This window comes from Ceratotherium simum, chromosome X (assembly GCF_057802395.1).
Source record: "Ceratotherium simum simum isolate JZ-2026a chromosome X, ASM5780239v1, whole genome shotgun sequence".
Classification (NCBI taxonomy): domain Eukaryota; kingdom Metazoa; phylum Chordata; class Mammalia; order Perissodactyla; family Rhinocerotidae; genus Ceratotherium; species Ceratotherium simum.
The window spans coordinates 5,459,197-5,590,763 of record NC_141940.1 but is presented as its reverse complement, the minus strand read 5'-3'; the positions used below and the strand labels follow the sequence as shown (position 1 = coordinate 5,590,763).

The 131,567-nt window shown below is 40.3% G+C and overlaps 2 long non-coding RNA genes across 2 annotated transcripts; one reads left to right on the top strand and one right to left on the bottom strand.

Moving 5' to 3' along the window:
* Positions 1-825: 825 nt before the first annotated feature.
* On the bottom strand, positions 826-20,962 carry LOC147911720 (uncharacterized). The gene is made up of 4 exons (XR_015550398.1): positions 20,737-20,962; positions 10,459-10,609; positions 8,598-8,701; positions 826-1,821 (listed from the first exon to the last, which is right to left on the bottom strand). It is a non-coding gene; the product is annotated as an uncharacterized LOC147911720 (long non-coding RNA).
* A 6,086-nt stretch (positions 20,963-27,048) lies between these two features.
* On the top strand, positions 27,049-86,576 carry LOC147911719 (uncharacterized). The gene is made up of 4 exons (XR_015550694.1): positions 27,049-27,445; positions 79,885-80,164; positions 83,727-83,914; positions 84,111-86,576. It is a non-coding gene; the product is annotated as an uncharacterized LOC147911719 (long non-coding RNA).
* The last annotated feature ends 44,991 nt before the right edge of the window (positions 86,577-131,567 follow it).

The window sequence follows — 131,567 nt, the reverse complement described above, 5'->3', positions numbered from 1 at the left end:
CTCTCTCAGATGTCCCTGTCCCTTATGTCAGGGATGCAGATTTTCCCATGGGGCTTCTGACATTGGCCTGACAGGGCTGCCTGGGTTGAATGTTCAACTGTTTTTGAAGTTCAACCACGTCTACCAAATCCTGAGTTTGACCGTCGTCCACTGCCTGCGATAGGGGCCACTTTGTAAGCTACTGAGGAGACCCTGGGGCTCCCCCTTAGTTTTCAGTCTGTTAATCACCCCGGGCTTCTCATCCCCTTGCAGGTCATCAAAGCAAAAAGGTCACCCCCATCCATTCCCATTGTCCTTAGAGTTGTCCTTCCCATATGTGCCACACGCCTGGATCTTCTCACCTGCCAGGAAGTTCCTCTCCATCTGCTGGCCCAAGGAAGAGTTCTAACAGGAGCGTTCTAGCAGCTGGGCTGTCTGCACACCACCTACGCGCTGGGATGGGGCCCTCATTACCAGTGGGGCGGGTGATGAACAGTCCTGCACCAAGACCCCACCTTACTGCCTGCTTTTTGGACCACGCCAGAACCAACCGTCTCAGGTTGAATCCTTCAGGAAGCTGATCCTGAGAGGGAGTGAGGAGTGCCAAACGCTGCCTGGGGACTGACACCCACGACAGGAGCAGGGCAAAGCAGGGTTGGGCAGGGTGTCCCTTCAGCCTGTGATGCCGAGCTGACAGTCCTTCCCAGCCCATCAGGGAGCTGCAGAGCAGGGATCGGCATTAGAGGACCCGCAGTCGGCGGGGTGGTCAGGACCTCACTGTGCACGAGGCCTTGCAATCCATGTTGAAAGAACTGGTGAATCAACACCCAGAATTGGTGCCCCAGGGATGGCGTGTGCTGACTAGCACACATAGGGTGCACGGGCTGCCTATTGCACGGGCGCAAATGCGCTCCACCCTGGCGGGCCTGGTGGGAGGTGCTTTGGTCTCTTGTGCATCAGATGACTGCTGGGTTAGGAAGGGGACGTGCTTCCGGGGCATTTGATAACTGGGCGTCTGTTAGCATCGCTGCAAGTGCAGCCTGATGGGAGAGGGCAGATCTGGGTACAAAACAGCATAAGGCAAAGCAGATTTGTCAGCAGACACCCGTCCTGTAAGAGGTTCCTTGACGGTGTAGGTACGCAGGTGCACACTCACCTCTGTGTCACTCAGGGCTGGTAGGGCCGTCTTCCAGGCAGACCTGCAAACCGTGGAGCCTGAATCGAGGCCGAATAGGCTTAGGAAAACGTGAAGAGGAAGGAACCGCTGACTCGGGGCAAGGTGCTGCAGAAGGCTTCAGAGAGAAGGGCCCTTTGAGCAGGGTCTTGAGAGTAAAAACGGTCTCCTTAGGTGGGAAATGGGGGAAGGGTCCCCTGAAAGGGCCAGATATGTTCAGGCAACTGAGAGAACGTTCGTGGCTGGAGCAGACATGTTTGTGGAGTGAGGCCATGGGAGATGTGGCTGGGAAACTGCACCGGTCCAACTCATAGAGGCTGCCCTAAGGATTCTGTACTGTGCTCTGGGTGCAACTGGTCAGTGCCCTCACTAACAGTGTTAAAGGCAAACTTACTTCTCTCCCTGAGAAGAATTCATTGATTTTCTCATTTGGTTAGTCAGTCATTTGACAAACCTTTGGGTGCCTCTGATGGGCCTGGCAGCATCTAGACAAGGACAGACAAGTGAATAAGATACAGCCCTGTGTGGCCCAGGAGCAGCCTTCCACAGACGAGCAGTGATTCCTGCAGTGTGCTCCTGTCTTTGTTGATCTGAACATATGGGTCTTCTCCTTTGGAGGCTGCCTCATTCTCCTGGCTTGTGTTGAGGTTTCCAATTCTTGTTCCTGACTTTAGAAGGAAGTTGGGAGAGATGACATTATGTCTTTAAGTTCTGAGGATTATTGCCGGGGGGGGGGGCGGAGTGGGGGTGAGGGTGTTGGGGCTAGATCCTCCTGGCCCCCACCAGAAAGTTGATTTGCCCTGTGTGGCACCCTGAGTTGCCCAGACTGAGCAGAGTGGCTGCTGCTGACAACCCAGAGAAAGAAGGCATGGTGCGGGTTTGCCCAGGTCAGCTTACAGATGGCCTGAGCTCTGACAGCATCCAGGTGTAGGAGGGGTTTGGCAGTGCAGGCCCCTCACTGACTGCCTCTGGACATGCTGTCTTTCAAGGAGGAGGGTGGGTGGCCTTGGCATTTTGTATCACCCAACTAGAGTGTTCCCAAATGATACTTGGAGGAAGCTTTAGGAAAGGGGCCCACTTTGTGTAAGAAATGACACTAGCTAGAGTTTGACAGTAGTAATGTGCCACTTGCTCATTGTGCCATCTGCTGGCTGACTCACCCAACTTCACTTATATTTGAAGGTGGTTGGTGATCAGAGACTTGATCAGTGAGTAGCTTCTATGGCAGAAAGCCATGCAGTGCTTGGGGGGATGTGAGTGTAGAAATGAAGTATACTAAGAATAACATGTCAATACACTGTAAAGTATTTCTTCCCCTTTCCCTCCTCTGACCATTCCTGCCTTCTTGGTCTTTCTTGACTTTCCCAAGGCATAGAGATGCCAAATATATAACGATGGATATTAAACAGATTCCTAATGCTCATTACCACAAAGATACAGCAATCCAGTTTGCATTTTTCTTCTGAAGGGCCTTTACCGGGAGCCCAGGCGTTTGCATGGGAGCCCATTGTTTGCATTCCAACAGTCCGTGAGGATGAAAGAACTCCTTTTTTTGAGTGGATGTGTGTCCATGTAGCTCATAGGCTGGGCCAGTGCATAGGGCACACAGAGGGGCTGAAGGATGCGTGGCCAGGAGCTGGTGGAATGATAAGGTCCAGAGGTTGGGCTTTAGGGCCCGGGACCTGGGTTTGGATGTCAGCACTTCTCTTCCTGTGGCCTTGGAACTTACTATCTCTGTGTGTCTCTCCCCTCTCTTATAAACCAGGTGGCACAAATGCCGCTCAGCTCCCAGGGCTGTTGCCAGAGCCCTGGCTGTTGCCAGATATACAGCCTTGTATATCATGTCCTCTCCTGGTGGGGCTCAGGTCCTCAGTCTTTGCTTCTACTTTTGCAGGTTGGAGGTTATTCCAGAAGCACTAACTATGAAGATTTTCTTCATTCCCAGGCATTGTAAATTTCAGAGTTTTCTAACAGTGATCAAGGGACTATGATGTGAGCTTGGCAAAAGTCCCCTAGGCTCTTTGGAAGAGCTCAGTTGTGCCATGTAGAAATTGAGATATTTGGTCTAGAATAGTGGTTCTCAAATCTTTGTGGCCATAGAATATCTTGGTCTGGCCAGAGGTTCAACCACCCAAACATATCAGAGGCAGGCTGCTCAGCTGAAGCAAGGCCCAGTCTGCACACCCTTTCTTCTTCCCAATCTTCTTGTGCCATTCTCCATAGAGGCCCATAAAGCACACCACAGAACACAGTTTGAAAACCAGTGTTCTAGATCTGTGGTTCTCAGACTTTAATGTGTATTCAGATCCTTCAGTGATCTTGTCAACTGTAGCTTCTGAATCGGAAGTTCTGGGTGGACCCGAGATTATGCATTTCTAACCAGATCCCAGGTGATACCTAGGTGGCTGGTCCATGCATAGTGCTTTGAAAAGCAAGAGTCTGATCACAGAATGCCTTCTACTTTGCACATCCTTTGATTTTGAGTACTTACTGATACTCTGGTTATATCTTAAACTGAAAATTTGTGTGGAATGAATTTTTCTATTGGGGGCAAAATCCTCAATTATACAGATGTGGAAACTGACCTGTGATATGAAGGAGACAGCAAATATTTGTTTCTCTTCCAACTTGGAATGTATGAAGCATCTGTAAAATATTTTGTAAAGAGCACAATTTGGGTTAAGAAGTTGTTGAATTATCCATACAATTAGGGAGAGTTGCACTTTTTTTGGTTGTAATCTGGATCCTAAGGAGATCTAATTATGAGAGTTAATGGACACATTTCCAAGGGGCCTGCTGGCAGAAACAAGTGTGACCTGCCTTCAGACTCTGGGTAAGGCCTGTATCCATGCTCTAAATCTAAGTGAAAGTTTAGAATTGTGGACAGATGTCAGTGTGTCTGGCATCAGTGTACTTTCTTGAGAATCTTAATGATGTGGCACTAGAAAGAAGCCTTCATGTAAATCGTCTCTGTCCTTTCTATCCAGTGCTGAGTTGAGTGCCCCAAGTTCAATGTTGGTAGAGTGCTCTGTCTTCTGCATTCTTTGCTGGCGTCCTCCTGTGTGTCCAGAAGACCAGCTGCTGCTTTGACAGATTATAGGGCTTTGCTCATCAGTCTTTGTTTCAGTTCATTAATGTCATGGCTAAGATGGGAAGCACACTTTAGCAAGGAGACAAAGAACCCAGTTGCTAGAGTGGCTAGTGTGTTTAAATGTCATTTGTCGTATGTGGAATATGGCAGAAGAGCAGAGTGCTCTTTGTGGCTTTGCCCCAACCGTTTGTTAAGAAGCATGAAAGCTTTCCCACGGGGACAGAGGTAGCATGTGTACCATCTGAGAAAGGGAAGGAAGATTGAATGCCAGGTAGGCTGGATCCAAACATAGATGTGTTCCTTTTGTGCTCATTTGGTGAGGAGAATAGTCTAGTGGATGTGTGTTCCAAGGGCTTGTCATTGGCTTCCTTTAGTATCAGGCACAGGGGACGTGGAGTGTGCCCAGCTTTTCCCTCCTCCAAAAGCTGACAGTCTGGTGACTGGTCCATCAATAGCACCATCAGTGGCCATCGGTGACCCTCATTCCTTTCTTTCTTCTTTGATTCCTTCACTTTCCAGTATGTGAGCACCTCTTTTGTGCTAGGCGTTGGGTCTACAAAGATGGAGAAGAGAGGAACTTGCTCATAGGCCACAGATAGGTAGAAATTTTGAGGAGCTTTAAGAAAGGCACAACTCAAAGGTTCTGGAATCTCCAAGGAGGGAGATGTAACTTCTGGCTGGGAATGGTGGGGCTGGGGCTGTAGAGCCCAGTGTGTGGGGGGGAGGCCTGATACAGAGTGCACTACATTCCTATCACTTCCCCAAAATATTCAGTTCACCACAGGTACATCTGGAGAGACTATGAGTGAGTCTTCCCTGGACACATTTGACAAAGCACAAGAATCCCTTTTCCCAGCTACCCCTCTCCCACTCAGTTTCCCACGCCAACCTCTGGTACAAAATCAGCAGTGAGAACTGGAGGGACCATAGATAGAATCCTTAAGGAAAAGAAGTTTCTGGGAGAATATCCTGTTCAGATGTTTCCAGCGCTCCCTCAAAGCTGGGGCCTTTGCTCATATGACACAAGCAGATTTCTAACCCCTCTCTGGCCCACTGTGATCACGGCCTCCCCTGTAGCATAACCACAATTCCTAAAACACAACTGTGCCCGGAGGTTGTCCTAGCTCCCAATGCTTGGCATTCAAGTGCCTGAACCTCTCTGGCTTCAGTTTGCCCATCTGTCAAATGCGAATAATAAAAACAGTCCTCAACCCATGGGGTTGCTATGAGCACTGAATGGGCCTTGGTTAAGCCTTGACTCTGTAAGCTTCATGAGGCTGTAATCATAACATGAGCTTGCTCAAGGCAGCCCTCTCCTGCCTTCTCGGTCATAGTCACCCCTCCACTCCCACAGACTGGGCTCTTCCACAATTCGCAGCACATGGTGCCCCTGCCCTCCATACTGCTCTCTCATGGTGAATGCCCTCACTCCTCACTTCCTGTGTCTTCACGAAGCCTCTGAGTCTGACTTCAGGGACTGCTCATTCTTCCTGACAAACTTCCAGAACCATGTCTGTGGTTCTCCTTTTGTGCAAGGTTACCTTGGACGGTTTCCATTTTGTGTGCATATGTGTGTGCCCTGTTACCAGAGCTAGACTGGAATCCCTCTGAGGACAAGGACTCTGCCCGGTTCACCTTTGTACTGTCCCCAGAGCCTGCCTCCGCCAGAGGAGACACTCACTAGATGTTGACTGATGATGGTGATAAACTGTTCAGTTCAAGTCATCCAACATTCATCGACTCTCTACCATGACAAGCTACTGTACCATACTAGACTTGGCAGATGAGTGAGATAGGCCCTGCCCTGGAGTCAGTGCATGTTAGTTGGGTAGAAAAGGCAACTCTGTCAGTAACTCTTTTGAGGCAGGACCAGATACCGTCCACAGAAAGAACTATCTGTGAAGTGCTACTAGGCCTCAGGAGAGGCCTGGATGTATCTCACTAGGAGATCGGGAAGGCTTCAGAGGGAGGCTGGCTCTGAGCTGTGCACTGAAAAATGGGCAGGGTTTTGATGGTGGTGATACAGGAGTCCCCTCCCGAGAAGTAAGCTTTAGGCTGGGAGGACAGGAGATCAGAGGCCATAAGGAACAATAGCCCAGGCAAGGGAAGTGTGGCAAAGGTGCTTCCCACGTCTTATCTCCTTTGGTCCTTGAATCAACCTGGTGAGATGAGATACTGTTAGATCCACTAGACAGATGAGGAAACTGAGAACACAGAAGCCAAGGGACTTGGCTAAGCTCTCTCAGATGGCCGAGAGGGAGTTGGGATTCAAATTCAGGATCAGCCAACCCAGAGTCTGTGTGGCTGCTAAACAAGTTGGGAACACAGGACATGTACTCTGAGTCTGGTGCCAAGGCTGTCAGCCTGCTGCCCTGATTTATGCTTCTGAAGTGTGGGACTGGCCCTGGGCCCTGCATGTATTCTTGGCCAACTCCCTTTGCTACACATCTCGATTCCCATCTGCAAAGCAAGGGGCTCAGCCTCAGTGACTGCTTCAGCTCTTTACAGCTCCAGTGCAATATGATTCAGGGACTTGGAATTGTGTTGCTTGTCTGTGAGCTAGTCCACATCTTCCTTCAGGTTGCAGGAGGGACTGTTACACTTGAGTCAAAAGAGTATGCATTTCACAGAATGTACTATCATGGCAACAAAAGAGTCAACTCGGTTTACTCAGCTGTGTCTGGTGTACTCTCAAGTGCAAGGAGATGCTGAATCAGAGGGGAGTTTAATGGCCTGCTGTGCTGTGCAGCTGTCCAAAGGCAACATCCTTAAATTTTCATCCCTAATACTGCAGCTGATACCTTCCAAATCCGGGATATACATTTACCCCCACACTTGAGAGTCCTGCTGATGGATTCTCCAGAATGACCTGGGGTACCAGAGTTGCCATCAAGTCTGTCACTTGTTTCTGGGGATCTGTGTAGTCCAAGGCCATGTAACTTTAAAAACCGCATACCCGTTTACTTTACTGCTAATCCCTTCCATATATATCTTTCTACTAGGATAGAGTAGGGCTTGGACTGGGGTCAGTGGGGAGATGAGGGAGTACAAGTGTCATCTATAGTCACAGCAAATCTACCCTTGCTTTCCTCCCTCTCTTTCAGATATTTCGTGCTTGTTCATGTCCCCTTCTCCCTCCTTCCTTCTCTGTTCCCAGCAAGACTACTTATTGGAGTACATCCTATTTGTAAAATGACTGTTATTCATATCAAATTAAACCCAAAGTATTACTGTCAATTTCCCCCTAGAATATCAACAAGACCACTGCTTTCAACTGCTTGTACATTAGAAAGAGAGAAGAGTCAGTGTGTTGGCACATTCTGAGCATTCCAACTGTACGCAGAGAGGTAGTTGGGCACAGCTCCTGTGCTGTTGTCTCCACCGTAGTAAAGCAAAGCTAACATTCCTACAAGGCTTTTCGCTTCCTACAGAGCTTTGCAGTTGACAGCATGCTTGCCCATGGGTCCTTGTGTTCTGGTTCAGGAAGAATGCCTCTCCAGGTCCTTTTCCTCATCCTATTATCACATTGCATTCTTCCTGGGCTCCTGGGACTGCATTGTCATTCTCTTCACTTTAGAGCTGAGGCAGCTGAGATTCAGAGAGGGGAAGTGATTTATCTCAGCTTGCACAGTAAGTGACCGAGGCAGGACTCAACAGGTCCTGATTTTGACTATGGTGATCTGCTCCCTGTATCCACAGAGGGTAGAGGGTGGAATATGGTACCTAGAAGGCCTTTTCGAGCTTGGGAAATATTTGATGCTGTGGCTACAGTTTGGGAATTCAGTCTTGAGCAATTCAGAATGTTGTCTTTCTTAGCTGTCGTCTTGGTTCCTGGATTGCTCAGTTGGATTCTGTGCCTGCCCAGCACAGTTCCTCTCTGCTTGTGGCTCAAGAAGCCCAACTCCTCTGAACTACTTCCTCCTCCTGTCCACTCATGGTCTACCAAACCTCACACTAGATTCCTCACCTCAGCCATGGAAGAAAGACAGCTCTGTAGTTTGGGTCCTTGTGTTGTGTCCTAGCTCAGGCTGCCTTTCCATTCCTCAGTCATATGCTGGTCACTCATTCCAGAGCACTTTTGCACTCTGGTTATCTGGAATTCATCCTGATTTTCTTATCCTTGCTTCTGGTTATGTACTCTCCTCCCTTCTGCCTTATTATCTGAGTCCCAAGCCTTTTCGCAGTGTTTGATTTCCTTTCTGTAACTTTCTGGACCAGACACAGATGCACAGTGAAGCTAATGAAGTTTGAATTAAGCTTCAGGGTCACTGGCTTGCACAGGCCTGGAAGGAGCCCTAGCATTATGGTTTATGCTAGTTATATGGTTTATAAAATTGAAAAAAGACATTTTACCCATGGTTGGTTCAGGGAACCTCTCTTTCCATTCTGCTGTCTCCGTCACTCTTGCTCTTGTGTTAGGTGGCAATGCAATGGCCGTGGGCATATTGGGAATCTGGCTAAGGGGAAATTAAATTGAGATACATTTAGTTTTGATTTGGAGAGACATTTAAGGGGCTCACAACCAATTCTGTACATGTTTGAGTTATTGCTAGCTGCTCTGTATTGAAACTGCTTCCAGGAACACTCCTGCTTACTGTGCCAACACACCCAGTGTCAGGACAGGAGGTGTGAGGCTGGAGAATACATTGTGATGTCACTGTTCTTTACAGCACTAGGTGCCGGAAGTATGTTGGCAGTGGAGGAGAATCACAATGTATGGAGCCAGAAGCTAGTGTGGAAAAGTCTTCCAGCCATGAATCAGATATGTAAAATCAACAAACACAAGTGCTTTCCTGTCAGGAATATACTCAGTGTGCAGTGTATGCAATTACAAACACAACATGCATTTATATTTAACATTTTGATGTGAGTTGTGTCAAAAGGCATTCTTCAGAATTCCTGTGATTGTAGGGCACAGACGTGTAGCAGGAGTACAAATATTGAGTAGTGTGCAGAAAAGAGTTAATGTAACAGGCCTGTGACCACTGTCCTTAGAAAGGCCTGCTTGTGAGGGTGGCCCTCTGCTGGCATCTGGGAACTTGGCTCTCAGAGTGTCCCCAGTTAACAGAAAACTGATGAGAGTGGCTCACTGTGCTTAGACTGTTTATACAAATAGTGTGGTTTATGCTGAACACCTGCTTTCCTTCTGGGAGTCTAGAATTTTGGTGCACGCTAGGCAGAGGGTGCCTAAGTGACCAGCCCCGAATAAAAACCATGGGTGCTGAGTCTGGGTTGCCCTGGGTGGAAACATCACACACATATCTCTGCATTTTTGCTGCTGAGGGAAGATTGTGCTCTGTGTGGCCACTCATGGGAGAAAGAGAGCATAAGGAAGTCTGCACATGGATTCCTCCTGGCTCTGCCTGTGTCTTTTCCCCTTGTGATCTGCCTGTGTGTCCTCAGTACATTGCTATAATAAATCTTAGCTGTGAGTACTACTGTATACTGACTCCTGTGAGTCTTCAACTATAACACACAAGAAAAGTAGGAATAATATATTACAGCAGTGTATCAGGCAGTTCATTAATAAAAATATACTTTTATTTATTATGTCATTTTTCCTGAATTTTGAGATGTCTATTTGTCAACTTTTTCAAATGTGTACTTTATTGTATTTCTTTTCTCATTTTAAATATTCACTTTTGTTCATAATTTTGTATTCTTATCATTAAAGAGAGCCCCAAGTGTTATAAGCTTCAGGTCCCACAAAACCTGGATCTCCCTTTGTCATGGATCCAGGACTTGCTACCTCTTGTTGATTTTGTTATTGTTACCCCGTATTTCACAGGTGGAGAAATTAAAACTTAAAGTGGAAGTCAAGCTTACTTGGCAAAACTGGGACAGGATCCAGGTCTTCCAATTCCCAATTTAATGCTCTTCCCTCCATTTCATAAAGTGTTTTGATAATTTGTCTGTAAATGATGGTCATGGTGCATTGGATAGAGACTGGATGGCACTTAGGAGACTGGAAGTTCTACTCCCTTGTCTTTCAGTAGATGGGTAATCTTGAATGAGTCCTTTCCATTCTGGGACACATGTTCCCCTTTTGTAAAACAAAGGGGCTGGACTAGATGCTGTTTAGAGGACTTTCTCTCTCTGATGTTCCTTGAGTTTATCATTCTAGAAATGCTGAATCACACAATCGTAGTTGAAACCATTCATCTTATTATCCTTGGGTCTTCTCCATCTCTAAGAACAAAAATAAAATACGTACCTCTCTCAGTTGTTGTGAAGCCCCTGGCACCATTCATGATAGAGCAAGTGATCAAAAGGTGCTTCCATCCCTCTTTCCAATCAGGAACAAAGGTTTTCATGTATAACTCTTGCTCCTTCCCTCTGGAATCAGAGAATCTTGATCAGCAAACCTAAATTTTAAAAAGGAAAGAAAATAAAATATACATACTCTGCTTTTAAGACTTTTTAAATGAAGTATAATTTGCACAGAAAAAATGCACAAATATTAAGTGAACAGATTAATAGATATTCACAAAGTTAACAAACCAGTAACCAGAATTTATATTAAAAAATAGAACATTGCTAGAACTCCCTTGTGATCTTCTCCAAGTCACTACTTCTGCCCAAAAGTAACCACTGTTTTGACTTGTAACGTCTTTGATTACTTTAGTAAATGGAATCCTACCTTATGTACTCTTATTATTATCTGGATTCTTATACTTAATATTGTTTGTGAGATTGATCCATGTTGTCATGTGAGCAGTATTTCCTTTATTCTCATTGGCATATGGTATTCTATTTTATGAATATACTATGATTGATTTATCCTTTCTATTGTTTGTAGACATTGGCATGGTTTTCAGGTTTTTGCTATTACAAATAAAGCTGCCGTGGATATCCCTGTATTTACTATCTTTGGTAAATATATATTTCTGTTGCATATATGTCTAGCGGTGGAATTGATGATTTATAGGACATGCATATGTTTAATTTTAGCAGAAATTGCAAAATAGCTTTCCATAGTGGATGTAGCAATTTACACTACCACCAGCACTGTGAGTTCCAGTTACTCTCTATCCTTGATAGCACATGCTGTCACTTAGGTGGGTGTGCAGGGAGGTCTCGTTTTGGTGTATTTATCTACACAGAGCAAACTTATGCAGTGTATAATTTAATGACTTTGGACTGAAGCACAAAGCCGTGTATCCATCACCAGAATCAAGATACAGAAGAGTTCTATCACCCCCTAAATTGCCTGGTATTGCCTCTTTGTATTCCACCCCTCCCCCATTCACAAACCCTGGCAGCCACTGGTCTCATCTCCATCCCTATAGTTTTACCTTTTCCAGGTTGTCAAGTAAATGGAATCATATGGCATGTAGTCTTTTGGGTCTGGCTTCTCTCACTTAGCAAAATGCCTTTGAGATTCATCCATGTGATTGTGTCTATCAGTAGTTCACTCCTTTTTATTGCTGGGTAGTAGTCTATTATATGGATGTACCACATTTTGTTTTTCCATTCACCAGTTGAGGGACATTTGATTTGTTTCCAGTTTTTGTCTATTATGAATAAAGTTGTTATAAATATTTGTATACAGGTTTTTGTGTGAACATAAGTTTTCATTTCTCTTGAGTAAATGTCCAGGAGCAGGATTGCTGGGTTACATGGTAAATGAATGTTTATCTTTATAAGAACCTCCCAAACTTTTGCAGAGTGGTTGTACCATTTTGCATTCCCACCAGCAGTGTATGAGATTTCCAGTTGTTCCGTATTCTTATCAGCACTTGGTATTGCTAGTTTTTTTTTTTAGCCATTCCGAGGTGTGCAGTGGTATCTCATTGTGGTTTTACTTTGCTTTTCTCTGATGATTAACAACGTGGAGCATCTTTCCATATGCTTATTTGCCATCCATATCACTTCTTTGGTGAATTTTCTGTTCAAATCTTTTGCCCATTTAAAAAATCGAGGTGCTTATTTTCTTCTTAATTTTTTAAAACTTTATTTTGAAATAATTATAGATTCAGAGGAAGTTGCAAAGAAATCTACAGGGAGGTTCCATGCACCCTTCACTCAACCTCCCCCAATGTGAACATATTGCATAACTAGAGTACAATGTTAAGACCAGGAACTTGACATTGGTACAATCCACAGAGCTTATTCAGATTTCACCAGTTACACATGCAAGTGTGTGTCTGTGTGTGTGTGTGTGGTTCTATGCAATTTTATCACATGTGTAACTTTGTGTAACTTCCACCACAATCAAGGTATGGAACTGTACCATCACTGCATTATCATCACACCTCATAGGTACCCTTTATAGCCTCCCCCACTTCCTGCTCCACAGCCCCTACCGCTGGAAACCACTTTTTTGTTCTCCATCTCTATAATTTTGTTATTCAAAGAATGTTATACATAGAATCATAATATAGTATGTAACCTTTTAATATTGATTTTTTTTTCATTCAGCATAATTCCTTGGAGGTTCATTCAAGTTGTTGCTTGTATCAATAGTTTGTTTCTTTTTATTGCTGGATAGTATTTCATAGTATGAATGTACCACAATTTAACCATTCATACATTTCTCTAATTTCCAGTTTTGGGCTATTATGAATAAAGCTGCTATGAACATTTGTGTACAGGTTTCTGCACTAACATAACTTTTCATTTCTTTGTGATAAATGCCCAAGAGTGCAATTGCTGGGTCATCTGGTAAGTCCATTTTTAGTTTTTAAAGAAATTGCCAAACTATTTTCCAGAGTGGCTGCACCATTTTATATCCCAGCCATCAGTGTGTTAGTAATCCATTTTCTCAGCATCCTCACAAGCATTTGGTGTTGTCACAATTTTTTATTTTAGCCACTTTGATAGGCTTGTAGTAATATCTCATCATGGTTTTCATTTGCATTTCCTTGACAGCTAATGACATTGAATACCTTTTCACGTGCCATCTGTATATCCTCTTTGGTTAAATGTCTCTTCATATCTTTTTCCCATGTTCTAATGGGATTGTATTTTTGATGTTGAGTTTTGAGAGTTCTTTATATATTCTAGATACAAGTCTATCATGGAATATATAATTTGCAAAATTTTCAACCAGTCTATAATTTATCTTTTCATTTTTCTACAGAGTCTTTCACAGAGTAAGATTAGATTTGATCAGGTAAAATTTATCAGTTTTTACTTTTATGGGACATGCTTTAAATCAACTGGGCATCTTTGTGTGGATCTATTTCTGTGTTCTCTCTTCTGTTCCATTGATCTGTGTGTCTATACCTCCTCCAGGACCATGCTGTCTTGATTACTGTTATTGTTGAATTTGGAGAGTTCTTTATATATTTTGGATACAAGTACTTCTTCAGATATGTGATTTGCAGAGATTTTTTTTCCCCAGTCTGTGATTAGTCTTTTCACTCTCTTAACACTGTCCCTTACAGATATCTTTCTTTTATTGATTTCCATTACGGTCTGAAAACATACTTTTAATGATCGCTATTCTTTAAAATTCATTGAGATTGTTTTTAATGGCCCACAGTATGGTTGATCTTTGTGAATTTTCCATATACAATTAAGGAGAATGTGTTGGGTGGAGTTTGTTTTTTTTTAAATATACGTCAAGTTGGTTGATAATGCTGTTCAAGTAATCTATAACCTCACTAATTTTCTGCCAACATGTTCTATCAATTACTCAGAGAGGAGTGTCAGAGTCTTCAATTGTAATTGTGTATTTGACTTTTTCTCCTTTTGGTAGTGTCAGTTTTTGTCTAATGTATTTTTTTGTTGTTGTCGTTGAGGAATATTTGCCTTGAGCTAACATCTGCTATCAATCTTCCTCTTTTTTGTATGTGGGATGCCACCACAGCATGGCCACTGACAGACAAGTGATGTAGGTCTGTGCCCGGGAACTGAACCCAGGCCACTGAAGCAGAGCGCACTGAACTTAACCACTAGGCCACTGGGGCTGGCCATTGTATAATGTATTTTTAAGCTCTGTTAAGTGCACACATATTTTTGATTTTTATATCTTATTGGAAAGTTGACCTCTTTATTATATAATCTTCCTCTTTTTTATTTTTTTAAATTTTTTGTTTATTGCAGTAACGTTGGTTTATAACATTGTAAAAATTTCAGGTGTACATCATTGTACTTCTATTTCTGCATAGATTACATCATGTTCACCACCCAAATATTAATTACAACCCATCAGCACACACATGTACCAAATTATCCCTTTCACCCTCCTCCCTCCACCCTTCCCCTCTGGTAACCACCAATCCAATCTCTGTCCCTATGTGTTTGTTTATTGTTGTTATTATCTACTATTTAATGAAGGAAATCATACGGTATTTGACATTCTCCCTCTGACTTATTTCACTTTGCATTATACCCTCAATGTCCATCCATGTTGTCACAAATGGCTGGATTTCATCGTTTCTTATGGCTGAGTAATATTCCATTGTGTATATATACCACATCTTCTTTATCCATTCGTCCCTTTATGGGCACTTAGGTTGCTTCCAAGTCTTGGCTATTGTGAATAACGCTGCAATGAACATAGGGGTGCATGTACCTTTACAAAATGGTGTTTTCAAGTTCTTTGGATAAATACCCAACAATGGAATAGCTGGATCATATGGTAGTTCTATCCTTGATTTTTTGAGGAATCTCCATACTGTTTTCCATAGTGGATGCACCAGTTTGCACTCCCACCAGCAGTGTATGAGAGTTCTCTTCTCTCCACATCCTCTCCAACACATGTTGTTTCCTGTTTTGTTAATTATAGCCATTCTGATGGGCGTGAGGTGATATCTCATTGTAGTTTTGATTTGCATTTCCCTGATAGTTAGTGATTTTTAACATCTTTTCATGTGTCTGTTGGCCATCTGTATATCTTCTTTGGAGAAATGTCTGTTCAGGTCTTTTGCCCATTTTTTAATTGGGTTGGTAGTTTTTTGTTGTTGAGATGCATGAGTTCTTTATATATTTTGGAGATTAACCCCTTATCAGATGTATGGTTTGCAAATTTCTTCTCCCAATTGTTAGGTTGTCTTTTCGTTTTGTTGATGGTTTCCTTTGCTGTGCAGAAGCTTTTTAGTTTCATGTAGTCCCACTTGTTTATTTATTCTATTGTTTCTCTTGCCCGGTCAGACGTGGTGTTTGAAAAGATGTTGCTAAAACCGATGTCAAAGAGCATACTGCCTATGTTTTCTTCTAGAAGTTTCACAGTTTCAGGTCTTACATTCAAGTCTTTAATCCACGTGGAGTTAATTTTTGTGTATGGCGTAAGGTAAGGGTCTACTTTCATTTTTTTGCATATGGCTATCCAGTTTTCCCAACACCATTTGTTGAAGAGACTTTCTTTTCCCCATTGTATGTTCTTGGCTCCTTTGTCAAAGATTAGCTGTCCATAGATGTGTGGGTTTATTTCTGGGCTTTCGATTCTATTCCATTGATCTGTGTGTCTGTTTTTGTGCCAGTACCATGCTGTTTTGGTTACTATAGCTTTGTAGTATATTTTGAAATCAGGGAGTGTGATACCTCCAGCTTTGTTCTTTTTTCTCGGGATTCCTTTAGCTATTCGGGGTCTTTTGTTGTTCCATATAAATTTTAGGATTCTTTGTTGTATTTCTGTGAAAAATGTTGTTGGAACTTTGATAGGGATTGCATTGAATCTATAGATGGCTTTAGGAAGTATGGACATCTTAACTATGTTAATTCTTCCAATCCAAGAGCATGGAATATCTTTCCATTCCTTTGGGTCTTCTTCAATTTCTTTCAGAAATGTTTTATAGTTTTTGGTGTACAGATCTTTCACCTCTTTGGTTAAGTTTATTCATAGGTGTTTTATTCTTTTTGTTGCAATTGTAAATGGGATGGTATTCTTAATTTCTCTTTCTGCTACTTTGGTGTTAGTGTACAGAAATGCAACTGATTTTTGTATGTTGATTTTGTATCCTGCAACTTTACCATATTCGTTTATTACTTCTAAAAGTTTTCTGGTGGATTCTTTAGAGTTTTCTATATATAAAATCATGTCATCTGCAAATAGTGACAGTTTCACTTCTTCCTTTCCAATTTGGATCCCTTTTATTTCTTTCTCTTGCCTGATTGCTCTGGCTAGGACTTCCAGTACTATGTTAGATCGGAGTGGTGACAGTGGGCATCCTTGTCTGGTTCCTGTTCTTAGAGGGATAGCTTTCAGTTTTTCTCCATTGAGAACATTAGCTGTGGGTTTCTCATATAGGATCTTTATTATGCTGAGGTACTTTCCTTCTATACCCATTTTATTCAGAGGTTTTATCATAAATGGATGCTGCCTCTTGTCAAATGCTTTCTCTGCATCTATTGAGATGATCATGTGATTTTTATTCTTCAGTTTATTAATGTGGTGTATTACATTGATTTGCGAATGTTGAACCATCCCTGCCTACCTGGAATAAATCCCACTTGATCATGGTGTATAATCTTTTTAACGTATTGTTGGATGCAATTTGCTAGTATTTTGTTAAGGATTTTTGCATCGATGTTCATCAGTGATATTGGCCTGTAATTTTCTTTTTTTGTGTTGTCCTTGTCTGGTTTTGGTATCAGGGTAATGTCAGCTTCGTAGAATGAGATAGGGAGCTTCCCCCCCTCCTCAATTTTTTGGAAGAGTTTGAGAAGGATAGGTATTAAGTCTTCTTTGAATGTTTGGTAGAATTCACCAGGGAAGCCATCTGGTCCTGGACTTTTATTTTTGGGGAGGTTTGTGATTACTGTTTCGATCTCCTTACTGGTGATTGGTCTATTCAAATTCTCTACTTCTTCTTGATCCAGTTTTGGAAGGTTGTATGATTCTAAGAATTTATCCATTTCTTCCAGATTGTCGAATTGGTTGGCATATAGCTTTTTATAGTATTCTCTTGTAATCTTTTGTATTTCTGAGGTGTCTGTTGTAACCTCTTCTCTTTCATTTCTGATTTTACTTATTTGTGCCTTCTCTCTTTTTTTCTTGGTGGGTCTAGCTAAAGGTTTGTCAATTTTGTCGATCTTTTCAAAGAACCAGCTCTTGGTTTTATTAATTTTTCTATTGTTTTTTTGGTCTCTATTTCATTTATTTCTGCTCTGATTTTTATTATTTCCCTTCTTCTACTGATTTTGGGCTTTGTTTGTTCTTCTTTTTCCAGTTCCTTTAGGTGCATTGTTAGATTGTTTATTTGAGATTTTTCTCGTTTGTTGCGATACGCCTGTATTGCTATAAACTTCCCTCTTAGAACTGCTTTTGCTGTATCCCATAAATTCTGGCATATCGTATTTTCATTTTCATTTGTCTCCAGGTATTTTTTGATTTCTTCTTTGATTTCTTCCTTAACCCAGTCGTTGTTCAGTAGCATTTTGTTTAATCTCCATGTATTTGTGGCTTTTCTGATTTTCTTCCTTTAGTTGATTTCTAGTTTCATACCGTTGTGGTCAGAAAAGATGCTTGGTATTATTTCAATCTTCTTAAATTTATGTAGACTTGTTTTGTGGCCTAATATGTGATCAATACTGGAGAATGTTCCATGTGCACTTGAAAAGAACGTGTATTCTTCGGTTTTTGGATGGAATGCTCTGTATATATCTACTAGGTCCATCTGTTCTAGTGTGTCGTTTAAGGCCAATGTTTCCTTATTGATCTTCTGTTTGGATGATCTATCCGTTGGTGTAAGTGGAGTGTTAAAGTCCCCTACTATTATTGTGTTACTGTCTATTTCTGTTTTTATGTCTGCTAATAATTGCTTTATATATTTAGGTGCACCTACATTGGGTGCGTAGATATTTTCAAGTGTTATATCCTCTTGTTGGATTGTTCCCTTGATCATTATGTAATGCCCTTCTTTGTCTCTTTTTACAGTTTTTGTTTTAAAGTCTATTTTGTCTGATATGAGTACTGCTACCCCAGCTTTCTTTTCATTGCCATTTGTGTGGAGTATCTTTTTCCATCCCTTCACTTTCAGTTTGTGAGTGTTTTTAGGTCTGAAGTGTGTCTCTTGTATGCAGCATATATATGGATCTTGTTTTTTTATCCAGTCAGCCACCCTATCCCTTTTAATTGGAGCATTTAGTCCATTTACGTTTAAAGTAGCTATTGATAAGTATGTACTTAGTGCCATTTTTTAACTTTTTTTTTTCTCAGTGTTTTAATAGTCCCTCTGTGTTCCTCTCTTCTTCTATACAGAATTGATGGTCACTTTAGTTTGACCTCGGTCTGAAAGCTGTACTCTTTAACTCCCCTCCTCCCTCCTTTTATGTTTTTGATATCATATCTAACCTCTTTTTTGTGCATTTGTATCCATTACGTTCTAATCATGGAAATAGATAATTTTTCCTATTTGTGGTCTTCTCTTTTCCCCTTAAATCAGTCCCTTTAACATTTCTTGTAGCACTGGTTTCTTGGTGACAAACTCCTTTAATTTTTGCTTATCTGGGAAAATTTTGATCTCTCCTTCCATTTTGAATGATAACCTTGCTGGGTAGAGTATTCTTGGCTGTAAGTTTTTTCCTTTTAGCACTTTAAATATATCGTGCCATTCTCTTCTAGCCTGTAAGGTTTCTGCTGAGAAGTCAGCTGATAGCCTTATGGGGTTTCCTTTGTACGTAACTTGACATTCTCTTGTGGCTTTCAGGATTCTCTCTTTATCTTTAATTCTGGACATTTTGATTATGATGTGTCTTGGTGTGGGCCTCTTTGGGTTTATCTTGTTTGGGGCTCTCTGTGCTTCCTGTACCTGCATGTCTGTTTCCTTCCTTAGGTTAGGGAAGTTTTCAGCTATTATTTCTTGAAATAGATTCTCTGCCCCCTTGTCTTGCTCTTCTCCTTCCGGGACACCTATAACACGGATGTTAGTGCACTTGATGCTGTCCCAGAGGTCCCGTAGACTGTCCTCACTCTTTTTAATTCTTTTCTCTTTTACCTGTTCACCTTGGGTAATTTCTTCTAGTCTTTCTTCCAGCTCACAGATCCGTTCTTCTGTATTCTCTACTCTGCTTTTGAGTCCCTCTAATGAATTTTTCATTTCCAGTATTGTATTCTTCATTTCTGATTGGTTCTTTTTTATATCTTCCATTTTTTGTTGACATTCTCACTGAGTTTATCTATTCTTCTCCCCAGATCAGTGAGCATCCTTAACACTCTTAGTTTGAACTCTCTCTCGGGTAGGTTGCTCATTTCTGTTTCACTTAGTTCCTTTTCTGGGGTTTTGTCCTGTTCCCTTACTTGGAATGTATTCTTTTGCCTCCTCATTTTGCCTCTTTCCCTGTGCTTGTGTCTACGTACTAGGTAGGTCAGCTACGTCTCCTGCTCTTGGATAGGTGACCTTATGTAAGTGAAGCCTTAGGAGGCTTCCAGTGTGCTTCCCTCAGTTCTCAATGTTCCAGGGTTGACCCCTATGTGGGCTACGTGTCCTTCTGTTGTGGCCTGTTTGCTCTCTCTGTAGGCGCCCAGGGAGGCTGAGTTATGCTCCTGGCCAACTGTTGTAATGCTCAGCTGCTTGTAGTTGTTGTGGGCCCTTCAGTCTCTTTATCAGGTGTAGGGAGCCCCAGCACAGTTGGCTGCAAGTTCTAATACCACATTTCTGTTGCAGTATTTCTTTTAAGTGAGTAGGCCCCCAGAGTGGCAGGTTGTTAGGCTCAGGGCCTTACAATTGCTGTAAGCCTCTAGCCTATTAGGTCTCTTGTCAGCTCTCTGAGGATTGCAGCTGGGTGGGGCTGGCCTCAGGCACAGGAGCACCCAGTAGTTTCAGGCTTTGGAAGGTGGGGCAAACCCCCTATGTGGGTCTTTGAGAAGCACAAGTCTTCTGCAGCTCACAAGCCCTGCCGCCCACAGGTCCACACACACAGTCAACACAGTCCTGCCCCATGTGAGCGCCCCGACCTCCCCAAGCAGACCCAGTCTCTCCACGGCAGGAGCCCCACACTCTCCACCCACTCCTTGTGCACACCCTGCCCTGCTCAAGTCGGCTCAGTTGCCAGGCTGCAGAGAATCCAGTCACCAATCTATGCAGGCCCACAAGTTGCCCGAGGGCTTGTTGTTGGGTGGGGCCAGTCTCTAGGGTGGGCTGCCTGCCCTGGCTGAGCTGGATTAAATCAGTGCTCTAGTGGGTGGGGCAGACCCTGGGCTAGCAGGTTTCAGGGAGAACTGGAATGGCGTCTGTGTCAGCACGCCCACACCAGGCCACAACAATGGCCGCCACCAATGTCCCAGTCCCTGGAGAGGTCTCACCCCTCACCGAGATGCACTCAGGGCCTATTAGGTGAGTCTCTTGTCACCAAAGCACTGTGCACCTTTCTTTCTTGTGATTTTAGGATGGTTTCTGAAATGGGTGAATTTGCGTGTGGGCCCTTTAAGAGCCAGTTTTAGTTTCTTTGTGAACCGGGTTTTCTGGGGGTACTCCCCAATGCTTTAGCAGCCGGCAAAGTCAGATATTATGCCGCTGGTCTCGATTGTGCTGGGTCCACAAAATGCCCACAGCGGGGGCGCTCCCCAGCTCAGGGCCCCGCGCCTCCAGGGAGGGCTGCGTACCTGTGGGCTGCTCCCAGCGGCCGTGACGCTGGAGGCTTGTGAAGGCGGTGTTTCTCCTCTCCAGAAGGGAGTCTCTGCCTCTTCCACCTCAGTTAGGATTCTCTGTTGTTGCAGGAGTTCCTCTTATCCAGTTTTCAGTTCTGTCTCAGGGGTAATTTTTCCACGAGTAGTTGTAAATTGGCTGTGTCCACGGGAGGAGGTGAGTTCCGAGTCTGCTTACGCCGCCATCTTGTCTCCGCCTCTATAATCTTCCTCTTTATTTCTGATAATATTGTTTGTTCTGAAGTTTTTGTCTGATATTACTATGCCTACTCTGGCACGATATTTTGCTACTATTTTTGGTTTAGATAGTTATCTTTTAGATCAATTAAATATAAGATAAATCAATGTATTTTACCTTCACTTATTTCTTTTTGCTATTCTTTGTTTGTGAAGATCCATGTTTCAGCTAATATATTTCTTCAGCTTGAAGAATTTCTTTAAGATTTCTTGTAGAGTAGGACTACTGGCTATGATTTCCATCATTGTTTTTGTTTTTCTGAGAAAGTCTTTATTTCTCCTTCATTTTAGAAGTTATCCTTATGGAGATATAATTTATATACTGTAAAATTTACCTTTTTAAGTGTACACTTCAATGATTTTTAGTGAGTTTACAGAGTTGTGCAACCACTACCAAAATCCACTTTTGGAATGTTGCCATCGCCCCCAAAGCTCTCGCATACTATAAGTCAATCACTTTTCCATTCCCTATCCCAGAAACCACTAATCTGCTTTCTATGCCTCTAGATTTGCCTTCTTTGAAATTTCATATAAGTTGAATCATACAACATCGAGTCTTTTGCATCTGGCTTCTTTCACTTAGCATAATGTTTCTGAGGTTCATCCATGTTGTAGCATGTATCAGTATTTTTTTCCTTTGTATTGCTGAATAGTATTCCATTGTATGGATGTACCATATTTAGTTCATCTGTTTACTAGTTGATGAACATTTGAATTGTTTTCACTTTTTGGCTGTTGTGAATAATGCTTTTATGAACATTTGCTTACAAGTCTTTGTATGGACGTATATTTTCATGTTAATTCTTACCTAGGAGTGAAATTGATGGTTCACATGGTAAATTTACATTAAATATTTAATTATTTTTTCTTTCAGTAAATTAAACTATTTTTAGATGAGGTTGAATAAACTATTTAAGATACAATATTTATATAATACTATTCATTCTCTATATTGTTCGAGGTGATTTCTTTTTAATGTGAAGCTACTCCTGTGTCATTCATAATTATACTTTTTACATCACAACTAAAGTGCACTATGTTTTACATTTTAAGGAACTAACTGCAAAGTGTTTTCCAGAGTGGCTGTACCAGTTTACATTGGCATCAGCAATGGCACCTTAAATTTTCTTAAATATTTTTTTTGTGGAGGTATAGAATTCTGACTTGCATGGTTTCTGATGAGAAATCTGATGTAATTCCTATCTTTTTTCTATCTAAAAATTCTTTTTTCTCTGGCCACTTGCAAGATTTCCTTTTATCTTTTGTTTTCAGTAGTTTGAATATGATATGCTGAGGGGTGGTTTATTGGGGGCTCTGAACTTCTTGTATTTGTGGTTTGGTGTCTGTCATTTAATTTTGGGAAATTCTCATCCATTTTGTTTTCTTAAATTAAAAAAAATAAAGTAATCTCCCATCCCTCTGTCTTTTTCTGGGATTCCAATTACACTCATATTAAACTGTTTTATATTATCTTGGATATTCTTTTCTGTTTTTTATTTCTAATTTTTCTCTTTGTGTTTCAATTTGGGTAACTTCTGTTGCTTGATCTTCAAGTTCACTGATTCTTTCTTTGGCTGTATTGAGATTACTGGTGAGCCCATTGAAGGTATTATTTATCTCTGCTACTGTGTTTTTCATTTCTACCATTTCTATTTAGATCTTTCTTAGAGTTTGCATTTTTCTACTGCAATTACCTGCTGATCTTGCATGATGTCCACCTTTTCCATTTGAGCCTTTAACATGTTAATCATAATTATTTAGAATTCCTTGTCTGATAGCTCCAATGTCTGTGTCATATCAGATTCTGGTTCTGATACTTGTTTTGTTTCTTGGGAGTGTGATTTTTCTTGCATTTTTTGTGTCTTTTTTTGAAGCTAAACATCTTGTGTAGGACAGTAGATACTGAGGTAAATAGTTTTTATGCCTGGAAATGGGCACACATGAGAGTTGGTATACCAGAGCTATGTCTTTACAAGACTGAGTTTTAGGTCTTCCCTTTACGCCATGCCTCAGATAGTCTCTTTGCATGCTGTTCTTCCTCTTCTGTCCCTTTCCCAGTAGTATTCTGCTATTACTAGTTACTTGAATTTGTTTGCTTAGTGATGTGGGTAATTGGGAGAGGGGAGTTTTCTGTTGTTCTGCATAAGCCCCAGTCTTAGGTACTATATCCCTTGGTCTCAGCAGTATGGCTTTCTCAAGTCTTTCACCTCTCCCTTTGTGTAGTTCTGGGCCCAGAGCATATTTCTTCCCTTCCCCCAGGAGTAGTTTTTTTCCTGTTTAATTCTCCAAACTGCAATGAGTTTCCACAAGTGCCCTGGAAGTTACAGAGTTTTTAGTCCTTTCCTTGCCAGAGACAGGCACTTTTTTCCCTAGAGGAGATAGGGGAAACGCATTGGGTAGAGATTCTTATCCCTCCTGCATGGCTAATGTTCCACTCTCCAAGGTCTATATCTCAATGGTCCATTCTTAGGACTCTTTCTGATCTTTTCTATAAGCACCCAGTAGGGTTCATGGAGAAACAGCCTATAAGAGTGCAGAATCCCCCAGTTTCTGAGGCCCTCAGAGGCTTCACACTGTCCTTCCAGTCCACATTCTGCCTTCACCAATTCATCAATATTTCTAGCTGAACTCTTATTGGTTTTTGAAAAGCTTACCCCAGATAAGTGAGTGCTCACAATCTCCTCTCCTCCTGCAGGGACTGTATCTCCTCAGATTTTGAGCAAGTTTGCTGCTCTGCCACCTCAGCTCTCCAATGCATTAGGAAAAAAATCCATGAAAATTTGAAGTTAGTCTGGGGATTTTTTTTGGTCTAAACTAGAGGAATTACGTTTCTTCTAGCTTATTGTATCCCAGAGTGGAAGCTATCTCCTGGCTGATGAATTTTTAGATTTCCTTGAACCCAGACTGCTCAGCCCCTCAGACCTCTTGTAGTTCCTCATACATTGGAGTGTGCAAAACTCTTCTTTCTTGTGACTGTTGTTCTCAAAATGTTCTGCTGTGTTTTGCAGTAAGTACATGTTGGCTATTTGGGGGTACTCCTATTTTCAGGTATTTCAGATGTCCCTATTTATTTCTTCTGCTGCTTCTCAGTGGTTTCTGATACTATACTGTCTTGTAGCTATTAGTGGATTATCTCCACCTGGTCATATTTTGAGTTTCATTGGGTTCTCTTTTCACCTAGTTTTGTTGTAGATATTGTTTATGGGTCTTTGTTTTACTATTCTAGCACTCTGTCTGTTTTAAGTGGGTGATTTAGGGAGATCCAAAAACTATGATGCCACTGCTGCCATTTTCTTCCTAAAATCATGCCTTCCTTTTTTGAAAGATATTTTTGCTAGGTATAAAGTTCTAGTTTGACAGTCATTTTCTTAGTTTTTCGGTTAATGCAGTTTCAGATTTCAATAAATATCTTGAGGTGAAAACTGGCAGAATATTGGGCTGTTTCCAGCCCTTCTTCTCACCAGAATCCTGGCTGTTCATGCCTCTAATGTTTTTCTCTCCATCCCCAAGAGACTATGCATAGCTCTCCTGGTTTCTCTGCTCTTAGTAGAGGCCCTCACTCATATCCCCACTCATTTGTTTCATGCCCAGAATCAGCAAATGTTCTGAGGAAAAAAATGGCTGCAGAGTGTCATCGCCTCTCTTTCTCAAAGTACTGGCTGCCTTATCATTGCCCTAATGCCTTCAAATGAATGTTTTAAAATTTTATCTGGCTTTCCTAGTTATTCTCAGTGGGAGTATTAGTCTGCTACAAGCTACTTCGTTACATTCATAATCAGAAGTCCACCTACACACTAAGTATTTGCAAACTAAATCTCTTCTTCATGAACTGCAGAAATTGGTGGAGAGACATTTTAAGAGATTCCTTTTCAGATAGATTCATCACTGCTCTTCAAGAAGACTCTCAAAGTTGAACAAATATTGCCAAGACTGAGGGAGACTGTTACATTATTTCATCATTTCCCTAACCTCTGTTTTAGTGTGGAAAAGGTAAGGAATTATTTAAGTTAGTACTAGATTAATTAGGTTAGAAACTAGTTTTTCATAGACACTGCAAAGATAGGTATCAGTCATAACTTCTGCACTTTTAGGATCTGAATGAATTAGATGCTGCTAACTTTTGGTCATTATGAAGCTCACAGTAGTGCTGCTACTCAAAATCATTTCCTCTTGGTATGTTAATTGATCTAGTAAAACACAATCCTCTGTTTACTTCTCAAGGACTTAGACATAGGCACTCACAATAAATCACAGGAGCAGTGTCCCTCTTTGGAGACAGCAAGCTCCATTATGAGGAATCTACCAGGGAAGAGAAATTCCCTTGACAGAATTTACTCTGCGAATTATCATGCTTTCTGCCACAGTGCCACAGATACCTTTGACTGTATATTCCACAGCTGTGCAGAAAGTTTCAAGAGAAGATTTGATTGTATCTTCTGCAAGGTCTTCATTCTGGCTCTCTGGAAAGGGTGATGATGCCACAGAAAAATACAAAACTGTCTTCTGTTCGTGGGCCCTGTATTGCCATGAAAGGAGTATTTGGATCTTAGCTGTACTGTTCACCAGCTGCGTGATCCTGGGCCACTGACTTACCTGTGCGTAAATTTTCTCATTTCTAAAATCATCCTAACAATATTGGCTTCCTAAGACTGTTGTGAATATTAACTGTAGTAATGGGGGAGAAAGTCATTTGTAAACTTCAAACTACAGCATTCCAATCAGGATTGGTGTGATCGCTGTTGTTTCATCCCCTTTTAGTGTTTCTGGAGTCCCAGAGCTGGAAGAGGTCTCATCCCACATTTAAACCAATGCAGTAATCTTCTTATCAGGGTCCCAGACAGATGGCCTTTAGCTTCTGCATGCAGAGCTCTTTCAGAGATGGGCTAGGTTTTCGTTATGCTTGTTGGCCAGCCCATATGCCAAGTCCTGGGAGATCTGGAACTTCTGATCTCCTATGGCTGAGGAGGGAAGAGCAATGAAGACTTCAGCAGCCCAGAGCTATGCTGTGTATTTAGTTTTGCCTAGCTTCTGATCTGGGAAACTTACAACCTCCTGTTGGGATGTCTAATCAGCTCTGAAAATGGGTTTGCTTTAATATAGACCCCTTTCTCTAAACATGTGGAAATTCTTAAGGGAAACCAAGTGCTAGTCCATCCCTCCAGGGTTTCTTTGGGTCTTTGGGATGGTTCTTCCTCTGAAAGGTCAAAATCACCTGTGATTCTGGTAAGAGCTGGAGGCACCTAGTGACCTAAGCAGTTACTCAACAGGATAGGGACCTAGTGACCTAAGCAGTTACTCAACAGGATAGGGAAGAAGAAATACTTAAGAACCTGGAGGGACTGTTTAGCACTTTCAGATTAGCTAACTGGCTAATTTATGCTGACCTTTTTTTATATGCAAAAAATAATCATAGAATCTTAAAAAGTTAAGAGCCCGCCCCAGGGCTTAGCGGTTAAGTGCGCGTGCTCCGCTGCTGGCAGCCTGAGTTTGGATCCCGGGTGCGCACCGACGCACCGCTTCTCCGGCCATGCAGAGGCCGCGTCCCACATACAGCAACTAGAAGGATGTGCAGCTATGACATACAACTATCTACTGGGGCTTTAAGGGGAAAAAAATAAATAAATAAAATCTTAAAAAAAAAAGAATCGTAAAAAGTTATTTAATTTTATTATATGAGGTTGTACACAAGTATTGTTTAGTTTACATTACTTGTTTTCCTCTGAGATTATCAAGTGATATCTTCTTAACATTAGGCCTACATAAAATTAGCATAAGCCTTTGTTCTCTGCAAAAGGGCTATAGCAAATGATCTCAACAGGTCTTCTCTGGCTCTAAGATAGGTCTACAATTCTTAGATTCCTTCCTGTAATCCTTAGAATGACTTGGACTCTTTTCCAGTCTATTTGGGATGGGCTTCTCCTACAGCCTGGAGGCAGAGCAGTAGTCTGCATAGTCTGTCCCCTTCTCTTTCGTCTGAGACTCTCTGATGACTGGTAGAACTCTTGTTTATAGTTACAGTTATAGTCTAATATTGGAATTCTCCACAGACTGCTGCTTGGAGAAGTTCAACCTCTTAGAGACAGTTGCAATAAAGGAATTCTATCAAAAAGAATTTGCTGAATTGTGATTGCAAACAAAATAGCTTTGTGGGGACAGAATGTACTCCTGACAACGGAGCCTTATGTTTGTTTTCCAGTCTCTCCTCCCAGTGCTTCACTTCTAATCTCTCTGCAGAAAGAAACATTTCAACAGAGAACCAAGTCAAAATTAAGACAAGTTATCTTCTCAAAGTCCTGAACTCCCATCCCTATCTCAGAAGGAACTCCTCTGTTCACAGAAGCTAAAGCCAGTCCGAAGTCCAATTCCTTTCCAAGAGTAATACTGTTTGGATGTTGGATGCACACCTTTCCAAGCGTTGTGGTCTCCAAATGTAAGTTCAGTAACATAAACGTCTTTCTGCAGCCTGAAAGAACTTTATATCTTTGTGTTATCAAATAATGTGATAACATCTCATATTTTGTTGGTAATATATAGAATGTTAACCATCATAAGGGGATTTTGGAATTATGGTTAAATTGTTTTATCTGGGATATATATGACTCCTTCATTCTGGGGAAAACAAAGTTCTTTGTATACAGCATGTGTTCTCATATAATATTCAGGGTGAGAGACTTGGGAGAGAGTAGGAGCATCATTAGTTTTCATTCTGTAGGTGGAAACAATAAAGCATGGTGAGGCAAATATATTTGCCAAGGCATTGATTTTCAACTCCATTTTGGGGACATTCCAGGGTGTCTCATAAGACCTCGAAATGCCTCACAAAATTTCTCTAAAATTCTCAAAGCCAAATTCATCTTAATTGACTTTAATTTTTTTTTCAAGTTACAGCATTTTGAGGTAGAGTCAGTGAGTTTTACAAAAATAATACAAAAAATATATAAACAAGTAGAACCAATGAAATGTCAAAACTCCAAAAACCTTTGGGAAGCAGTGGACTAGTCAGTACCAGAACAAGCAATAAAATTATCCAGGTCATGTGCTGAGTGGTATAAACTATTGACTCATCCTCCATGGATCTGTATTTCCAAAGGCAATGTTTTGTGTGATGGCACATCTGAATATACTTCTCTTCTGAGCAGGCTTTTTACAGCACTTGGAAATGGTCCTAATGGCCTTTGGGGGTGCGCTGATTTTTTTCACTGCTAGAGAGGTAAGAAAATATATATTGATGCACTTGAACAGTGAGAAACTTAGTTTGGCTGGCGCACAGGCTCATAATGGAAGAATTATGTCAAATATGTTTAGAAAGTTAGGCTGCGACATCTTTGAGGACCTTGAGTACTATACTGAGGGGTTTCAAACTTTTTTGATAGGCAGTTCGGAGGCATTGAAGGTTTTTGAACAGGTTTTGGAGGAGAAATATGAAATAGCCAGAGTTAGACTCTAAGAATATTAATATGGCTAGAATGTGTAGCTTTGGCCAAACTGGGACAATTGACGACAGAGAGATCAGTCAGAAACTTGCAGCAGTCTAAATGAAAGGTGTAATGGAAGTTGTCCAACTTTATTGTGAGCTCTGTTATTGTGCTGGTATAAAAGCAGGTGAGGTGTTACCTCCTGAATTCCACAGACTTTCTAGTTATGCTGGCTGGGATTTCTCCTGGCTCAACTTAAAAAAAAAAAGATCATTTGCCTTGCCTTTTATAAAAGGAATTTGTTTAGAATTGGCTTCTCAAGCTGTGTATAATACTCTTGGCATCATGAAGTCTGTGTGGTTCCATGAAGCTCCAAGTCCAGTTTGATTATCTCCAGTTTATTGCACTGAAAGAGAGGACATCACCTCACACAGACCAAGTCTGAGGTATTTAACCCACACGTGCTTTCAGACTTGTTATGTGTGAGCCTGAGCAATGGGGCCTCATTTCATTCTGATGTTATAGGAAATGGAGGAATTTCCCTGTGCTCAGTTTGACAACCACTATTTGGCTTATATTTGAAGGGGAAAATATAAGCACTGTGCGATTTTGACCTGAGTTTTTCTGTCCCTAAAAGCTTTTTTTTCCAAGGACACTGGTTAGTGGCTTGGGACACCCAGCAAATACTTAAAGGATTAATTTGTTTTAATGAAAAAAGTTATTTTTCCATACCTTTCATTATATGAACTTTTAGCAACGGAGATTTCTTCCTTTACCTACTTCTTATGATAGACAAATTCCATCATCTCCCTACTAAGTAAAAGAAATAATGCTGAAAAATGGTAGAATAGTTTTAAAGTTATGGGAGTACCATAGCATCCACAGGAACCTTGAGTAAACACCATAAACCTTGTCCCTTTTGGTTAATTTGTAAGCCCTTGGGAGTGAGATGGGGTGTATTCCTTCACTGTGAAACAAAGGAAGCCTATTGCATCACAGGTAAGTTTGAATATTGATGCCATATTGTCTTCGTTGCTGCCATGTCCTTACACAGATAGTTCATCTGGTCCCCACTGTTCCACTTATTGTGTGGATTTGTATATTTTTACTTCAAAGAATACCTGTTTGAACCATTTAATTTCTATTTTGACCTGCTTTCATCACTGCCTATGACTACCCAATCCACTAGATGGCATTCTTACCCATGAGACTACCACAGCTGTGTACACTACAAGTGGCCAAGCAGTGGGCTGGGTTGTGCTTTCCTGTGAGGATGAAATGCTTCTGGGTTGCTGGTATCCTTGTCCCTCTACTCCTAAGTCGGGCACAAAGATGCTGTTTCATACCTGCCTGCCTTTCAAAGTCTCATAAATAATAATTGGTGCTATGGTAGGCACAGAGGCAAGATTTGAGCTAAACCACAGCTCCAGCCCTATAGGAGATCACAGTCTAGTGGCAGGAGGCATATGGCATAAGAGCTAGAGTAGAGGGCCATGGCAGGGGAGAGAATGCTTCTGACTGGAGGTTCTGAAGGCCCAGAGGTCCATGACCCTGATTTGTGGGGCTGTTAGCATAGGTTGAGGGGCTCCCTGGCAGGCAGTGGAATGGAGAGACTAGCATCATTGCATAATTTCACTGGTAGCGCCCCCAAGTTCAGCCCCAGAGGCCAGGGGAGGAAAGCAGTAGTCATGAATGCTTCCTCCTATCCCAGAACTGCCTGGGCTCTCCCACAGTCTCAGAGACAAAAAATCAAATGTATCCCCACTGTTCCAGAACCAGTGAATGGAAATATATATAGCTCTCTCATTTGGTTTTATTTATCTTTTTTTTTTTTTTTGCTGGGTAAGATTTGCTCTGAGGAAACATCTGTTGCCAATCTTCCTTTTTTTTCCCCCTCCCCAAAACCCTAGTACATAGTTGTATATTCTAGTTGTAAGTCCTTCTAGCTCTTCTATGTGAGCCATTGGCACAGCATGGCTGCTGACAGAGAAATGGTGTGGTTCTGCGACTAGGAACCGAACCTGGGCCGCCAAAGCAGTGAGAGCGCCAAACTTGAACCACTAGGCCATCAGGGCTGGCTCTATCTTTTTTTTAATGGGAAATCACATCCACAAAAATAACCATCACCCGTGTCCCTACCAACAAGAATTAATCATTCTTAGTATCTTGATATATTAGTTTCCAAAGTTTTCTATGTTTATACTTTTTAAAAATTGCACAGACAGCATAGTAATATATTGCCCATTTTCTCATTTGTTTTAATCTGTGTTCTTCCTATTCATACAGGACCAATTTTTTGATTCAGTTATGGGATGCCAACATGCTCAGACATAAATGCCTCACAGCATAATGGCAGCAGAGAGAATTGTTATGTTGTTCTACCTTTTCTCTCCCCTTGCTCCTAAAGTGAAAACTTACATTTTTTTTGGAGTTTAAATTACATTGTAGAAAAAGTGTAAAATGCAGAAAGATGAAAATAAATAAATCATTTGTGGCCCTACCACTTGGAGAGAACCATAGTTGATGTTCATTTTGGTGTATTTCCTTTCAGTCTTTTTTCTACATAGTTCTTTTTTTAAATTAGCTTTCTGTTGTATTTAATATTTTATCATCTGCCTTTTCACTGAATTTTTTATGTACTTAAATATTCTTCTACCTCATGGTTTTTAGTAGTTTCCCAGTATTCCATCATATAGCTATCACTATATCATACTTAATAATTACTATCGCTATACATTTAGTTGGTCTCCTTTTTTTGCTATTATACTAATGTATGTTCTTGTACATAAATCTTTACGTGAATGCATGATTATCAGAATAAATTTCTAAAAGTGGAAATTTTGAATTAAAGAGTATGAACATTAAAAGGCACTCTTTTATTGGATTTTTCTTTAGCAAAGTAGTGCATGTTTATTACAGATCATGTAGAAAACACAAGTATACAAAATGGAGAATGTAAAAGGACGTAAAAGTCACCCATATTCTTACCACTCAGAGCTAATCACTATTAACACTTTATTATGACCATTCAGTCTTCTTTTCTCTATATTCTTCATACTCTTTCATAAGCTTTTTACTTAATATATTCTGAACATTCTTTTAAGTTCATTATTCTTCTACACCTTCAGTGGTTACATAGCATTTCATTGTATGAAAGTACCACAAATTACTTGACCAACTTGCTACTGTTGGACAGTTAGGTTAATTCTGTTTTTCCCTGTGTAAACAATGTAGAGATGAGTATTTTGTGGCTAAGTCTTTGCAAAAACCCTTGATTGCTTCCTTTGAATAAATTCCTAGATGTGCAGTTGTTGGTTCCACAAATATGCACATTTTAAGGCTTTTGATGGGTATTGCTAAATTGCCCTATAATAATTCTCATGTTAGAGGCAGAGTAATGGGCATGCCCTTTTTTCCTGAGTTCTTGATATCACTGAGGGTTTTTTTTTCCAATTTGACTGTAAAGAATTAGTATCTTATTTTAAAATTTACATTTATTTGATTACTAGTGAAGCTGAACTTTTTTTCCTTTTCTTTACTCTTTTGCCCAATTTTCTGTTCTGGTATAGATATTTTTCTTATTTTTAAGAGATTTTTAAAATATTAATTATTTGTCATTCATGCAGGTTTTCTCCTTTAGCTAATGGTTGTGATGAACTATATGTCTAGATTTCCTAATATTAAATTTCACTCCTGGAATAATCCCTCTTTGCTTGTGGTTTAATATTCTTTTTGTCTTACTGGGTTTTATTTGCTGGTATTTCATTTAGGATTTTTGCATCTATATTTGTAACTGACATTAGTCTTCAGTTTTCTTTCTCTGAGTGTTTGTGTGTGTATTCATCAGGTTTTGGGGACAGGATAACTTTAGTTTTGTAAAGTGAATGGGGCTTATTTCCTTCTTTTCCTTTACGCTGAGAACTACTTTTAGAGCATGGAAATTTTCTGTCCCTTGTAAATTAGAAAGAACTTGCTCATAAAACTATCCAGGCACTATAATAGTCATTGGAGGAAATGTTTTTTAACAGCGTGGTTTTTTCCCATGTTTTCTACTTTTGTGATTCCAGTTTTCTAAGTTTCCTAGAAAATCATCCATTTTATTGGGATTTTCAAATTCATTAGCATTTTTCAAGCTTTATTGAAATATAATACACATACTATACAATTCATCCATTTAAAGTGGTTTCTAGTATATTCACAGAGCTGTACAACCATCACCACAATCACCGCAATAAATTTTAGAACATTTTCAAAACCCCCCAAGAAACCCCAATAGGCATTAGCAGTCACTCGCCATTTCCCCTTAATTTCCCCCAGCCCTAGACAACCACTAATATACTTTGTCTTCGTAGATTTCCCTACTCTGGACCTTTCGTATAAATGGAATCATACAACATGTAGTCTTTTATGTCTAGCTTCTCTCACTTAACATAATGTTTCCAAGGTTCATCCATGTTGTAATATGTACTAGTACTTCATTCTCTCTTTAATTTTTTTAATTAATAGCCTTTTTATTTTTTAGAGCAGTTTTAGATTTACAAAAAATTCAGCAGATGGTACAGAGTTCTCATATACTCCCCTTTCCCCAGTCACCATAGTTTTTCCCACTAACATCTGGCATTGGTGTGGTACATTTGTTACAATTGATGAACCAATATTGATACATTATTATTAACTAAAGTTCATAGTTTACATTAGAGTTCACTCTTTGTGTTGTCCAGCTCTATGGATTTTGACAAAAGCGTAATGTCATGTACTCACCATTACAGCATCATATAGAATAGTTTTGATGAATAGTTGGAGCACAGGGGAATATTAGTGCAGTCCTTCCCTCTTCCTTGAGAACCTCTAGCAACCACTGATGTTCTTATTATTTCCTTGGTTTTAACTTTTCTAGAATGTCATGTAGTTGGAATCATACAGTATGTAGCCTTTTCAGATTGGCTTCTTTTACTTATTGATAGGCATTTAAGGTTCCTTTGTGTCTTTTCATGGTTTGATAGCTCATTTTTTTAAAAAAAATTAATTAACTAATTTTTTTATTGTGGTAACATTGGTTTATAACGTTGTATAAATTTCTGGCATACATCATTATACTTCTATTTCTGCATTGATTACATCATGTTCACCACCCAAATACTAATTACAATCCATCACCACACACATGTGCCTAATCATCCCCCCCCCCCCGTAACCATCAATCCAGTCTCTGTCTCTATGTGTTTGTTGTTGTTTTTATCTTCTACATATGAGTGAGATCATATGGTATTTGATCTTCTCCCTCTGACTTATTTCACTTAGCATAATACCCTCAATGTCCATCCATGTTGTCACAAATGGCTGGATTTCATCATTTCCTATGGCTGAGTACTATGCCATAGTGTATATATACCACATCTTCTTCATCCATTCGTCCCTTTATGGGCACTTAGGTTGCTTCCAAGTCTTGGCTATTGTGAATAATGCTGCAATGAACACAGGAGTGCATGTATCTTTACGCATTGGTGTTTTCATGTTCTTTGGATAAATACACAGCAGTGGAATAGCTGGATCGTGTGGTAGTTCTATCTTTAATTTTTTGAGGAATCTGCATACTGTTTTCCATAGTGGCTTCACCAGTTTGCACTCCCAACAGCAGTGTATGAGAGTTCCCTTCTCTCCACATCCTCTCCGACACTTGTTGTTTCCTGTCTTGTTAATTATAGCCATTCTGACAGGAGTGAGATGATATCTCATTGTAGTTTTGATTTGAATTTCCCTGATAGTTAATGATGTTGAACATCTTTTCATGTGCCTGTTGGCCATCTGTATATCTTCTTTGGAGAAATGTCTGTTCAGGTCTTTTGCCCATTTTTTAATTGGGTTGTTAGTTTTTTTAATGTTGAGATGTATGACTTCTTTATATATTTTGGAGATTAACCCTTTATCAGATATATGGTTTGCAAATATCTTCTCCCAATTGTTAGGTTGTCTTTTCGTTTTGTTGATGGTTTCCTTCGCTGTGCAGAAGCTTTTCAGTTTGATGTAGTCCCGTTTGTTCACTTTTTCTATTGTTTCTCTTGCCCGGTCAGACATGGTGCTTGAAAATATGTTGCTGACACCGATGTTGAAGAGCGTAAGTTTTCTTCTAGAAGTTTCATAGATTCAGGTCTTACATTTAAGTATTTAATCCATTTTGAGTTAGTTTTTGTGTATGGTATAAGATAATAATCTACTTTCATTTTTTGGCATGTGGCTGCCCAGTTTTCCCAACACCATTTGTTGAAGAGACTTTCCTTTCTCCATTGTATGTTCTTGGATCATTTATCGAAAATTAGCTGTCCATAGGTGTGTGGGTTTATTTCTGGGCTCTCGATTCTGTTCTATTGATTCGTGTGTCTGTTTTTGTGCCAGTACCGTGCTGTTTTGGTTACTATAGCTTTGTAGTATATTTTGGAATCAGGGAGTGTGATACCTCCAGCTTTGTTCTTTTTTCTCAGGATTCCTTTACCTATTCGGGGTCTTTTGTTGTTCCATATAAATTTTAGGATTCTTTGTTCTATTTCTGTGAAAAATGTTGCTGGAACTTTGATAGGGATTGCATTGAATCTATAGATGGCTTTAGGAAGCATGGACATCTTAACTATGTTAATTCTTCCAATCTGAGAGCATGGAATATCTTTCCATTTCTTTGTGTCTTCTTCAATTTCTATCAGCAATGTTTTATAGTTTTCAGTGTACAGATCTTTCACCTCTTTGATTAAATTTATTCCTAGGTATTTTATTCTTTTTGTTGCAATTGTAAATGGGATGGTATTCTTAATTTCTCTTTCTGCTGCTTCGTTGTTAGTGTATAGAAATGCAACTGATTTTTGTATGTTGATTTTGTATCCTACAACTTTACCGTATTCATTTATTAATTCTAACAGTTTTCTGGTGGATTCCTTAGGGTTTTCTATATATAAAATCATGTCATTTGCAAATAGTGACAGTTTCACTTCTTCCTTTCCAATTTGGATCCCTTTTATTTCTTTTACTTTCCTGATTGCTCTGGCTAGGACTTTCAATACTATGTTAAACAGGAGTGATGAGAGTGGACATCCTTGTCTGGTTCCTGTTCTTAGAGGGATAGCTTTCAGTTTTTCACCATTGAGGATGATATTAGCTATGGGTTTGTCATATATGGCCTTTATTATGTTGAGGTACTTTCCTTCTATACCCATTTTATTCAGAGTTTTTATCATAAATGGATGCTGTATCTTGTCAAATGCTTTCTCTGCATCTATTGAGATGATCATGTGATTTTTATTCTTCATTTTTATTAATGTGGTGTATCACATTGATTGATTTGTGGATGTTGAACCATCCCTGCATCCCTGGAATAAATCCCACCTGATCATGGTGTATAATCTTTTTAATGTATTGTTGTATGTGATTTGCTAGTATTTGTTGAGGATCTTTGCATTGATGTTCATCAGTGATATTGGCCTGTAATTTTCTTTTTTTGTGTTGTCCTTGTCTGGTTTTGGTATCAGGGTAATGTCAGCTTCATAGAATAAGTTAGGGAGCTTCCCCTCCTCTTGAATTTTTTGGAAGAGTTTGAAAAGGATAGGTATTAGTCTTCTTTGAATGTTTGGTAGAATTCACCAAGGAAGCTGTTGGTCCTGGACTTTTATTTTGGGGGAGGTTTTTGATTACTGTTTTGATCTCGTTACTGGTGATTGGTCTATTCAAATTCTCTATGTCTTCTTGATTCAGTTTCAGAAGGTTGTATGATTCTGAGAATTTGTCCATTTCTTCTAGATTATGCAATTTGTTGACATATAGCTTTTTATAGTATTCTCTTATAATCTTTTGTATTTCTGAGGTGTCTGTTGTAATTTCTCCTCTTTCATTTCTGATTTTACTTATTTGAGCCTTCTTTCTTTTTTTCTTGGTGAGTGTAGCTAAAGGTTTGTCAATTTTGTTTTTCTTTTCAAAGAACCAGCTCTTGGTTTTATTAATTTTTCTTTTTCTTTTTTTTTTTTTTTTTGGTCTCTATTTCAATTATTTCTGCTCTGATTATTATTATTTCCCTTCTTCTACTGATTTTGGGCTTTATTTGTTCTTCTTTTTCCAGTTCCTTTAGGTGTGCTGTTAGATTGTTTATTTGATATTTTTCTTGTTTGTTGAGATAGGCCTGCATTGCTATAAACTTCCTTCTTAGAACCACTTTTGCTGTATCCCATAAATTCTGGCATGTCATATTTTCATTTTCATTTGTCTCCAGGTAGTTTTTGATTTCTCCTTTGATTTCTTCATTGACCCAATCGTTGTTCAGTAGTATTTTGTTTTATCTCCACATATTTGTGGCTTTTCTGTTTTTCTTCCTACAGTTGATTTCTAGTTTCATACCATTGTGGTCAGAAAAGATGCCTGGTATTATTTCAATCTTCTTAAATTTATGTAGACTTGTTTTGTGGCCTAATATGTGATGAATCCTGGAGAATGTTCCATGTGCATTTGAAAAGAATGTGCATTCTTCGGTTTTTGAATGGAAAGTTCTGTATATATCTACTAAGTCCATCTGTTCTAGGGTGTCATTTAAGGTCAATGTTTCCTTATTGATCTTCTGTTTGGATGATCTATTCAGTGGTGTAAGTGGAGTGTTAAAGTCCCCTACTATTATTGTGTTACTGTCTATTTCTCATTTTATGTCTGTTAATAATTGCTTTAATTATTTAGGTGCTCCTATGTTGGGTGCATAGATATTTACAAGTGTTATATCCTCTTGTTGGATTGTTCCCTTGAACAATCCCTTGTAGTGCTCTTCTTTGTCTCTTGTTACAGTTTTTGTTTTCAAGTCTATTTTGTCTGATATGAATATTGCTACCCCAGCTTTCTTTTCATTGCCATTTGCATGGAGTATCTTTTTCCATGCCTTCACTTTCAGTTTGTGAGTGTCTTTAGGTCTGAAGTGTGTCTCTTGTATGCAGCATATATATGGGTATTTTTTTTATCCAATCAGCCACCCTATGCCTTTTAATGGGAGCATTTAGTCCATTGACGTTTAAAGTAGCTATTTATAAGTATGTACTTAGTGCCAATTTTTAACTTTTTTTTTTTCTCAGTGTTTTAGTAGTTCTTCTCTGTTCCTTTCTTCTTCGCTTGCACTCTTCCCTTGTGGTTTGATGGCTTTCTTTAGTATTATGTTTGGGTTCCTTTCTCTTGGTTTTTTGTGTATTTATTATAGGTTTCTGGTTTGTGATTACCATGGGGTTCATATACAGTAACCTACGTATATAGCAATCTATATTAAGTTGATGGTCTCTTTAGTTTGACCTCTATCTGAAAACTCTAATCTTTAACTCCCTTTCCCCACATTTTATGTTTTGGATATCATATCTAACCTCTTTTAGTGTGTTTGTGTCTGTTACCCTCTTATCATGGAAATAGATAATTTTTCCTATTTGTGGTCTTCTTATTCCCCCTTGGATAAGTCCCTTTAGCATTTCTTGTAGAACTGGTTTCTTGGTGAAAAACTCCAATTTTTGCTTGTCTGAGAAACTTTTTGTCTCTCCTTCCATTTTGAATGATAACCTTGCCGAGTAGAGTATTCTTGGCTGTAGGTTTTTTCCTTTTAGCACTTTAAATATATCATGCCACTCTCTTCTAGAATGTAAGGTTTCTGCTGAGAAGTCAGCTGATAGCCTTATGGCATTTCCTTTATATGTAACTTGTTGTCTTTCTCTTGCACCTTTCAGGATTCTCTCTTTGTCTTTAATTCTGGACATTTTAATTATGTTGTGTCTTGGTGTGGGCCTCTTTGGGTTTATCTTGTTTGGTGCTTTCTGTGTTTCCTGTACCTAGATGTCTGTTTCCTTCCTTAGGTTAGGGAAGTTTTCAGCTATTATTTCATCAAATAGATTCTCTGCTCCTTTGTCTCGCTCTTCTCCTTCTGGGTCACCTATAACACGGATGTTAGTGCACTTGATGTTGTCCCAGAGATCCCTTAGATTGTCCTCACTCTTTTTAATTCTTTTTTCTTTTACCTGTTCAGCTTGGGTGATTTCTTCTAGTCTTTCTTCTAGCTCACTGATCCATTCTTCTGTATCCTCTACTCTGCGTTTGAGTCCCACTAGTTAACTTTTCATTTTCAGTATTGTTTTCTTCATTTCTGATTGGTTCTTTTTTATATCTTCCATTTCTTTGTTGATGTTCTCACTGAGTTCATCCATTCTTCTCCCAAGATCAGTGAGCATCCTTAACACTCTTTGTTTGAACTCTCTGTTGGGTAGGTTGCTCATTTCTGTTTCATTTAGTTCCTTTTCTGGGATTTTGTCCTGTTCTGTTACTTGGAACATATTCTTTTGCCTCCTCATTTTGCCTCTTTCCCTGTGCTTGTGTCTAAGTAGTAGGAAGGTCAGCTACGTCTCCTGCTCTTGGAGAGGTGACCTTATATAAGTGATGCCTCATGAGGCCCAGCAGTGTGCTTTCCTCTTGTCACCAGTTCCAAATGTTCCAGGATTGACCCCTGGGCGGGCTACATGTGTCCTTCTATTGTCGCGAGGTTGCTTTTCCCATTGGTGCCCAGGGAGGCTGTGCTGTCCCCCATCCAGCTGGTTGTAATGCTCAGCTGTGTGTAGTTGTTGTGGGTCCTTCAGTCTCTTAATTGGGTGTGGGGAGCCCCAGCACAGTTGGCTGCAAGGTCTAATAGTCCATTCCTGTTGCAGTTTTTCTGTTAAGTGAGTAGGCCCCCAGTGTGGCTGGTTGTTAGGCTCAGGGGATTACAGTTGCCAGAAGCCTCCGGCCTATAAGGCTCTTGTCAGCTCTCTGAGGATTGCAGCTGGGTGGGGCTGGCCTCAGGCACCGTAGCACCCAATTGTTGCAGGATTTGGAAGGTAGGGCCAATCCCCTATGTGGATCTTTGAGAAGCACAATTCTTCTGCAGCTGACAAGCCCTGCCGCCCACATGTCCACACACACAGTCAACACAGTCCTGCCCCACATGCATGCCCTGACCCCCTGAAGTGGACCCAGTCTCTCCAAGGCAGGAGCCCCACACACTCCACCAACACCCCACAGTCTCCACCCACTCCTTGTGCACGCCCTGTCCCTCAGAGGTGGAGCTACATGCCAGGCTGCAGAGCATCCAGTCACCAATCAATGCAGGCCCACCAGTTGCCCGAGGGCTTTCTGTTGGGTGAGGCCAGTCCCTGGCTGAGCTGGATTAAATTGGTGCTCTAGTGGGTGGAGCAGACCCTGGGCTAGCAGGCCCCAGGGAGAACTCCAATGACGTCTGCCAGCATCTGTGTCAGCACGCCCACACCAGGCCACAACAATGGCTGCCACCAATGTTCCAGGACCTGGAGAGGTGCCACCTCTCACCAAGATGCACCCAGAGCCTATCGGGTGGGTCTCTTTTCACCAAAGGACTGTGCACCTTTCTTTCTGGTGATTTTATGTTGCTTTCTGAGATGGGTGAGTTTGTGCAAGGGCCCTTTAAGAGCCAGCTTTAATTTCTTTGTGAACCAGCTTTTCTGTGGGTATTCCCCAATGTTGCTAGTAGGAAGCAAAGTCAGATATTATGCCACTCGGCTGGGTTGTGCTGGGTCCAAAAAAATGCCTATAGTGGGAGAACTCCCCGGCTCAGGTCCCCCACTCCTCCAGGGAAGGCTCTGTACCTTTGGGTTTCTCCTGGGCAGCTGTGAAGTGTTGCAGCTTGTGAAGGTGGCATTTTTTCTCTCCAGAAGTGAATTTCTGCCTCTTCCACCTCAATTAGGATTGTCGTTTGTTGCAGGGGTTCCTCTTATCCAGTTTTCAGTTCTCTCAGGGGTAATTTTTCCAAGAGTAGTTGTAAATTGGCTGTGTCCATGGGAGGAGGTGAGATCAGAGTCCGCCTACACCACCATCTTGACTTCTCCCCTGCTCATTTCTTTTTAGTGCTGAATAATATTCCTTTGTATGGATGTACCACAGTTTATTTATCCTGAGATTGTCTTAGATTCCCATCTGTTTACTAGAGATTAATGTCCTGATTGCATTTCAGAATTAGTATATCCCAACAGAAACTCATCAACTTTCCTCCAAAGCTATTTATTCTTCCTGTGTTCCTAATTCTGTTAATTGTACCATTATTCTTCTAATCACCCAAACTTAAAATTTGGCATCATATCTGGATGTAAGAGAAATGAGATAGGGAAGAGTCAATTCATTGCCAATTTCTATGTTACTTTCATAATATTTTGCAAGTGTTTTCTCTTTATTCTCTCCTTGATCTCTGTCCTCTTTTGACTTTCTCAATCTCTTACTCTCCTGGTTCTCTTATCTCTGAACATTTTATCTCAGGTTATTTTTACCTGCCCCTTAAATGACCTGCCCCTTTCTTGACCATCTTCTGTGATCAATGTATAACTTCTGCCTTGGTTATTTTTATGTAATCCCAAGATGTAAACTATCATTTATACACTTATAACTTTCAAAGGTATATTTCTAGTCTTGAAATATCTTGAGAACTTGAGACACATCTATCCAACTATGTGCAGAACATCTCTATTTCACAGACTTCTCAGACTCAGTATGTCTGAAATAAACTATTCCCATCTCAGCTGTTTCCAAACTTGCTCCACCTCTCATATTTCCAATCGATGGCAACACCATCCAACTGGGGTTCTTAGGACAGAAATCTGGCCATCATTCCTCCTCTCTCTCTTTCCCTCCAAGCCGAATATTCACCAGGTCTATTCTATCCTAAAATTCTCTTGGACCTGCTGTTTTTATCCACATGCTACTTCTTTGTTCATGCTTTTATCATCTCTCATGTAGACTATTTCAGTTATCTTCAGTCTTGCCTTCCTGTCTATGGTCTCTCACTATGCCCCCATGACCGCTTCACGCAGTCCACCAATACAAAGTGATTTTCCACACTAACAACTTACTCATGCCATTTCACCACAAAGAACAAACAAAAACAAGAACAACAACAAAATAAAAACAGGGAAATATTTAGAGTCTCCCTGGTGGCTCCTCACTTTCCTAAAGCACGTAGTTCAAGCTCCTTAGCCTGGCATACTGATGTCCTTCCTACCTACTTCTTTAGCCTCATTTCTCATTACTCCCCACCCCCATCTTGTCTCAGACTCCAGCAATATTCTTCTGGGATGTTTAACGTGTTCCCTCTAGTCAGACTCTTTTTCCTGCCTTGTCTGCCTTCATCCTTCAAAACCCTGTCTGGGTGTTGACTTCTCTGGAAAGCCTTTTCTGAAACTTCCAGCACAATGAACTACATCCAGCTCTTGGATTCTTCTGTACTTCTTACAAGATCATATTGCAACTCTTTTTTTTAATTTTTTTTTATGTGTGTGTGAGGAAGATCAGCCTTGAGCTAACATCCATGCCAATCCTCCTCTTTTTGCTGAGGAAGACTGGCCCTGGGCTAACATCTGTGCCTATCTTCCTCCACTTTATATGGGATGCCTCCACAGCATGGCATGAGAAGCGGTGCATCGGTACACACCTGGGATCCGAACCCGGGCCACCAGCAGTGGAGCATGCGCACTTAACCGCTATGCCATGGGGCCGGCCCCTGCAACTCTTTTGTTTGTATGTCTCTCTTCCCTACCAGGCTGTGAGCTCCCCAAAGACAGATTTTGGCTGATTTTCCAACTATATAGTAGGTGCTCAGTAAATATTTATCGAATGAATGATTAAGATGTTCCATGGGCTGAATTGTGATCCCTGAAGTCTAACTCTATGTGGCATTGAGTGTGCAATAACATGATAACACAGATTTCATCTCTTTTATTTTCTCTCTTAATCAAAAAGCTCAAACCTTGCAATTTCTTGAAGGTAGGCGTGATCACCTGGCTGGTGTCCAGAGGGAATGCTTGATAAGAACCTGCTTCAGTAAACTTGGACTTATATTTTCTGGGGGCTCTGTACATACAGAAAATGTTTCCATTTCCTCTTTGCCTGGCTCTTGGCATAACTTCTGATAGCTCCCCCACTCTAGGAGTTACTTCTGGACCAGTGAGAGAACGGATTCCTTTAGGGGGATGGGCATTATGTCACATGGTATCATTGTTAGATGCCTGCAGAGTTTGGGGTTCTAAGAAGCAATCTGTAGACTGGAGCTTCCCCCTAGAGGATGACCAACTCTATAGGAGAGAATGAGAGCTTAGAACGGGCCCAAGAACCTCTAGTACAAGGACTTTGGGGAGTTCATGGTTCCCTTTGGGCCTGCAGGATATAAGCCCTCAAGCACAGCAGTGTAATTTGATAGAGAATAGTCCAGAGCTGCTCTAGGCCCAAATTCCTCAGGGCCATCAAATCAATTTGGTTTCCCTGGGCTCTGTGGGACCGAACTTTAAGACTGCTGCCTCTGCAAGTGACATCCCCAGGAAAATCTCACGGGACCCAGTACTTACCTGAGCAGACAGCCTTTAGGAAGACCTGAATGAGCCTCAGGAAGTCAGATTGTTGAACCCAGTCTAAACTGCTGCATCAGGCTCCATACTCTTTACCATGAAAACCTGAGCACAGGTTAGGCAGAAGTCAGTGGGGAGAAGGATTGGAGTTCAGTGACCTTTCCTCACTGGTGCTCAGCTGTGAAGCCTGTGTCCTTGGGAAATTAGCACTGCCCCTGTCAGAGTGGGTTCCCAGTATGTTATGCTTCCCCAGAGTGCACCTACAGTCCAAGCTAGGGCAGTGCACTTCCCTCTGGGCTAAGTAACTTTACCCTGATACCTTGGTGAGCCTAATGGAGACTAAGGCTTAGTAGACTTTAGTTTTATGAAACAAAATTATTATTTCTGGTTCAGAGAGACTAAGAAAAAGCTAAAATTGCAGAAATATATTTGTAATACTGTGTAACAGTTTAAAAAAAACCTCACATATGTTAATTGATTGGTTCAATCGTCACACAGCCCAGTGCCTTGTACTTAGTAGACATTCACATGTTTGGCATATGAATGAGCATGGGGATTTATTATCTTATTTTACAGATATGGGGACTGAGGCCCAAGCTGGTGACTTGAGTTTCCTAAAATCCAGATCTACAGTTAGTCAGTGTAGAGCCTCGACTTGAAATCAGGCTCAATTCAGGTCAACAATTACTGAGCACCTATCATGTCACAGGCAGTTGCCAGTGATGAATAAATGTTTTTCTTTGTTTCGAGGAGCTTAAAGGCTTGTCAGGGAAGTCAGACACTTAAGGACATAATTTCAACATAATGTGCTAAGTGCTATGATAGACAACTCTGTACAATGCTGTGGGGTCACAGAGGAGGGGCACCTAATCCAGTCTGATGAGGTCACAAAAGATTTCTTGAAGAAATGACACCTCAGTTAAGTTTTGAAGGTTTGGCAGAGGTTGGCCAAGGGTATAAACAACATTCTAGGCTGAGAAATAATCCTCAGTGGGGGTACAGAGGTGTGAGCCAGCATGGCATGTTTCTGGGATTGCTGAAGTGTTCGTTTCCAACAGCGAAGTGGCAGAAGTGATGACTAGAGAGGTAGGCAGGAATCAGATCATTGAGGGTGGAAACTTTGCCTTGTACACCACTAGTTCCCAAACACCGCTGACTCATTCAGATCACCTGGGGAACTTAAAAAATATAAAGATGTCCCACCCACATGCCCGTGATTTTCTTGACCAGCTGAGTTTGACAGTCACTTCTAGAGGCAACAAGAAGCCAGTAGAAGGTTGGTAGCAGGGGAGGGACGTAGATTGTCGTGTTGGATAACTCTAGTGGCAATCTACATGGAGGCAGGTAGATTTCAGAGGGATGCTACTGGAGGCACAGAGACCATTTAGGAGACTGTTGAATTTGTTTAAGTGAGATTTCATAATGGATAGAATAAGGCAATAGCAGTGGGGATGGAGAGGAAGAGGCATGTGAAAAGAGATTTCAAAGTGGTGGAATCCTTATGATGCTGTGGGGAGTAGGAGTGAGGGAGAGAAAAGTGTCTAGGATAATTCTCCAGGTTTCTGGCATGGCTGCCTGGGAAAAGCATGGTATTTCTGACCAAGATCAGGAATGGAAGGTGGAAAGAGAATGGGGAATAATTGATAAATTCAGTTTGGATCCCACTGAATTTGAGGTACTATTGGACATCCAGATGTAAGTGTGGCTATTTTGTTCTGAAACTCAGGATAAGTGCCTGGGCTGCAAATATAGATATGGGCTCTTCCGTATGGGGGATTTAAAGTCATGTGAGTAGCAGAGATCTCTCAGGAAGAGTATGTACCGAGTGTACTTTCAATTATTCTACCCCTTTCCGCCTTCAAGGGTTGTTCTCTTGGGGAAGCAGAAGCTGATTTTAATGTTTCAGCAAGGCAAGGTGGGGCAGTGAAAATGGCGTACGTAAAAGGTGGAATTAGGGAACCTGAGTTGAAGCCCTGCCTCTGCCGATTCACCACTCTGCAACCCTGAGCAGTGACTGAGCCTCCCTCAGCCTCCAGGTCTTCATCTATAGAACAAGGGTAGTAGGAATATCTGCCACACAGGGCTATTGAGAAGGTCCAGTGAGAACATATATGTGAAAAATGCCATGTAAAGAACCATAAAAACCTTAGTTTTTTTTTTTTCCCCCTAGGAAACTTGGACCAATATGTAGAAATTACAGGGAGGCAGATTTTGACCCAATGTAAGGAAAGACTGTCTAATGCCTTGAGCTTTTGGATGATGGGAAAAGCTTGGAAGATAGGAAGCTCTGAGGCTCTGGAGGGCTTTAAGCAGAAGCTGGGTTTCTGGGCTTCTGCTACGAGTTTTATTGCGAGGAGTGGGTTTACCCTGGATGACCTCTGAGCTCCCTTTCATGGCTCAGAGTGTTTGAGTTGCTAGGACACTATTCATTTTCTGAAAATTTTTACCATAAGTAGATTTTTTTCTTTAGTTGTAAAAGCAATATAAGTGCATGGTTGTTTCTTTTCTTTTAAAATCTCTTAAAGCCCTGGGTGTTTTGGTTCCTAAGTGGAGTCTTGATTTATATACCCCTAATAACCAGGCAAACTGCTTCAGATCTTACTGCATGAGGCACGTATAGACATTTTTATTCTAAATGCTCGTTAATGAGGATTTGGTGAATGCTAAAATATGTCTGTGTAGTGCAGTTAAGACTCTCTAACACAGACCGGGGAGAGGGAGAGAGGGATGGGCATTCTGATGTAGTGACAATTCCAAATTATAGGTTACTTTAAAATGATTAATTTTTATTATTTGCAAGCAGAAGTGATATTATAAACAGCTAACAAAATATTGCAAAGTAGAGGTCTTGATGGAGTATGCTCCAATGAGTAGGTAAAGATCATTTGAAATCAGCACACTAATTATTTATATGCAAATGAATGTTGTCATCGAGCTTGGAAACAGGTTGTTCTCTGAACTGGGTTAAACATCCCCTAAAAGCTTGTGTTTATACCCTTAATTTACTCAGAAACCTGTTGTTGCTGTTTTTTTTAATAGATAGAGGATAGGTAAAATATGCCAGCCCATGATTGAATTATCACAAATTTAGCAATAGTTTGAACTGAATCATGTTTTTATGTATTTATTTTATTGCCAATCACTAGTGTAACACACATTTGCTAAACAAGGCCTAATTTTCTTGCTAACTTTCTCTACATAGAGATTATTTCTCTAAGTGAAAGATCTCCACCCTTGCTGTTTGATGAGGAATTACCTTTAAGATAGTTTAGGTGACTTCCTGGCTCTTTTAAAACATCACCAAAACAATTGTCCCAAATAATAGTAATTTCATACTTAGCAAACAGTCTAGATAGGAAAAAGTTACTATAAACCATATAGAGATGAACCATTTTAGAAAGCCAACAATATAGTAAAATACAGTCAGTCCTAATTGTGGGTGGAATCTAATTTCATCTTTTCACTCAGCAGGACCTTTGTGATCTTTACAAGGCCCTGGGTCAGCTTTTGATTATCTTTTTTCATTGTACTATAGCTAGGTTAAGGGCTGGTTGAGAGAAGATTCTAGTTGATATTTTGAAAGAAAGTGTGTTTAAATACTCTTGCCTCCCCCCACCTCACTCCCTACCCCTGGTCCTCATCCACAGGAACTGGTGGACTAAGAGGGAGTACTTTGCCTGTGGTAGCCTGGACTTAATATCCATAGATGATAGGGCTGGGTGGGGCAGCAGTAGGGGTGGAAGATTCAAGTCCAGGGAATATGGTGGGATGGAAGTGGGGAGGAAGGGAGAAAGAGTGAGAATTTATGAATGAGCCAAAGTGTGGAGCCAAGGAGTATTAGGTCATGGGCCAAACCACAGGAAGATGGGTCAGAGTTAGGGGTAACAGATACAAGGAACGATGGGACATAGTTCAAGTCTAAGCCAGTCAAACCTTCCTTGGACCATGGTGTACCAGCAAATTGTTAAGCTTTGGTCTGACCACAGAGGGAGGCTGAGCAACTCAATAACCAGGCCATTCTGTAAGAACCTTGGAGTTTACATTCACTTACAACCTCATAGATAGCTCTTTATACCAGTAAATTACTCCATATGACTTACTGCTTGGACATTTTCTAGCAGGCCGACTTTAGGGGGTGATGTAGTGGCCATGAAACCTTAGGCAAGTCATCTAATTTTTCAGAGCCTCAGTTTCTCTATATACATAAAATGAGGATCAGGGAGGTAAAGATGTATATTTTATCCACCTGTTGTGAGTTCTAAAGCATAAAAAAAGAATTCTGTGGCCTTTGGCATTTGGCTTGTTTGACTTGAGGAAAAGAAATACACCATCAGCACTACATTTGAGCTGAACCTATGGAAACCCCGAAAGTCAAAATCAAACTATAAATAGTCAAATCCTTTCCCCAGCTTGTTTGCCAGAGCCAGAGGTGTTGAAGACGGTCTGTGTTCTGTTGGGCTATTTAGCATTTGTGGAAGTGACACGAAGCAAACTGAATAGGGTTGAACAGTTGTGCTCCTCGGCCTCTGCAGATGCAATAGCTTACACACCACTGTTAAACCAGAGGTCCTCTGTGTTCCAGGGACTCTGATGGGACTGATAGCCCCCTAGTGACATACATACCACCGGCAAGTGGGAGACCTTTAGTCCTTTGCCAAAATCACACACGGCTCATTTGCTGAGACCTGCGGTAGGATTGAGTGCCTTTTCTGAATGGCCCACTCTGTAGGTCCTGCCCACATGAGACAAAAAACATAAGGGCTACCAGTGGACTTTAAAATGTTAATTTAAAAAGTAGCCCTTAATTATAAAAAATAGCCTTAATTATAGCTTACCACAGGGAGGCCACACATTTCTGAATAGTTTTACAAACGAGGGAATGAATGAATAGTTGATAAGTGCTGGTGAGTTCTTCATTTGCATGCTGTCCCATACCCAAATTGAAATACTGCAGTACCACAATTTTCAGCAAAATTACAAGCACAACAAATTAACACAATTTATTAATTTCCTTTTTTTTGTGAGGAAGATCAGTCCTGAGCTAACATCCATGCTAATCCTCCTTTTTTTTTTTTTTTTTTGCTGAGGAAGACCGGCTCTGAGCTAACATCTATTGCCAATCCTCCTTTTTTTTTTCCCCAAAGCCCCAGTAGATAGTTGTATGTCATAGTTGCACATCCTTCTACTTGCTGTATGTGGGACGCCACCTCAGCATGGCCAGACAAGCAGTGCATCGGTGCACGCCCGGGATCCGAACCCGGGCCGCCAGTAGCGGAGCGCATGCACTTAACCGCTAAGCCACGGGGCCAGCCCCTATTAATTTGCTTTTAAATTGCACTACGAAGAGGAGTATTTCTGTCTTTTGCCCTTTTTGACATAGAGGCTTCATCTTAAAAGCAGAAAGAGTTTAATGTAGCTAAATCTATGTCTATAACAAATAAAGCTTGTTTTCATTTTCCTTACGCAGCTGGCTAAGATTTATACATTAATTATTCAACTGATGCTTCTTAAACTGATTAGTTAAAATACATACTGCAGGCCAGGAATTGCTCAACCTCCAGCACACTTTTGTTTGGCTGCAAGGAATAAATACTTAGAACTGTAAATGGGTAAACTCAGTCTTTCCATGTGGCGAGGTCAACAGAACTCATGGTGAACATACAAAGGATAGAGAACTAATTATTTTTGAGATTCAGGTAAGTGACTTCTTAGGCATTTTAGCTGTCATGCTGTGGAATAATTGTAAACCCACCAGGAAGGAATTGCAAAACACCACCTACTTATCCTTTCCCCAATGGCTACACTGAATTTTATTTTTCTGTTCTGAAGTTTGTGCCAACCCTCTATTTAATCATTAAAATGAATGTTATTTTAAGTATCGATTCCTCAATAACAGTGTTTGACTGAAATCCTACAGAATGGCGACTTTGCCCAAAGTGCGACAACAATATGCTGATGGGATTTGAGGGAATCAGAGCTATTAGTAATGGAATGCAGAGCTCTATAGCAATTTTATTTAAAGTTTTGTTTAAGTTAGTATTACATCTGGCTAATGTAACCATCTCTATCCAGTCCCATCAGTAACAACATAAAATTGTTAAACACCATTACATAGGCATCAAGTACTTTGCCTTTGGAATAATTTTATGATCATGCCTTATTGTACTACTTCATTACTATCATTTAAATACCAGTAACAGCAGCAGCAAATATTCTAGGCTTACCACAGAATATCCCAGCTTTGTGAGTAAATTCTTCCTGCTTCTAGGTCTTTGCATATTCTGTTCCCTTGTCCAGGAACGCCTTCAAGTCTTGGGTTAAAGGCCTTTTCAAGAGGTCCCCCTTTCTCCCTCTGGTATTCTTGATCACTGTACCCATTTGTTTCCTTCATAATATTTATCACAATTTAAAATGATACCTGTATCTTTTTCTTGTTAATTGTTTCCCCTGCTAGACTATTAGCTATACAAGGGCAGAGACTATATCTATTTTTATTCACCCATGTATCCCCTTGCCTAGCAAAGTAAGTAGGGACTCTGCATATTTGGGGGGAGAATCTAAATATTTTAATGAATAAATGAGGCAACGTGGTGAAATTACAAGGAGGCAGGGGCCCTATATGCTGAGGACTTCCAAATTAATCTCTGGGTTGCATTTGATGCTGCCTAGACCTGTAGGACTTTACACCGGTATACCCATGTGCTTGCTAGACATTTCCACTTGATGATCCACAACATAACACAGTCAACATTTCAACCTTTAATTCATCATCTTGCCTCTCAAATCCCTTTTTCCTTCTCAGAGTGCTGAGGTAATGGATAATGGTGCTGTCATGCATGTCACCACCCAAGTAAGATGCTTGGCATTCATTTGTCCCTTCTCTCCTCAATTCCAGCACCCAGTCCTATCAGTGTGTCCTCCTGAAAGCCGCTTGGATCTATCCTCTCCTTTCCACCTCCCATTGAAAAGACTTTGGTTCAAGTCTTTATCATCTCTTATTTAGACTACTGGAAATTCTTCCTGGTGGTCTCCCTGCCTCTCTGGTCTTATACCCTAAAGACTACCTCCCTCCCCCCAAAATGTCACTATTCTCTATCCCTCTATCCAGAAGTCAGTAAGGACTGGTAGTGTGCGGAAATAGCTGGAATCTTACTGAGTAAGAGATATTCAAAGATTGCAGGCGTATGATTTCTTCAAGATTAATTTCCTTTTTGTTTTTCTGCTATGGATCCAATGGAATAAGCTATTAAAATGCTTTGAGCTTCTGAACGAAAGCACAGAACTATGCCAGCAGAACAACATAAAGGTTTCCTTTCTTTATTTTTCTCTAGCATCTCTCTGTGATGGATGATATGACCATGAATCTTCACTTAAATATGAAATCCTGATATATAAAATCCCAGAGCGTCAGAGCTGGACAAAGGCCGTCTGGATCCTATATCTGAGGCTCAGAAAGAAAGGGCCTTATTTAAGGTTACAAAGTGAGTTAGCTACAGAATTAGGACTCAGACCCAGTTCTCTATTTCTCAAGTGATCATGAAGCTTCATTTAGATGTATTATTAAAACACTTGGCAGGTCTATGACCCACTCCTTAGACCACTGTGGTGTGACTTCCTTCATCTGACCTTTTTTTTTTTTGCTTCTTATGTGCCTGAGTGCTAATCAGTAAGATTAGGAGGAAAATATGACCTTAATAAAGTGACATATGCTTCAGTGGTGATTTCCAAAGGGGGCACTTTCGAGCACACGGGATTTCTTGGAGCTGCCTCGGGGGTCTCTGTGTGTATCAATCAATGGGGTCCCAAGAAAACAGGGCTCTGGGCTGCCAACCTCCATTTCATACTCCATACGAGGTTTTGTTTTCATTTGTTTTATTTAGGCTCACACTACCTTTGGATTTAAGTGATTTCATGTTGAAAAATTTTGAAAACTGTATGTCAGGAATGCATTTGGTGGTTTGATTCCCCAGTTGAATATTCCAATTAAACAATATTTCTGTGGTTTTGAGTTTATTTTTATTTTTAACCTTTTGTTTACAATGATGAAAGACAGAAAAAACTCCAGGCTTGCTCATGTGGGTGTGGTAATTTGAATATAGATTGTCTGTAACTAGTTAGTGGACCAGTGCCTGAGGCCTGGGTTTTATGGCTTCTCTACTATGTGTTAGTATGAATGGGTCAGTTCTACCTGAAGGGTCCTACCCTCCCTCACAGGCCAGGGAGTCCATGGGATTGCTTGGTGTAAGGTGTGTTGTCATTAAGAATCTGATATATCTTCTCCAGCTTACTTGAATTCCATATCTTCAGTGTTTGATGCTGATCAGTGGTGAGCAAGGTGGAATGTATGATTTCTGAGAGCCAGACATTGTGACAGAGTAGTAAAACATTGCAAGAATATCCATGGAAGGGGGCAGTTGATATTAATGATTGATGACATGTGTCACTATGAAGGATCCCAGGGGGTAGTCTTCCAGTTTCTGACATGGGAAGTGATGGTGAGAAGGATATAGGGGGTTTGAGGGAGAGAGAAATGGTATCTCACTCTTGAATATTTTTCTTTGGTGCCCAGAGATGGTTGACATACTCTTGATACTTCTTGACATGCTGAAAGGCAAGGCCATCCCTAACTTCGGTGGGCCTGGGGCAAGGGTGCGAAATGCAGGCTCACTGCCAACTCCCTCTTCTCTCCAACCTCTTAGCTCTGTCCCTTACACTTAGGGGCCTTCCACACGTGTCTGTAGACACCAGCCTTGCTCCTCAAAGTGTGGACTCCACTCCAGAGCATCAGCATTACCTGAGAGCTTGTTAGAACTGCAGACTCTCAGGCCCCACTCTAGGCCTGCTTTACCAGTATCTTGATTTTAATAAGATCCCAGGTGATTCACAAGCACATTCAAGTTTGAGAAGTACTGTTGTAGTCCACATGTTGAAGCTCCATCATTACTGGGTGAAAGGGAAACAGCTGCCCTGTGGCCACCCTCGTTCACCCCTCAGGCCTAGGGTTGTGCCCACTGGTGTTTTGGTCCACTCTTAGGAAGGCAGAACTAGGGAAGAAAGTTGCATAGGCCATGAACAGAGGCTTGGGGCACATGGGCATGGGCTTGCAAGGTCTTGGGTGTTCTGAGAGTGGCCTAGAAGAGGGAAGCATAGACTTTGGGTGGGGAAGTCCCCTTGGCCCCATAGACTCCTTGCTCTATGGGGAGTGGTGTGGCTGGAGCACGGCAAGAGCAAGGCACTGTAAAGTGTGGGGCCTCAGGCAGGGACCTGGTTGGCCCGGTCCAAGAGTGATACTGTTGAACGGTGTCCTAAATGTCCGTGTGGGTAGGGGTTGGAGGGATGGTTCATGGCTCCTTGAGGTACTAGGCATCTGCCAGTGCCTTGATGGCTCTTTGGGGTGTGGGGAAGTAGTGGTGGTGGGGCTATTAAGAGGGAATCAAAGTGAACTCTTCTAAGCAAACTCTTCAGTAGCTAGGGAGACACATTTGTTGACTTATCTGTAGAAAGTATACAGTGAAGGTGCCTTCTTTAGTGCCTAATGACAATTCAGTTAGACCAACTGTTGGCCTCTGGCAGGAGAAAGTTGAATGTGGGTGTGAAGGGCTTAGAATAGCTGCCTCCAAAACTAGGATACCGACAGTTTTCCTCAATGAATTAAGAGCAGTGGCTGATGTGGTTGGGGTGAGGGGTCCGGTGGAGGGGTGATGTATGCCATTTTGTGTCCACTGCCACCTGGATGATGCCATGGTTGTGGGATAGAAGCAGATCTGAAGTGAAGTTTATTAGATTGCTGTTCCAGCAATCACCTCAGCTTCTTCATCTGTAAAATGGATCTAACACCTTGCCCTGCCTACCTTGCAGAGATGTTGGATGACTCTAGTGAGATAATTAATACGAAAGTGCTTTGTAATCTGTCAAGTGGGGCACACGTGAAGAAATGATTATCCTACCATTTGCTGTCTTTCCTTTATGAGTGTGCCTTTAGCTGCACATGAGTTTTAGATTTAGGTTGTCCTCCACTTGGTAATGCACAAAGCTCCATACAAAGCCATCTCTGCCCCTCTGCCCAACGCCTTCCAACCACTTCCATGCAGATACACTGCTGTGATTTTTGTTTTTTGAGTTCCATGGTAGGGGAGGGGGATTTTATATTGGCAAACAATCCTGAAGAGACAAATAATTATCTGTGGAAAGAAAATTCTCTTTCCAATATTTGCTGGTTTAAATTGATGTGACTTTATTTTTTGGCTAGTGCTCTGCAGTATTCCAACGAGCACTAATTATTCCTTTGGTGTTACAGGAGTTTGCTGAGAAAAGGGAACTAAATCTAAAAGAGTGAATTCATCTGGTACATATGTTGAAGCTCTCTCTGAGGCCACTGACACTGAAATGTTAATGCTAGATCTTATCTACTGGTATCATTTAGGTATTGATGTAATGTGAGTTAATGCCCTGGGTCACTGAATCAAAGGTTGAATTCCATTCCCTTACATGGCACTGGATACCCTGCACAGTGGTTTGATGACCTTCTTGGCAGAGCACAATGGTAAGATAGACCCTGCATTCCAGTCCTGCCACCTGATTGTCAGACTCTGGTTGCCCCAGCCCCAATCAAGGGTAGGTACTACAGGTCAGCAGCCAGAAGACTCAGTGACTTCCAGTACCTGAAGCTTGGCAGGATAGTAGAAGTCCCCCCCACAGACACCAGTAGATGACATTTGGAATTAGTCTGATATCTCAAGTATTAAGTGCCCCTGGGAAGAGCCCCTGAGTCCCATGGGGGCTCATTAATCTGTAGCCTTCCTTTTTACATTATGGTATGGGTGAGTCTGGGATGTGCTCCAGGAACCCACTGAAGGCTATCCTGCTTGGTTGAGGCTCTGATATTCAGTCTAGGTTTTTCTAGGCCTTTCCTGGAGTGCTGGGATCTATCTCTCTGCCTGGATGCCAGCTAGGGTCCAATCCAAATAAAACTTTGTGGAAACATGGTGCTGCCACCTGCTTGATGATTGGTATTGCCACTGTTGCCGGGTCTTTTGTAACCAGATTGCCATCTGAGATAGCCAGCTTGCATTTGTCATGGTTTTTTGGTCTTTGCAACTTGAAGGGCCAGTCAGTCTCCTTGGGGACAACTCTGTGGCCCTCCGAGTTCTGACTCTGCTTGATTTGTGCTCATTCTCCTTTTCCTGCTCTCCTGGTGTTGAAATCTTTGGAGTCCTCACTATCGCTATAAAAGTATTGGTGCAAAATATGGCAGATACTCTACTTTATCCCATAACTCAGTTACACATTCATGGAAAGCTGTAGGCATTTCACAGTTCACTCGGGGTTGAACCTCCTCACACTTCCTGCCTCTTCTCTCTAGGAAGCATTAACCGAAGAAGCCACAAGGGGATTTGCCAGCCTCCTATGAAATAAAATGCTATGTGGTACCAAACAGCTAGCTGTCCAGATTTATTAGCAAAATCTGGCTGCTCTATCTTTTTGACAGTTTCCTCTTTCCTCTGTAGTCCAGCGTGAAATGGACTCTCCAGTGTGAATTGTCATTGGGAGGAATTTGGAGCAGCCATATGTCATCGGTACATGCCTGAGAAGAAGCCAACAAAAAGATTACCACCATTTTCCCCAAAAGCTGTTAAGGAAAGTTATCGATTATTTTCCAAATGCCTTCCACCTTCATCACAGGATATTGTGATCATTAAAGAGGCACTGCCATGTATCTTTTTAAAAATAGCTTTCTCCTTTTTGTTTTCTTGATAGACACTGTGCCCAGTTCCCTCTTTAGAGACCAAAGGTGATGTTTCTTTCTTTACCCATAGAATTTGTCCTTCGTCCTTCTGGCAAACAGACTTGAATTGCTACTGCTTCTGTCAGCTGATGGCTGGGTTTACTTCAAGGTCTTTGGGAGGGCCAAACAAGTGCAATTACACAAATCATTGTTGACTGCTGTCAACCTACTGTCCCTCTCTCCCACACTTCTTTTTCTACCCCTACCTCCCACCACTTTCCATATAGGGTTGGAAGTGTCATTTTTCTTTCAGAACTCCAGACTTTCGGGTAAAAATTATGTCTAAATGTATGCATCAACAGACTTTTTGATGACATCTAAAGTACAGTGGCATTTGACCTATACAGTAACCAGCTCATCATATGTAGATTATCCACAGCATATCTAATTTAAAAGTTCTTGATGGCATCTGTTGTGCTGAAACCCTCAGGCCAATTAATGGGGGGATGGGGGAGCTAGTGTAGCATTTCTGCCCTGTGAGTGTAGTAAATGTTAGCATTTGGTCTTTCAGTTGACTCCTGGACCATCCTTCAGAGTTGTTGTGGACCACCTGGACTCTGGGCTACCCTTTTGTGTTGAGAGGGGAGGGTATGTTTTGTTTCCTCTTATTCTGCATTTGTTTCAACACAATGAGTATCACAGATCCACTAGTTAAGAACTATGGCTGTGTTCTCCTGCCACATTTCTCATTTCTCAATGCCTAGGTGAGAAACAGAATCCTATCTAGATTAGAGCCATTTGCTCCAGGCTCAGAACACATGGAGGGCCCAGAAACATACATTGCATTTTTGTTTTCAAGTTGGAAGACTTCTGTGAGGTCCTCATGCTTTCTGGCCACACTGAAGTAGTATTTTGAGAAATGAGGTTTTCCTTTTTTTTTTTTTTTTTTTATTTTAAGATGGGATCTGAGATCATCTCAGTTTAGTTGTTTATTTTTTTAGGCTTTTTAGCTCATCTATGGGGTATATAAACCTTGATATTGGCCATTTTGAAGCATCATGTGGAGTAGTATGCTTCAATTAGTACTTTTGTTACCTTAAGAAATCAGCAAATGGTTTGTGGTGTCTTTTAAGATTAATTTAACACACATTTATTGAGTACCTCTCATGGGCTAGGTGCTGTGCTGGGAATGCACCAATGAGAAAGGTATAGACCCTGCTCTCAGATTGTCTCACAGTCTAGTGGGAGAGAGAGACACAACAACAAAAAACTGTAACACTCCAAGAAGTGGGTAGAAAATTTCAGGTAAGTGCAGTGGCATGAGCAGAGGTTGAAAGCAGGGAAATACATGGTTTGCTCGGGGAATCACAAGTAATGTAATATAGTGGAGCATAGTGTGGATGTTGGCAGGAAGCTACTGGAGAAAGATTGGAAGGTAGATTTGTGTCAGCTTTTAAAGAGTTGATGTTTTTAGCTTTCAAAATATGATATTTATATCCCTTGAACTCATGATGTTGGATACAATGTAACAATTGTGTTGACATTCTTAGAATGTTTTAGTTTAGCAGGAGGTAGAAAAGAAAGGTATTAATGCTGAAGCAGTGATCCTCAGCCCTAGGGACTATGTGAATCAGAGATTAGAACATCCAATATGGCTTGTAGCTAGAGCTCTGCTGTCAATCTAGTGTGTATGTGATGTATCTTTACTTTAGGGAAGGGAGAGAAGATTTGGTTTTGGAGGAAGGGTTGGGAAGGAAGGATAGCAAAGCTGGATAGTTTTGCACCTACTCCCCAGTCAGAAATTTTTGTTTGATTTCATTATTGTCTTGAAATCTTGTCATGTCCCAGAACATACAGAGGTCCATATTTAAAAGTAAGTGTGAACACCTCACATCCAATTCAGATATAAAGGAAGGACCAATTTGGTTCATTTATGTGATTCCACTTCTCAAAGCAGCCACGATCAAATGACTAGGCTTGCAAGAGCAGCCAAAGATCAAGCCATTTAGGAGTGCACTGGGCACGACGATCAGGAGCCGTTGTTCACAGTACACTCTGATTCAGACATGTGTAGCATTACCCTCTGGTCCACAGCCACAAGCACTATCCTTGTTCCCAACACACCATCTTCCAAATGGATGCCATGTTATAACAGGGAGCATGGTTGGATTGATGTGGCAGCTTTCATTAGGGGTTCTCTCCTGATGTTTTGGTAGTGCTCTTGTGGTTGATGAAATGGGCTTCACCATGAGCTGTTATGCATGTTGCTTCATCTCTATGTATGGGCCCTTCCTAGGCAGTTCATTATTGGGGTGTAGGAGGTATTGCTCCTTTCAAGAAGCACAGCACAAATTCCTTCAAACATGAGCAGAGAAACTCTCTAAGGAAGAAAAATCTCTAGGAGGAGTCAAGGTCTATTCTGGGAGGTGTCCTATTGTGATAGAGATGCTCCTGAGGAGCCCTTTTCTGCTCAGCCCTTGGAGAAACACGCACTTTCTCGAATTTAGCGTGATGATTTTATAATACAATCTCCAAGTCCTCCTAGCAGCCTAGTTCTAAGTATTCCTGATTACTTAGTATAAAAACTCTTCGGGGCTGGCCTGGTGGCTCAGCAGTTAAGTGTGCGTGCTCCGCTTCAGCGGCCCGGGGTTCGCAGGTTCGGATCCCTGGGGCGCACTGACGCACCGCTTGTCAGGCCATGCTGTGGTGGTATCCCATACAAAGCAGAGGAAGATGGGCATGGATGTTAGCTCAGGGCTGATCTTCCTCACACACACACACACAAAAAAAACCTCTCTTCATTCAACCATTTCTACTGTTTTTATCATTGCTGCTTTTGGAATTATTATCCTGGAGGTAAAAGTCCTAGAAAATATCTAGAGTTAGTGTTTAATCTGGAAGAACCTGTCTTAAGGGTCAGGTGGTAATTGAGTTTCTCTATTAAAAACAATGTAGGCTGAGCTCTCTTTTCTTCATTAGGAATCCTGAGCACTGGAGAGGAAATTCATACTACAACCCTGCTGCTACCAGTATCTTGTTCCTTATACTGGATCCTCAATAGAATATGCATATATAGAATGGTTTAAAATTATTTTTATCAATGTAGTAGTACAAATAATTTTTAAAAATCAGGCTGATAACAACAAAAACCATCAGACTAGCACTGCTCCCTCTCAAGCCTGCTCCTCTAGAGCAACCACTTTTTAACTGTTTTAGCTATTGCTTTTGGTATTTACCTTCATGTTTTATATAATCTGTTTTTACTGCTATTACTTGATTCATTATTTTAGATGTTGTTTTTTGACTTCCTGTGATGGTAAATGAGAATCTAGCTGTCTCATAGCCTATTATCAGTCAAGCTTTGCTAGTTTATGCTGCAAACAAATAACTCCTAATTACCAGTGGCTTTACACACAAAAAAAGTTTATTTCTTGCTCATGCTACATGTTCCACCTAGGTGGACAGGCAGCCTCTGGCTCATGTTGGTCCTCCAGGCTGATGGAAGCTCCATTGCACCACTTGATTCCGTGATCTCTGCAATAAGGGCAAAATGATAGGGTGATTGTACACTGGCTCTCAAAGCCTTTGCGCAGTTATGATACAAGTCAGTTTCATTCATGTTTTATTGATCAAAGAAAATCATTTGTCCACACTTAATCTGAAGGGAGGCCAGGGAGTGCAATCGTACCAAGTGCCTGGAAGGAGATGCCCTGAAATATTTGTGAATAGCCCTAATGACTGCCACATAGCCCCCTCCATTTTCCCCCTCCTATTGCTCTAATATAAGTAAATCACACATATTTTTTCAAAATCAATATTTATTGTTTATATTATTATAGCTTTGTAAATATTGTCCACTGCCAAGCCAATGCATTATGCTTACATGTCCTTTTTAAAATAATATTTTATTTTTCCCAGGGTGAATAATTGCCTAATTTTTTATTTGTCTGGTTTTCTTTGTATTTATTCCTTATTTTTGCCACAACATCTATCAGATTTGTCAAATAGTTCTCAGTGTTATTTTCTAAATACTAAAACCTATCAGATAATCTATCAACTTCATTATTTCCTGGAGTCTTCCAGCTTCCTGCTTCAGTCTGGGCTAGTTGTTCTCTAGGCTTGCTGCACAGGTATCATCATGGGACTTCCTATTGCCAGTTTCCTGTGTTAGAGTTCTAGTTTTCTGGGTCCCACGTCTCCCTCTTTTTTGGTTTACTCACTTGTTTTGTTGGAGCACATGCTGTAATAGATTCATAAGTAAAGGTGTATGGGAAATGTATTAGCTTTTTAGTAGATTATGGTGTGGTTGTAAATGATTCTAAATGTGTCGCTTACACAAGTTTTCTTTCTTATTCATGTCCTATGTCCTTAATTGGTCACTTGCAGCTCTATCTAGGTCTTTTTCATTCTGAGGCCCAGTCTGAGGAAGAAACCTCTTTCTGGGAAAAGCAATTATCATGGCAGAGAAAAAAGAGCACTGACAGAACCAGTGATGACTCTCAAAGCTTCTGCTCAGAAGTGACACGTGTCACTTCTGTTCACATTTCACTGGCCAAAACAAATCTATGGCCAAGCCTTATGTCAGTGTGCAGGGAAGTATAATCTTCCTACAGGCAAAATTATATAATTCACCATAGGAATTAGATAGTTTGGCTGCATATAAAATTATAGGTGGGTTATTTTCCCAGAATTTTGAAGGCATTCCTCCGTTGTCTCCTAGTTTTCAGTGTTGTTATTTCTGATGCCGATCTGACTCCTATTCGTCTGTATAAGATTTTTTTCCCTTTGTTCTGTAAGCTTTTAGAATTTTCTTTTAACCCCTTCTGTTAAGAAATTTTATGATGATGTGAGTTGGTGTAGATCTTTATGCATTTATTTTGCTGGTCTTTCCTTGGGCCCTTTTAATGTGGAAATTCATGTCCTTAGTTTCTGAGAAATTTTCTTATATTACTACTTTAATAATTTTCTCCCCTGTGTTTTTTCTTTCTGAAATTTCAATTATTTGGATGTTAGACTTCCTTGATTGTCCCTCTACTTTTCTCATCTTTTCCTTTCTTGGTCTTTATGTTCTACTTTGGGGATATTTCCCTATTTTAATCTTCCTACTCCCCTTTTTTGCATTTTGATTATCATATTTTCAGTGTCCATCAATTTCCTTGTTTTCTGTCTCCTTTTTCATGGTGTCCTGTTCATGCTTACGGATAGAATTTTTTCTCTTATCTCTCTGAAGAAATATATATATATATATATATATATATACACACACACACACACACATACACACGCATATATATATATAAAAGAATATATAACAATATGTATATATATGTAAAGTTTTTTGCTATTTTTGTATCATCTCTGTTTTCTCTGGGATCCCTTTTCCGGTTTGTTTGCTTTGGCCTCTCTCACGTTAGAGGCTTTCCTCAAAAGTCTTGTGATCCTTGGCTTTCTATTCATATTTAAGAGTGGAGCCCTCAAAAGCTGATTGGAAGTGTTGGATGGAAAGGCAGAGTTTGTCAACTAGTGGGCTTTACTGTAGAGTGATTGGGCAGCAACTGACTTTTTGTTGGAGGACATCCAAATGCTAGTATATAGAGGAATTTTCTCTAGTGACCTTAACTTATTCAAGGATAGAATGCTTTAGTCTGCCTATAGGTATTTTGGGATTGGGAGTAGGCTGGCTGGATTCCTGTCATTCCATATATAGACTTTCACTTAATCCCTCCATTTTCTGTCATGTGCCTCACCCCACCCTCTACTATACCTGATGTTCCTAGTGCTGTGACTGTGTCTGATCCAGTGTCTTCAGAGAATACATCTCTTGTTTTCTGGGAGCAAAAAGGGTGAATGGAACAGTTACCTGGCTAGCTGCATGGGTTGAAGGAAATGTGGGAGCCTGCTCCTCCACATACAGACTTTCAATTCCCGTTTTCCTGTATCTTACCCTTAACTTCTATGGTACCTCGTATTTCTAAGTCCTGAGCCTTCCCAGGATTCTTTGGAGGCTAATTGGCTTACTTTTTGTTGGCATCTCCTTCTACAAGCACATATGTTATAGCTTCCTCCACTCTTCTAAATTGATATACGTTCCTCCACTCACTTCCCATCTTCAAAAAATTTGTTGACAGTTCTCATCCACTAAGGTCTCCTTTCCTATTCTCTTAGTCTATGTTAACTTATACCTCTCTGTCCTCTCTCTTCTCTCTTTTGTTGTTTTTATTTGTTTAACTGTTTTACTGGGGCTTCAGGAGAGAGAGAAATAATCACGTGTTGTCAATCTGGCATGTTTCACCAGAAGTCAAGCTGTGGAAGAATTTTCAAAATGTGGTTTTCTTTACCTCATGCTGAACTAAACATGGCCTTAAAATATACCGTTGATCTTCTAAATAAAAATAGCATTATACTGGGATAGGTGACATGATTTTATTACCAAATTTTAAAGACAAAACTTGAATGTTGATGGAAAATAAAATATTTTTAGCACTTTCTGACACTGAGCATGGTAAATGTATAAATGAATGAATCAATGGAAAAAAAGGAAAGATGCTATATCAGTTTACCACCTTAGATCCCCTCTTTATCTTTCTTTCTACCCTACTCTGGGCCCCTGGAGACCAACTTCTATGGACTGCATCACCCAGCCTCCCTTGTCCTCTGGCTTCCAGTGGATTTGGTCAATGGGAGGTATCAGTAAGGGATAGAGGAGGATCAGAGAGTTGGGAGGAAAGAGAGGCCTGGGTATTTATTTCTTTAGCTCCCTCTCTGCTTAGTTGCATTTGGCACTGATTGTGTTCCTCTACCTTGTGCCACACCTTGTATTGGGTTGTCCCCTTCTAATAGCCTCAACTTTTACCAGGTTCTGCTCTCCTTCCTACTTCAGGCCTAAGGATGGTAACAGCTTCTCCCTGCTGCTGGTCTGGGCCTGCTGCACAATCCCTGTTAGTTCCCTTCACCCCACCCACAACTTCAGTTACACCTTTTGAATATGCTCTCTGTTTCCTGCCAGGACCCTGGCTGATACAAATGCTATAGTAGAAATGTCTCATCATTATCCAGGTACTTTTGGACAAAGCACTTCACTTGATGGGCCACAATTTCTGTATCTGAAATGTCCTGAGGTGGCGGAAGGGTGATCTGGTCTCTTGTTTGAGAGCCCCTTCCAGTTCTGACATCTGCACTTCCATATGATGCAACAGTGGTCAATAGCTAGCTCTAGCTCCAGTTCTCTCTTTCTGACTCTGTGGACCACTGTGGATAATCCTGAGTGGCTGATGATCACAAAACAATTTTTTTTCTTTCTTTGGGAGACTATTTGCTGGAGTGAAAAGAGTACAGACTTTAGAGTCAGACCAGGGTTTAAATTCAGGCTCTGTCACTTTCTTACTGAGTGATCTTGAGTACGTTACTAAACCTCTCTACATCTTAAGATGAGGGTATATGATGGACATTGTTAGTTACCTATTGAGTAGCCATTTCCTTCTTCTTTGTTAAGGGAATGCTTATTTCCATTAGGTATGGAGCTGAACTTTTAGTTGAGTGTTTTGATACTTGCAACTTGTGGGAGACATTACTAGTGTTTACTAACATCTGCTTGTCTCCTTCTGGAAACGTGAAAGACTAACTTCCAAGCCCTCTTGTAGTTAGGTGGGGCCATGTGATTAAGTCTGGCCAATGAGCTGTGAGGGAAAATGACCTGTGTCACTTCTGGGCTTAAGCAGAGAAGAGCAAGTATGCAGTCTCCATGTGCTCTCTTCTCCCTGCTATGGCAACTAGCAACAATCCTTATGGTGGAACCTCCATCAGTCAGGGTCCCTAAGTGACTATGCAGAGCATAGACCCTCATCGACTTGCAATGAACATGTAGCATGAGTGAGAAGTAACCTATTGTAGTATTAAGCCAATGGAATTTTGAGGTTAATTTTTCAGTTAATCCACAGCTGAAAGCATCCCTATGGGCATAAGACATTATCCTCCTTGAAGGGTTGTATGGATCAGACTTTCTGAATTTGATTCCTAGCTATGTTAATTATTAATTTGTATGACCTTGGTTGAGTTACTTAACCTTCCTGTGCCTTGGTTTCCTCATCTGTAGCCCAAGGTTAATAATACCTCCTCCCTTGTGGCGTCGGTGTGAATACTGAAAAAATTAGTACACATGAAGCACTTAGAACAGGGCCTGGCAGGTGGTAAGTGCTATGTGCAGTGTTTGCTCTCAGAGAACGTGTATTTCAGGGTGTCCAGCACAGTGTGTGGCTCTTATCAACAGCTGTTGCTGGTATCTTTATTTCTGTTGTAAGGATTAGTATGATCCATGTAAAGTCTTGGCGCATAGTGAGCATTTAATACAAGGTCCCTATTATTTAGTGGTTGTGCTTTTGTGCTTACATCTGGATATATGCCCCCTCATCTGTTAGATCTCTTAGAATGACATAAGCATTGCTCTCTAAGACTTCCTTTACAACACAGGAGGTAGTTAAGTGTGTGGATTTCAAAGGATATTTCTGAATACAAAGTAAAGAAACACTGAAATGGCAGCAAAGCCTTAATTAAGCAGGGAAGGTACTACTCAGAAATGCTGCTATCTGTAAGTTTGAAGGCAAAGCGACCCACAGAGAAGCTACACTCATGAGAATCTGCTCTTGGATAATGAATATTTGACTGCAGTTGTATTTAGAGTCCTTAAACACTGTCTGTCCGTGGTCTTCATTTTGCAGATGAGAGAACTTAAGCCCAGAGAGGGGAAGGGGCTGGTGGGATAACACAGTCAGTCAATAGCATAGACAGGACTAGAGCCCAAGTTTCTTGCTCCAAGTTCACTGCTAGGTAGAAAAAGCCTGATGTAGTCTTTTAACATTTGTGCTATTTGGAAACTAACACTGAGCTACCGAAACTCTGGACTTGATGAGAAAATGAAAGTAAATCTTTCTACTCTGCCCTTTGCACAGCTCATCATCTATTTTGTTGGTGCTGGTTAGCTCATGCCTTTGAATACACCAGGAATGGCTTGATTTTCTCTCTCCTTTGCTGACTATTCATTGGCTGCAAGAGTGTCCTGTCCATTCTGGCTTTTGGATTGGCTGCCCAGAATCACCGTGGACTTTGCTTCTTAGCCAACTAGAGGAAGGCAGAAATGAAAGAGCCCGCCAGTGTGTTTCCTTTGTGTGCGTTTCCTTGGACACAAACACAGGAGAGGAGTTTCTATGGGGCAGCTAGTCTCCCCCCCATTTTGGATTTTGCTAAGGCAGGTAGTTGAACTCTTTGAGGAAGTCTGGGTTTTCTCTGTCTCGGGAAATTACTGATAACATCAGAGCCAGAAGGAGGTGGGTAAAGTGGAAAAGAAAATTCATAGGAGTCACGCCAAGATTCAGATTTCTAACTCCACCCAATTCTCCCCCAGCTCTCCTTTCAGCTGTGACTTACTTCCCAGGAAGCAGAAAACAATAGCCTACTGATTGAGTTTAGGTCTAAACTTCAGGCAATTAAAGGTAAGGGAAGTTAAACCTAGTTACATTTAGAATCAAAGTCCATGTGTATCTCCATTGGGAGGCATAGTCTGTGTGTATACTTTGCAAGATGGCTCTGGTTCTGAAGCCAGACTTGGAAGTGCATTTATTTTGGTAATTATTCTCTTGCTCAAAGTTTCTAGCTGGTCTTTTTGGAGTTAATCACTTCCAGGAAAATGCAAAGGTCTTACAGTGAAGAGAAGGAAAAGCGCATTAACTGTAAGTGGACTGGATCCATATCATGAGAGCTGGAAAAACCTGAGCTCTTAGGATAAAGGGAAAAACCATTGGAAAGCTGGACTTTATGGTAGGGAACATGGGGTAAAGACTCAGTTGTTCCTTTCTGATCCCTGCCTCCCAGGAGAATTTAAGTGTCTACTCTGCTTAGCTTTCCAGAGTAGGTACCATATTATTTAGAAAAGTATACTCATTTATCTGAAATTCTCTCAACATATAACAACCGCCACTTGTAAGTCATCATCATCTTTCTCTGCCAGCCCTCTCTCCTATGCTTTTCTCTAACACTCATTCCTTTGGTCAATGAATATGTTCTAGAGGTCGATTATGTGCCAGACACAGTGCTAGCACCGTGGGTATGACAATGACTAAGAGAGTCTTCCTCTTATGTTGCTGTGCAGTAAACCACTCTCAAAACTTAGTGGCTCAATGCAACAACCATTTTATAATATTCTGTAATTCAGGAATTCAGGCAGGGCTCAGCTGGGTGATTCTTGTCATCAACAGAGATCACTCAGCTGTATTTAGCTGGAGGATGGGCTGGTCTGGTGAGCCCATCACAGCTTTACTCACATATCTGGTGCCTCGGCAGGGATGGCTGGAAGGCTAGGCTCAGCTGGCCCGGTCAACCAGAGCATGTATACATGGCCTTACCAACATGGTGGTCTCAGTGTGATTGGAGTTTTTATGTGGCAACTCAGGGCTCCAAGAGCCAGTGTTCTAGTGACTCAGGTGGAAGATGGATGGCCTTTTATGGCTTAGGGTCTGGTGTCCCAGAATGTTACTTCCACTGCATTCTCTCAGTCAAGCAAGACACTAAGGGCCAACCCAGATTCAAGGAGAAGGTGATTAAATTCCACCTCTCAATGAAAGAAGTAGCAACGACTTGGCAGACATTTTTAACATCACAGACAGAGCTGCTCTCCTTGAGGAGATTATATGCTATTGTAATAGAAGCAAACTGGTCAACAAATAATCCAGGGACCCAGGCCACCTTGAAGAAATGACCAGAAAGCCTATTGAGTTGTATAGTGAATACCTTTTCATGACTAAGCAACAGAGGGTCTGAGGTGTTCCCTTGTGTTCTCCTGGAGGGTTCCTAAGACACCCCCCCCCACCTCTTGCTCAGCATTCCATATCACACCAGACAACAACCAACTCTGCTGGCTAACACACACTCACAGGGCACAGTGCACAGCGTTGCGTCCACACACAGCTGCCTCTATCATTCTGATTAGTTAAAAACTAATTGACTGAACTGAGGGTTTGCTAATTGACCACTAATTATTTAGGCTTGTTCAGTCAGAGTATTGTCATTGCTGTTCCATCTACCGGAACAGTTCCCCCTCTTCTTTATTTTGCTAACTTCACCTTATTCTTTAGAATTCAGTGTGAGGAGCTCCTTCTTCCTGGAAAACTTTTCTTGACCACTCTCAACCCAGTTGGATTTAGATGCCTTCCTCTGGACTCCCTTAGCCACTCCCACCCCCGATTTATCTCCCTCATTACTACAATTATCATATTTTATTGAAATCCTTGACTTACTTGACCTCTCCCCCGGAGATGTATTGTTAATGCAGCAGAGATGTCTAGAATGGGAATGTCAGCTATATACCAGGTCCTGTCTGAGGGAGCTACAGATGCTGGGGTGATTCAGACTGATATAGTGACTCCCTACACACATGGATCTCCCAGTGAAGGCAGATATTGAAAGAATCATTACAAACGCATTGAGTGTTCCAAAAAATGCCCAACTCTGAGTCACACAGGTAGTGATAGGAACTATGCCATTGTTCCTGTTGTTGCCATGGTGCCTGGCATATAATACCACCTCAATAAATGTTTATTAAGTACATAAGTGAATGTTGGTCATACATTAGTTAAACATGTGGATAAAGTTATGTCAGCAGAATGTCATTTCTATTATTGTTAGAGCCTTCCTAAGATTTACCAGGCTGGGCCATGATCCTTTTCTTTAAGGAACAAAGGGGACATAGCCAGCATCTGGGCCCAGTCCAACCCCTTTTCTGCCAGTCAGATGATGCATGCCTCTGCTCATCCCTAAGTCAGTCTGATGTCTCGGCTGCAAGGTGGTGCCTCTCACATCAAGGTTTGGTCTTCTCTCCTATTAACCTTTGACTTCAGCTACCATGATCCTGTTGATGGATGAACCTTAGTTTCCTGCTGTCCATGTCCTATCCTTTGGAATAATTTGTGGCAGCCCTTGACTGGGGACCATGTGACCTAGACCTGTCCCAAGCAGACACATCTTGCCTTCTACCACCCTCTGATGGACCTAGCAGACAGCTATATTGATCCTCTCTGGTAGGCTCTCTTCCCAGTATTGGCTTTCCCTGCACAGAATGTGATTTCTAGACCCCAGTTTCTTCGAACAAAATAGGCATAGTCTTTGGAATCAGACATAATTGGCTTTGAAGGGACTCTTCTACTTGCCAGTTTTATCCCTCTGAGCCTAATTTTCTCATCTGTAAAAATGAGGATAATAATCATGACCTGGTAGATTTTTTTTTTTTCCTGAGGAAGATTGGCCCTGAGCTAACATCTGCCAATGTTCCTCTTTTTGCTGAGGAAGACTGGCCCTGGGCTGACATCCATGCCTGTATTCCTCCACTTAATATGGGACGCCGCCACAGCATGGCCTGCCAAGCAGTGCGTCGGTGCGCGCCCGGGATCCGAACCGGTGAACCCCGGGCCGCCGCAGCGGAGCGCGCGCACCCAACTGCTTGCGCCACTGGGCCAGCCCCCTGGTAAAATTGTTTTAAGTGTAGTGCCCACCATGTAGTTGCTGAGAAAAATGGTAGTTCCCTTCCATGTTCCATCATGATGTATTGACTTTTGTATTCAAAGCAGACATTATTGATGCCTTTCCCTTCAGTAAGTCATTTACTTTAGGGTGTTTTCCTAGATGGCAGTGGAGATTTGCTTCTAGGGTTGGCCTTAACCACACCATTACCAGAGTTTCTGGACTTTGGTCACATGGCATATATTGTATCTGTCACTAAGATGGGATTGAGTCATCATATAGGGCTTAAATGGCCATCGCCATTTAAATGCCCATTGTTGTAATAGACTTTTAGAAAGTTTTATGAGCTCTTTTGCAAGAAGATATGTTTAATGCACAGTAAGAAACCCAATTATCAAAGCAGTCTGTGTTAGTCAGGGTCTTCCAGAGAAATTGAACCAATAGGAGAAGCTCCACGATTTGCCATCTGCAAGCTGGAGACACGGTAAAGTTGGTGGTGTAGTTTGAAGGCCTAAGAACCAGAAAGCCAGTGGTGTAGATTCCAGTCTGAGTCTTAAGGCCTGAGAACGTGAAGTGCCAAAGGCAGAAGAAGAATGACGTCCCAGCTTAATCAGTCATGCAGAGATCAAATTCCACCTTCCTCTGCCTTTTTGTTCTATTCAGACCTTCAGGGGATTGGATGATTCCCACCCACACAGGAGAGGACCATCTGCTTTACTTAGTCTACCAATTTAAATGCTAATCTCTTCCAGAAACACCCTCACAGACACACTCAGAAATAATGTTTAATCAGATATCTGGTCATCCGATGGCCCAGTCAATTTGACACATAAAATTAACCATCACACTGCCAGAAAACCCTGTTTGCTCCCTACATCACCTTCTGCCCAGCCAGGTATTTTTAGTTGCACCTGTAGGTGTCCAGATCAATCTCGCTCATAATTAATTTGCAGCGATGTAGGAAGGGAATAAATACAGGAACCTGCAATTTGGGTAGCACTGCTCTCAGGGTCAGGGTCCATGGCAGGGGCCTTGCCTTGTTCTCTGGCCTGCCTTGTTTGTTTAGGTCAGGACAGTCTTGTTGGTTGTCTGGCCCTTGAGTATCTTGTGATGTTCCTACAACATTTTCACTATTCACAGTTACTGACTTGTCTCCTTTTTATATGCCTTTTTTTTGTAAAACAAGACACACATGATAAACATGCAAATAAAACAAGTATATTCAGTGAAATGTGAGCCCCCCTCTCCTAGATGATCCTATGTCCCCTAGTTCCCTTCTCCAGAGGCAATTGCTACAACCACCTTCTTGTGGTTCCCTCCAGTCAGTCTGTACACACATAAGCATAAATGTAGATATTTGAATGGTCTTGGAGCTTCCCATCTGGCTCTGCCCACCAGTCTGTGTCCCCTTTTGCTTTCTGTTCATTTCTCTGGAACCAGCCCTCTCTGCTACCCTTTTTTGGCTTCATCATTGTCTACTTCTCACCTTCTCTCAGCCTGCTGCCATGACCTGGTAAGACCCTAATCTGGAACAGGAAGAAGTAGAATCCATCACTCAAAAAGACCAAAGCATTTCTAGTTTCTATTTCCATTCTATATTGTCTAACCCTGCAAAATTAAATTACGCCTGTTCGTCCACTACTGACTCACTGTATTCCATGAGCAAGCCATTTGCATTTTTCTTCACAACATCTTTCTCCTCAGGATGCTGTGGCAACTAATGTTTAAAAATTCTCAGAAAAAGTCATAATAATTAAACCTTTCCATTCTAAGCATCTAAAAATTGAATTGAGCCCAAAGTACAAAGAAGTATCATTAAAGAAGTTAAATAGTTTACAAACTCTGCAATGCCACATTGAACATTAAATCCAGTAGATTGGGAATTCATTTAGGGCACATTTGCATTCTGTGTTTCCAGACGTGGCGACATACACAGCTCACCAAATGCATCACCGCAGAATAAGATGTGTTGAGGTATTTAGAAAATGGTAGCATCACACAGAAAAAGGAGCAACTAATTCTGTCTGGGGAGGTGATAAAAACCTACAGAACACTGGGCTACACTTTGAAGGCTGGATGGGAGTTTTTCAGGTGGACAAGATGGGGAAGGGCATTCTAAGCAGAGGAAAAAATATGAGAAGAATGACAATGGTGGGCACTCCATTTTGACTAAGGCATGGAGTGTATGGTTGGAAAGATAGGCGAAAGACAGGCTTTAAAAGACTTTCATTCCATGCTAAGAAATTTGGATTTTTTTTCCTGTGAAATAATCGGAAGGCCCTGGAGAGTTTTAAGTATGGAAGTGATTGTACCATTTTTTTATTTCAGATTATCCTGGCAGCAATGTGGAAACTGGATGGAGGGAAAGAGACTGAAAGCTGGGATATCAGTTACCAGCTGTTTCGTTAGTTCCAAGTGAGAAAGGTTTGGGGCTTGAACTAGGGCAAGGACAGTGGGGATAGAGAGGAGGGGTACATTTAGATGACCTATCTGACTGATGACTAGGGTGGGTGGGGAGGACAAGTGGAGGAAATGAGAGGATGGAAGAGGGAGAGTGAGGGTGGAAATGAGCCTATAGAATTTCAGAGTTGGAAGGGTGCTCAAAGATCAGCTAGCCTAGGCTAAGTACCTTTGGTTGCATTCCTACAAGTGGTAATCTAGCCTCCTCTTTGTCACCTCCAGTGACAAAGTGCTCATTATATCTCAAGGCAGCTTACTTCATCTTTAGATTGTTCTATTAGAAAGTTCTTTAGGCTGCACCAAAATCAATCAACTAGTATCTTCTACTACTTGGTCCTAGATTAAACTCTTTTGGGCCACGCAGGCCAAGGCAAATCCTTTGTCAATGTGAAAGCTCTTCACATACTTAGAAGCAGCTTTCATATACTTCTGTCTTCTCTTGTCTAGAGTAAACATTTAAAGTTCCTTCAGCTGGTCATAAAGTGACATTGTTTCCCATTCATCTATCATCTATGAGGGCACAAAAGGCTTCCTATTGAATAAAATATGTCAGTTTCTTCTCTTTTGACTTTTTATTGGTCTAGATGCCTCATTGGTCAATGAGGTACATGAAAGGAACCTCAAATTAAAAGCAACTTGGAAAGGAATCATATGGAAGTATTTGAGAATGAGGTAATAAAGGCTGGTCTGATAACAATTCAGAAGCTTAAGCTTTGAATCAGTTAGGGCTGGTAGTGATACCATTAGCAGGGATATCAGAAAACTGGAGATGACTCTCACCAAGATTTTCAGAATGAAAATGTTAGGAAACCCCAGACTCTGGGGTAGGAAGGCCTTTAGAGATCAGCTGGTCAAAGTCCATCATTTTACAGATGGGAAGATTGAGATTCAAAGAGGCAAGTGGCATGCCCAATGTCCCACAGCTAGTAAATGGCAGAGCAAAGACTAACCTAGGTCTTCTGATTCCCAATTCAGTGCTTGTCTCCTACACTACGTGTTTCCTTAACTTAGGACACAAGCAAGAGCCAGCTAATAAAGAATACCCTTGTACCACCTTCTGTCTAATCACTGTCAACAAATTATATTTCACTCTGAAATATGTTTCAAATGGTATGGAATTATATGAGAAAGTTTTTAATATTTATGAATTGCTCTCTAAAGCACCCCTACCACGTTCACCCCCAAAGACTTCACAGTTCATGTCATTTTTGAGTTTTGAATTGATGTGCACGTCAGTGAGGATAAGTCCCTGTTATTGCAAAGAATTTGTACACTGCATGTTTTAATAACATGGGACTATTAATAAGACATTTGGAAATAAGAATGGAAATATTGTCCAATAATGCGTATTATTGTGTGATGAAACACTGATGCCATGTAATCATGTTATTGCAACATCAGTATAAAGAGAAATTCAGAATGGCAGAATTCCTCCTGACCTGTGAGCAGTGTTCATGAGTTTTCAAGTGTTGGAAATGGGGAGCTATTGCTAACATTCTGGGCATTGAAGACATGGAACACACTCTGAAGGCAATCCATGGATATTTTTTATTGGAAAAAAGAAATAGAGTGCCAATGTCCAGATTTAATATTTATGTAGCTTCCCTAAAGGTCACGGTAGTGGACCTCCCAGGAATCTAGGTCCGTCTCAAGCTGAGGGCTTCCAGGTGGGAACCACAGTAACTGAGATGAGCCACTGGCCTTGTGTAAAGATGACCCAAGCAGCCTTCTGTCTCTATGAAGGACTTTCAGAGCCATGTGAGGACTTGGCAGTGTAACCAGATGAAAGTCTTCAAGCTTAAAGGCAGAGTCACTTATCATAGTTGTGTCTACCAGCCCAGACTAAATGAATGTAGCATAGTGCCTAAGCTCTGCACTCATTTTACCAGAAACCAGTGCATGTTGGCCAACCAGGGTGCACCACACTCCAAAATGGTCAGAGAAAGGTGGGACCATTTTGAGAACATGCTTCAGTCAGGGATGTACTATAGTCTGTTATCAGAACTTCTTTACATGGAAGTGTTCGTTACCAGTTTGTTTAGACATCAATGAAACTATCCCAGTAGGTGAGTATGAATGATTTTTTGAAAAGTCTGTTTAAACTCAGATATAGATCATATTTTCCAGAAAATGTATACGCATAAAACATACCAAATTTGAAGAGAAAATTAACATTTAAGAGACAGGATTATAGAAAACTTGCTTAATGCGCTTTAAAAAAATGGACTTAGCTCTACATTCCAATCCTATAAGATAGTCTGCCATTATAAATCCATGCCATAATTTATACAATATTGATTTTATTGTTACAACTTTGGAAATACTCTGTCATGTATATTTATGATGGCCCATAAATGTTCAAAATAACATTTGGAGATCAAGTCACTATTCAGAGTCATGGAAATAGAGGGCTGTGTAGAGAGGTGAGAGCCCATTAATGGGCCCAATATGTAGACCTAAGAAACCTGTCTAAGATAATTTCTCTTGCAAAGCAAGTAAAAGAAGCCCTCAAATAATAGGGGTTCAAAATGAAAATTCAAAAATGGGAAGCTGTGACAGCATAGGGAATATAGTCAATAATATTGCAATAACTTTTTATGGTGACACATGGTTACTAGATTTATCATGGTGATCATTTCGTAATGTATATAAATGTCAAATCACTATGTTGTACACCTGAAGCTAATATAATATTGTATGTCAACTATACTGCAGTAACAAAAAAAAACTGGAAATTGTGTAGCCAAAGTGATGACTCTATTTGAAAGCCCTCATTTTGTCCTCTCCAGGAATCTTCAAATGGTATGTTTGTAAAAGAAATTGACACTCAAGCATCCAGCTATTCTAGGCATCAAAATTCTCTGGTTGAACAAATTACAGAGTTGGCATACTAGCACATCCTGAATGCATAACTCCCAGTGATAGACATGGAGCTGCTTGTATCATCAAGTCAGTACCTTGGGACTCACTACTCCAGTTGTATTGGTGCTAGTTGGGGAGTTAATATGTTGTCTAACCCAGACTATCTAAGGGGCTTTGCTCCTGGGAGGGGTTGGGAGAGAAAGTAATTGTTTTGCTCCCATTTTCGTCATCCTGCATTAGAAACAAAACACAAAGTTGGCTGGGATCAGTGTTAGCATTGCCCACAGCTTCTGAACTCTGATTTAACCAGATGCCATAACTATAGCAACGGGGAAATACTGGAATTTTGAGATCAACATGCTACTGAAATTTACTAAATATAGCACACTTTGTGGTGGGGTGCATATTGTAGGTATTTCCTTTATTTTTCAAATGACAAAATAAGTCAGGCTTTGGAAGGAAAGTTAATTTATTATATATGACGGCTGCTGAAGTCCCCCTACCCCCTAGATCTACATCTATAAATGTGTGTTTTGAAACCAAATGAGATAAATCAGCTTGATTGTCCAAGGCACAGATGGAAATTGGGCTATTATAAAGCTATCTTCAGATTTGCGTGGGTGTTGGAATATTCATCTTTGGGGTTTAGTGGAAAGAACCTCAGGCTGAAAGTCAGGAAACCTAAGTCTCAGCCTCTTTTATTAAATCATTATGCAATCTTGGGCAGGTCTCTAAAGTGACTCTGGGTCTTAGGTTCTCAATTTTTTTAGTGCTGGGGGCTGAACTCTTCCAGCTCTCCCATTCTAGGATTCTGGAATATTTAGGGTTATGTTTCTCCCTGCTTTGGCTCTGGGGGGTACTTACTGACACCGTATGGAATGAGAAAGAAAGAGCCACATCCCAGGATCCCTGGATCAGAGGGGTGGTGACATGTACAGCTGGGATTTCCTTACAGATTTTCCTCTGCTTAGGGAAGTATTCTCTTCACTCCACAAGCCCTATAAGGGGATTTATTACTGGATTCACACTCCCTCAGTACTCCTTTACCTACAGCTGGGCCTATGTGACCTGCAGATGTAGGCCATCACCTCAACTCCACCCCACCCCCTCAGCAAGGCTCTGAGCCCCATCCTGTCTGTAGTCAAGGGAGATTTGAAGGGTCCAGGGTCAGTGAGGCAGTGTAGCTGTAAGTTCTTCTCAGACTTGGTGCCTCAGTCCTAATAAATAGATTCTTGATGACTTCCTGTGACAAACCTCTTGCCTTCTCCTCCACATACAGGAGCTCATTCCTTGTCTGTTATCCACTCTCTTTTACCTGAGAGCCTGGGTCCCTGCTTTAGCTTTATACTTTGTGTCCTTGTCCTTTGAAGACAAGAATTATGTTTCTCTTTTCAATCTTCTTTAGGTCTGAGCTTGGCCACTGACAGAACTCTCTGGATTTGCCCACCAGCCTGTGTTCAGAGATCTCTGTCTATGGCTTGTATTCGAGACTCCACGATGCCTCATAGCCCACTGTCCAGCACAGCCCCTTGTTGCTTACTGCTGGCCCTCACTGAAGCTGCTGCCTGCCTTGCCTGGACCTCTGTCTACTGCTTGTTACCAGGCCCTCTTAAGGTGTGCTCTATCTGCTTTGTAGGGACATTGTCCTGTTACTCACTTCTGGGCCTTCCTGACACTGACTATTAGCTTCTACTTCTCATATCTCATTGGAGACCCTACTTTCAAAACCCTCTTAGGCCTTCCTGGTCTCTGTGTTCTGGATAACCCCAGGCTGGTCTATCCCAAACCCAGTAAGTTTCCAGTTATAGCCTACAAAGTCTGTATGGGCATTCCTTGGGCCAGGTTGCCCTACCAAGGCGCATCCCTCAGGATGGAAGCAACTATGTCCAGACTCACTACATGCTGGTTAACAAACAGCCTTGCAAAACTTTTCAGTCAATAATTTTGTAGGCTAAATTCAAGTTAAAATTCTAAGATGGACAATGAGGGAGAATTTCTGTATCTCTATAGCCTAAGATAGGGAGAAGGGATGCTGTTGGGAATTTTTGAGCCAGCAAGAGATAATTAGGTGAAAGGTAAAAAGTGCCTTTGTGATCTTTTTGGAAGCAAACTTGCATGTGAATCTAAGGTGACATTGTTATTGTTAATAGTCAGCCTAGTACTACTCAACTCTTTGCAGAGGTGCTTCCGGCTTGATGAAATAACCCAGAGTCTCGGCACGCATAGCAGGGGCATGTGTGCAGGCTAGCTACCTGCCCTTTTGCTGAGGACTCACTCTTCCTGAACCTCAATTTCCTCATCTGCCAAATGAGGCTTTGTGGAGATAATATCTTTTCTCATTTATAAGCTCTCAGGATGGTGTCAAGAATACCAGTTAGTGGATAGTGGATGTGAAAGTGTTTTAAGAACTGTAATGCATCTTGCAGATTATCCCACCTTCCTTCCCAGATGGGTGGGGGCCATAGACATGGAACCTCTTGCCCAGTGTTGGTAGATAACAAAGATTGGGATCGGTGTCCTGAGGGAATAGCAGGTCAGAAATAAGGCAAATGGCCTTACATGGAGCCAGATGAGACTAGGGAGACAGTACACAAAGCCAAGTGCTTTGGGGAGCCAGCAGAGCCAATGCATGGGGAAGTTTGAAGGAGAGGAATTTCCTAAGTGGGGAGGAATTTCCTGAGCTAGAGCACAGGGGCTACTGACTTCTTTTTATTTGGTGCCTGCTGTTGCTGGTCTTGCAGCTTAGACTGAAGTTATTTTGGAAGCAGTTAATAATAGGGTAGAAGAAGAGTAGACCAAATGTGAAGGACTATTCTTATAAGATCTGGCAGGATTTAGGGACCAGGAAAAGGGTACAAGGCCAGTATCAGCTAGCCCAAGGTAAACCGAGTTCAAAGGAGAATAGTAAGTGGCCTAGGTGAGCAGCAAAGGCAGGCTGTATTTGGACACTTTGATGATTAATTTCATGTGTCAACTTGGCTAGGCTATGGTGCCCAGTTGTTTGGCCAAATACTAGTCTAGATGTTGCTGTGAAGGTATTTTTTTAGATGTGATTAATATTTAAATCAGTTGATTTTGAGTAAAGTAAATTTCCCACTATAATGTGGGTGGGCTTCATTCAATCAGTTGAAGGTCTTAATATCAAAGAGTGAGGTTTCCCAAAGAAGAAGGAATTCAGCCTCAAGACTGTAATATAGAAACCCTTCCTGAATTTCCAGTCTGCCTGGCCTGCCCTGCATATTTTGGACTCAAGACTGCAACATCAATTCTTACCTAAATTTCTAGCCTGTTGGCCTACGCTACCAATTTCAGACTTGTCAGCCCCTACAATTACATGAGCCAATTCCTTAAAGTAAATCTCTCTCTCTCTCTCTCTCTACATATATATATATATATATATATATACACACACACACATACATAAATGATATGTATATATGTATTTTTATATATATGTATATGTGTATATATGTTTATATGCATATTTATATATTATAGGTATGTGCATATACACATCAATATCTTACACATCAATATCTATATCTATATATGTATCTATATCTATATCTATAATCTATCCTATTTGTTCTGTGTCTCTGGAGAACCCTGACTGAAACAGATACCATGAAGATGGCAGTGTAGCTTAGAGCAGGGACAACTGCGGGATCATGGAGAGCCTTGAGTGAGTTGTAGTTAGGAGTTCTTTTATCGAAGTTGTCAGTCAATCACAAAGAATTAATTGAGTGTCCACTAAGTCTACTAAGTGAGTTATCTATTGCACCATAGAGGTTGGTTGGCAAAACCTCTGTCGACTCAGATCCCTGAGAGGTCAACCCAGAGCCTAAGTGGAAGGCCCTCACCTTTATGTCAGAGAAGCTTTACTCCAATGAGAGGAGTACTGAAGGCTGAGCATCCTCCACTAGGGGATGAGGATCTGACTAGAGAGGGCCTCTAGCTCTTTCAGGTTGATAATGGGGTCATAAAGGACTTCTGAGGGTCTTCTCACTCAGGCGTAATAGACTCAATGCCATTGAAAGTTAGTGCTCATTTGGTCTAGCTTCCCATTGTACAGATGGGGAGAGTGAGCCTGAGAGAAGAGGAGCCACTTCCCCAGGCCACATAGCAAGTTGGTGGCACAGACAGGCCTAACATTCAGATCTCCAGGCAATAAATAAGGAAGAAAAAAAAAGGAGAAGGAAAGAGAAATGTTGTTTGATAAAGAGAAATCTGTATTCCCGTTGTGCTTTTTCTATCGGCCATTTGGTGAGTAATTGTCCTCAAGTTAGGAAGAGTCCTATTTTTCACAGCTGGATAGTAAAGGAAGGAAAATAGAAGAGTCTGAAAAGTATAGTGAAATAAAATAGAAAACATATTTATAAGGGCCCTCATTGCTAAATCACAAAATTGAAGATGATCAGTGAAATGGGTTTTATTGAAGAGCAAATTTGCTTTCCTATGGACTTGTTTAATAGCAAGAAAGCTGCTGCACTCAGTCCAATCACCTTACCACCTTGGCCAAAGAGTGTTTGCCCTTGTCAAAATAAAGGCACACTGATTGCTGCAGGACCAGATCTCCCTATTTCTCCCCATGTTTGCTCAGGAATTTGCTTATCCCCCATGAGTGTACTAAATTGAATTGATTAATGAAAATGGCATATGTGTTCATTTGTTTTAACTTGATTCTGATAGGTTCATCAATTAAACTTTCAGTGAAGTTGTAATTATTTTTTTTCTTTTTTTTATTGAGGTCACATTGGTTTATAACATTACGTAAATTTCAGGTGTGCATCATTACATTTTGATTTCTGTGTAGACTACATCGTGTTCACCACCCAAAGTCTAGTTGCCATCCGTCACCATAAGCATGTGCCCTTTTACCACCTTTGCCCTCCTCCCTCCCCCCTTCCTCTCTCGTAACCACCTATCTATTCTTTGTGTCTATGTGTTCGTTGTTGTTGTTTTTATCTTCCACATATGAGTGAGATCATACATGATTTGGATTTTCCTCTCTGACTTATTTCACTTAGCATAGTGCCCTCAAGTTTCATCCATGTTGTTGCAAATGGCAAAATTTCGTCTTTTTTATGGCTGAGTAGTATTCCATTGTATATATATACCACTTTGAGGTTGTAATTCTTTTTAAAAATATAAATTAAAAAACATGCTAGCAATTCATAATCACTTTGGAATATGCATCAAGACAAATCAGTAAAGGGGCCTCTCTTTCTGTTGCATTCGGTATCACTGCTTTGTGCCTGTGCTTTCCATGTAGGATTTATTAGTATAAATCCCCCTTATACATCATTGAAAGCATTAGGATTTATGTGGTGGAATAAAGTCTGCATTAGGCTTTCTAGGAGAGAGTGGATAACCTGGTAGGATTTTCTACCGTTAATTTCTCCTCTTCTTTGTGGAAAGGCATTTAATAATAAACTATCATATTTGGGAAAGCAGTGTTCTGAAAATGGCACATATTATTAGCAATATGGGATGTTTTACTGTACTTTCATGGAGTCCCTGGGCTCCTCACTGCGATGCATCAGAGCAAAGCATCTTTCATGGCCACGTGGAGGACGTTAACCTCTGCTCTGCACCTTCCCTATTTGGAGCACAGCGCAGCTTTGATCAGCTCCTTAAAGAGCCTTCTGTTTACACCCTCTCACAGATCTGCAGACAGTATTTGCAAAGCCAACAGGCATCACTGGAGAGGGGAAGGTACTTATCAGCTGTTTCCTTTGGTGGCTCTCCTTCTACTTTTTTCGTCTTTTGAGGTAGTGAAAACTGTTCCAGGTTGCTTCTGTGATCTCTCTATTCTCCCCTTTTGTTTCTTTTCTCTTCTTTTTATATCATTTTCTCCCTTCTCATATACCAACTGATGGGGTGATTGAGTGACTTTCATCCACTCATTCAAGCATTTACTGAGTTCTACTTTGTGCACAGTACTGTACAATATTCTGAGTTTTTAGAGTTATTCTTTTCTAGTCTTGTTCCTTTTTAAATTATAAAGGTAATACATATTCATGGTAAAAATACAAGCAGTACAAAGGGATATAAAATGAAAAGAAGAGCTCCTTCAAGCCCCTAGTCTCACTCCTTAGGCATACTCATCAGTAACAATTTCTTGTGTATCCTTCCAGAACTTTTCTATGCACATAAATGTGTGTATGTATGTACACATTCATGCATATATATGCACATAGGTACATATATACACATACATATATGCTTTTTCAGGAAACATTGATTGGAGCATGCTGAAAATAGTTTTGTAAATCGACTTCCATGTATATCTTAGTATACTTTCCATGTTAGCACATGCAGTCCTGCTGATTCCCTTTAAGGCTGCATGGTTGAAACATAACTTTAGGAAAGCTCTGAGGTTTTGATGAGTTTTCTATGAAGGGCACTAAAGATGGCCAATTTTGAATGTATGAACTCAGTTTTCATTCACTGTCCTCAGGTTTCCTTTACTTTTCTCTATATTGGGGGTATTACCCAGTTATGCATTCTGACACTTGAAGGATTCCAATGACCTGACGATGTTTCAGAGAAATAAAAATTAGCTTGATCAGTTTCTATCCCTGCACCCATGTATCTACTCTGGCCTTAGACTACTCTCAAGGTAGCTCCCAAACCAGTCTCCAGAGCTTGTCCCAACACTTGATGACAGTTGCTTTTCTCCTTTTCATAAGAGTTTTCTCCTTCAGCTTCAGCCTATATTTTCTGGTCTGGCCTCATTAACTATAAAGTTCTTGCTTATTTGGATATGTTCTATCCTCGCTAGTTTTCATTTCCCCATGTGCAATGTGACTTCTCCCACAAAGAACAGCTAATTCTAGCTCACCCTTATTTGAGCATTTATTGTACATCAGACTTGTGTGCCTCGTTTCCTCTAATCCTCACAACAAACTCACAAGGGCTGTGTCATAATTATCCCCAAATGACAGAGGAGGAACAGAAATGTTAAGGACATTGTCCAAGGTCACACAGCTAGTAGTTAGAAGAGCTGGAATTTGAACCCAGGTTCATCTGACCCAGAAGCTGTGCTTTTAACCAGCACATGCACTGCCTCCCTTAAGTCACCAAGTGTGTCTTGGCTAGCCAATTACACAGAACAGCCCTAGCCTTTCTGTGAGCCTGTGATTCTCTAAGGGCAAGCCACAACAGCCACTCCCTGAGTATGTGCTGCAGGCCAGGCTCCGTGCAAGAGGGTGGCGTTGAGTTCTCATGCTGGAATAGCATTTTCTTACAAGCTAAACCATGGGAGGGATCTTGGGTGGAAAGAAGCACTTCCTGCTTATAATTCAAGCTGAAAAGAGATTCCCACATTATGAAGCTCCACAGTCCCTCCTGTGTAATACTGTTATAAGACCTTAGGCAGAATCAGTAGCTATTGGGTATTTTTTTGTTTAATCTCTTCATGCTCCACTTCAGTTAGAGATACAGGCTAGCAACCCTTACTTTTGACCCAAAACACCAATATACAAGAGGGAAACGGTCTTTTATTTTATTTTTCCAGATCAGAGTTTTCCATTTTCCCTATCAATACTGCCCGCCCTGGGTGTTACCTCTTTGAATTCAGATTTATCTGAATGAGGCGTCTAAGGGAAGGTACATGGTAACTAGAAGATGATTTCTATCCCGGTCTCCTATTTTTGATGGTCTCCAGTCCTGATTCTCCAACTACCTTGCCTTCACGCTTTGTGGATTCAGAATCTGGATGTGGTCGTGGCCCAGTCACTGAATTGGGAATTTCTAAGTCCCTCGGAGTTTAACAGAAAGGTCATCCCAGATGTCAGGTAAATACCTTTTATTTCTTCAGAAACTGAATGGTTGGAAGAGTGTTCATTTATTTACTTATTTTCAGGTTTTTAGTTATTCTGTTTTATTTTATTCCAAGCACTGGAAAATAAACCTGCAAATCTGGAAAGAGAAACGCCAAACCACTAGCAATTGCCCAGGAATTGTGGGATTTTCTCAATAATAAATGTCTAGATGATGTGTTTATTTCAGTTCCAATCCAATTCAATTCAACAAATATTTGTTGAATGCCTGCTATGAAAAAGATAAAGAATGAATAAGACATGACTCTCACCCTCCAGGAGTTCACAGTCTAACAGGGAAATCAACATGTACACTGTTAATTCTCATACAGGGAAGACGATAATAAAGGTATATACAAAAGTTTAAACAAGGTGCTATGGGAGTATTGGAGGAGTGAAAAATTAAATTTAATTAGGGAATCTGGAAAGATTATGTTTGAAAGAGGCTTTTGAGCTTGGTTTTAAAGAATTGATAAGACTATTACAGGAAGACATTGAGGTAAAAGACAGTTTAGGCTGAGGAATCACATACCCTACAGGTGTGAAAGCCCAGGGAATGGTGATTGGTCTGGTAAGGTGGAGAGCAGTACAGAATACAGCTAGAGAGGTGAGTCTGACCCAGTTTATGAAGAGCCTTGATACTAGGCAAAGGGTTTGGACTTGCTTTGTAGACTAAAGAAGTCTTGGATTATCCCACCACCCCCAATCATAGAGGAATCTCTTCCCTATCATCACAGCCTCTGGGTCTTTCTCAGTGGTCTTTTTGTACAGACAGATACCTTCCAGTTACATTCGTATTCATTTGATGAAGATTCTCTATATGAGAAATATTGGACTTTAAAAAACACACCACATGGGATTGATTTAAATAGCTTCAATATATCAATAATGCATTTAATTTATTTCTCTCCCCAATAGTATATGTAACTACATGTACTTTGATTATACTGACTAAGATTACAATCCATGTTGATATAACCCAAGAGTGGTTATTCACGATCTGAGTGGTATTGCATTTGAAATTTATCCTGCTCTGTCATCGGTTCCACTCACTTTGAACTTATACCAAACCGGTTCTAGCTGTTCCATCAAGTTTCTCTTTTACTAGCTCTATTTATTGTCTTTCTCTGGTATTCCTATAAGAATGTCAGATTAAATTATATCAGATGCTTCTCTCTCTAAGATATGTTAACTTTGCTCCATCCTCTTTCACCGTTCAGCTTGTCATCCTATCGTGAAAAGGAATTAGCTTCGTTTGGCATGATTTGTGTTTGAAGAATCCATATTGACTACTGTTTATCACTCGGATTTCCCCTAGGTACTCATAAATGACTGCCTTAATAATTGTCCTCATGGCTTACCAGATATTGAAATTAAATTTATGAGTTTAATTCCCTGAGTTCCCTGGGGATTATTTTTTAAAGAAAAATGGAACAAGCCAGTTTCATAACTCACAGCAACTCTTCCATAATAAACCAGTGTGATAAAGAAAAACATTTTGCAGGGAAACAAATTTCAATTTTAGCCTTCCAAATGATTATTATAAAAATTAACAAATAATAAGATTTTTAAAAATACTAAAAGACATCCTGTGTCCTTTAAAACTATTTATTTATTGCACTCACACATATTTTTAAGGGCTATAACAGATGCCTAGAAAATGTTAATCCACTAGTTTATAGTCCTTACTTTGTGCTGGCAACTGGAAATTTGGTCTTTTTATATTCAAATTGTTGCACACTTGAAAAATAGCCCAATAATGGCACTTTTTAAAAGGTTATTTTGTAAGTACTGTTGGTCGGACATATGCTCAAGTGCTGTTTGAGGTTGCTGAGGCAACCTGCCTGCCACAATTGTGATTAACTCTTTACAACTTAACGATAATGCAATGACCTGAGCCCTGAGTCTTACCTTAACTGGATGTGGTGCCAGTGCACTGTAGGTGGAATAGCTACCTCTAAATCTTTGTACATGACTGGCAAGGGATTGATGCACATTAAATAGCAAACAGTAGGATTCCTTGAAAGGGATGGATGCATAGAACATTGAACAACACCAGGAACTTTGGTGGAGTTTAGATTTCTGTATTTGCCCAGCAAAAACTCTGCCTGATACTGAAGCTAGGAATGTGTGGAATGACTAGTTTACATCAGTCATGGTAGAGAAGTAATTTATTTTCTCTGACTGAAGTGAATGGACAACATGCTGATGCTACAGTCCCTTTTCTTTTTCTTTTTATTAATTATTTTATTGAGGTCACATTGGTTTATAACATTATGCAAAAGTCAGGTGTACATTATTATATTTCAGCTTCTGTATTGTGCTCACCACCAATAGTCTAGTTTTTATCCGTCACCATACATATGTGCCCCTTTATCCCTTTCACCCTCCTCCCTCTCCCCTTCCCCCCAGTAACCACCAATCTATTCTCTGTGTCTACGTGTTTGCTTGTGGTGGTGGTGGTTGTTTTAATCTTCCATATATGAGTGAAATCATATGGTATTTGTCTTTCTCTGTCTGACTTTTTTCACTTAGCTTAATACCCTCAAGGTCCAGCCATGTTGTCACAAATAGCATGATTTTGTCTTTTTTATGGCTGAATACTATTCCATTGTGTGTGTGTGTGTGTGTGTGTGTGTGTGTGTGTACCACATCTTCTTTATCCATTCTTCCAGTGATGGGCACTTGAGTTGCTTTCAAGTCTTGGCTATTGTGAATAATGATGTGATGAACATAGGAGTGCATATATCTTTTTGAATTAGTGTTTTCATCTTCTTTGGATAAATACCCAGAAGTGAAATAGCTAGATCATATGGTATTTCTATTTTTAATTTTTTGAGGAATCTCCATACTGTTTTCCATAGTGGCTGCACCAGTCTGCACTCCTACCAGCAGTGTATGAGGGTTCCCTTCTCTCCACATCCTCTCCAACGCTTGTTATTTCTTATCTTGCTAATAATAGCCATTTTGACAGGTATAAGGTGATATATCATTGTAGTATGGATTTGGATTTCCCTAATAATTAGTGATGTTGAACATCTTTTCATGTGCCTGTTGGCCATCTGTATATCTTCTTTGGAAAAATGTCTGTTCATATCCTCTGCCCATTTTTTGATCAGGTTGTATGTTTTTTTATTGTTGAGTTGTATGAATTCTTTATATATTTTGGATATTAACTCCTTGTTGGATATATGAGTTACAAATACTTTCTCCCAGTTGGTGGGTTGTCTTTTCATTTTGTTTATGGTTTCCTCTGCCATGCAGAAGCTTTTTAGCCTGACGTAGTCCCATTTGTTTATTTTTTCTTAATGTTCTATTGTACGATGGTAAGACGTTACTTTCTGAGGTGGTACCAGCCCCTTTCCAACTGCTTGGTCTAGAGGCAAATAATATTTAAGAGCACTTTTGCTGTGTAATCTCTTTCAATAGGTATGACAGGTATTCTGGAAGCTGTATCATGGTGCTTTTTGCTTTGATCCTGTCATGAATATAATGCATAGGTTTTTGACTTATTTATGTGAATTTTTTTATTTCAAAGACTGCCATCCAGGGCCATGCAGCAACTGAGGAATGAGAAAATACGCCACTATGCAATCCTCGTCTGGGATAATATTTAGGATGAGAGAACATGCATTGTCACCTACCTACTTGAAAAGAATGGATTCCAAATCTGGCACACCATGGCCTAATTCCTCACCAGTATGTTCCAGGAAGGGCAAGCCCAAGGTGAGCTCCATAGTGTTTGTTAGTGGGAGGAAAGCCTTAGGTTTCAGGAGAACATATTTGGATGGCATTTTAAGAAGCCATTTCATTTTTGATAGAGTAGAAATGTCTGTCTCTGAGTCTGTGGTATGGTCTTTTCTCTAGATGAACACAATAACTGTCTCTCTCACATTTTTCTGATATTTATTCTGAAAATCAGCTGCATGAATCCCTGCCACTCTACTGAATAAGCTTCCAAGCATTACCTGCATGCTGTGTTCCTGTGGAGGGATGGCAGTAATCTCTGCTAAGATAAACCGGAGCTTCTGTGGATAAAGCATAAACTCAGTGAAGTGTGTGTAGCTGTAAGATTTAATGCCTCTACAGGTAATTTTTTTGGAGGGGAGATCTGGCATTTAATCAAATCCAGAGTCATTATGTAAATTTAATCACCTTGCAACACACTAGTAATTTTATTATCTCCTTTTCATTTGATAGTGCTTAGATACAAGTTGAGCTTGGGATTCCAGAGGTAGAGTACTGCTGATTGGAGGCATATTCAGGAAAATGTCCTGTGGAAACGAGATAAAACCTTTATTCTTGCTATTGGTTGTCATTTTTGTATATATACAGGTGTCCAACAAAGGGTTTTTAGAATAAAGTGTGCCTTTTTAAAGTTTTCCACCTTTCTTAAAGTCCCAAATGAATTGCAAAGAGCCTGTTTTAAATCTGCTTCTGTCAAATGGAAAACCTTTACAATGAAGGATATGTAGTTCAAACTCTCCCTAGCACGGGGGCCTTCTTTACATTTGTGTAGCCCATTTTGGTTTGGCCTTTGGTTACTAGAATGATGTCTGATGTTGGATTGTTTATGCCATAATATCTATTTAAAATTGAAAACAGTATTTCCATTCATCAATAACCAGTTTTGATAGGTGTTTAAAAGGTTCAGTGGGTTTGATGATCCTGGATAGACAAATTATCCATCACCACATCACTGTTCATATTATGAGACTGAGGAAGAAAAAACCTGGTCAAGTTGGATTTCCCAAAAGGCACTTGGGCTTTTTGACCCTGTGATTCACACTAATGATCATGTCTTAATGATAGTAATGAAGCTAAATACTTTTTCTGTGATCTAAAGAGTGAAATTAGAAAGGAGGCAAGAGGGAAGACATGATAATGTGTTGAACTGACATTGCTAAAGCAGAAGAAATGGCATTTTGGATAACTTTCCTCCACTTCGCTGTTTTACTTTCCCCATTTTCTCTTCTCTCTTAATCTGAAAGAAACTTTTGAGAATATCCCTTCTCCTTCAGGGAAAGACTCCATGAACTCCCTCATCAATATGTTGAAAAATGGAGGCCCCTGGTCAGCTAGAAAGTCTTTCCTTTAATCACCTGATGTCTCTCCTGCTGTATCTTTCAGGCATGGAAGCCAACAACTTGAGCAAATACCCTTAATTTGGGCTCAATTCAGATGGCCAAGTTTCCCCTATGTAGAGTACCACTTATTCCAGTGAAAACTTTTCTTCTTTCTAAAAATCCTTACTAACTCCATGAACCGTAACATGGCCTCATAATGAGAAATCACAATGGTGTAATCTAGGATTAAGATTGAAATGCCTTACTATCCAATTTCCCATCAAGCTTCTTATTTGTTCCCTGTTTACCACTGATGCCTCAGTTTTCTCATCCTAAAATGGAGATAATAATCACTACCTACCTCTAAGGGTTGGTATAAGGACTCAGTGAGACATTGGGTGTGAAAGTATTCAGCACTAGGTCTGGCCCAGAGCACATGCTCAACGGGTACAGGTTGAATCAGAACAATCTTGTGGTTAGGGGGATAAAGGCTTGACTTCTGAGAGTTCTTTATATATTAGATTCAAGTACTGTATCAGATATATGGTTTGAAAATATTTTCTCCCAGTCTGTAGCTTGTCTTTTCGTTCTCTTAACAGTGTCTTTTGCAGAGCAAAACTTGTAAATTTTGATGAAGTCCAATTTGTCAACTTCTTTTTTATAGATCATGCTTTTGATGTCATATCTAAGAACTCTTTACCTAACCCAAGGTTATGAACATTTTCTTGAATGTTTTTTTCCTAAAAGTTTTATAGTTTTATGTTTTAAGTTTGGATCAATTATCTACCTTGAGTTAATTTTTGTATAAGGTGTGAGGTTTAGGTCAAGGTTATATTTTTTGTGTATGGATATAAAATTATTTCAGCTCCATTTGTTGAAAATACTATCTTTTCTCGATTGAATTTCCTTTGCAATTGTCATAAATCAATTGGCCATATTTATGTGAGTCTGTTTCTGGACTCTTTGTTCTATTTCATTGATCTATGGCTCCTTCCCTTTGCCAATACCACATTGTCTTGATTAGTGTAGATTTATAGTAAGTCTTAAAATTGGATAGTGTTATTCCTTCAACTTTATTCTTCTTTTTCAAAATGATTTTAGCTCTTTTAGTTCCTTTGCTTTTAAAATAAATTTTACAACCCACTTGTCTGAAAATACAAAAAAAGTTCTCTTAGGATATTGATTGGAATTGCGTTAAATCTGTAGATGAGTTTGGGAAGAATTGACATTTTTACTATGTTGTTTCTTTCAATCCATGAACACAGTATATCTCTCTGTATATTTAGATCTTTTTTTTATTTCTTTCATCAGTGTTTTACGGTTTTCAGCATACCAAGTCTGTACAAATTTTACTATATTTACACCTAAGTATTTCATTTTGTTTGAGTTACTGTAAATGGTATATATATTTTTTGAATTTTAGTTTTCAGTGGTACATTGGGAGTATGTAGAAATATGATTGATTTTTGTATGTTGACCTTGTATCTTACCACCTTAGTAAACTCACTTATTATTTCTAGGAATTTTTTTTGGTGGAATCCCTGTGATTTTTCTGTGTAGACAGTTATGTTGCCTGCAAATGGAATTTTATTTATTCCTTTCCAATATTTATGCCTTTTTAAAATTTTTCCTTCCTTATTGCGTTGACTAAGACTTCCAGTACGATGTTGAATTGGTGATGAGAAAGGATGTTTTGCATTGTTCCTGGCCTTGGGGGGAAAGCATTTAGTCTTTTGCCATTAAGTATGATGTTATCTGTAGGTTTTTTGGAGACATCTGTATCAAGTTGAGGAAGTTTCCTTCTATTCCTATTTGCTGAGAATTTTTATGACTAATTTATGTTGACTTTTCTCAAATGCTTTTTCTGCATCAATTGATATAATCATGTAGTTATTCTTCTTTAGCCTATTAATACGACAGATTACATTGATTGATTTTTCTATTATTGAACCAATATTGTAATTCCATAATAAACCCTGCTTGATTGTGGTGTATTATTTCTTTGTCTGTTGCTGTATTTGATTGATAATATTTGTTGAGGGTTTCTATGTCTATATTCATGAGGGATATTTGTCTGTAGTTTGCTTTTTTGAAACTGTATTTGTCTGATTTTGGTAATAGTATTTTGTTTGCCTCATTAAATAAGTTGGGAAACATTTTCTCCTTTTCTATTTTTTAGAAGATATTGTGTAGAACTGGTATTATTTCTCCTTTAAATGTTGTATAGAATTTGCTAGTGAAATCATCTGGGCCTGAAGACTTCTTTTTCAGAAGGTTTCAACTACAAATTCAGTTTCTTTAATAATTATAGGATTGTTCAGTTTATCTATTTCATCTTGGGTGAGTTTTGGTAGTTTGTGATATTTAAGGACTCATTGCCTTTTTGATCTTTACAATAAGTCTGTGAAGTAGGCAAGACAGGTAGTCTTAACTCACTATTCAGAACAGTCCTTAGAACATAGTAGAAGCTGAGTTAATATTTGTAGGATTAATTTGTTAAATGAACTCCATTTCACAAACTTGGAAACTAATGTTCTGAGTGGTGAAACAACTTGTTGAAAATTATTTAGCTCATAAGTGGCAATGCCAGGACTCAAACCCCACAACAAAAATAGATTTTGAAGAAGACAAAGTGAGAAGAGAGCTAATTCAGCATCTATTTTGTGCCTGATACTGCTGGATGCTTTCATATAATTTGTCTCATTTAAATTCTGACAACAATTCTGTGATATAGGTACCACTATCTCCATTTTAAAGTCAAGGGAAGTGAGTATTACTCAGGATCTTAACAGGAATCATGGCACACTCAAATTAGGATAGTTTGAGGAGGGTTTAGTAAAGGGACTATTTAAAAGGTGGAGACAGAGTAGAGGAAAGCCACAAAGGCTAGTGAAATGCCCAGGGGCTAGTATAGTGGAGCTGTTATCCCACCACTGCCACTCAGGCCCAAAGGGATGAAGGAAAGGAGAGTTTAGAAAGAGAGCGTCTAGAGGGAGAGACCTCTAAAGCAGGTAGCCTTGAGATGAGCAATGGTGTTTGGTCAAGGGACATAGCTAACTCTCCACGGGGTGACTCCACAGGGAAGAAGCTAGGAGGAAACTACACTCTTCTCCTAATATTTAATCACTAGCCAGATTCCTTTCTGGCCAAACCCAACTATAAGCCAGAGGCCAGTGAAGCCTCTTGATACAATCTATATCAGTCAGTTTCCTAGGGAGGAAAGCAGGATAGAGAGCAAATCTTGATAACAAAGATGTTAAGTAACTTGTCAAAGGTCACATGAAAACCTGGTAAGAGGCAGATTTAGGATTCAAATTCCAGAGCTCCAGTTCTTGACACTGCACTTGTCCATCTTCCACAGGGTACTGACTTTCAGGGCCAAAATGTCAGAAAGGGCCTGTGATAAATCCCCCAATATGTATAAGTTCTCATTTTATTTTTCTTTGCCCTGCAATGTGGGTATAGTTACTTTGGTATCATAAAGGCGGCATTAGGATACTGGAGAAAGGTTATAAAGAGAATTCTAGGAGGTGGAAGGAATTCCACCTGAGTAAGGAGCCAAGGAAGGTGATGGAAGTTAAGGGAGAGAATGTAAGAACTGAACCATGAACAGGCAAAAGGCAAGCAAATTAGTCAGGCTACAGATATTGAGTGAGTGCTTGCTATGTGCCAAGTACAGAAGTTGACAGAGGCTAAAGGTTCTAAAAAAAATCAAGGTTGAATAAAAAGGAAAGAAGCCCCTTAAGGAGCTTGTGTCATGCTGGGGGGCTAGAGGTGAGAGGATTTGTGCATTCTGACTCTGGAATTCAGCTGATAAGCACTAGACCCAGGCCCAGATGGCTGCCTGAAGCAGCCTCAGAGGTCCTTGCTAAGAGCCTGGCCTGCTGGTGAGCAAAATAGGTGAAAGTAGAAGGAGCTGAGAGAGGTGGCCTCCGTCATTTAGCTGGCACCCACAATTTGCTTGGATGTGTATGACCTGTATCTTAAAACCCCTCACATTGGGCAGGGCAGGCCAACTTGCAACCAGCAGGCACGGAGGTAGGGCTGTGGGCTCCGATAGAGAGAAGAATGAGAGACTCTCTTTAAAACTGAGGCTTTGACAAGTGATCTCCCTAAGACTGGAATGTCAGTTGGAAAAGAAAAGAAGAGAATGACTGAAAATTTGTAAATCTGGAACCTTGACCTGTGAATGTCATGGGGCTACAGCAAACACATGCCACACCAAGGATCAACAAAGCTGCAGAGCAGTAGCTGAGAGTGGTGCTAATGCCTTAAATTTTGATCACATCTCTTAGTTAGGCTGAGAATCTGATCAAAAGGGGGAACTGGTAAAAAGAAAACCACTGGCCAAAAATGGCGTCACTTTTGCTAAAGCCCATGATTCCAAACCTAAACTTAATACCTTATCTAATTGCAGTTTCAATCTATCCCAGAAATGTAATCTTAATCAATCAGTCTGGAATTTTCTGGTCAAGCACCAGTAAGGTAATCTGTCATGTAGGCCCTTTTCATCCCCTAGAGGAAGAAGAGGCAATCTGCATGCTAAACCCTTGCCGGCCCCTACCCCCAAAAAAGATGTCCTGGCCCAAAAATAATCCTTTCTTTTCTTTTGCTAATAGCTTCCTTGCCCCACCCTTCTTCCTATAAAAACCTTCCATTTTGCACAACCCTTTGGAGCACCTTCTAGTTGCTAGATGGAATACTTCTCAATTCATGTATCACCTAATGTTACCCAACCCGGTTCATTTTCGCCCTTCATCCAGAAAACCTATCACTGAGACGAGGAGATTGCAGCAGACAGAGGGTTTTAATCACAAGGCAGCCAAGTAAGGAAGCAGGAGAATGAGTCTCAAATCTGCCTCCTCGAAAATGAGGACTCAGGGATATTTATGGGGTAGGGGTCAAGGTGATCTGAAGTGTGGAGATAGATTATTGGAGGTGAGGACAGGTGAGGTAATTGATGATCTGCTCAAGTGTAGTCAAACTTCATGCCTCTTCATAGGATGCATGTTCACAAAATGGGGGCATTAGCATGATCTGAGGGTGGAGTTTTTTGCCTCTTGACATCAAAAGGTCACTTATCAATCATTTGCACAGGCCCACTTGATGGGTTGGTGGTCTCAACTGGCCTGAACTGGACAAGGGGTCCTAATTCCTGAAAAACAGCTCAAACATCCATTACCATGGTGATCCAGGTGCCAGGGAGATGTTATCTATAGGAACCTACTGGGAGTCAGATAGCATATTGCCTAAGCAGCACACTTAACAATGCATGGGTGAACAACTAAAAGCTGTAATCAGTAATTGCAAAAAAGAAAAAAAAACTAATCATCACTGGCTAACTCTTTACTCTTTTCACTAATAAAGCCAATTAGATCTTTAAAAAATAAAATAAAATAGGAGCTGGCCCCATAGTGTAGTGGTTAAGTTCGGCATGCTCTGCTTCGGTGGCCTGGGTTTGCAGGTTCAGATCCTAGGCACAGACCTATACCACTTCTCAGCCATACTGAGGCAGCAACCCACATATAAAGTGGAGGAAGATTGGCACAGATGTTACCTCAGGACTAATCTTCCTCAGCTAAAAAGAGGAAGATTGGAAACAAGTGTTAGTTCATGGCTAATCTTCCCCAGTAAAAACAAATAAAAATAAAAAACAAAAATAAATAAATAAAATAAAGCTGAGGGCTTGACCTCCCTGCTTCCTTGCTGTGATCTCTACAATGACAGTTTCAGGCAGTGATACCCAGTCTGGTCTCCTCTCAGCTACTGTTGGGTCGGTATCTCCATCCATGGTTTTTGGTGGGGGCTCTGGTAGCCTAGGAGCTGGTCTGAGCAAGACCATCTTGACCACCAACTCTTACGGTATCTAGCTCAGTAGTTCTCAATTCTGGCTGAACATTAGGATCATCAGGAGGCAGAGACGTCTTAGGCATGTGACCAGTGCAATTACACAGAGTCTCATGCTCAGGAAGGGGGCCCCATGCTGGGGGTTTAGTGCTCTGTGGTTGCCATTTGAAATTCTTTATAATTTTATCTTTGAACCTGTGTTTTCTAAGTGAAGTCCAATGGGACAGTAGAGCATGCACGGGTGGCTTGGAACCTCAATTTACATATGGTTCCATCTCCTACTACCTTCTTGTATCTTCAAGATGGGTTCTTTTTTTGTGTGTGTGAAGAAGATCAGCCCTGAGCTAACATCCATGCTAATCCTCCTCTTTTTGCTGAGGAAGACCGGCTCTGAGCTAACATCTATTGCCAATCCTCCTCCTTTTATTTTCCCCAAAGCCCCAGTAGATAGTTGTATGTCAAAGTTGCACATCCTTCCAGTTGTTGTATGCGGGACGCGGCCTCAGCATGGCCGGAGAAGCGGTGCATTTGTGTGCGCCCAGGATCCAAACCCGGGCCGCCAGTAGCGGAGCGCACGCACTTAACCGCTAAGCCACGGGGCCAGCCCCAAGATGGGTTCTTGACTGCCACTCCCTTGATTCCTGGTACCCTGGACCCCCCTTACCCTCCCCCCTCGTCCATGTCCATCCATCCCCAGCAGGAGCCTGGATGTAGGGAGGGTCAAGGTCAGGTGCATGCACCCTGCAGCCTCTAAGGATGGGGCATGGCAGTGACCATCCTTGCACCGGGCTTACAGCACCAGGCACGTTCAGTGGATAACTCAATGGGGGTGAGCCTCTTGCCTATCCCTGATCCAGGTACCTAGTGCATCCTTGTGGAGAGGTTGTAATACCCTTGGGAGGTACCTATATGCTGTCAGTTGGGGTGGCTGGCTCATGGGAAGAGAGATTCCTGGCTCAATTTCCCTGCCTTCTGACAAGGCATCGTATGTCAGTGCAACAGCTGGTGGAAGGGGGAACCCAACAGTTGTCAGGCCCAAGTACATACACATGACACAAGTCATGAGGAGGGGTTCCCAGGTGCCTGTAAGAGTTTACATTTGCCCCATGAGTATCCCTGTGCCCTAGAGAGTGTCCTTTGGGCCTATTCCATATCTGGATGACCCTCTCTTCCTCCTGCCAACTTTCCTGAGTCTGACTTGTGTTTATCTCTTCTGGATAGGTCAAGGTACCTTCCAGGGATGAGGCATGAAATACAAATTCTGTAATTTTGGTGATTCTGCATGTGAGTTAAATGCTCTGATATTTTTATTTATATATTTATTTATTGTGAGGAAAATCAGCCCTGAGCTAACATCCATGCTAATCCTCCTCTTTTTGCTGAGGAAGACTGGCTCTGAGCTAACATCTATTGCCAATCCTCCTCCTTTTTTTTCCCCAAAGCCCCAGTAGATAGTTGTATGTCATAGTTGCACACCCTTCTAGTTGCTTTATGTGGGACGCGGCCTCAGAATGGCTGGAGAAGAAGTGCTTCGGTGTGCGCTCGGGATCTGAACGTGGGCCATGAGTGGAGCGCGCGCACTTAACCGCTAAGCCACGGGGCCGGCCCGTATTTTTACTTAAAACTTTAACTAAGTTTGATTGCACAATATTGCACAATATAAAGATGAACAGCAAAATGCCTGTTAATAATTTAAAGTTTTACTTTTTCTTGACTTAGAATGACATTGAATAGCAAATAGAAAACACCATGACAAGTTGAATGAGAGACTGCAGAAGAAAAGAAAAATATATTTTAGAATCTTTAATGACATTTTCCCCTGCTTCTTGAACAAGAGGCCCCACATTTTCATCTTGCACTGGGCCCCCACAAATTATGTATCCAGTCTTGCCTGCATGTATATTTAAAACATATGGATGCATCCAGCTTAATTGGTATTAGATAGGGCTCTAGGCATCTATATTTTTAAAGGCACTTTAGAGAGTCTGTCACAGAAAGAAATTACAAATAAGCAAGGAGGGAAAGCTAGTATAAACCCTGCGGTACTAGATTAGAGTCAGAGATATCCATATGAAAAAAATATTATATATATAAACATATCTATATCTGTATACCTATATAAATATATATATATATAAATAGATACGTAAATAAATATTGATATGTATGTATACACAGATTGTATTACATTCATGTATTTCCTAGTTCTGTCCACTGACAGGGCCTAGAAGCAGCAATATTCAAGTAGAATTGAGCTCATCTAGAACCACATCTGTTTTATAAACACCATTCTCAAATAAAAAGAACTAGGCCTAGTAATAATTTTGGAGGGCAAGATATTTGCATAGTTTCAAAGTATTACCCCCCAAATATTTATTAATTCCTGTGGTGATTTTAACATGTGTCCACAAATTCTTTGATACTCCTCCCTCTAGCAGGTGGAGATTAATTCCCCTCCATTGAGTGTGGGCTGGACTTAGTAATTTAGTTCTAACAAAGTATGGAAAGGGAAATATAGTAATTTTACCATTTACTATTTATATTTTCCAGTTAAAATATAAGTAAGTTGAAAATAAAAGTAGGAAAAGATATACCATGCAAATATTATTCAAAAAGAAAGTGGGAGTGGCTATATTAATATCAGATAAAGTAGACTTTAGAGCAAAGAATATTACTCCTCCACTTTTTCCTGCCTTCTCTGGTTTTAACTGAGATTTTATGTGATTCCATTTTATCTCCTCTCTTAGAATATAAATTATACATATTTTAAAATTTTTAGCGGTTGCCTTAGAGTTTGCAATAAACATTTTTAACTAAGAGTCCATCTTCAAATAACATTATACCACTTTACGTGTAGTGCAGGAACCTTATAACAGAGTATTATTGAATCTTCCTTCCCATCCCTTGTGATGCTGTAATTTTTTTCACTTACCTATATGCTATAATCGACCAATATATTGTTCCTATTATTACTTTAAACAGTTATCTTTTAGATCCATTAAGAATTAGAAAAGTAAAAGATTTTAATTTACCTTCATTTATCCCTTCTCTGACTTCTTTCTCTGTGTAGATCCAAGTTTCTGACCTTTATCATTTTCCTTCCCAGTGAAAAACTTCTTTTAACATTTTGTGCAGGGCAACTCCATTTTCATTTCCCTCGGTTTTTTTGTGAGAAAGACTGTTTCTCTTTCACTTCTGAAAGATAATTTTGCTGGATATAGAATCTAGGTTGGTGTTTTTTTTAGTATCAACACTTAAAATATTTCACTCCACTCTCTTCATGTTTGCATTGTTTCTGGCAAGAAGTCTGACATAATTCTTATGTCTGTTTCTTTACAAGGTGTTCACCCCAGCCACTCTGTATTCTTTAAGGATATTTTCTTTGTCTTTGGTTTTTGGCAGTTGGCTAGAGGGGGCTAGAGTGGGATGAATGCCCTTCCCCAGTTGGGATAAGGTTCTGGCATTCTTTTCCCCTGTAGAGTTATGGAGAAGGCTTTAGGAATATTTCACAATAATTCCTCTTCCCCTCCCCCTGCCAGATCCGTAAGAGGATCTTATTCAGATCTTTACTGTGAGAACTTGGTGGATTGCCTGAAATTTTGGGGGTGCTCCTGTGTCTGCATTCCTCAGAAGTTTCTCACTGTGACAGTAGTCTACACTCAGCCTCCAGCAATTTGTCAAAATTACAATTTTTGGTGTTCCTAACAGTTTATGATTCCAGAGGCTTCTTCTCCAGGTGAGTAAATTGCAGCTGTGTCTCTCTGGATGTTCTTGACTCTGCAGATTTTTGGGTGGTGGTTTGCCCTGCAACCTCACTTCTCTGATGGGTCCAAGAGAGGTCATTGATTTTTCAGTTTGTTCATTTTTGCTTCTAAGGATGGGAGTGATGACTTCCAAGCTCTTATCAGAACTGAAATCAGAAGACTATTTCAAAATTTATATGAAAAGTTGCAAGTCCTGGAATTGCTAAACGATTTTGAAAAAGAAGAATCAAGTGAAAGGAATCAGTCTACCTGGTTTCAAGACTTATTACATGACTATATTAATCAAGACAGTGTGGTTTGGCAGAGGGGTAGACACACAGATCAATGGAACAGAATAAAGAACTCAGAAATAGACCCACACAAATATGTCTAACTGATTTTTGACAAAGTTGCAAAAACAATTCAATGAAAGAAGGATAGCCTTTTCAACAAATGCTGTGGGAGCAATTGAACATCCATAGGCAAAAAAAAAAATAATGCAGACATTATCCCAAAATGGATCATGTAAGTTTACAAGATATAAAACTATAAATCTTTCAAAAAAAACATAGGAGAAAATCTTTTAGATCTAGGTCTAGGCAAAGATTTCTTAGATTTGATACCAAAAGCATGATCCATTAAAGGAAAAAAATGATAAATTGGAACTCATCAAAGTTAAAAACTTTTGCTCTGTGAAAGACTCTGTTAAACAGGATAAAAATACAAGCTTTAGACTGGGAGAAAACATTTGCAAATCACGTATATGACAAAGAATAAAGAACTCTCAAAACTCAACAGAACAACAAAAAAATCCAATTAGAAAATAAGCAAAAACCAGCAACAGACATTTCACTGAAGAGGATATGTAGATGCCAGATAGGTACATGAAAAGATGTTCAACATCACGAGCCATTATAGAAATACAAATTAATACCATGATGTGATATCAGTATACATCTATTTAAGCAGCTAAATAAGAATAGTGATAACACCAAATGCTGACAAGGATGTAGAGAAACTGGATAACTCATGCATTGCTGCTGGAAAAGTAAAATGGTACAGCTACCCTGGAAAATGGTTTAGTGGTTTCTTACAAAACTAAGCATAAACTTAGCATACAACACAGCAATCGCACTCCTGGGCATGTATCCCAGAGAAATGAAAACTTCCATCCATAAAAAAACCTGTACATGGGGGCTAGCCCAGTGGCGTAGTGGTTAAGTTCACATGCTCCACTTCGGCGGCCTGGGGCTCACAGGTTCAGATCCTGGGCGCGGACCTACACACCGCTTTATCAAGCCATGCTGTGGTAGGCATCCCACATATAAAGTAGAGGAAGATGGGCATGGATGTTAGTCCAGGGCCAATCTTCCTCAGCAAAAAGAGGAAGATTGGCAACAACAGATGTTAGCTCAGGGCTAGTCTTCCTAACCAAAAAAAAAAAAAAACAAAAACAACCTGTACATGAAGGTTCATAGAAGAGCACTCTGCAATAACCAAAAACTGGAAAAAACCCAAATATCTCTCAAGAGGTGAGCAATTAGAGAGACCACATCTATGGTACATCCATACCATAGAATACTACTCATCAATAAAAAGAATGAACTATGGATACATACAACTTGGATGGATATCATGGGCATTATGTTGAGTGAAAAAAGCCAATCTCAAAAGGTCACATAGTAATTGATTCCATTTGTATAATATTCTCAAAAATGATAAAATTAAAGAGTTGGAGAACAGATTGGTGGTGTCCAGGGGTGAGGGATGTTGGGAGGCGGTTCGTAACGATAAAGAGGGTAGCATGAGGAAGATCTTTGTGGTGATGGAATTGTTCTGTTTCTGGTTTGCAGCCGTGGTTACAAGAATATACACATGTACCATTGGGGGAAACTGGGTGAAGGACATACAAGACCTCTCTGTATCACATTTAGAACTTCGTGTGAATCTACAATTATATCAACATAACAGTTTTAAAAAATAGTAGCTTTACAGTGGAGAAACCTGGAAGAAATCTCCTTAACCAAGTGATCAAGGCTGACATCAGCAGTATGTCATTTTGATATCACATACCTCCTGAAACTACATGTTAAGAAAGGCACTTCACCTCTGTGCTATCCTTCCCCAAAATACATAATCCCAATTTGATCGTGAGAAAACATCAGACAAACCCGAATTGGGGGACATTCTACAAAGTACCTGACAAATAATCTTTAAAATTATCAAGGTCATGATAAACCAAGGAAACATTGAGAAATTGCCATAGATTGGAGGCAACTAGGAAGATATGATGACTAAATGCAACATAGTATTCTGGATTCAATCCTGGAACTGAAAAAGGACATCAGTAGAAAAACTTATGGGCACATTATCCAAAATAACTGATCAGTGCTCTTCAAAGTATCACGATCATGCAAGACATGGAAGAACTGATGAACTGTCTTAGATTAGAGGAGACTAAAGCCATGTGACGACTAAATGTAACATGGTATCCTGAATTTGATCCTGGAACAGAAAATGGACACTAGTAGAAAAACTGATGAAATCCAAATAAAATCTACAGTTTAGTTGAGTATTGTGCCAAGGTTAATTTCTTAGTTTTGATAACTGTACCATGGTTATGTAAGATTTTGACATGGAGAATGTTCGATAAAGTGTATGCGGCAGCTGTCTGTGCTGTTTTTTCAACTTTTCTGTAATTTAAAAATTATTTCAGGGGGGCCAGCCCCATGGCTTGGCAGTTAGGTGCGCACGCTGCGCTACTGGCAGCCCGGGTTTGGATCCCGGGCGCGCACCAACCCACAGCTTCTCTGGCCATGCTGAGGCTGCGTCCCACATACAGCAACTAGAAAGATGTGCAACTATTACATACAACTATCTACTGGGGCTTTTACGGAGAAAAAGGGGAAAAAGAAAGGAGGAGGATTGGCAATAGATGTTAGCTCAGGGCCAGTCTTCCTCAGCAAAAAGAGGGCTCAGGGCTGATGTTCCTCACAAAAAAAATAAAAAAATAAATAAATAAATAAATAAATAAATAAATAAATAAATAAATAAATAAATAAATAAATAAATAAATATTATTTCAAAATAAACTTAAAAAATAACATCTCCCCCAGGAGATTCTAACGTGTAGCCAGGGCTGAGAAACACTGTCCTAGCTCATCCATTAGGTCCTGCCTCATGGGTTTGCACTGTAATCTCCTACTCTATAGCCTACCCTTCCTTCATCAAAATTGTCTGCTCTGGAGGGATTTGTTCTCAACTGGCTGCTGGCCTAAATAGGATGAGGTAAAAAATTGTTTTTACCACTATCCCAGTGGGAAACTCATTCCAAAGTTACTAGCATGGGCACTATCCTATCTGCTCTAGCCAGGTGCCATTATATTGTAAGAATTTCCACCTCAGAGAGTCATTCCTTTGCTTAAAGCATCATTACATTCTCATTTTTCAAGCAGCACTTATGGATGTTGGAACGTGAATTCAATAAGAATTATGACTCATGTGGATTGGTGTATCAGAGATTTTTCTGCAACACCATTAGTCACTGGGCATCTGTGGAGGAGAGAGCTAAATTTGTCTAGAGCCCCCCACCATCCACTTTAACTCTCTCTCTAAACAGAGAAGGCTAGCCCTTGGTTGGAGCAAGAGGATGGCTTTGTGGGTGGTTAGAGCCAGGTGCTTCAAGACAGTGAGAAGCAAGGATGACCTCAGAGGGTGATGCTCGGGCTTTAGAGAACTGCCTTAGGTAAAGATAGTCGACATCCTGGATAGCAAACTCCTGTTGCTTTGACAGCTTCCAAGAGCACACTTGTCTCATCAGAGCCTGGGGCTTATTCAGGTGGCTCCACCCTCTTCCTGGAGTGCTCTGTTTATTAAAAGGGCCCTGCCCATTATTTTGCTAGGATTAGTCATTATGGGTTGGTGAACTGCCCTTTTTCCCCCTCCACCCCAGCTTTTCATCTGCACCCTAGAAGGGAGGGCTGTGTCTTTGGGCCTGCTGAGAGTCCTTCAAGAGAGCTGATCTGAAAGAAAATTAAGAACAGCTGGGGGTAGACACAATGACATCATATGCCTCTAGCATAAAAGGTAGGTCAAAAACTCCGATTCAAGGAGAGAAAAATAATGGGAATTGGAGAAAGATGCTGAGACTTGGGAACTACGCAAAGGCTGATTACTGAGGAAGACAAGAGAAAAGATTAAGCTGGGAGCACAAGAGCTAGCTGAGATATTGGAACCCTTAGTAAGGACTTATTAATCTAGTATTTAGCACTTTGAATCTATAGACTTAACAGCTAAAACTAAATGGGAACAGATTGGTGAAAGCTGTGAAAATGCCCTGAGGCAGCCTATAGTTAGGAGTAAGATTAACAAAGGAAATAGTTAGAAACTGAGCTTTATTGCACAGTAAGTTACAAATTGGACCGTTTGCATATAGATATTCTTCTTTTCTCGATTGTTCTGTATGAGATTGCATGGTTTACACATAAAAGTAAATTTATTTACCTTTTTGTTTGTTCTAAAACAATAGATTCCTCTACATGAAATACTGATGTTTGTTTGGAGTGGTATATCTTTATGAAACTGAATGATAAACTTGTATAGCTTGAAGGGACGTTAGAGATGATGTAGTTCTACTCTAATTTTACAAATGAGGAAACTGAAGCCTAGAGAGTTAGGTGATATGTCCAAGATCACACAGCTGTCATGTAACAGAGCTGTGGTTGGAGCTTAGTTCTTCCAATTTCCAGGCAAGTACTGTTTTCATCACACACCTGTTTTACTTGGTTTAGCCATGCCCAAAGGGAGTCCAACCTTCTATCCCTACATTACCAATAGTGACTGTCAGCAGCTATCACACGTAAAAAGCAGACCACCTGGGATGAATCAAACTGCCTCTACAGAATTTTCTCAGAATCCTTAACATATTAAGCATAATGTGGAAAACTCACAATGAAAAAATTCTAAGATGTACTCTGTTTGGCATTTATTTTATTACATCTTTTTCTGTATGTGTGATCCTTAAATATGATGATGTTCCTCTGTTTAGCAGTTTTTAAAACATTATATTATCAAGTTTAAACAGGAATATCTGGCAATACATCATTCTGTTGTCTGTTTCAAGCAACCACACACAGAACTGATACTTATACTTCAAGCTGTGCAACCATAGCAGTCACTACCACCTGGTGATACCATAGTTGCAAGTTTGTCTCTTTGATGGGTGAGTAAACCTCTGGAAGGGTGACTGTACAACCTAAACCTAATAGAATGAGAGTAGAGTCATTAACATTAATCTGAGAAATCTTATTGAAAGTTCTAACCAAGGAGGTCTGCTCAATCGAAAAACTGCTGTGGTGACCTTAGAAGTTACTGAACATTGGTCCTCTTAAATAACATGTCTTATGAGGAGTGCAACTATTCCAAAAGAAAAACAACAAACTTAGACCTTACCAGGCAGAGTAAAATTAATGAACTAGTCAAAACAATAATTGAAAACAAACTAGGATATCATTGAAGAGCTAAGGTAGAATATTGGTAACATGAAGCAGGAATAAATAGTTGCAAAAAAGAATCATTCAGAAATATCAGCTATGAAAAATATGAGTTGAAATAAAGAACTTGATGAGGGGGAGGGTAATAACGAGATGGATACAGATGAAGAATGAATTAATGAGCTGAAATACCAGGTTGAATAACTTTCCTAGAAGGCATCAGAAAGGGATAAATAGTAGGAAAATATGGAGGAAACAAAAACCTTTAGAGACATAGAAGATGGAAGGAGAAGTGTCAAATCAGTATAATAAGAGCCCAAGAAGGGAAGAAAAAATGTAAGTGAAGGGAAGATAAGTATTTAAAGAAATAAAGACCAAGAATTCCCCAGTCTTAGTAGAATATGAATGACTTCAGTTTAAAAGGATTGAGTTTGCCAAACAGGATATGTAAGATAAAACCTATATTTAGACACATAGTAGTAAAATTTAAAAATATCAAAGACAAAGAGAAGACTTCCCAGCAAGAAAAAACAGATCACCCACAAAGGAACAAAATCATATTGACATCACAGTACTCAAAATACAAGACAGAGGAGTGCTAATTTTCGAAGTATTGAGGGGAAAAAACTTAGAACTTAGAATTTTATACCCAGCTAAATAGCATTTAAATGTAAAAATGAAATATTCTCAGGCATTCAAGCCCTCAGAAAGTTTACCACACAAAGACTCCTTTTGAAATAAGTCCAATAAAACAATACTTAACAATAAATGTAAATGGGTGGACTTCCCCAGAAGCCTCTCATAAATGTTCCTTTAATTTCTCAGATCCATCAACCTTTGTCTTACTTTGGTAGCATCTCCAGGATTGAGTTCTTTGGAGTGAGCCTGTGTCTGCAGTCTGTATGCTATTTTGTAGGAACCCCAAGTGGCTCATTTCTGCTTTTTTACAGTCTTATCTTTCCTGTTAAGCTTATAAACTACCTGAGGACACAATATTATTCATTTCTGTATTCCCAGTAGTACTTGTCACAGGGCTTGGTACATGTCACAGTACATGGTAGGTATTCACTAAATGTCTGTGCCAGGAAGGAAGGGAAAAAGAGAGGGTGGGAGGGAATTTTGAGGCTGGAACATGAGACTACGATTGCTTCCATTCAAGAGAATAGCTGTTCTCTCCCATTTTTGTGACAACCTAATGTTTGTCAATATATTGCACTGCAGCGAACCACATTTCCTGTGTTAAGTTTAACTATGAGTGACTTTTAGATAATTGAGCCTTATTCATTTCACTACCAAAATATTAAAGGCAACCTGCTTATTTTGACTCCACTTGAGTTGATCATTTACTTGTTTTTCCATGACCCTCAAAATCCCTGAGTCATTAATGATGGAAAGTGATATACTCACATGCCAGCAGACATTCCCAAGTCAGAAATAAGAAGGGAAAGTTATCCACAAGGGTTTTGTGTTGTCTTGAATTTGTCAATGCATCTCCACAGAGCTGGTGAAAATCTCTCTTCTCTCTTCAGCAAGGCAGTTCTTTTTACTCTTTTGTGACATGTAATGAGAGCCCACTGAGACAGTATGGGTAATGCACACCTGTCAGCATCCAAACCCTAAGAACTCAGCCTTTAATCAGACACCTTTGTCTTTCAGGGAAGAGTTGGATGACTGGGTAGTGTTTCACACTTTTCTTTCCCTAGGCGTTATTTGTTGGTGTTTGGAGGCAGATGGAGCAAGAGACGCCAGGGCTAAGAGGGGCATCAGAGTTATTCCTTTATACCCTTCCAATAGGCAAATGTCATCTTTTCCACCCATCTAAAAAGCATTTGTATTATGTTTAAGATGTTTGTTTGTGAACTATTTTTCAAACCTTCCATTGTTACCATTTTGTTGCAAATCCCAAAGAATAGGAGCTGGACATACAGAAAATGACAGTAGCAGGCCCCCAAAACACATATATGATACATGCACATCTCAGAAGCCAACATTATCACATTATCATTGGCAGTAAATGTCAGCTGAGTTCCTCCCCACCATCCTCTGCTCTATGCTTTCTCACCCCCTAATTCAGTTCTTGGTCATGTGTTGTTAACATTGAGTCGAGGTTGTTAGCAGAAACTTTGGCATCTGGAATTAATTGAGTTATTGCTCAGGTACTTGGAATTCTTACTAAACATGGATTTAATTCAGTAAATAGTCATGGAGCACCTGCCCAGTGCAGGTTCAGCCCTGGGCAGTGCCCAGGTACACTAATGGGTGCAAAGGAGGTGCCAGGGGAGCAGTACATATGAACTGGAAGCAGGGACAGAATATCTCCTGGTGGAACAAAAGGAAAGACTTCTTGAGAAGGTGGCCTTGGAGACTGACTTTAAATGATGGATAGAATTTCTACAGGCAGAGGCATTCCGGGAGGCAAGAACACCTTGAGTTAATGTAACAAGGTGAGAAATCATAGGATCCATTTAGGGCTAGTAATAGGCCCCATGTGTTCAGTCATTACTTTGTGCCACTCATGGTGTTAAGTGCTTTGCATGCATTCTATTGTGTAATTGCCACCCACAACAATTACATTAGTTATAGCCAGTATGGTCCCTACTGTACAAATCAGGAGACTTAGGCTCACAGCAATTAAGTAACTTGGTCACCTGCTAAGAGATGGCAGAACAGGAATTCAAACCAGGTCTGTTGGGCTCCAAAGCCTATGTTTTTTTTTTTTTCCTCCTTCCTTCCTTCCTTCCTTCCTTCCTCCCTTCCTTCTTTCTTTCTTCCTTTTTCCAGTTTTATTGAGATATAATTGACATATAACATTGTATTAGTTTAAGGTGCACAACTAATACATATATTGATTTGATATATGTATATATTGTGAAATGATTACCACAATCAGTTTAGTTAACATCCATTACTTCACCACTAAGATCTATGCCTCAGAAATAAAACACTTTACTGGAAAGAAAGATTAGGACCATGCTATGGAGAGCTTTAGATGTTAAATGAAAGATCCTCAACTTAAGATGGCAGATTGTAAAGTTAAAGGGAAAGGGATTTTCCTGTAAGAAGAAATGAAAGGTCAGTAAGGGATCAGCAGATTAGATATCAATGAACAACTCCAAAACTTCCCTTCTTTCCTCATTTGTTCTGTCCCTTCATGGGAGGAGAATGGGCTGAGTAGGAAAGAATATTCTCTGTTCCTCTTATGGCTCCTCTGTAGAATTTCCACTTTTTTTCGGTCCTTTTGGTTCTGCCCAGTTTCTTGCCACTGCACATGGTCTTACCTCTGGGAAGGGAATGTCCAAATCTGAACTTCTTTGTCTAACTGGAAAATTGGATTGCTTAAATTTCAGTTTCTGTTGTGTTATCTTGGATAACTGAAGCCTATATTATCTTTTTTGGTTAATTCCTAAGGTTAGTTTGAGTTTTTTATGTAGCTTATCCTCTGTAATAAAAAGAGGATTCGTTAATATCCTATGGATATACTCTTACTTTTCAATCTCATCCAGAAATTGGAAGGCCTTCTTGCCCTCACTTGGTAGTTAGCTACCTCTTTTACCAACCTTTGTTTTAGATCCTGAAGGAGCAAGATCTTGGGGTCTTTAGACCCTCCAAGATGCAATCCAGTTTTTGACCTTCCACATGAAAGATAACCTGAGCAGCCCTTAATGAATTTAGTGTTAGTTCAGGCAGAAACTTTAAAAAATATTTTATTTTGAAATAATTTTAGACTTGCAAAAACCTTGCAAAAATAGTACATAGAGTTCACTTCGTCCAGCTTCACCAAATGTTAACACCTTACATAATTGTAGTAAAACTTCATACCAGGAAATTAACATTGATAGAATATTATTAACTAATTTATAGATGTTATTCAAATTTCACCAGTTGTCCTACTAATGTCCTTTTTCTGTTTGGGGATCTAATCCACGATACCACTCTAACCTGAGATGGTTCCTCAGTCTTCCTCAGTCTGTCTTTGTTTTTCATGCCCTTGATACTTTTGAAAAGTATTCATCAGTTATTTTGTAGATTGTCCTTCAATTTGGGTTTCTCTGATGTTTTTCATATGATTATACTGAGTTTATGCTTTTCTGGCAAGAAGACCACAGAAGTATGTGTGCCCTTCTCAGTGCATCATATTTTGGGGTTCATGATATCTATGGGTCTCATTATTGGTGATATTAACTTTGATCATTTGGTTAAGGTGGTGTCTGCCAGGTTTCTACACCCTAAAGTTACTATTTTTCCATTTGTAATTAATAAGAGTCTTGTGGAGAGATACTTTGAGACTATGCACATATCCTATTTATTACTATACTTTTGCCCACTAATTTTTGCATCTCTCTGTCTATCTTAAACACTATGAATTCATACTGATGCCTCTAATTCCAATCTTACAGCACAGGGATCATTCTGACCTTCCTCCGTTCCTTATTTTTAACTCATCTCTCCAACAGTGAGAAAGCTGACGCTCATTATCTAAAATATAGTCACATGTGTGGTCAACCCTACTATACAGTGTTCTCACCTCCCTTCTTTTCACCCTGTTCCTGCCCACCCCATGTAGGTAAGCAAGCTCATTCATTTCTGGTTTATCATTTCTGTATTTCTTTTTGCACAAATGAGCAGATGCATGTAAATTTTCTTATATCCCATTCTTTCCCACATGAAGGATAACATGCTATAGAAACTCTTTTGCATTTTGCTTTTTCTCACTTAACAGTATATCCTGGAAATCACTCCATGTCAATTCATAGAGAGCTTTCTTATTCTTTTATTACAGTTGCATTAGAACTCCGTTGTATGGATCTATCACTGCTTATTCAAACATTCTCCTATGTATGGGCATTAGGAGTTTTTCAATATTTTGAAATAACAATGCTGCAATAAAAAACCTGGCACATGGACAGAGAGAACAGTTTGGTGGTTACTAAGGGGAAGGGAGTTGGGGGGTTGGCACAAGTGGTGAAGGGGCACATTTATATAGTGACTGACAAATAATAATGTACAACTGGAATCTCACAATGTTATAAACTATTATGACATCAATAAAAAAAAACCTGGCACTTATGTATATTGTTGCAGGTGTATCTTTATGGTTAATTCTTAGAAGTAGGATTGCTAGGTCAAAAGGTAAGTGCAAGTTAGTTTTGTTAGCTATTGGCAAATTCTCCTCCATGAGAATTGTGCCAATGTGCCGTCCCACCAGTAATGTTTGAGAGTGCTTGTTTCTCTGTAGTCTCACAAATAAAATGTGTTCTTATATTTCTAAATTTTCATCAATCTGATAGGTGAGAAATAGTACCTTGGTGTTGTTTTAATTTGTATTTCTCTAATTTTGAGTGAGTTGGAACATCTTTTCATATGTTAGAGGATATATATATATATATATAAAGTTATCTGTTCATGCCACTCCCCCCTTTTTCTACCAGGTTTTTGGTCCTTTGTCCCTCAATTATTCAGCGATCTTCATATTTTAGGAAACTAGCCTTTTGTGATATATGCTACAAATATTTTCTTGCAGTTTATCAATTGTCCTTTTACTTTATTTTTAGTTTTTTTTTGTTGTGCAAAGATTATTTGCTTTTATGTAGTCCAATTTGTCAATCTTTTGTTTTCACTGGACTTTGAGTCATAGTTATAAAGCCTTTCCCTGCTCCATGGATAAAGAGGAATTCATACATGTTTTCTTCTAGTACTTATACAGATTCATTTTTTACATTTAGATCCCCTCCCCATTTTTTTGGTTTATTCTCATGTATAGTGTGAGGTATGGATCTTATTTTATAGTTTTCCAATTGTCACTGCACCATTTATTTAAAAGTGACTTGAAATGCCCTCTTTTTCACTGAGATCGATGATTTGAGATGCCACTTTTATACTAAATTTCCATATATGCTTGAGTCTATTTCCTAATATCTCTTAGATAAGATGATGTTTATACCCAGATTTTCTCATTGCCTGCAAAGTAGCAAGTTTTCTGCAATGAGGAATTTCCACAAGAGGCAGAATGTACAAGAACTAGAAAGCCAGAATATAGGGAAGGAACAGTCATTGCTAAATCTGATAGCCTGATGGTGGGAGCTTCAGTCCCATGCACTTCAGGGTTTAATACAGAATCACCCCAGTCTGCAGACTGGGCTATACATGGCAGGCCAGAAACACATGGTACCTGGGAGACTTCTGGGAGATTGAGGAAAGCTCACTTTTAGTATGCTTGGCCTTGCGTTCCTGTAGTTTGCCCAACTACTATTGTTGGTTGCCTATCTTTTCCTTTAAAACCACTGTCTTTTGGTACATGGGGACCAGCAGATCGTACAAATGGTCTGCCTGGAAGGGAAATATTCCACCATTATAGGAGAATATTCAGTTCTGTATTTATTGCCTTTGGGAAAACTCGTGATGTAGTAACTGCAATGATGTATACTAATCCCTCCAGTACCAAAACTCCCACCCCCACAACACCATGTGTATTAATTATGTTTTTAATTTTCTGTATTTATGATGCTTTGACATTTTGGGCCCTTGTAGACCCCGGGGAAGGACTGCCCCTCTCAGAATTGGCTAATCCTAGAGCTAAACAATTTGCCTGCAGCATATCTTTGATATGCAAACCAACTAATCCTGAGTCCATACTGCACCCTCCTCCTTTTCTCAGGCTTCTACAGTCCAGGACACTATCTTTATGCCCTAAATCACCCCAGGGCCAAGTACTAGACAACTAGGCACCACCCCTATAGCCCAGAGCCTGCCAAAATTACTCAAACTATCCAATCCTAAATGTGTTCTGGTTGTCTCTTCTTTCTCTTGGAAAACCACAATAAAGGCTTTTGCCCATGCATGCTTTTCCCTCACTCCTTTTGCCTCCCAACTGACCTTGGTGCTTCCCGGTATGGCCCTGAGTGGTGTGGCATGTCACCTTCTTGGGAACTGTGATTAACAAATTATCTTTTCAATGGCAGTTGTCTCCTGATCTGTTGGCCTCACTATACCTGAATAATAATACAACCTACATTTTAAGAACACCATAATAATGTAATCAACCAAACCCAGAGTGTGGGGAATTCTGCAGGACAAGTTGCTTGAATTTTTACTAATTTAATTGGTTAAAAATATCACTTTCATTATTGTTGCAATTTTGCATTCTTTGATTACTAGTGAGACTGAATTTTCCATACTTGTTCAGTAGTTCTGTTTCTTCCTGTGAAGAAGTGAATTGTGAATTCTTGTCCTTTGACCATTTTATTCAGAATGTGTTTTAAGGCAAACTGGATTAAGATGGTTCACAGATTTAAATGTAAAGTATAAAATATAAAACTTTTAGAGGAAAATATAGGAAAAAAGGTTCACATCTGGGACTTGGTGAGAAATTCTTAGACTTGATACCAAAAGCGTGATCTATGAAAGAAAATATTTATAAATTGTAACTCTTTGAAATTAAACTGTTAAAAAAATTAAATTAAAAATATTCAAAACTTTTGCTCTGTGAAAGACCATGCTAAGAGATTAAAAGACAAGCTACAGACTGGGAGAAAATATTTGCATAACTACATATCCAAGACAGGACTACCATCTAGGATATATAAAGAATGCTCAAAATTCAACAGGAAAAAAAAAAACAATTCAATTTGAAAATAAGCAAAATATGTGAAGAGACATTTCACTGAAGAGGACCCACAGATGGCACATAGGCACATGAAAATACTTTCAACATCATTAGATATCAGGGAATGCAAATTAAAACCATAATGAGATATCACTACATACACATTAGAATGGCTAAAATAAAAAATAGTGATAACACCAAATGGTGGTGAGGGTATAGAAACTAGAACTGTCATACATTACTCATGGGAATGTAAAATGGTACAGTCACTCTTGAAAAAGGTACGACAATTTCTTATAAAACTAAACATGCAATTACTATATAACCTAGCAATTGTACTCTTTGGCATTTATCCCAGATAAATGAAAACCCATGCTCAAGTAAAGATGTGTACAAAAATGTTCATAGTAGCTTTATTCACAATAATCCCAAACTGAAAACAACCCAAATGTCCTTTAATGGGTTATAGATAAACAAACTCTGGTACATCCATACCATGGAATACTACTCAGCAATAAAAATAATGAATTACTGATATACACAAAATCCTGAATAGATACTAAGGACTTGATGCTATCAACAAAAAGCCTATCTCAAAAGTTAATACTATATGATTCCAATTATGTAACCTTCCTGAAATGACAAAATATACAGATGGAAGATAGATTAGTGGTTGCCAGGGGACAGAGACAGGAGAGAGGTAGATGTGACTATAAAGAAGTAGCATTAGAGAGTGCCATTGTGGTGATGCAGTTGTCTTTTATTTTGATTGTGATTATGATTGCATGAATCTGCATGTGAAAAATTGCAGAGAACTGTACCCCTCTCACACACATGTCAGTATATATAAAAACTGGTAACAAATGAATAAGCTATGTAGTCTGGTTAACTGTATTCTACTACAATAATATAAGATGTCACTACTGGGGAAAGCTGGGGGAAGCAGTCAATGGACTCTATAAACTATTTTGCAAGCTCTTGTAATCTGTAATTATTTCAAAAGAAAACAAATTTAAAAAGCAATGTTAAAGTTTTAATTGGAATAGCATTGAATTACACATTAATGTGGGGGTCATCGACACCTTTACAATGTTAAGTCTTCCCGTGTTCATTCATTTATTGCCTTTAAAAAATGTTTAAGTTATTTATCACTTTTATCAACCAAGATAGGGCAAGAGAGTTTAATGTTAGCCTATTTCAAGTTTAGGGCAAACGAACTGTATTTTTAAGCATTTTACTCCAAATTCTCTGCATGACATAAGAATTGCTAGCTTCTTAGATATTCCTCTTTATAGTAATTTTTAGTGTGTGCTCTCCAGATTGCTACATATATCTCTGACTTTTCACAGTCTAATTAAAGATAGTATTATAACACTTTATATAAAATGTAGAAACCTTGCAACATTAGAGGTCAATTTAACCCCTCTCTGTCCTTTTTTCTGTAGTTGTCATATGTATTACATCTACATGTAAAGCCTACAAGACAACATCATCATTTTTGCTTTCAACAGTCCTCTGTATTTTAAGAAATTAAGGGAACAAAATTAGCTTTTTATGTTTACCAAGATATTTATCACTTCTGCTTCTATTTTTTAAATGAGTATCTGATTTCCACCTGGTTCATCTCTCTTCAGCCTGATGAAGACCTTCCTTTTGTCAAAAGGTCAAGTAGTATCTAGGCAGCAGTGCTGTGGCTAGGGAAGCCCATAAGATCACTACTGCAGCTGCTAGGTCAGCTTGTCACACTCACATAGATTCAACTGGTAAGGAGACAACAAGCCCAAATGGATTTGGTTTATTACTTAGAGAGTAACAGCAAGATCAGCATGGCATTAACATCCCATATCTCTAGTCCCAAAGGGTCACACCAAACCAGAGGCACCAGATACAGGTGGCACAGACAATGAGTTTCTCTGCCATTGAGGTGTCAACTCTAAACTACATCAGGCATTTATATAACATGCAGCTCTACCCTAAGGGGGGACAAGGTGGAAAATCCTGTGATCAACTGACATTAGGGAGATGGATGAGAACGGCCTCGTGATAGTTCCTCACCAGGCTGCTTGTTTCCTTTGCTCCAAGAGGAATTGCAGGGTGTTCTCCCAAGACCCAGGCCACATTGTGGTCAAACCTTAACCAAGTGGCCCATATGGAGACAAAAATGGTCATAGGGGCAATGTGTGGTGCAGTTGTTCTACACCTTCAGTATTTCTTATAGTTCATATCTGCTGGAAAATATTTTTTTTACTTTTATTTTATCTGAAAATGTCTTTGTTTTGCTTTCATTCTTGAAAAATATGTTTGCTGAGTATAGAATTCTGGGTTGGAATTTTTTTCATCACTTTAAAGATGTTGGTCTTTTCTCTTCTGGCCTCCATATTTTCTGATGTCAGCCATATATGAAATTTTTTTCCCCATCTGTATATAAAGTGTTGTTTTTCTCTGATTTTTATGATTTTCTAATTATGTTTGGTTTTCAGCAGTTTGTGATATTCCCAGAATTTTGCTTTCTGTCCTCTTGGGGTTTGCTGAGCTTCTTGAATCTTTAAATTTATGTCTTTCTCTAAATTTGGGGAAATTTAAGCCATTGCACATTCAATATTTTTTTCTATCCCATTCTCTCCCACCTTTCCCTCTAGAACTCTAATTTCATGTATTTTATACCTTTGGATATTGTCCCATATGTTTCTGAGGCTCTGTTCATGTTTTTGTTTCCTAATATATTTTTCTCTCTGCTCTTCACATTGGATAATTCTATGGTTCTATCTTAAGTTTACTGAAACTTTTCCTCTTTCATTTCCATTCTGCTGTTGAGCCTATCTGGTGATTTTTTTTTTTAATTTCAGATATTATATTTTCTAATTTTGGAATTTTTATTTGGTTCTTTTTTTTTAATGGGTTCCTATTTCTCTGCTGCAATTTTATATATTTTCATTCATTGCGAGCATATTTTCTTTTACTCCCTTGAGCATAGTTATAATAATTGCTTTAAAAGTATTGTCTGCTGAATCCAGCATCTGGGTCATCTCAGGTTGGTTCTCTGTTGATTGTTTTAGCTCTTGTGAATGGATCACAATTTCCTGGTTCTTCATAAGTTGAATAACTTTGGATTTTATTCTGGATATCTTGAATGTTATGGATACTCTGGATTCTGATTTATTTATTCCTCTGAAAAATACTTATTTTATTGTTTTGGTGGATAGTTAATGTAGTTAGATTCAAACTCTAAACTCTGCCTCTTGGGTAGTAGTTGAAATCTTAGTTCAGGGCTTTGATGTTTAGCTGAAGTCTGTCCCATGTATGTGTTGTTCAGGAGGCAGCTGAGATTGGGATAGAGTCTATAGACAGAAATTGGGGATCCCTCTATCTGGCTCTCTCCTTTCCAGGGTTTTCCCCTTACTTTCCAATGGTTGTTACTGTCCTGAGCTCTGTCTTATTGTTCTTCATACCGGAAAGGGTGTGGGTTTACTATTGGTGTCTTGCTCTTTGTGTCATATCCACTTGGCAGTTTTAGTTTGCCCTCAGTCTGAAAGCTGTAAAAATGGGTAACTCTCCTTGTGCCAACTCCCCTTCCGAGTATGCCTGCTTCTGTTTACTCTCTAGTCTCTTCATATTGTTGTTTCTTTTATGTTTATTTATATGTTTTCCAGAATTTATAGTTGCTGTCTACAGGATGATCAGGATCACTAGGAGTTTACTCAGGCATATCAGAAGCAGAAGAAACTATTCTGCTCAATTTTGATTTCACTCTCACCAATTTGTCCTTAATGTGGAATTCTGTCCCAGAAGGGAGCCTTGGCATGTCAGCTTTGAGAGTTCATACCGGATAAATTCCTCCAGCCCCTTCAGTCCTTTTTGTCACAGGCCCCTTGCACTCATTTGGTATTGGAGAGTGTACAACCCCTTCAAGCTTCAGCTGCTATTATCAATTGTCCCACCATGCTTCCCAGTGAATACCCATTGGCTGTTTTTCCTATTCCACTAGAGTTATTGGCTACCTTGGGTTGTAATGTGTAACTATGGGGAGAAACTAAACCTTAAGCCTTGGCCATTGCCCCCCAGTGAGTTTGCTGGGAAGATGTGCCTCCAGGAAGAAAACCTCTAGTGTTACAAATGGTAACTTAGCCTTGGCATTGCTTTCTTTAAGCAGAAGTCTCTCCCAGTTGTAGTCCTCCAGCTGTCAGAGTACTGGTGTGTGGATGCAGGTAGGGAAAACTTTTAAGGGCCAGCCAATCTACGTGCACCTGTTACCTAGCACTCATCATCCCAGGTAGCCCTGAGTTCCACCTCAAAGTTGCCCTGCCACCCCTGGTGGGCACTGGTCTACCACTTATATGCATCCCAGTGGCAAAGTGGCAGACAATGGTCTTCTCAGGGCAATGATAAGAAGAGAAAAAGGAGCACATTTTTAAACATTTCCTACCTTAAAACTTGTTCATTGTTCTTGTCCTTTTTGGGGCTGTCTTTCCCCTCAGTCCTACCTTACTCAGCTCCCTTACTCATCCACCTTTTGTTTTCCTAGATGTTTCTTCACTGTTTTTATGCTATTTTAATAGAACCATTCATCTCTGTGACATGTCTAGGGTTGGGTTCTGGAGAGAAGACCAGTTTATAATTTTGCTATTTTAATAAGAACTGGGATAACTACTTCTTTTCATTAAAAAAGGAAAATACCTGAAATTCTTTAGGTATATATTTCACGACATTGGAACTGAACATTGATAAATTTCTTCTGAACCCTAGAAGAACTTCAAGAATTTCAAACAGTGAAGAATAATTGATCATCAGCTTTAGATGCTTCCCCAGTTAATGACATAGATGTGATATCACCATCTGGCGTTTAGAAGTAAAATGCACCTTTATAGACATATGTTCTAACAGTACAGGAGATAATTTTTATTTTCATTAAATGTCTCATCAATAGACTGGAAAGTAATGGATGAGTTTTCCTGTGGCATTATTGACCAGACATAGGGCCGTGGTTGCAATATTTATCTAATACAACTAACAATATATAATCAATTATTTTTTCCTTTGCTTATGGGCTTTACTTATAGTCTTATGAGGATAAGTTATACTTTATAGTTTCTAAAGAGATTAGCATGATAGAAAGTTTGAATGAAGAACAAAGCCATGTCAGATTCCTCTAGTTCTTAATTTTGTCTGAGCTATTAAAACCCAATTAGACACAGACCTTGTTTATTAGAAGCTTCGGAAGTCTTATAAATGAGTGCTAACATAGTTATGGGAGCCCATTGCTTTCTACTCCATGCAGTCTTTTGCAAAAAGACATTGCGTCATTTTAATAACAAGTGTGGGTTCCATGAATATACTCATTCACATTGAGAAAACAGCCCCAACCATTTACAATCCAGTGTTACAACTGTTTAAGCAGATGAGTGCATGAGCCATTAGCCAGCTTCTTTCCTTCTTACATCTCCTCTCTCATTAGTACTCCATCCCTACCTCCATGCCTGTTGAAGCACTATTCATGTCCTCCAGGACCAGCTCAAATAGTATCAAGCCCATTCCCTCCTCCACAAAACAGAATTGGTTGCTTCTTCCTTTATTCTTCTCTCTGTCCCTAACAACTAGCCCAGAACCTGGCCTATAGTAAATGTTAGGTGAATGTCGTAAGAGTAAAACCAACTGTGAAATGTTATCATTTCTGGAGATTTGCCACAAAGATGGTGCTTTCAAAAAGACCTTTCTCCTTTACTGCCAATACCCAAGCAAGCATGCTGAGCAAGACCAGCTTGTGTAAGACTTGTTGCAGCTATTTATATCAGGAGCAGAGGGAACCAAGAAGCCTGTGGGTGCTGGCATTAGCTTGCTTGTGCTTGGGGGTGTAGGGAAAGGTACTCCTGATTTGTGTGCTTGGCGAGGGCATGCTGTGGGCATGGATACAGGCCTCTTCCATCAATCACGCACTTCTGCAGCCACCATTGCCCAACAGCACAGGAGTGGATAACAAATGTGTTTTGATGATATTTTCAAGGGGAAAAAAAAGAGTGCTATTAGAATCCAAGATGATTTTCTTCTATAGAAAACATGCCCTCCTGTTTCATCAGAAACCCTTCAAATTTTGAAACCTTTTAAGTAACTATCAGAGATCCCTTTTGAGTTACATTGATGAATGAGTTATTTACCTCTGCCACCTCCCCATTATGTTCTTCATTTGAGGCAAACATGATGCTCATTTAACTTTTGCGTCCTCAGATTTAATTACAAGTGGAACAACCTAATACATCTCCCCAGTGTTGGAGCTTAAGCTCTGAGGACATCATTTTTCATTTTCAAATGAAGTTGGCTTCAAGAAAGAACAGCAGGGGCCAGCCCAGTGGTATAGTGGTTAAGTTTGCATGCTCCATGGCAGCCTGGAGTCCGTGGGTTTGGATCCCGGGCATGGACCTATGCAACACTCATCAAGCCAGCTGTGGCAGCAACCCACATACAAAATAGAGGAATATTGGCACATATGTTAGCTCAAGGACAATCTTCCTCAAGCAAAAAGAGGAAGATTGACAACAGATGTTAGCTCAGGGCCAATCTTCCTCACCAAAAAAAAAAAGAAAGAAAGAAAGAAAAGAAAGAACAGCAGACCAAGCAGCAATGCTGGCCTTTTCTGTTTTGCAAAGCATCTCTTGCAAGAAAAGAGCTTGTGGAATTTGGCTCCATTTCCCACAGCCGTGGGATAAGGGTCGCATGTAAACAATAATATCCTGCGCTACTTAGGCCTCGTTTAACTTTGTTGCTTTAGAAGGAACTGCCAAGTGGGATGTTTCTCAGAGTTCATGCTTGACATTCCAGAAATACTATCGGGTCTACTTCAAAGATGGTACTCTACACCACCAAGCTGTGACTGTTGGCACAGTCTTGATTATCACTAGGCTTCACGTTGACACATTCTTTCAAATCACATGGGAAGTGCACCTCCCGTGAAGAATGAATCTGCTACTCTGAGGACGGGCCTGTCATTTCGGGCGGCCTTTGCACTTACCACTTGGGTGTTTTCCTAGAAAGCTGTGGTAGCTTTAAGCCTAGGGTGACCGTGTTTGCTGAACTAGGAACAGTAAGGCAGTTTTTGCAAGGTAAGCTGTTGTGTTGTTGATAGAGCACTAAACTGAATCAGAAGACCTTGGCTCTACCCTCTAGCTCACTAGCTCTTTGGCCTTGTGAAACATCTGTCCTTAGTCTCTCTGGCCTCAGTTTTCAAATTTTGAAACAATGGGATTATACTAGATTATCTCTAGTCTTTTTTCTGGCACTAAATTTGATCAGATTACATAAAACAGTAAACACCAAACAGGGAATCAGAAAACAGAAGTTTCCAGTCCGTGCCCTGCTGCTCACTAACTATGACTTAGGACAAGCCACTTAGCCACACAGCGTCAGGTCTCCATCTCTGGGGAGAATAGTACCTTCTCTACTTGCCTTACCTGGTGGTTATGCCCATCAGGTGAGGAAACATCTTTTTCACTCAGCACTTACTGAGCAACTGCTCTGGGGCACCAGCTTGATAGATGGTGAAGATGTAAATGTTATTAGATTATCTGTTACTACTACCACTATTAGCCACAATTTAGTGAGCTCTTCCTGTCACTAGTCACTTAGGTGCAATATTCCATTTAGTCTCCATTTTATGGATGAGGAAACTGAAGTTCAAGGAGGTTGAATAACTTGCTTAGGATCACGTAGCTAGGTAGAGCTGAAGCTGAGATTTGTACCAGAGTTCTGTTCTTTATTTTAAAAATTAAAAAAATCTCACCTTCTGCCAAGGAGCTTGTGTTACCATTACTATTATTTTTCCTTTTCTGGGCCATAGTGCCTGAATCCCATGACCTGGAAGCTGTGTCCATGTGGGGGAGGCAGGGGAGGGGACTGGCCTGGCCGGGGCTGAAGAAGAGGTTCTCTTTGCAGAAACTGCCTGAGGCAGCACAGTCAGTGAAAACACCTGAGGGGCAGCCCAAGTCCACAAGTGAAAAGTCCAAGTGCGTTGCCCAGACCGAGGGAACAAATGTAGCAGGCATTAAGGTAGTAGATTGGGGGGAGGGGATGTGGAACAATGCAGCATAGATGAGAGCAATCTCTGTGGGTCACAGGCCAGGAGGGAGTGCTTTGGGCCAGTTGCTGAGACTGGGTATATTTTGAGGCTAGTTTTGAAGTGCTGCTTATGGCCTGGCATGTGAATAGGCCAGCTCCATCCAAAGAGCCAGCCAGAGGGCAAAACAAGCCCTCAGTGTCCTTACCTGTGGACCCTGGGCTAAATGAGGTCTGAGGGCACCCCCGTATCAGACATTCCCCAAGTCAGCAGGTCTGCAGAGCTGGGCTCCTCCGGGGCTCTGCGCAGCAAGCAAGTGTTCTTGCTAGGCCATTGTTCTCTCTTAGAATGTGACCCTCGGTCTCGGAGATGCTAGGATTCTGTTTTGATTATGTCAGGAGCTGCATTGGCAGCACCCCTGCCCCCACGAAGCAAACAGCCCAGCTGCCTTCCTGCTCTCCTTGCAAACTCATCCCAGGGTGGTTCTACCATCAGGGGAAGTGGTCTTTCTGGCCTTTGGAAGGTTGTCCAACCACACCTAGTTCCCAGGGACATGGCCCAGTTTTTTGTGCCTCAGCTTTACTCCTCCAAGACTGCTGCTGCTCCAAACCATACTGGTGCTTTCTCCCACCTCCACTCACTCTAGGGACTGCCTGGCCCAAAAGAGAACAGTCTGCTTACTCAAACTTTGGTTGTTAGAAGTGGGTATTTGTCCTAACATCGGACTTGTGTACCTGCATTGATGGTCTCAATGGCAAAAGCAGGCCAGGCAGAGGGGAGAGGGCCCTGAGCCCTAGTACTGGATATGGCCACTGGGCTAGGACACATGCTTGGGGAAGTGGCCTTTTTATAGGCAGAGGCAGGCAAATGGGTGAGGAGAATAGTCTCTAAGCAGGCCCATGTGCCGCAATGACATTCTGGGAAATGGTCAACACTAAGGAGTCCAGGGTAACTAAGTCAATAATAATAACAATGGCAAGGGCAGTCACTTATATGGGCACTGTGCTAAGCACTTAACATAGATTCACTCGTTGGATCTTCACAGCAATCCTGTGAGGTAACAATGCTATTTCCTAACTTTTTATATGAGGAAACCAAGACACAGAGAGGTTAAGTAACCTCCTCAAGATCACACAACTAAACGGTGTGTATGTGAGTACTGCTTGGATCTTTAGCCAGTTGGGCAATCATCATCTAGAAGACCTCTCCTTAGTGGCCAAACCCATCACTGGAACAAGATGCCAGTTCCAGAGAGAAGGGTGGGCAAGAACAAGGCAAGGCGGAGGGCCTGATCCACCCAGTAGGCATGCATTGAGGACCGTCCTCTGTGCCAGGTGTTGGAGGAAGAGACAAGTAAGATACTGTCTCAGCAGGCCAGGGCTCTAGTTCTAAAGGGGGCTGAGATAGTAGGCAGGACAACACGTAGGATTTAGGGACCAGAATCAAGGCAGAAGGCCAGCTATTAGGACTAGGCCAGTGTAAGAGGTGGGCTTGTGAAGAATTCTGGTCTGCGAGCATGACAGCCTCTCAGATGGCCATCCTGGGGGTGCCAGAGCAGGGAAAGCAACCTATTCTTAATCCCCCAAGCCCAGGGCTGAGGCCAGGCATTGACCCCGTGCCTATGGATGGGTTGGTCTGGGAAATGGATTGAGCCTCTAGGTGGAAGGATCAGTGGGTCTAGCTGTGGGGATCTGAGTAGGATGGGAGACTTGAATTGGGAGCTAATGGAACCAAACCCAGGAATGACACCCTAGCTCCCATGGAGCCTGTTTTCCTTCTATGATTCCTTTGGAAGCATTATCCACAGCTGTGGTAGGAAGGGAAATGAATTTGGAGCCAGGAGATGTGGGCTCCATATGTTAGTAGAAACTGATATCTGTACATTCTTATTGGGATAGCTGAAATTCTTAGTAGAAATTCCAGGAAGACCAGAGGACATCTTGGAAATATATGTGGATTGAAGTAGAGAGAAATAATCTTCTGGGGAAAATATCCAGGATCAAGAACCAGCTTGTTTTTTGTTAACTGTTTTCTTCAAAATGACATGTTAATCAAGTAATGTATGTGAAAGACTTTGTAAATCATAGGGCAGGAACCCCCCCCCACACACACACACAAAGCTTCATTAACATCTGCATTGTTATAGATCAGGAGATTGGCAACCTCAGCAGTTCACAGGAGACTGAAACACTGCCTCTCCCCACTCCAGCACCTTCTCTCTGCAATGGAAAAGAAATATTTGGAGCAGATTCATAGTTCTCTGCTGTGCTTAACAGTCTACTGTACAGCTGTCAGCCAAGGCCACTGCTACCTGCTGGCAGGGCTCTCATAGGTGTGGGAAGAGGAGGCAGAGCCCCTGGCCCCAAGCCAACTTAGTTCATCTCAGTAAGACCCTGAGACCCAGTAAAGTATAGTGGATTAGAGCCCTGCCTGGGGGGGATCAGGCTGCCTGAATTCAAATCCTGGCTCTGTGACCTCAAGTAAGTTACTTAACATCTCTGGGGAACATCCATACAGTAAAACGGGGAAGCCAGTATTAGTATCTTCCTCATAGGATGGTTGTGAGGGTTACCTGACTGCCTGTACAGCACTCAGCCCAGCACCTGGCCCATAATCAGCATTTGGTAACTGTTAACTGCCACCATTCTCCTTTCCCCCTCCCTCCTCTGTCCCTCCTCTCTGTCACCCTTCACCTCATTCCTCCTCCCCCTTCTTTCTTCCCCTCTTTTTCCTCCCCTCCATCTTCAGAGGGCTTTCTGGAGCCTCAGGCTAGTGACTTGGAAGACACAGGACCAGGTCGGCCTGGCTGGCTGTGCTCTGAGCTGGTGGCCCAGTTTGGGTAACTAGATATGGGTCGCTGAGCCCCTGCATTGAAAGTATGAGCCCTCAAGGGTTGAGACATTACTTGGCCCTTGCCACTTCCCCTTCCAGTCCCTGTGACTGAGGCCCTGCCCCCTGCTCTCCGAGCTCCCTGATGCCAATCACTAGCTATCCCAACACACTTGTTGGATATACTTTTCCTTTTTGGTAATCGTGGCCCACACAGCAGAGATCCTCATCTGGGTGTGAGGTCTCTATGTCCTTACCTGCCACCCTACACAATGCTTCTGCACAGTGACCCCTAGTGAACCTAGTACTTATCTCAAGTGAATCTTTCCAACAACCCTTTGAGGTTGCATAGTTCATTTATTCATTTAGCAAATACTCATTGAGCGCCTGCTCTGTGCCCCTGGAGGTGCAACCAGGATGGCGCAGTGGAAAGAGAATGGGAAGTCTTAGAAGAGGCCTTCAGGCTATATGACACTGTGGGTAAAACACAAGACCCACAATTGAACTCTGGCTCTCCCACTCACAGCTGTATGGGCTTGGGCAAGTCACCTTACCTCCCTGTGCCTCAATTTCTTTTTATGTAAAATGGGCATATGAATAGCCCCTATCTCACAAGACTTCCTTATAAGCCTCACTTCCTGCTCTGCATGCTTGTATAATTTGTACATTCCTTTTGTTTCTAGTTCATATCACAGCGTATTGTAAATCCGTCTGTCTTCCAAGCTGTATTCTGAGCTCTGGTGGGAAGGAACCACTTTTTTGTGTTTGTCTCTCTAGTGCCTGGCCCAGAATACACATTCAGTAAGTCCTTGCTGAAATGCTAATGCTATGTTGTAATTTTTCTAGGTCTGTCTTCCTCATTAAGTTGTGAGCTTCTGGAGGGCATATATTTTGTCTCAGTATCTGTAGAACATAGCAGGGTTTTGGCTTAGAGCAGGGACTCAGTGATTGCTGGTTAAATGAGTAGCTGGACGAGTGGGTGAGTAAGGGAACGAATGATGGAACAGATGGAGGCTGATTAGTAAGACATTTTCTTACAGGCTCACTGTTGTTAGTGAGGTCATTGTCAGCTTGAAATTAGTTTGGATATAGAGTAGGAATGTAGGGTAAGGAATAGTTCTGTTTTCTGAGGCATGATACTCCTCAATCTTGTTCTAGGATTTAACACTGTTGACCACTCTTTCCTTGAAATTCTTTCCTTCTTTAGCTTCTGTGAGACAAAACTATTTTGGGTTTCCTCATGCTTTTCTGACTCCTTCCTTGTTCCTTGTTTTGTTGTTGTTAAGTCTTCTTTTCCCTCTTGCTTCCTCACCACCACCTCTCACCTCCACTACCAACACCCCACTGTGATGTAAATATTCTTTAAGATTTGGACCTGGCCCTGTCCTCTCCTTTCCCAGTGAAAACTAATCTAATTCCACAGCTTTTCTCTTTAGAGGCATCTATATGAGTGGCTCCCAAATCTCTCTACAGCTCTGACATTTCTTCGGAGCTTCAAGTCTGAATCTTCAGGTTCCTGTGACACATCTATACCTGGTTCCTTGGCTATCTTCTCAAATTTCATGTTTAAAAATTCTCATCCTTTTTTCCCCAAACTAACCTCTTTCCCTCATCTTCTCTTTTCTCATTAACAGTAGTGCCTTTCAATTTTTTTTTTTTTTTTTTTTTTGGCTCATAAGGAATATATATTGTGAGGGAAGAGGGAGAATCCCCCTCTGCCCTTTCCCTTAAGGTTCTTCTGGCTGGCCAAATAATCAAGACAGGTTAGCAGGAGAAAATAATACCAAGTTTAATAACATGGGAGAAACCAGGGACGCTGAGTTTCTCAACACAATCCAGAGATTCTTGTCTTAAATACCGTGTTCAGCTAAAGACAAAGGAGGATGTTGGAAGTGGGGGAATTCAGTGATAGGAAATTACCACTAAAGCACAGTAAACAAGAGTAAGGTTATTATGCAGATTTAAGGCCTCACCTTCCACATTGATAAGTTTCTATAAATGAGATCATCCCCCCTCTTCCCAATACAGAGAGGGAGATACCTTTACAAATGGAGATTTCCCTTATAAATATAAATGTTTGTCTGGCAGTTCCTTGCAGGGCCATCTAGGGAATGTGGCCAGAGAAACAGAATTTTTGATAAGATGGGCTTGTTGGTGCCTTTCCTATTGTAACATCTATTTTCCATTATATTACAGCCATCAGATAGTAACTCCTTCCTGGAACAGATCTTCTATGTCAAATTCTTGAGGCAGTTAGTGGGGGAGGTCAAATGTCCGTCAGAGAAAACAATCAAGGTAAAGAGATATATTTCAGGGTGGCCAAATCTTGATCTCCCACAATATGAACATATATATATATATATATATATATATATATATATATATATATATATATATATAACTACCATACCATTATCACACCTAACAAAAGTAAAATTAACAATAATTCATTAATATTATTTAATACACAATCCATATTCAAATTTCCCTGATTTTCTCAAAGATATCATTTTATAGTTGATTTGTTTGAATTAGAACCCAAACAAGGCCCACACGTTGCATTTAGTTATGTCTCATAGGTCTTTTATTGCTTTTGAGTTGTTGGAGAAACCAGGTCATTTTCCCTGAAGAATGTCTCACGTCCTCAATTTATATGATTGTTTTCTCGTGTTGTTATTGAACCTGTTTCTCTATCCCCTATATTTCCTATAAACTGGTAGTTATGTCTAGAGGCTTTGATTAGATTCAGGTTGAAATTTTTGGGTGAGAATACTTCACAGCCAGTGCTATGTACTTTCTATTACATCACCTCATGAGGCAAATAATGTCTGGTTACCCCACTTTTAGTGATACTAAGATTGATCAGTGGGTTCAGATGGTATCACCTGGAACCCTCCATTATCAAAGTCCTCCTCAACCCTTCACATAATGTTTTTAACAACCATTGATGATTACTGCTTAGGTCCATTATTTCATTAAGAGTTGCAAAATGGCATTTTTCTAACTCTGTTATTCCTTCTACATTCATTAGTTGGGATTTGTATATAAAGAATAATTTTATTCATTGACTGTTTAGTTACCTTGAATTATAAAGTATATACCAAAAAAAGGCAGGATAAATCTTTGATACCTTCCTTTAAAGACGTCAATTTCCAGAAGAAGTTGGTATCCTAGCAACTTCCAATGGTGACCAATCAAGTCTCAAATATTGTTATGAACTCATGGATTTTTATATATTTAATGTGTTTTGATCCATTGTAGTCATTATTCACTTTGTTGCTAAAATTGTCTTATATTAGGCCAGTAGGGGTCCTTTCAAGTTGGCTTCTGTTTCCTTTTGTCATGACAGATTTCTTGATTTTTGGTTTGATGAGACATTTCAGGCTCATCTTGTTTAATTCTGAACCCAGACCTGGAGTCAACCATTTCTCCAAGGAGCTCTAGTTCTTCTTGATGGGAAATAGTATTAGGAGAGCACAGTCTGAGGGTTGGGTTTCCTCACTGCTACCAGGTTGTCAGGCCTTTTTTTTAGTGAAAGAGCTAGAAAATGTGTATTTTTAACAACAGGAAAAATGATGTGTTCTAACTGATATTTCAAGGTTGAATTTGCATAAAGGGCTTTTACTTAACATTTTTGATTTTGTAACTCTCTCTCTTTTCTCTCACTCCAAACATCATGGTTCCTAATGATATTAACATAATTACCTGCATTACCCTATATTATATCTGTTACAATTTTAAAGGAACAATTCCAATGTTACTACTAAAACTACTGAATACAGTTTAAGATTTCTTTGCTCTTCCTTTTGACTTTAGAATAAGTCCTACTAAGGAGGTAGTCAAAGTATTGTGTTTTAAATTCACTTAAAGTAATTTCTTTCTCTGAGTGGTTATGTTACCAACTTGATACACAGTTTGATTCATTTGCTTCATTTTTTCCTCAGTTTTAGGGATTTTCTTTCCTCTTTTAAATTTAATTTTACATTTAATTTGTGTAAAACATTTACATAGTTCCAAAGTCAAAACAATACAATAGGAGATATTCTAAAAGTCTTGCTTCCCTCCTGCCCACATTTTTTGTCCTTCCTCCCTCTATAGTAATCATGTTTATTAGGTTTTGCTTTATCTGCCCATTGTGTATTTGAATATTAAACAAATGAGAATAAGTAATTGTATTCTACTCTTTCTTACACAAATGTAGCATGTACTATCAACACTGCCCTGCTCTCCTTTTTTCACTTTAACAACATGCCCTGGAGATCAACCCATGTCAATATATGGAGATCTTCCTTGCTCCTTTTATATAACTGTATAGTATGCCATCCTGAAGAGGAACCATAGTTTGTTCAACCAGTTGGTTCCTGTTGACAGATATTTGGGTTGGTTCTAGTCTTTTGCTGTTACAAAGAATGCTACCATAAGTAGTGGAGGTATCTGTCTCATGATTCTCCTGGCTCCAAGCCTTAGTGGCATTCTCACCTCTCCATTTTGCCTCCTTTTGTACACCTAATCACTTCTGAACCCTGATAATTCTTCCTTTGTACTCTTCTCTGTTTCTGCCTTTCTATCCCTGCTGCTTTCGCCCAGTTTCAGACACTAGTTGTCTTTGCCTGAAATATAGCAATAGCAATGGAATCCATACTTGTTTTTCTCCCCAGTGCAGTCTGTGCTGCACACCACAGCCAGATTCATCTCGTAAAATATTGCTTTCATCATTATCTCTTCTCACCCTACTCAAAAATCTTTAATAATAGCATAAAATCCAAATTCCCCAGTTTGGCATTCAAGAGCCTCCATGAACTGACTCAAATCTCCTTTCCCAATATTCATTCCCTCTGCTTTGGTCTATAGATAGATTGCTCTGCATATGTGATTTCCAAAACATCAAGTTAATTATTGTCTTTGTACTTTATCTCTTCTTCAAAGCTCCACTCAAATTCCATATCTTTGAAAACCTCAGCCCAGGCTCTCTCTCTCCCTTGAGCTCTTTGTGATATCCATTTGAAATTGGGCAGACTTAGCCCCTAGCCAAATGGAAAGATCTTATTGAGTCCATCCGGTCCCTACTGTGAGATCTAAGAATTTCATTGATACATTCATCAAGCATTAACTGAACATCAGAACAGCATCCAAAGATAAGGGAAGTGGACCTTTGAATTGGTTAGGGTTCTTTCTGATAATGACGAAGAAGGATGGTGGGATTCTAGCTGCCTGGAGGAACAGCTAGGAAGATGTTCCAGGGTGGCAATACTTGACTGAAAGATATAATAGTAGACTGTTTGTCCCTTCAAAATGTGGATTTTATTCCAGTTCAAGGGGAAGAAATTGGACTTTTGTCTCAGGGAAGGGACTTATCCAATGGGTATTGAGTCAAAAGGTCCCAAATCCTGGGAAAGCACTGCTTTTTCCACCTTTCCCCATCAGGATAAAACATAGCATTTTGTTTGGTGATGAACTAGGACTCATACAAGCCTGACACTATCTTGGCCACCAGCCATGTGACAGGGTGGTTAGCCAATCGCGCATTACCAAACACTGCATTTTATACTGCTTTCTTTCTGTACTTTTGTTGTTAGGGTTGCATAAACCTTAGTTTCTTAAAGTTCCTTTTAAAACTGCGCTATCTGGGGATAGAAATATTTTTGGTTTATTTATTTACAATTTATCCTCTCCCTTTTATTACCAAAAGGATTTGCAGAAGCTTATAAATTTAAACATAATGCAAAGTAAGACATAGAACAGAATTGTCTATGTCAAGAAGAAGGAGTATATATTACCAGATACCTCAGATGAGTGGAATGCTATGCTTGTTGAGCACTGACTTTGACTCTGATTTTTTTGGCAGGCAAGAGTAAGGGTAATAGTGGTTTATATTATCTGAGAACCAGAAAGCAGATATATTCCTCTTTAAAGATCAGCTTCCCTCTGACATGAAACTCAACTAGCGATTTGTCATAGGAACCTTGTCTAAGCACGCTAGGTAACATAGTAACTGATGTCTTTAATTTTTTACAACTTAAACACATAATATATAATACAGAAATACCAATCAAATCAACAATGTCTATATGAATTGAGTTAGAGTTTTGTTTTTGTTATTGTTATTGTTAGTTTGATAAACTAATTCAACTTGCATGCACTGCTAGCTGAGGGGTAAACTGATACAAGCACTTTAGGAAGCATTTTGGCAGTATCTACTAAAGCTAAGCAAATGCTGACCCTGTGATCCAGCAATTCCACAGCATGTGTTCACCAAAAGACATCTCCAATAACGTCCATTAGAGCATTAGTTAGTACCAGTCAAGTAATGGAAATGACCCGAATGTCCATCAACAGTGAATATATAAATAAAAATTGTGGTATGTTTAGACAATGGAATATTCTACAGTAATGAAAATGAACAAATTAGAGCTACACGCAAGAACATGGAAGACTCTTACAAACATGGTATTGATCAAAGTAAGTCAGACCCTAAAGAATACATTCTATCTAATTCAATTTCTATAAAGTTCAAAAAGAAACAAAATTAGACTGTAGTATTAGAAATCAGGATAGTCACTAACTTTCAGGAGGAAGAAGAGGAAAATTATGGGGGCATATGGGGGCTTCTGGAGACTGGTGATGTTCTATTTGGGGACCTGGGTGGTGATTACTTGGGTATGTTCCCTCTATGCTGATTCACTGAGCTGTACAGGTATGAACTATGTACTTTTCTATATGTGTGTTATACTTCAGCAAAAGTTTAAATATTAATACAGGTACATGATAAGATTTCAAACCATATAGAAGAGTGTACAATGAAAAGGAAGTCACCCTCCCACTCTAAACTCCCAACCCCTCTCATCAGAGTCTATCACTGTCACCAGTTTCTTGTGTATTCTTCTGGAAGTGTCCTGTAATAAAAGAACAGTGGTGTGTATATATCTATAGATATATCTCTATTCCTTTTGTTATTTATTAAAATGGAATCACACTATATACATTGTTCTGCCACATGCTTTTTTTTTCGTGTAACACAGTCTTGGACTTGTTTTCCTATCAGTACATGGAAAATATCTACCTTCTTCTTTGTAATGGCTCCATTAAGTAGTCCATAGTGGGGATGCTCCATGTTTAACCAATGCTCTATTAGTGAACATTTAGGATTTTTCCAGTTTTTAGAATGTTACAGTGATACATTAAGTATCTTTTTACACATATCCTTGTATACAAGTATGGGGTACAATGGACTTTTGCAGCTTTTTGTTAGATTATTTAACTAGTACATACGGTGAAAATTCCAGAGTCAAAATCACCCTTAAAATTCCCTTAGGAAGGCTGACATAGCATATCTTCATCATTCCAGAGAGCCTGTTTGCCTATTTGTCCTCCAGTATTGAAGTAGATCCCTGAGTCTTTGGCTCAACACCTGATGAAGAGATGAGCTTGTAGTTATGAGCCATGTTGAATGACATATATGCATCTTTAAACACAAGAATCGCAGTGAGATGCTCACTCTGTGAGAGGCACATGGGAATTGAGACTTACTGAGATATTGAGAGAACCATAGCTTCCACCTTACGTTCTCTCTAGAGCACAGCACAGTCATTGAGCAGAATGGTAGGCACAATCTGCTACACCATTTCAATTGTCGTCTTTCATCTCTCTCAACTCTCTCTTTCCTCTTTCTATTTCTGTCTCTGTCTCTGTTTCTTTCTTTGTCTCTCTGTCTCTCCCTTTTCTCTCCTCTCCCTCTTCTCCCTCTCTGTATACTGAGTGCCTGTGTTTGAGTTTGTATAACTCACATATGCATATGGTGTTATTCCACTGTATATTCAAAGGATAAATTCCAGGAAGTGGGATTTTGGCACATATATATGTATGCATATGTCTTCAAATGATATATATGTGTATCTGTTTTATATAGATATATCTTTTTATTTTGAAAAATTTCAAACGTATACAGAAGCAGGTGGAATTATATATTGAGACCCCTATACCCATCACCAAGCATCAACAATGATCAACCCATGGCCACTCTTCTTTTATCTATACCACATCCACTTTCCCTCTTTCTCTAATATCTTGAAGCAAATCCAGACATCATAACTTTTCATCTGTAAATAGTTCAGTATATATGTCTAAAGGATTAGGACGCTTTTAAAAAATACATCCACAATGCAATTATCACACCTCAAAATGAACAAAACTTCTAAATTCAACAAATATCCAGTCAGTGTTCCAGTTTCCAATTATCGTACAATTGGGATAAATGGATTCTTGTTTGTTTGAATAAAGCTCTAAATAAGGGCTAGATACTGTAATTGATTGACGTAGGTTTTTAGTGTCTTTTAATCTACAGGTTCCCTCTTGATCTTTTTTCTTCTTGAAATTTATTTTTTAAAGAAAATGGATTGTTGTCCCTGTAGAATTTCCCACACTCTGGATTTTGCTGATTGCATTCCCATTGTTAAGTTTAATTCTTAGATACTATAAGTATCCTCAGACTTTCATGTTTTCTCTAAATTAGTAGTTGATTTTAGAGGCTTAATCAGATTCAGGTTTAACTTTTTTTTGTTTTTTGTCTCTTATTTGGTGAGACTACTTCATACACGTTTTTGTGCTCTCCATTAAGAGACATGTACAATCTGGTTGTCTCTGTTTTTATGGTGGCAGCCACTGTCTAGATTCATTCAAATCTAGATTCATTCATTCATTAAGGGTTGCAAAATGGTGATAATCTTTTTCTATTCCTTCTTTATTTGTTAGCTGGAATATGTCTGTACATCTACTACTTGGTTATCTGAGGACACAGTTTGTATAATATAAAGGCAAGATAAATGCCTAATTCAAAATAAGGAGCTAGTTACTAGCATGTGCTAATAAAGTCAATGAGTGATTATTTTTGAAAGTATAATGATGAATTCATGTATTTAAACATATCTGATGTGTTTTATTCCATTGTTCTTATTCATACTGAGGCTTAAATTGGCCATTTTGGAGCCTCTTTAAGTTGGCTCCTTGAGTCCTTTTACATGATTCTAGCAGTCTTTGAAAACTTCCTTAATAGGTGTGATAACACAGTCTAGGATCATCACGTACATTTCCTGCCCCAGATCTGAAGAACCATATTTTTAGATATCAACATAATATAGTTGTTCTCCAAAAGAACACAGTCTGATTGAATCCTGGCCCTACCTCATACTGCCTGTATGGCCATGGATAACCTACTTAATATCTACCCACTTCAAGTTTCCTCATTTTTAAAAGGAGCTAATAACACCTATCTTACATGGTTCTTAAGAGAATTAAAGTTTTATATCTCTGTATCTATATATATATATAGATAGAGAGAGAGAGAGAGAGAGAGAAAGAGAGAGAGATAACCTAGCATAGAGCTTGGCACATAGTAGGGACTCAGAAATTCAAGTTCCTCTCCATTTCCTATTCTCCTCTTACCCAAATAACAATATCACATCTCTTTGATTACTTAGGCTTCTGTGTTTACAGAGTGGAGTGTTCTCTTTCACATATGGTAGATACTCAATACATACTTACAAACTGACTGAGGATAGATGCCATCAAATAGATGATGCCAACACATGTTAAGCTCTGTCAAAGTAGGCATTGTCTCAATGCAGTTGTTTTTAAAAAGCATTTTCTTTTATTTTTCAGAGTACTCATTCACAAAATATTACTAAATAGATCCCTTCTCACCATCTCTGCACCATTCCCCAGAATTGAGGTGAGATGATGGTGCTAGCTTTCAGTTGTGTTATAGAAAGAAGCATGTGGGGCTGGCCCAGTGGCATAGTGGTTAAGTTTGCATGCTCCGCTTTGGCGGCCCAGGGTTCACAGGTCCAGATCCCGGACGCGGATCTATGTGCCATTTATCAAGCCATGCTGTGGCAGGCATCCCACATATAAAGTGGAGGAAGATGGGCACGGATGTTAGCTGAGGGCCAATCTTCCACAGCAAAAAGAGGAGGATTTGCAACAAATGTTAGCTCAGGGCTAATCTTCTTCACCAAAAAAAAAAGAAAGAAGCATGAATAATTCAAAAGGATAATCCAAGGTAGTGAGTCACTCCGAAGTCACTCATTTCAGTTTGAAAGACATTATTTGATATATGTGTAGCAGATTTCCTTTCTTAAATTAGCTTTACTTACACTGTTAAAATGGTTTTTCATTCCTTGAGGTCATAGCAGCTAGAGAGGGCAATAAATCCAAAATGTACTGAACAGGCCACAGAAGCCAACTTGGGATGAGGCATTTACCCTAGATATTCTGCCCTGATACTCATGTGTTGCTGTGGCACTGTCCTCAACTTAGGATCAGAATTAGGAAAGTGTCAGGCAGCCTCAACGTTCCAGCCGTGGCAGCCAGGGGAGCATCAGCTGCTGCAAAGAGCACAATCTTTTGACAATTAACTAAAAGATGCTGAATGAAGGTGGAAAGAGTGGTGAGGAAAAGAGACACCTCAATTAATGTATCCTGCAATGGCCTTCAGCTTTGCATCTATTCTAGGGTGAATTGGGATTTTGAGAGAGCTCGCTGGAGAATTCTTTTGCCTGGAGACTGCTTCCCCCAAAGTACCCAGTCAACAGATTGTCACATGGCACTATTCACTCAGAAGATGCTGACTGTCAACTAGGGAAAACTGTTTAACCACCCACCAATAGGGCCCATTCTCCGAGCTCTTTGCCCTGTGATGGGGTGGAGACATCTGGCTGAGGTGGCTGGAAAGCCCAGTTGTGTTTCCTGAGAACTAAGCTCTGGGGCTATGTCCTGTCTTGGGCTGGCTACCCAAGATCCCTTTTCCCATAAGCCCCAGGTGTAGACTCCTAATGAACATAAGGGCTTACTCTGTGCCAGAGCTTTTGGGGGTTCTTTCCATGCATTCTGACATTGAATCCTCATATGCAGTGTGACAGGGTGGGTATTAGATACACATTTGATAGATGAGGAATTGAGGGTTCAGAGAGACTCAAAGACATGTCACAGGTGCTTGTCTTCCCCTGCTTTGCCCTGGCTATTCTTATCCCAGGTTCTACTTCATGACTGACATTTCTTCCACTTTAGGGACTTCACTGCCAATCAGCGCCTAATGGGAAGTAAGCAGGGGAGAGCAAAGATACCAAATAGGAGAAGGTGACCAAGGTTCTGGAAGCTTCACACAGATTTTTACCCTGTCCCATCTCTTCTGGCTGGATCTGAAGTCTCCTAGCTCTGAAGTTAGAATTATAGACTCATAATTTGATAAGGACAAATGTATTTAGGGCCTGGTCAATGAAGCCAACTATTGGAAATGGACCTGTCCCAGGAAATCTGGTAATTTTGGTTAACATAGCTTTGAGTCCTCCCTGACTCTTTTCCTACCCTCTTGTAATTTACTCCAGTGACCTCCCAGGAACAATGAGGTGACCCCTGGGACTCATGGGTACAGTATGGCTGGGCTGCTAGGTGAACCCTGGACAGACTGCACCTGCAGTCCACATTGATCTAACCAACTGAGCCACAGTATTTCAGGATTGATAATGAAACAAACAGATGTGTCTCCATGTAAGGTTGTCGTCAAATAGAGAAGGAAACACAATTTGGGTATGAAATATTTAACCTGAGAAGCAACAAGCTAATCAGACCCATGGAAGCATTATGTCAATGCTAAGTAACTGTCAGGAGTAGAAATTATTTAAACACATGCTCGGTATATTTAGTATTTTTCTTGTTTGTTTTACTTTGTGGTTAAGCACTGCAGATAAATGAGAAAAAAAATGAGAAGGAAAGATACTGCTGAGGTTATACTTCATCTCAAAATATTATTTTCACCATAGGGCATCTTTAAAATAGGTAATAATAACCATTATTAAATAGAAAAAAATTTTTTGAGAGAAGAGTCCAGTTAGGAAACATTTTCTTTGGAAATAACATTAAATATTGTATTTAAGAAATACTCTTTCTCCTGCTTTCAGGCTACTCGCTCATGCCTGCTTTCTGTAGATACATGAGTTATAATAAATCATTCTCTCTTAACAGAATTATTCTTTTTATTGTGTCATTTTTTCTAACCACTTTAGATGACAATACTTTGGTCCTTCCGTGTGTGTGTGTGTGTGTTAACATAAAGACCAACTATTTTGAAATTAGATTTAATTCATTGTCTTTGAAACCTGAAAGTTCCACAGCTCTGGGTGTTTCTATAGAAAGCCACCCCACCCCCACCTTTCCAGAAGCGCATAATAAAATGTCAGAGAGATGGCTGTTCATCTTTCCATTTATGGGCTTATTGTCTTTGACATTCTTTACACTACTTGATCATCCTCTGCTTGCGCTGACCTAATACAAAGAGACAAAGAGACTTATCACTATTGCTATTCATTCTTCATTTTAGAAGATCTCACCATCGCGACCTCCTCTCCAGTACTGTTGCCCAGCTGGGGATATGCACATATCCTACTGATTGTACTACATGAGATACACCTTATGTGCATGTCCCTGTGCCAGCAAAGATCATCTCTTTTGGCAAAGATCTAGAGCAGGGGTTGGCAAACTGGCCCACAGGTCAAATCTGGTCCACCGCCTGATTTTGTAAAGTTTTATTGGCACATAGACACACTCACTTGTTTCCATATTGTCTATGACTGCTTTTGTGCTATAACAGCAGAGTTGAGTGGTTGCCACAGAGACCAAATATCTCGCAAAAACTAAAATATTTACTATGTGACGCTTTTACAGAAAATGTTTACTGATCCCTGCTCTAGAGAACAGATGTTCTGCAC